Source organism: Bos indicus x Bos taurus, chromosome 29 (genome assembly GCF_003369695.1).
Source record: "Bos indicus x Bos taurus breed Angus x Brahman F1 hybrid chromosome 29, Bos_hybrid_MaternalHap_v2.0, whole genome shotgun sequence".
Taxonomy (NCBI): Eukaryota; Metazoa; Chordata; class Mammalia; order Artiodactyla; family Bovidae; genus Bos; species Bos indicus x Bos taurus.
Window position 1 is genome coordinate 5,796,813 of NC_040104.1, and position 112,405 is coordinate 5,909,217.

At 58.4% G+C, this 112,405-nt stretch overlaps 12 protein-coding genes and 1 long non-coding RNA gene across 33 annotated transcripts; 8 read left to right on the forward strand and 5 right to left on the reverse strand.

Moving 5' to 3' along the window:
- The first annotated feature begins 5,607 nt into the window (after positions 1-5,607).
- On the forward strand, positions 5,608-10,520 carry TMEM134 (transmembrane protein 134). 8 transcript variants are annotated; one of them, XM_027532281.1, is made up of 7 exons: positions 5,608-5,841; positions 6,722-6,786; positions 7,212-7,301; positions 7,465-7,541; positions 9,698-9,742; positions 9,949-10,002; positions 10,104-10,520. In XM_027532281.1, the coding sequence occupies exons 1-7, from the start codon at positions 5,668-5,670 to the stop codon at positions 10,184-10,186; spliced, it is 588 nt and encodes a 195-aa protein (XP_027388082.1). In that variant the 5' UTR covers positions 5,608-5,667; the 3' UTR covers positions 10,187-10,520. The 8 variants fall into 8 exon arrangements, with proteins under 8 accessions (XP_027388082.1, XP_027388080.1, XP_027388081.1 ...); XM_027532279.1 differs by having other exon boundaries at positions 9,491-9,742; positions 10,104-10,276; XM_027532280.1 differs by having other exon boundaries at positions 9,596-9,742; positions 10,104-10,276.
- Positions 10,521-15,071: 4,551 nt separating this feature from the next.
- Positions 15,072-27,611, reverse strand: CABP4 (calcium binding protein 4). 2 transcript variants are annotated; one of them, XM_027532879.1, is made up of 6 exons: positions 19,009-19,411; positions 18,595-18,625; positions 18,367-18,510; positions 16,888-16,997; positions 16,418-16,565; positions 15,072-16,303 (listed from the first exon to the last, which is right to left on the reverse strand). In XM_027532879.1, the coding sequence occupies exons 1-6, from the start codon at positions 19,384-19,386 to the stop codon at positions 16,275-16,277; spliced, it is 840 nt and encodes a 279-aa protein (XP_027388680.1). In that variant the 5' UTR covers positions 19,387-19,411; the 3' UTR covers positions 15,072-16,274. The 2 variants fall into 2 exon arrangements, 1 of the variants encoding a protein (XP_027388680.1); XR_003509466.1 differs by lacking the exons at positions 15,072-16,303; positions 16,418-16,565; positions 16,888-16,997; positions 18,595-18,625; positions 19,009-19,411 and adding exons at positions 23,262-24,039; positions 27,346-27,611 and having other exon boundaries at positions 17,889-18,510.
- On the forward strand, positions 21,377-23,265 carry GPR152 (G protein-coupled receptor 152). Its single transcript, XM_027532876.1, has one exon. The coding sequence runs from the start codon at positions 21,394-21,396 to the stop codon at positions 22,813-22,815; it is 1,422 nt and encodes a 473-aa protein (XP_027388677.1). The 5' UTR covers positions 21,377-21,393; the 3' UTR covers positions 22,816-23,265.
- An 86-nt stretch (positions 27,612-27,697) lies between the features above and the next one.
- Positions 27,698-33,193, forward strand: CORO1B (coronin 1B). The gene is made up of 11 exons (XM_027532873.1): positions 27,698-27,798; positions 28,587-28,786; positions 29,201-29,323; positions 29,448-29,577; positions 29,741-29,922; positions 30,015-30,134; positions 30,808-30,912; positions 30,997-31,142; positions 31,399-31,456; positions 32,279-32,557; positions 32,713-33,193. The coding sequence occupies exons 2-11, from the start codon at positions 28,589-28,591 to the stop codon at positions 32,836-32,838; spliced, it is 1,467 nt and encodes a 488-aa protein (XP_027388674.1). The 5' UTR covers positions 27,698-27,798; positions 28,587-28,588; the 3' UTR covers positions 32,839-33,193.
- Positions 33,194-33,299: 106 nt separating this feature from the next.
- On the forward strand, positions 33,300-35,749 carry PTPRCAP (protein tyrosine phosphatase, receptor type C associated protein). The gene is made up of 2 exons (XM_027532878.1): positions 33,300-33,655; positions 34,904-35,749. The coding sequence occupies exons 1-2, from the start codon at positions 33,653-33,655 to the stop codon at positions 35,507-35,509; spliced, it is 609 nt and encodes a 202-aa protein (XP_027388679.1). The 5' UTR covers positions 33,300-33,652; the 3' UTR covers positions 35,510-35,749.
- Positions 35,750-35,840: 91 nt separating this feature from the next.
- Positions 35,841-42,117, reverse strand: RPS6KB2 (ribosomal protein S6 kinase B2). 2 transcript variants are annotated; one of them, XM_027532875.1, is made up of 15 exons: positions 41,936-42,117; positions 41,550-41,590; positions 41,330-41,450; positions 40,846-40,914; positions 39,756-39,903; positions 38,657-38,714; positions 38,462-38,562; positions 38,294-38,384; positions 38,119-38,209; positions 37,896-38,003; positions 37,167-37,229; positions 36,953-37,030; positions 36,699-36,806; positions 36,495-36,607; positions 35,841-36,261 (listed from the first exon to the last, which is right to left on the reverse strand). In XM_027532875.1, the coding sequence occupies exons 1-15, from the start codon at positions 42,011-42,013 to the stop codon at positions 36,072-36,074; spliced, it is 1,458 nt and encodes a 485-aa protein (XP_027388676.1). In that variant the 5' UTR covers positions 42,014-42,117; the 3' UTR covers positions 35,841-36,071. The 2 variants fall into 2 exon arrangements, with proteins under 2 accessions (XP_027388676.1, XP_027388675.1); XM_027532874.1 differs by having other exon boundaries at positions 36,699-36,803; positions 41,936-42,109.
- A 184-nt stretch (positions 42,118-42,301) lies between these two features.
- On the forward strand, positions 42,302-51,093 carry LOC113886552. Its single transcript, XR_003509467.1, has 4 exons — positions 42,302-42,433; positions 48,526-48,650; positions 49,863-49,959; positions 50,055-51,093. It is a non-coding gene; the product is annotated as an uncharacterized LOC113886552 (long non-coding RNA).
- On the reverse strand, positions 43,508-52,566 carry CARNS1 (carnosine synthase 1). 4 transcript variants are annotated; one of them, XM_027532870.1, is made up of 10 exons: positions 52,474-52,566; positions 51,996-52,033; positions 50,429-50,702; positions 49,555-49,644; positions 48,806-49,293; positions 48,462-48,636; positions 48,291-48,376; positions 47,334-47,565; positions 46,946-47,226; positions 43,508-45,877 (listed from the first exon to the last, which is right to left on the reverse strand). In XM_027532870.1, the coding sequence occupies exons 2-10, from the start codon at positions 51,996-51,998 to the stop codon at positions 44,651-44,653; spliced, it is 2,856 nt and encodes a 951-aa protein (XP_027388671.1). In that variant the 5' UTR covers positions 51,999-52,033; positions 52,474-52,566; the 3' UTR covers positions 43,508-44,650. The 4 variants fall into 4 exon arrangements, with proteins under 4 accessions (XP_027388671.1, XP_027388672.1, XP_027388673.1 ...); XM_027532871.1 differs by lacking the exon at positions 52,474-52,566 and adding an exon at positions 52,228-52,294; XM_027532872.1 differs by lacking the exon at positions 50,429-50,702 and having other exon boundaries at positions 52,474-52,553.
- Positions 52,567-60,342: 7,776 nt separating this feature from the next.
- TBC1D10C (TBC1 domain family member 10C) lies at positions 60,343-66,918 on the reverse strand. Of its 2 annotated transcripts, none has more exons than XM_027532680.1 (11): positions 66,534-66,918; positions 66,137-66,340; positions 65,702-65,879; positions 64,891-64,990; positions 64,573-64,680; positions 64,380-64,486; positions 64,066-64,180; positions 63,296-63,361; positions 63,008-63,197; positions 61,305-61,459; positions 60,343-61,032 (listed from the first exon to the last, which is right to left on the reverse strand). In XM_027532680.1, the coding sequence occupies exons 3-11, from the start codon at positions 65,851-65,853 to the stop codon at positions 60,685-60,687; spliced, it is 1,341 nt and encodes a 446-aa protein (XP_027388481.1). In that variant the 5' UTR covers positions 65,854-65,879; positions 66,137-66,340; positions 66,534-66,918; the 3' UTR covers positions 60,343-60,684. The 2 variants fall into 2 exon arrangements, with proteins under 2 accessions (XP_027388481.1, XP_027388480.1); XM_027532679.1 differs by having other exon boundaries at positions 66,119-66,340.
- A 188-nt stretch (positions 66,919-67,106) lies between these two features.
- PPP1CA (protein phosphatase 1 catalytic subunit alpha) lies at positions 67,107-70,599 on the forward strand. Its single transcript, XM_027532684.1, has 7 exons — positions 67,107-67,262; positions 67,798-67,929; positions 68,060-68,290; positions 68,923-69,027; positions 69,627-69,850; positions 69,932-70,066; positions 70,146-70,599. Exons 1-7 carry the CDS (start codon positions 67,208-67,210, stop codon positions 70,254-70,256), a joined length of 993 nt encoding a protein of 330 aa, XP_027388485.1. The 5' UTR covers positions 67,107-67,207; the 3' UTR covers positions 70,257-70,599.
- Positions 70,384-76,379, reverse strand: RAD9A (RAD9 checkpoint clamp component A). 3 transcript variants are annotated; one of them, XM_027532682.1, is made up of 11 exons: positions 76,168-76,345; positions 76,012-76,082; positions 75,402-75,530; positions 74,841-74,955; positions 74,654-74,753; positions 73,187-73,296; positions 72,961-73,070; positions 72,815-72,879; positions 72,584-72,724; positions 71,608-71,824; positions 70,593-71,314 (listed from the first exon to the last, which is right to left on the reverse strand). In XM_027532682.1, the coding sequence occupies exons 1-11, from the start codon at positions 76,199-76,201 to the stop codon at positions 71,219-71,221; spliced, it is 1,188 nt and encodes a 395-aa protein (XP_027388483.1). In that variant the 5' UTR covers positions 76,202-76,345; the 3' UTR covers positions 70,593-71,218. The 3 variants fall into 3 exon arrangements, with proteins under 3 accessions (XP_027388482.1, XP_027388483.1, XP_027388484.1); XM_027532681.1 differs by having other exon boundaries at positions 70,384-71,314; positions 72,815-73,070; positions 76,168-76,379; XM_027532683.1 differs by lacking the exon at positions 76,168-76,345 and having other exon boundaries at positions 70,793-71,314; positions 75,999-76,083.
- A 12,610-nt stretch (positions 76,380-88,989) lies between these two features.
- On the forward strand, positions 88,990-98,657 carry CLCF1 (cardiotrophin like cytokine factor 1). Of its 6 annotated transcripts, none has more exons than XM_027532686.1 (4): positions 88,990-89,224; positions 90,402-90,500; positions 95,226-95,392; positions 97,213-98,657. In XM_027532686.1, exons 1-4 carry the CDS (start codon positions 89,041-89,043, stop codon positions 97,705-97,707), a joined length of 945 nt encoding a protein of 314 aa, XP_027388487.1. In that variant the 5' UTR covers positions 88,990-89,040; the 3' UTR covers positions 97,708-98,657. The 6 variants fall into 6 exon arrangements, with proteins under 6 accessions (XP_027388487.1, XP_027388488.1, XP_027388491.1 ...); XM_027532690.1 differs by lacking the exon at positions 88,990-89,224 and adding an exon at positions 89,423-89,592; XM_027532688.1 differs by lacking the exon at positions 88,990-89,224 and adding an exon at positions 89,817-89,903.
- An 8,472-nt stretch (positions 98,658-107,129) lies between these two features.
- POLD4 (DNA polymerase delta 4, accessory subunit) lies at positions 107,130-108,935 on the forward strand. Its single transcript, XM_027532692.1, has 4 exons — positions 107,130-107,434; positions 107,665-107,754; positions 107,968-108,079; positions 108,441-108,935. The coding sequence occupies exons 1-4, from the start codon at positions 107,338-107,340 to the stop codon at positions 108,463-108,465; spliced, it is 324 nt and encodes a 107-aa protein (XP_027388493.1). The 5' UTR covers positions 107,130-107,337; the 3' UTR covers positions 108,466-108,935.
- Positions 108,936-112,405: the final 3,470 nt, after the last annotated feature.

Consider the following 112,405-nt stretch of genomic DNA (forward strand, 5'->3'; position numbering starts at 1 on the left):
AGAATGACACAAGCCATATGCAATTAATATGATGGATAAATACTCACATTCCCTTCAAGATCAGGAACAAAGTAAGGAATGCTCCCTATCAATGCTGTTGTTTAGCAAAGTATTGGAAGTCCTGGCCAAAGCAATAAACCAAGAAAAAGAAATGAATGATTATATCTACATAGAAAATCCAACAGAATCTACAGATAATTTTAATAAATTAGAGTCAGCAATGTTACAAAATTAATAACTCTCTTAACATTATCAATCAGTTCAGTTCAGTCGCTCAGTTGTGTCCAACTCTTTGCAACCCCATGAATCACAGCACGCCAGGCCTCCCTATCCATCACCAACTCCCAGAGTTCACTCAAACTCATGTCCATCGAGTCGGTGTTGCCATCCAGCCATCTCATCTTCTGTCATCCCCTTCTCCTCCTGCCCCCAATCCCTCCCAGCATCAGGGTCTTTTCCAATGAGTCAACTCTTCACATGAGGTGGCCAAAGTATTGGCGTTTCAGCTTCAGCATCAGTCCTTCCAATGAACACCCAGGACTGATCTCCTTTAGGATGGACTGGTTGGATCTCCTTGCAGTCCAAGGACTCTCAAGAGTCTTCTCCAGCACCACAGTTAAAAAGCATCAATTCTTCGGTGCTCAGCTTTCTTCACAGTCCAACTCTCACATCCATACATGACCACTGGAAAAAACCATAGCCTTGACTAGACGGACCTTTGTTGGCAAAGCAATATCTCTGCTTTTCAATATGCTGTCTAGGTTGGTCATAACTTTCCTTCCAAGGAGTAAGCATCTTTTAATTTCATGGCTACAATCACCATCTGAAGTGATTTTTGAGCCCCCAAAAATAAAGTCTGACACTGTTTCCACTGTTTCCCCATCTATTTCCCATGAAATGATGGGACCAGATGCCATGATCTTCGTTTTCTGAATGTTGAGCTTTAAGCCAACTTTTTCACTCTCCTCTTTCACTTTCATCAAGAGGCTTTTTAGTTCCTCTTCACTTTCTGCCATAAGGGTGGTGTCATCTGCATATCTGAGGTTATTGATATTTCTCCCAGTAATCTTGATTCCAGCTTGTGCTTCTTCCAGCCTAGCGTGTCTCATGATGTACTCTGCATACAAGTTAAATTAGCAGGGTGACAATATACAGCCTTGACATACTCCTTTTCCTATTTGGAACCAGTCTGTTGTTCCATGTCCAGTTCTAACTGTTGCTTCCTGACCTGCATATGGGTTTCTCAAGAGGCAGGTCAGGTGGTCTGGTATTCCCATCTCTTTCAGAATTTTCCACAATTTATTGTGATCCACACAGTCAAAGGCTTTGGCATAGTCAATAAAGCAGAAATAGATGTTTTTCTGGAACTCTCTTGCTTTTTCGATGATCCAGCGGATGTTGGCAATTTGATCTCTGGTTCCTCTGCGTTTTCTAAAACCAGCTTGAACATCTGGAAGTTCACGGTTCACATACTGATGAAGCCTGGCTTGGAGAATTTTGAGCATTACTTTACTAGCGTGTGAGATGGGTGCAATTGTGCAGTAGTTTGAGCATTATTTGGCATTGCCCTTCTTTGGGATTATCAATAACCCACCCAAAAATGTAGTAGAAAATAAACAGCAATAAAAATCAGAAAGTATTTAGGAAATAACACAGCCCAGAGCTTTTTGGAGAAAAAACTTTAAGAGCATAAAAAAAAATACAAATAACTGAAATGGCATACCTTGTTAATGACTAGAACAGTTTAACATTTAAAGCTGTGATTTCTTCTGAAATTAATCTAAAAATTAAGTGAAATCCCAGTGATAATTGGGAGGATATTTATAGAAGATTTTTGTAATACTTTTGTAGAAGAATAAAAGTTTGTGAAAAGCTAGATCAAATTTGAAAAAGATGACCAGAGCAGGGGACTTTTCCTGCCATATTAAACCACAGGGCAAACCATAGTAATAAAAAGCTCATGGTACTGGCTGAGAATTAGTCAAGCGAACCAAAGGAACCAAAACCAGACCTTAAAATAGATACACATGTTAGCAACAACATACTTGATGTCTGATAAAAATGGCACCACAGTTCAGAAGGAGAAAGAGCTGACTGGTAGATAGTGCTGAGGAAACAAACTCACTCTACGTTGAAATAAACCTGGATGTCTTGTTCTACCCTGTTCAAAGGTAGAAACTATAAGGTTAAGCATCTCATGAATTGCTTTAATCCTTAACACTGATCAAGTATTGACATGTGCCAGACACTGGCTATGCTGCTGATTGTGTACTAATTTAATCTTAAATTAATATCCTGAGAAGGAAACACACTGTTACCAGCTCCACCTGACGAAGGAGGAAACTGAGGCACAGAGAGGTCATGTAACTTGCCCAAAGCAAGGTCATGACCAGGGTACAGTGGGTCATGTAAGATCTAATCCCATTTTTATTCAAAATTTTGATATTTTGATATTTTGTTCATCGTGATTTTTACCTCCAATTTGATTTTTTTAAAAAATAATGCATTAAGGACTTCCCTCATGGTCCAGTGGTTAAGAATGTGCCTTCCAAAGCAGGGGACAGGTTTGATCCCTGGTCAGGGAGCTAAGATCCTACATGCAGTTAAACCTGAGCTTCACAACCCCTTGGCCCTGGATCTCGGAGCCCACACACAGTGAAAAGATTCCACATCCCACAGTGAAGACCCTGTATGCGCAACTGAGACATGACACAGTTGAACAAACAAACAAATATTGAAAAATAATGTATTAAAATATTGTTGATCTTGCTTACTGAGTTTTTTGGTGTCACCCAAGATAAGTGCCTGACTCTGCTCCACCTAGTCCTGACCTTCCGAGATCCCAAAGCTAGTGCAGAGAAGGCTGGAAGTCCAGTGCGACAAACCTGATGGATTTGACTATACAAAAATGAGGATGGTTCTTTAAAGGCAACTTAGACAAAGTAAGGAGACAAAGACAACCAGGAAGGAGATATATGACCAGCAAGGGATTAATAATTAGATATGTACAGACATGCAACGCAGCAGGGAAAAGGCTAGAAACACAACAGAAAAAAATGGACGAAGGGTAGGAACAGACCATTCGCAGAAGAGGAACCACCATGAACTGACATGTGCATGAAGAGCTGTTCAAATTCTCCCGTTGTCAGAGACACCAGATGAAAAAGAGACCCAATTTTAGATTCATCAGCCATGGGACTTTCCTAATGGTCCAGCGGTTAAGAATCCGTGCTTCCATTGCAGGGGGCACAGGTTCAATGCCTGGTCAGGGTGTAAAGATCCCACGTGCCTCTGGGTGCAGCTCCCTCAAAAAATCTAGCTTAATCGCCCATTACAAAGTTGGAATACTAAGGGCCTAGAGAAAACTGGAATCTGTATGGTGGGAGTGCAAATTTGTACAGCTACTCAAGAGACCATCCATGATACTTTGTGAAGTCAGTGGCGCGTGCACCCTATGGCCTGGGAGTCCTATTTCAAGAGGGGTTTTTCCACTCTTCATAAGGGTACAGTGTGAAGATGTTCACAACAGCGACTTATGTGATGAGGGCATTGAGGCCAAGCTATGCGTACATCATTGAGGGCTGTGGTGGGTAATAAAAGCGCTGGATGCTCAACACGGTATGCTGAATGTAGTTAGTAGACGCAAACATGAGGTGAAGGTGGAAAACGTTCGTGTTGAGTGTAAAAACGTAAACAGAATGAGTGCTATACACGATACTACGTTTGTAAATTGCAAACACACGCGCGTACAAGCCAATACCACGTGGAGTAGAGGCCCAGACAGGATTCAAAGCAGTGGACTGAGCACACTGACGTGGGGGTCCCATGGAAGGCAGGAGGAAAAACAGGAGCGAAGGAAGGAAAACAACTCAAGACGAGTTAAATACTTCATAACACAAGACGGGCTTTGTTCACTGTGATGAGGCGTCACAAACCGTGCAGGATTGACTCAGCTCTGCACACGGAGTCACAGAATGAACGGGGGTGGGTAGATGGAGGAGCATGAGCCCCCCCCAGCCTGCATTCGAATCCCAGTCCTACTACTCGCAAGCATGTGGGAACCGGGAGAGAAGCTCTCATTCACGTCGTCCACAAATATTTATTGAGGATCTATGTAGTTCCAAACACTGTTCTGGGCACAGTGGACACAGTGTTGAATAAGACAGTGTAAAACAACATAATTTCAGGTAAGGGCTGTGTGATATGAAACTGACTTTAGATTGCATAGTCGGGCACAGCTTCTCTGAGAGGTGACATTAGAGCAGATACATACATGATGAAAAAAATCCCCCCACCCCCACCCCGGTGAAAGAGCAAGGTTAAGTGCTTTCCTGGCATAGAAAAAAAGCATGTGCAAAGGCCCTGAGATGGAAGGAGCTTGGCCTGTGTGGCTGAATGAGGTGAAAGAGGGGCAGAGGGGGACTTGATGAGATTGGGACAGACAGGCAGCAACCGTTCAGAGCTCTGTGTGGGCTTTAGTCAAGAGTTCAGGTATTATTCTAATCACAATGGAAAACCAAGGGATGGTTTTATGCAGAGGAGTGACTTGGCAGCATATTTAAAAAACAAAAAAAGTTTTATTGAAGACTAATACAAACAGAAAAGGACCAGATATGTTTTAAAAGACCACTTTGCCTGCTGCGTGGAAGCCAGTGCAAGCCACAAAAGCTCTCTTTTTCCACATCTGCACCTAGACAGCATATTAAAAAGCAGAGACATTACTTTGTCGACAAAAGTCCATCTAGTCAAAGCTATGGTGTTTCCAGTAGTCATGTATGGGTGTGAGAGTTGGACTATAAAGCAAGCTGAGCGCTGAAGAATTGATGCTTTTGAACTGTGGTGCTGGAGAAGACTCTTGAGAGTCCCTTGGACTGCAAGGACATCCAACCAGTCCATCCTAAAGGAAATCAGCCCTGAATATTCATTGGAAGGACTGATGCTGAAGTTGAAACTCCAGTACTTTGGCCACCTGATGCGAAGAACTGACTCATTTTTAAAGACCCTTATGTGGGAAAGATTGACGGCAGGAGGAGAAGGGGCCGACAGAGGATGAGATGGTTGGATGGCATCAGCGATGCGATGGACATGAGTTTAAGTAAGCTCTGGGAGTTGGTGATGGACAAGGAGGCCTGGCGTACTGCAGTGCATGGGGTCACAAAGAGTCGGACACGACTGAGCGACTGGACTGAACTGAACTGCACGGTGGTGACAATCCCTCTCCCGAGCAGGGCCGTGGTGAGTAAGGGTGGGAAAACAGTGCTCAGGAATTTCCTCGGCACTCAAGGAGAGGTCTGGGATGCAGACGGCTCTATCTCGGACCTGTAATGCTGGCGCGTGGCAGCCCCTCCAAGACCCTTGGATACACCCAGGGATTGCCTCCGAGAGCGGCACTCGTTGTTGTTGGTCGAGGCGGCCGCTAGGCGGCGCGGCGAGCCCAGCTCGTTCCGGACGAGAGCGGGCCCGGTCCATCGGTCTGCTCGGCGCTCGGCAGCTCTGGCCTGCTGAAGGCGGACGGGGGGCGGGGCCGTCATGTAAGGGCGGGGCCTCGGCCAGGGCGCCGGACCGTCGAGCAACCTAGACGACGGCCCGGGGGCGGGGCCTGCGCGCGGGGGCGGGGCCTGCGGGCGCAGAAGGCGACCGCGCAGCGCGCCTGAGCGGGCCGGGGTCATGAGTGCCTCCCGGCCCCAGTTCAGCATCGATGACGCCTTCGAGCTGTCCCTGGAGGACACGGGCCCTGGGCTCGAGCCCAGCGGGGTCGCCCGCTTCGGGCCGCTGCATTTCGAGCGCCGGGCCCGGTTCGAGGTGGCCGACGAGGACAAGCAGTCCCGGCTGCGCTACCAGGTGAACCGCCCGGCCCACCTCACCCCACCCTCGCCCGAGTCTGGACGGACCCCAGGCGGGACCCCGGAGAACCGCGACTCGGCCGGAGCGGGAGACCGCCCCCGGGAGGTGGCCACTGATCCAAATCCCTGCCCAGACCCTCTCAGCTCTGATTTCAGTCCCCAGCACCTAGGAGCTCGCCCCCACCCCAGCTGGAGACCCCAACCTTGAGTCCCCATCTATCCTGGCTACTGACCCTCCCTCTCCTTACCCCACAGGGATGGGGAGCTCTTCTGTACTTGAACCAAACTTTGTCCATACTCAAAAGCAGCCCCGAGAGCCCCAGGCCAGATAATCCAACGGGAACCAGCACCCCCTTTTCTGTTCTGGAAGTCCCCACCCCATCCTTTTCTCCAGAGCTGAAGGCCCTGACTCACATGATGAGTGAGTCCTTGCCCGTGCCGTGGCTCCCACTAAACTGGAAATCCCCCTTTTTCCAGAGGACCTCCACCATCTCTAGACTCCTTGTCTTGGGAGCCTGAACAAGATTCCTGTGCCCCAAACCTTGAAACGATTGGCCTGCCCTTCTCTGGCCTCCCAAATCCAGGGCCTCCATACTGGGCCCCCGAAATACCATCCTGACACCTCCACCCTGACTCCCAAAGCTTGGGAGATCTCCTGGCCCCTGCTGGCTCGTCCCTGCCAAAGCCCCCAGCACATACTCCTACCTCGGTTTCAGTTTCTATGAATCACCAAACCCGTTCTGCTGGGAGGGCGGAGGGAGCAGCTGTCAAGCGGCCAGGCAAACAGCTGTGTGGGCTGCCTTTCTTCCTCTCCACCAGAGGGGAGTGAGGAAGGGCCTGAGCCCAGTAACCCCTCTGAGCTCTGTGTTCTGGGATAGAACCTGGAGAACGACGAGGATGGAGCCCAGGCCTCTCCGGAGCCGGATGGGGGAGTCAGCAGCAGGTCAGGGCCAGGTGGGGACCCACCCCGTACTCCTAGCCCCATGCTTCTGGCTCCCGTGCCCAGGCGCTGCTCAGTCGTCCACCTCACCTCACTCAGCTGTATCACGTCCTGTCCTAAAGAGACCTCTACGTGGGGTCCCTGTCCTGCAGCCTCCCCTAGTGCCAACCCCACCCGCCCACCTCACCAGGCTCTTTATCCTGCAGAAACCCCCGGCCTGGGCTGCCCCTGCCTTCTCACAGGTGGCTTGTCCTGCAGAAACCCCCAGCCCTTGAATTCCTCTTCACCCCGGTCCTCTGTCAGTGTCCCCTCTCCTGTAGGAACACCCAGCCCCAGTCTCCACACCATCCCCCACGTCATGATTCCTGTCCCAAAGGGTCCCTTTCCTCACCTCCCTTGTCCCCTCACTGGGCCCACTCGTCCTGCAGGGATTCTGGCCAAACATCCATCCGCAGCTCCCAGTGGTCCTTTAGCAGCATCAGCAGCAGCACTCAGCGCTCCTACAATGCGTGCTGCAGGTGAGACTCTGCCCTGATCCCACCACCGGTGGCCCCTGTCCCCACACAGGCAGCCCCAGCTACTCCCCCGCTGTCCCTGTCCTCTGGGCGGGGGAGGGTGCCCATGGGAGGAGGTGGGCCTCCTGTCACGTGTCCACACTCTTCCTGCTCTGCTGCCATCCAGCTGGACTCAACACCCTTTGATCCAGAAGAACCACCGGGTAGTGCTGGCCTCCTTCCTGCTTCTCCTGCTGGGGCTGGGTGAGTGCCCTGCCTACCCCCATCAGGGCTCCACCCTCCTTTTGCTCAGGTTCTGCACCCCTCGTGAACCACCCAGCACCCTGAGGAGGCAGCTGGCTGGCATGACCCCACCCCCATTTTACAGATGAGGAAGCCGAGGCCTTGGGAGGGGCAGGTGCAGCCTCCTGGTCACAGAGCCAAAAAATCACACATAGTTGAAAATGGAACCTGGTTCCATGCTCCAAACTTTTCCTTATTTTTTTTTTTTCAGTCTGTTTAATCCATTAGGGAAGAGAAAGTAACAGCTACTATTTATTCTGTGTCTACTTTGAACCAGGTGCAGAGCAGGCTTCCTTACCGAGGTCACACAGCAAGTGAGAGGTGGGGCCACTACTCAGAACCTAAATGTAGGGGCAGGTGAGCAGGGATACGCCCGGCCCAGTGGCCAGGACTGCAGAGTACCCTGCCAGCCCGAGCCACAGGGTACCTGTCAGTTCCCTTCCTCTGGAGTCTGAGAGCTGACAAGGACCTCTCCCCCGCACCCATTATTCAGATGGGGAAACTGAGGCCCCGAGCAGAGAGAAACCAGAGCCAGATGTTTTCTGACTCCTTTTCTCCTCATTCTGTGGGGCTGAGGAATCAGGGTCCCCCTGAAAGAGTCTAGGGTTGGGATCAAGAGGAGCCCGTAACATGGGCCCCACTGTGGCAGCCGCTCTCCGTCCTCCAGGAAGGTCAGAGCCCCCTAGCAGGAAAGCTGAGCAGCATCCTTGCTTCAGTTCTGGGTGTGTGTGCAGGGGAGGGAGCTGCCACCTTCCCAACACTTGGAGTCACACTGGCAACCTGCCTTACCTCATTTTATCCTCATCACCCGACGGGGCAAACATTATTACTCTCCCAATTCAAAAATAAGGACACAGGTGAAAGGTCACAGCTGGGAGGTAGATGAGCTGGGATTTAAACCCACATCAGTGACATTGCCAGGCCTGTGGGCTGCCACAACCCATAAATTAGGAAGAGGAATTAGAAAAAGATGCCTCTTCTGAGTGGGCAGAGCCCACAGCCATGAGCCAGGATACCGAGAGTGAGTTTCAGCCGCCATCTCATCCTTTTTGAGGTGTTCTGTGCAGGACACAAGCCACACAGCAGTCCATGGTGGTCCTGCAAGCCTCTGTGCTGTACCCCCACAATCTTCAGGGCTGCAGAGCCCAGCTCCCCATTTCCCCGCCCATCCCATCCTAAAACTGGGGACCCAGGACTCTCAGCATCTGAAAAATTGATCCAGCCGTGACCTCAGCTTCCCCAGTGCCCACTGTCATTAACCAAAGTCCACATCCCTCTCCAAGCCTGGACTCTGCCTCTCCAGTCTCCCCAAAAGCTGGAAGTTCCTAGAAAGTTCCTCCAGACTCTGGGCCTTTGCCAGCCTGTTTCCCCGTCTGGAACACTGTTCTCCCTTTCTGCCTGTGGGATGCCCAGAACAAAGCCTCTGAAGTCAGATGACCTCCACCTTCCCAATATAGCCAGGGACAAGTTACTCCTCCCCCTCCCCAAACTCTGTGCCTCAGTTTCCTCTTCTTCACAGTGGGGATGATAATACCTATTCAATCAAGGTGATAATTAAATAAGGCACTGCATGTAACACGCTTAGCCCAGTGCCTGCTAGCACCTGGTCAAAGGTGACTAAGTGGTGACTGCTCCTGCTGCTACTGCCCTTGCTCAGCTTAGATGCCACTGCCTCCAAGGAGCCCTCTCTGATTCCCCAGGCTCCTGAGCTGCCTGATCACAGGAGTTTGGAGGTTCTTGTTGGTTGCTCCACTCTGGAAGGGCCTGGAGGCAGAGACCTCATCTGCCGTTCCCGGTGGGATTGCCAGTACCAGGCACTTAGCAGTTGAACTCCGTTAGGTGTTTGCTGACTGACTAAAGGAGCCACACCAAGGAGCAGACAAAAATGTCCTTTCACGGACATTTCCCAGGGCCTTCCAGGTGTCCTGCCCTGAAAACACAGAGCTTGGTGAGCTTCCCCTGGAGGGTCTCTACCCAGGGGGCCTTCAGCTTAGGTGGGGGACACCATTCCTCAGACCTAAGCCACGTGGGAGATCGCGGGTGGAGGTCCCCACCCTGCCACCAGCTTCTGCCTCCTGCGGCGCCTCCCTCACCCTCGCGGCTCCATTTGTGTGCAGTGCTGATCCTGACCGGCGTGGGACTGGAGGTGGCCCCCTCGCCAGGTGAGCGGCCCCTCCGACCCCCGCAGGCAGCGCTCACTCCCCTCTTGTACCCAGGGGTCCTTGGCAAGCCCTTCCACTTCCTCCAGCGGTCAGCACCCTCCCGGCAGGAAACACCCCCTTTGACCTCGGAGAGGGAGACTTGCCCAGGCACTGAGCCCGCCCGGGAGCTTCCCTGCCCTGACCGGACCCCTCCTCCCCTCCCGCAGGTGTCTCCAGCGCCATCTTCTTCGTGCCGGGCTTCCTATTGCTGGTCCCAGGAGGTGCGAGTGGGCGGTGGGCGAGGGCGGGATGTGGGCGGGGCGGGGCGGGGCCCTGGGCAGGCAGTGGGCGGGGTCCGGCACTGACAGACCCCGCCCTGCAGTCTACCACGTGATCTTCATCTACTGCGCCGTCAAGGGTCACCGGGGGTTCCAGTTCTTCTACCTGCCCTACTTCGAGAAGTGAGCAACCGGAGGTAGACGGCGGGATCCAGCGTCAGCGCCGAGAGGCCCCAGTGTGTGCGGCCTCCTCGCATCCCTAGAGGGGCACTCCCGGGGTCCGCGCCCGGCTTCGGGTCCCTCATCTCAAGGGAAAAGCCCCGCCGGGACCCTCAAGCCCCCTAGTCCTCTCGGGAGTTTGCTCAGGAAGTTTGGGGCGTGTGGGTCTTGGGCCACTACCCAAGTGAGCATGTGAGCCTGGGAAAGTCGCCCCTTCCCTCTCTGTGCCTTAACTTATTCTCAGGCCCTGGGGTTGCTGGGTTGGTGATGTTTTGTGCTAATAAAAGCGGTGCTTAATTTCAGCCCACAGTTGGCTTTTTACTTGCCACCGGCCACCAGGCTGGCCACAGCCCCCTCCTAGAAAGGCCAAGAGAAGGACTGACCATAGGGCTGAAGGGCTCTGGGACTGTTCCTCCCTATGGTACACATACAGCCCTGACGCTCCAAGACTTGCCCAAGGTCACACAGCTCATTAGCAGCAGACCTGGGCCTGAGCTCTTCTGCCCTGCAAGCCCGGAGAAGGCTCTCCCCGCCCTTAGCTGAGTCAGTCCTGCTGGGTCTCCAGTCAGAGGGCAGCACTGGTGCCTTCCCACCCCCCAGCCCTGGCCAGGGGCAATCTGGTGACGCAGGCCTGGGGCCTGGAGGCTGGTATCCTGGTTCCAGCCTGGCTCTGGGGCCCTGGGCTGCCACAGCCAGCTCCGAATGTGGGCCACCGGGAGGCAGCCACCCAGACTCCTCCACCCACTGCCCTACTTCCCAGGCCCAGGGGTTGGGAAAAGCAGGGGCAAAGGACATAGGAAGTGGGGCCTGTGTGACAGAAAGCCTCAATGATCAAAGACTCTTCGAATCACAGAACATTGGAAACAGACCGCGGCAGAATTTTGGAAGGACTGAGCATCTCCGGATCTCAATAACCAGGAAACAATCTTTGAGCACCCCGAAATCTGAGATCATAATAGCTGCCATTTATCAGACTCTTAGAAGGCACCAGGTTGTGTGCTAAGCACTTTACACAGGTTATTTCTGGTCATCCTCCAAGAAAACCGAGGCCCAGAGAGACTGGGTCAGCCAAGGGCAGAGTTAGGAACATAACCCAGAGCTTCTGTGACTTGAGCAGGAGGGGTGTCAGCAAGCCGGTATGGTCCCCAGCTAACCAACTGGCCGAATGAGTGTGGGCCAAGGAGACCCTGTTCGTATTCTTACGTGTTCACAGTCTTCCACCCCTAGTAAAACATGAATGCCACTAAGATGGTACTCGGTCTGACGTGGCCTCTACTGTGTCTGCAGCAGCCAGGACAGTACCTTTCGATTTCTGTGATTTTGTTGAATGAACACCAAGGCCCCTGCTCTCACACCTGATCTGGCCAACCCAGACTTCCCACTCTCAGCCACCAGTCAAGGCACTTTGAGGGGCACCAGTTAGATGCAGGAACTCCTAAACAAGTGATTCTCACGTTAGCTGGAGTTAAAGGACCAGTTTTCATTTCGAATGTATTATGGACCAATGCTTTAGTAAGATAAAAGCCCACAGTTGTATTACCAGACTAATCAGACAGAAAATTACATTTCAATAGATAGAACAAACACGGTAAAAAAAAAAAAAGTTATAAAAACCATTCATTGAAAGTGGGCAAATGAGCAATTAACGTAGAGTTGTTGCCACGCTCATCATTTTTTGTCACTTCACAGTCTTAAGTGATTCTCTTGGAAGTTTTTCTCTAACCGGAAGTGGTGATTCTCCATAAGACCACCTCGGAGGCTTCCCTGGTGGACCACTGGTTAAGAAGCAGCTTCCAGTGCAGGGGATGCGGATCTGATCAGGGAACCAAGACCCCACGTGCTGCGGGGCAACTCTGCTGGTGTGTCACGACTAGACGGAAGGCCAGGCCGTGCAGGAAAGAGCCTCCGTGCTACAACTAAGACCCGGCACAGCCAAAAATAATTAAAAAAAAAAAAGACTATTTCAGGGATCTGCAAGCTATATACCTCACAGACCCAATATAGCTCCCAACTACGAATGGTTTTCACATTTTTGTAATGGCTGGGAAAACAGCCAAAGGATAATAAGCTTTTGTGACACAAAGAAGTTTATGAAATTCAAATTTTGGTGTCAGTAAGTTGCATTCAATTAATTATTATTTGTCAAATTCCCTACACAGCCACACTTGTATATTGACTTTGGCTGCTCAGCCATACAAACTACTATAAAGAGCAACGGAAATCATATGGTCCGCAAAGCCTAAACTCTACTATCTGGCCCTTCATGGAAGAAGGATGCCAACCCTTGGTTCATATGAACATGTCGACAGAACACTGAATCGCAAGGTTTAAAGTTTTAATGTGACCAATGTGCTTGATCTTTGCTAGTTGTTTATGTAATCCAAGTTGGACTGACAGCAACACCATCCTCAGGAAATAATGAATCTCCAAACTCTAAATATGATTTCTTTTTAGTTGGAAAGTGCATTAATAGTTGCACGCAGCTTTAGAACATTAGATTTCCTTAGTGAATTGTAATTCCACTCACCCCTGACGCTTTTACCCGCCATAGTCCACTTTGTAGTCACACTAGCTTTCTTTTGGTTAATTCTCTCCTTGTCAATCTTTTTTCCAAGCTGTCAGCTTCAGCCTTTCAGTTGGCATTATGCTTTGAATGGGTCTCTTATATGTGCACTCAGCTATGGGGAAGAGCCTGGGTATCTGCCTATTGAGATCTGCTCTCTGCCCTTGTAGTAGAACCTCTGGTTTCTAGCTGGGTACAAGGTCCCCCAAAATAAAGACTGCATTTCCCAGCACCCTTTGCAACCAGCTGTCCCAGCTGCAGAGCCCTGGGGGTATAAATGCTTCAGGCTGATCGCTCCCTTTCTTGTTTCTGCTCCCATTCTGTCAGGTGGGAAACCAACAAATGTGGCTACACCCTCAGAATGGCAGAGCAGCCAGCAGAAGCAGCCTAAGTGCCTGAGGGCCATACAGCTGGATTTCAACCAAGACTCTTCCTGGGAGGGAAATAAATGTCCATCCAGTTTAAGGCGTTGTTATTTGGGGTCTCCATCACTTACAGGGACCCTAGTCTAATACTGATGTTTCCTTCTGGGACTGAAACTCCAACTTTTAACCAAAAAAAAACATAACTTGCTTATACTTATTGTAATTTTTTTAAGATTTCTACCTTCTGTTTTAATGTTTTCTGTAGATTTTTCTTTGCTTTTTCCCCCTCTTTCCCAGACTTCTACTAGCTTAGTCAAGAATTTTTCACTTTCTCCATTTTCCTCCTCTATTGATTAAACTGTTGAGAACGGAACATTCAACCTCTATTTCTGTTATATTGGTGGTTACCCTTACATGATTAACAAAATCTCAATGAATCTTCCTACTCTAGGAAAAACAAGAAAAAGATTTCAGCATATCTAAAATATTCTTTCCTATCTTCCATTTTATTTTTGTCTAATTTTTAGTCCCTCCTTGTTTTAAAATCCGCCAAATTATTTTTTTTTATATAGTTAGTGCTTCTTTAGAGCTACCGGTACGTTTACTGGTTTCTTTCCTGACTATTATTTAGTACACACTCTGCCTTGAATTTTCTTCTCACTGAAGCCATCCCTTCAACAAGAGTTTGTGGGTGGGAAACCCTTTCTGCCTTGTGTTGTTGAAAAAAGTTTATAGTTCATCTTCATTCTTGAATAAGATGAGCTAAGTGTAGGCTTCTTAGCAGGCACTTCTTTTTCTTCTGCACGCTGAACAATTTATTCCATTTTCCTCTTGCGTCTACTGTTGTCAATGAAAAAAAAAGTCTTTGGAGCGTCTAGCTGCTAATCTTGGTAAGTAATCTGACTTCCCTCTTGAGTTGTTTACAAGATTTTCCTTTTGTATTCTGCAGTTTCACTGGGATGCATCTAGATATACATTTCCTTTTATTTATCCTCCGGCTCCAATGTGCTCCTTCAGTCTGGGCCCTTGTCTTTGTGGAAGTCTTTATGGAAAAATTTGAACCATCATCTCTTTGAATATTGCCTCATGCCCATTTTCTACATTTTCTTCTTCTGGGACTCCTAATGACTGTGGTTGTTGTTGTTTGGTAGCTAAGCTGTGTCTGACTCTTTGCAACCCCATGGACTGCACTTCCTGTCCTTCACCCCATAGACTGCACTTCCTCTCCTCCACACCAGGCTTCCCTGTCCTTCACTGTCTCCTGGGGTTTGCTCAAACTCACGTCGACTGAGTCAGCAACACCATCCAAACATCTCATCTTCTGTTGCCCCCTTTTCCTCTTGCCCTCAATTTTTCCCAGCATCAGGGTCTTTTCCAGTGAGTCAGCTCTTCACATCAGGTGGCCAAAGTATTGGAGCTTCAGCTACAGCATCAGTCCTTCCAGTGAATATTCAGGGTTGATTTCCTTTAGGATCGACTGGTTTGATCTCCTTGTAGTCCAAGGGACTTTCAAGAGTCTTCTCCAACACCACAGTTTGAAAGCATCAATTCTTTGGCTCTCAGTCTTCTTTACGGTCCAGCTCTCACATTCATACATGACGACTGGAAAGACCATAGCTTTGACCATACAGACTTTTGTCGGCAAAGTAATGTCTTTGCTTTTTAATACAATGTCTGGGTTTGTCATAGCTTTTCTTCCAAGGAGCAAGTGTCTTTTAATTTCATGACTGCAGTCACCATCCACATTGATTTTGGAGCCCAAGAAAATAAAATCCGCCACTGTTTCCATTTTTGCCACATCTATTTGCCATGAAATGATGGGACTGGATGCCACGATCTTTGTTTTTTGAATGTTGAGTTTTAAGCCAGCTTGTTCACTCTACTCTTTCACCTAACTTTTAACTGCTCTTTAATATTTCCTGTCATTCATTCCAGTTCATTAATGTTTTCTTAAATTGTGTCCAATCTGTTTAATTTATCCCTTGATTTTTTTTTTTCATTCCAATGGCCATATCCTCTATTTTTAGATGTTCTATTGGGTTATTTTTTTTTAACCTTTCTATTCAGTTTTCATACCGTGCTGTTTCGGACGAGGGTCTCTCTTGTTTATTTTGCCTCAATTTTGTTTGTTTTTGTGCTTACTTCATGGTCTCTTTTAGAGTGTTTTATGACTTCCGCTTTGGAGCGCTGACTCTCCTGTTTACTGCGTCTGCTGTGTCTCCCTCATGGTGATTTGTTTCCTTATGTGAATTGTCACCCTTTGTCATGAGTTCATCTTCAGAAGTGACAGGGGTGTTTGGGTTTTTTTTTAAAGGGTATGTGCCCTGGGTTGAAAGAGTGTCTTTCTCAGCAGTTTTTTGTTTTTTTCCTATTTCTTCTGCTTTTCACACCACAGAGATAGACCACACTCCTGCTTGACATGCAGACCTGAGTTTCAGGTTCACTGGGGTAACTTTTTCCACTCAAGGTTGAACATCTGCACCTTGTCACTTTCTCAGGCTTGTGGGTAGCAGTATATTTTGGCCCCCTTTTCAAGAACAAGGTAGCCTGTTGAGACCCTGGAATGTACGGAGGTCATGTCCTGCTCCCCAGTCTCTTACAGGTCTCTCCTGGGTGTCTGAGCCCAGACTCCTGAACCTCTCCACCCCTGAAGCCCCCATAGCCTCTGATTCCTCCCACCACCCAGCTTTGGATTTTCTCTTTGTCTCTGGTACCTGGGATCATCCCTGTCTTTCAAGTTCAACTTAAAAATTTTTTTTTCCACGTATAAGGAATGAGAGGAGTCCAGCCACCTTTCTCAGTTCCCCATTTTACCAGAACCACCCCCTACACTGCCCCATCTCTGAATGCTGCTGATGGCAGGGAGCTCCCTACCTCCCAAGGGGCTGGAGAGAGTCAAACCTTGTCACACTAGGGAATGACGGGCAGTTGAGGGCAGGTTTCATCCAGGCCACTCGGATGGAAGGGAGGCCAGGATGAGGGTGGGCAGGTGACATCACAAGCCAGCTCTCCAGCCAGAGGTTGTCAGAGCAGAAACCCGGGGGGCTGCTGGGTCTCTTTCATCCTGGGGCCTCCCGGGGAGGACGTGCATCATGAACCTTGCTGGTGTGTCTGGGGCCAGAGGAGCCTTAGTGGCGGGACAGCATCATCACGAACTCTGCAGGAGAGAAGGGGTGGGGCTTGAGCCGGTCCAGGTCAGCGATCCCAGGAGGCACTGGGCTCGGCCCAGGAGCCAGAGGGATCGGGCTTGGTCTGGGAGGAGGAGGCTCACCGTTAAAGTCCACGGTGCCGTCCCCATTGAGATCCACTTCTTGGAGCATCTCGTCCAGCTCAGGACCCACCAGTGGCTCCCCCAGCAGAGCCGGTGCTGCCTCCCGCAACTCTGCCACCGTGATCCGCCCATCCCTGTCCCTGTCAAACTGCGATTCCGGCAGAAGTCAGCCCTCCTACCCTCTTCCTTCGCCCGCCGCCACCTTGCCTGGACACCCCCACTTCCTCCATCCAAACCCTCCTCCCCCTCCCAGACTGAGGCCATGAACCCCCTGCCCCCAGGGAAGTCCTCCTGGGTAGACCCCCCAGTGGGGAGTGAACCAAACCCTCTCTGACTCCCTTCCCAGTCCTAGTCCCACCAGCTGCAGGGCTTGGGGCCTCCAGAGGCTGAGGCTCCCAGTCTCCCCTGAGGCCAGTAAGGATGCCACCCAGAACCCACCCACCCACCAGCCCCCCGGGGGGTCCCCACACCTCGCGGAAGGCAATTCGCAGCTCCCGCAGCCCCAGCATGTGCGCCGTCTCCTCCCTCAGCTTTGGGCCCATCATCTCCACGAACTCCTCAAAGTCCACGCGGCCACCCACTGCAGACCCAGGCAGAGGGTCACAGTGGTGAGGACTGGGGCCCAAGGAGGGACCCCAGCCCCTCACCTGCTCTGTGTCCAGGAAAGATACCAGCTTCCATGTCCCCAGGGGTAGGAGGCTGAAGCCTGGGGCTCTGCTGGGGGCAAGATGCTCCAGGGCTCTCAGTGAAGCACCAGATTTGGGGGACTGAGACCAGGCTGGGGAACCAGACAGCCCCGGGTTCAAAGCCTGGCTCTCCCACTGATGCTGTGACCTCAGATGACTCGCTGGACCTGCCTCCCCATTGGAGGACAGAGTGCTATTGCGGTTGGAGTTCATGACTGTAAAGTGCTGGAACCCCACAGGTAGCAGTAAAAACACATTAGAAGCATACACCAGTAGTCCCTGGATTCTAAGGGGCCATCAATTATAAAGAGCAACAACGGGTCCATGAATAGCTTCGGGAGAAAGAAAGAGGCATGACACTAAATAGTCACATCAACTGTAAATCACATCCCATTTTGGGAACTGTAAGGGGAAAAAAATTGCTGATGTCTTGGGATGAAAGGAACCTGATATTTGATAAATCAGCTGTGGTGTTCGAGAAGACTCTTGATAGTCCCTTGGACTGCAAGGAGATCCAACCAGTCAGGATATCAGTCCTGAATATTCGTTGGAAGGACTGATGCTGAAATTGCAATGCTTTGGCCACCTGATGCAAAGAGCTAACTCACTGGAAAAGACCCTGATGCTGGGAAAGATTAAAGGCGGGAGGAGAAGGGGACAACAGAGGATGAAATGGTTGGATGGCATCGCCGACACGATGGACATGAGTTTGAATAAGCTCCAGGAGTTGGTGATGGACAAGGAAGCCTGGCGTGCTGCAGTTCATGGGGTCGCAAAGAGTCGGACACGACTGAGCAACTGAACTGAACTGATACTCACACAAGGGCTGCCCGTCAGACATTTAATCGCCAAGAGTGGCCAGGGTTCTGTCCCGCTCGGCCTCACCAACAAACCTTAAAAGACTTTTCAGGATGATCAAAGAGAGGCAGAGACAGCCCAGGTGGCTGGTACCAGCACGGACCGTTTTATCTCAGTCAGAGACGGGGGTCCCCAACCTGAGTCCCGCGAGCCTCTCGTGGATCACCCGGTGCCTTCTTAGTCCCCCTACCCTCCGTGTCCTGGGGCCAATGTCATCAAACTGTCCTGGAAACTGCCACCCCACCACCCTCACTCCACCATCACCCCTGTCTGAGTGCCAGAGCCACCGCCCAACACCCCTCGGTTCCGGGAACTTTGAGGCTGGGAAAGGACCCCGGCGGCAAAGCCAGGTGGCTCCGCCCACCCGCCCCGCCCCACCCGGGGGAGGCGGGGTCAAGCACTGACTCCGCATCTTGACGTGCTGGGAGACCTCGATGAGCTCCATCTCGGTGGGCATGTAGCCCAGCGTCCGCATGCACTCGCCCAGGTCCCGGTAGCCAATATAACCGTCGTGGTCCGTGTCAAACTCCTCGAAGGCGGCCTGAAGCTCTGCAGGGGAGGGGGGTCAGGCTCAGGCAGCCAGCCAGGCTCTGAGACACCTCCCACCCGCCGCTCCCAGGGAGGGCCACTCACCATCCAGCTCCTCGGGGCCCAACTCTCGGTCCTGCAGGGGCATAGACCAGCATGTCCCCGGGGCCAGTCGGGGCTCTGGCCAGCCTTCCTCCTCCAGCCCCGGGCCACAGTGGCCTGGGCAGGGCCCGTCCCACAAGGGCAGGAGAAGGCAGCTGAAGTCCCAGGAGAAGAGTTGACCCCCTTCCTGCTCCTGGGGGCCCTGAGCTGCCACAGACCCTTGGGTTAATGGTCTAGCTCCACCCATTGCCCAGGCTGCCCCCCAACTGCAGAAACTCTGCCCCCACAGTCCAGCTCTTGAGTCTGGAGCAGAAATTGGAGGAGGCCTGAGTATTAGGGGAAGGGTGGGCTTAACCTGAGCCCATGAGTCCCAACCCCACCCCCAGGCACCCCAACCCTGGGTCGGGCCCACCTGACCTTCCCAAAGATGCGGTTGAGCAGGGGCCCGTACATCCTCTGAGCAGCATCGTGCTGGGGGCCAGGACGGTGCCGGTGGGACTGGCGACGAGGGGCCAGCCCAGAGGCCGAGGGGATGGGCCCCTCCTGCCCTTCTCTGGTCCTGGAGGGGTTCTTGCTGCTCCCCGGGGCCTCGGGGCCCTGCATGGGGGTCTGCTCCCCAGAGCTGCTGGGGCCCTTCCGGGACCCTCGGAGCCCCTTCTCCCTCTTGCTGCTTCTCTTCCTCATCAAGGGGGGCCCCTCAGCGCCACTACTGGAAGCCAGGACCTCCACAGGGGGCTTCTGTGGTCTGGGGGCCGGGTCTGGGCCATGCCGCCCCCTCCCCTGCTCTTCGGCCATGTGGAGAGGGGTGACAGGGTTCAGAGAAGCGGCACCAGGGAGCACCCCTACTTCTCAGGACCCATAAAGCTGCTTATGCTCTGCCGCCCCGAGGGCTGATGACCAGGGATCGGGCCTTGAGGGGGATTAGGGTAAGTGAGTCAGGCAGCCCAGGCCCTAATCCCGTTCTCTGCCTGCGGGTGGCCAGATCAGCAGAGCAGATCAGTCAAGGGAACCATCCTCAGCAACACAGGTGCCAGGACAGAGTGGCCACAGTGAGCCTCGGACTCCGGCTCTGCCACTCATGAGCTGGGAGACCCAGCAGACTCACCTCTCTAAGTCTCAGTTGCCTCATCTATAAAATGGGAGCAGTATTGCTGAAGCGTCAGAGAGCCCAGTTGTCTGACATGAGCAGGACTCAGCTACCAAAGGACACGGGGAAGCATCTCAGGCAGGAGGAAGAGTGTGCACAAAGGTGGGAGGTGGGGGAGAGGACAAATGACCCCTCTGTGGGCGACCTCCTGACCAGAGCAGGGTGTGTGAAAGGAAGGAAGAGAGGCCAGATCATAGGGGCTTGGAATCCCGGGTGATTGAGGGTCACGGGGGTGACATCAGAGGAGGCGCACCCTGGGGGACCCAGAGCCTGCTCTGAGCTGGGGGGGCCCAGGCCGAGGGCTTTTGGCCATCTGGCCCTGTCAAGGATAGGGGGGCCTGGCTGGTCACTTGGCCCCACTGGGCTGGGGTTAGGGTTTCCCCAGCGAGCAGCCCCATGAAAGATTGATGTCCTCTTAGCTTGGGTTTCATGCCAGCAGCCTGAGTGCCGCCGGGCACCATGCAGCAGGCCCCGGCGTGGGGCTGTGTGGACGACTGGACCTCTGAGCAGGCAGACACCCCTGCTCCTTCCAGCCAGCGGCCTGCACCTCACAGGTAAGCCAGGCCTCGCCAGTTGGAGCCTCAGTGGGTGCCCTGGGCTCTGATCCAGTAAGGACTGGAGCTTGCAGAGTGGGGTCTGCCTGAGTAAGGGCCCTGGGGGTGGGGAGACCACAGGCTAAAGGTCAAATGGCTTGAGCTATGAGCCACAGGCGGGACCCAGGCTTTCCGGGACATCTGGTTTTTCCACCTCAGAGGGAGCCTCTCTCCCCCCACTAAGGAGGTAGGGTGAGGGCAGCAGGCTTCTTGGGACTCAGCCCCCCTCATCCTCATCACGCTGCTGAGCCCCTTACCCCCTTTTCTAATGAGTAACCCCGGGGGGACAAGGGAGCCCCCCCCCAGACTCCCTGTCCACTCTTGAGCCCAGGGGACCCTAAGCCTTTCCCTTTGGAATCTTTCTGTTTGTTTGTTTTGGCTGCACCACGTGGCTTGCAGAATCCTAGTCTCCCTACCAGGTACTGAACCCCTGTCCCCTGCGATGAAAGCGTAGATCTTTAACCATTGGACCACCAAGGAAGTCTGAATCTCAAAATCTTGAAACCAGGATACGGACAAAAAGGGAGCCTGCAATGCTTTGACCATTTGGGGTTGTTTTGTTTTGGCCGCACCATGCAGCTTGAGGGATCAGTCCCCCCACCAGGGACTGAACCCAAGCCCACAGCAGGGAAAGGCCAGGTCCTAATCAGTGGACCACTAGGGATTTCCCAAGTGGTTTTTAAACTGTGTTCCCTGGAGTTCTGAGGGTGCTCTCCCTCCTTTAACACACCCTTTTAGCTCACATAGGAGTTCTGCTATAGTATCTTATTGAAATGAATTTGAAAGCCTCTGGTTTGGTCTGTGTGGATGCAGCGGGATTCTGGGCAGCAAAATAATTAGAGTCCTGGTGCCCACATTCCTGTCTCAGACCGTGCATAAGTCACCTTCCTCTGCACCTTTCTCTGCTTACCTGTAGGATGGATTGCAGGAAGACTAGGTAAGGTAATCTCTTTAAAGTCCCTGGCAAAGGTTAACCACCCCAAAGGTGATGATGATGGCCCAGAGAGGGACAGCGACTTTCACAGAGATGCTCAGCTTCCTCTCTCTCCTTTTCAGTCATTCATGCCTTCATTGATTCACCAGGTGCCCACTCCATGTCCAGTAAGACACTGGGGACCCCAGATAGACACTGCTATGGAAGCCAGCCTGGGCGCCCCCGGCCGCTGGCCCCGCACAGAGCTCGACGATGAGGACTACCCACAGGGTGGCTGGGACACGGTCTTCCTGGTGGCCCTGCTGCTCCTGGGGCTGCCAGCCAACGGGCTCATGGCGTGGCTGGCTGGCTCGCAGGCCCGGCAGGGCGCAGGCACGCGGCTCGCTCTGCTCCTGCTCAGCCTGGCTCTCTCTGACTTCCTGTTCCTGGCAGCAGCGGCCTTCCAGATCATGGAGATCCAGCATGGCGGGCACTGGCCACTGGGGACGGCCGCCTGCCGCTTCTACTATTTCCTCTGGGGGGTGTCCTATTCCTCCGGCCTCTTCCTGCTGGCCACCCTCAGCCTGGACCGCTGCCTGCTGGCGCTGTGCCCTCGCTGGTACCCTGAGCGCCGCCCAGCCCGCCTGCCCCTCTGGGTCTGTGCCGGGGTCTGGGTGCTGGCCACCCTCTTCAGTGTGCCCTGGCTGGTCTTCCCCGAGGCCGCCGTCTGGTGGTATGACCTGGTCATCTGCCTGGACTTCTGGGACAGCGAGGAGCTGCCGCTGCGGATGCTGGAGATCCTGGGGGGCTTCCTTCCTTTCCTCGTGCTGGTCGTCTGCCACGTGCTCACCCAGGCTGCCGCCTGCCGGCCCTGCCGCCGCCAGCCTGGGGCCCCGGCCTGCCGCGGCTTCGCCCGTGTGGCCAAGACCATTCTGTCAGCCTACGTGGTCCTGCGGCTGCCCTACCAGCTGGCGCAGCTGCTGTACCTGGCCTTCCTGTGGGACTTCTACCCCGGCTACCTGCTCTGGGAGGCCCTGGTCTACTCTGACTACCTGATCCTGCTCAACAGCTGTCTCAGTCCCTTCCTCTGCCTCCTGGCCAGCACCGACCTCCGGGCCCTGCTGCGTGCCATGCTCGCCTCCTTTGCAGCCGCTCTCTGTGAGGAGAGGCCGGGCAGCTTCATGCCAGCTGACCCACAGACCCAGGTGGACTCTGGGGATCAGACGGTACCAGGGCCAGTGGCTGAGGCCGAGCCACAGGTGAACCCCACGGCCCAGCCACAAGTGAACCCTGAGGCCAAGCAACAGGTGAACCCCGCGGCCCAGCCACAGGAGGACGACGAGGGCCCACCCCAGCCGGATTCTGGGGCCCAGTCACAGGCAAGCCCCAAGGCCCAGCCCCCCGGGCCCACTACCAGCTCAGCCCCCAGTGCCTGTGAGGAAGCTTCCTCTACCCCAGCCATGGATTCCACCCTAGAGGCCCCCATGAACCCAGCCACGCCTGCTGCCTCTGAGGGAGAAGGCCCCAGCGGCGCTCCCCGAGAAGAGGCCCCAGGCGCAGGCCCCACATGAGGGCTCGGGAAAGTCCAGGCCTGCCAGGACAGCAGAAAAGCCGGGGGAGACGGAGGAACCAGCCCGTCAGAGAGGAGGACGGGTACCTCGGGGGAAGTTCGCGTGGAAAACCCCTACCGAGTCCCTTGGGCCTGGCAGATGGGGCTTGGGAGACATGAACATGAAGCAGCCAAAATCCCGTACAGTTTGTTGAATGTCACGTCCCTGGTCCCAGCAAGCTCTTGCAGACTTGGCCCCCACACAGTGGCCCAGCACCGCCCCCCAAGCTACCACAGGTGATGGTGTCCTGTGGGTTCGGCTCTCCGACGCCCCCCAGACCCCACGGACAGCCTTCTCCTTAGCCTCGGTCCTGCAGGAGAAGGATGGGCAGGGCTACTTCCCCAGGCTTGATCCGACCTTCACTCGATCCTTCCCTCCCTTCCCTCCTCCCTATCCCGACCTCTCACCTGGATACAAGGAGCCCAGGAGGAAGTCCCTAAAGAGAAGGGAGGAATGCAGGAGCCATCGGGAGCCTGGGGCCTTAGCGGCCCACAAGCGGACTTGGCAGCCTTCTCCTCCAGTCCCCTACCCCAACAGGCAGTGAGGCTGGGGCCCGACTTCCTTCAGCAAAGTGATGAGCACAGAGGCAAGAGCGAACAAGACTGGATTCCAATCCAGCTCCGGGTGACTCTGGACAAGCCGCTTCACCCCCTGAGCTCCTGTTGCATCTGGCATCGTGAGGATTAAATGAGAAGGTGTGTGAGGTGCTGGCAGGAACTGGCACACAGAAGGGGCTCAGTGAACAGATGCTTCGTAGACATCCAGGGATGCAGGGGCTGGGGATGATGGAAGGAGGGGGCACCTGGCCAGAGCACCTGGGATCCTGTGAGCTTCTGGGCAGATCAGCTGTGCCCATGACCAGCTCTGGGCTGCAGACGGCCAGGTGGCCTGAGAGAGCTTGGGGCCACCTCTGTGCCTTGGGCAGCTCCAGGGGACTTCAAGGTCTGCTACGTTTGAGGGTTCAGTGAGTGTTCACCTGCCCACTCCCCACCATGGAGGAGGCACAGAGTGCCCTGGTCCTGCCTCTGCCTCAGCCCCTTCCACGCTCTCAGCCCAGATGCAGAGATGGGAAGATGTCCCAGCAGAGAACTCTGGGACCAGTGGTTCCAGGGACAGCACAGGCCCCTTGGAGGTCACACGGTGTCTCCAAGCAGAGCCGGCCTCTTCCGTCTCCAGCTGCAGACCCTGCAAGAAAAACTAGGAAGTGCTAAAGGTCTATTTTCAGACTCCCCCACCCCACTTCCTTTTCATACCCATTACTCTCTCCTGGCACTCACCCCACCCAGCTTTCTCTCAGTCCCTGGGGTTCTAAAACCATGAACTCTGTCTCCTTTCACCCCACCCCCTAACACCCTTTCCCTGAAGCTCAGCACTGTGACCTTTAGAAGCTGAGGGGTGCTCTTACCAGTAGGTGTAAAGGTTAATGACCTTTTAAGTGCTACCCTTCCCAGCAGTGCTTGCTACAAAGGCAGGCTGAAGTGGTTCAGTAAGATCTGGGTTCTGGTTCCCAGGCCTGTCTTTGCCTCAGTTTCCTCCTCTGTAAAATGGGGTGATAATGTTCCCTTTGCAAATTTGGCTGTTGTGATCATTAGCCAGACCCAGGGATGGAAGCAGGCTGGGTGCTGGTGATGGTGATACCAGCAGCATAATCATAGTATTTCCTGGAATTCTGGCCACCGAAGCTGGTGGGAGAGAGATTTCTGGACAGGCACAAATTTGTTGAATTCATTCATTCAGCAAATATTTATCAAGCACTTGTCAAGTACTTTTCCAGCCAGCCTTCCATTTTGAATGGGATTAGGGCATGGTCTCCAATGTCCCTCAGAGGTCGTTTGAATCCTGGTTTGCCACGATTCACCAGGGGTGTGATCCTCAGCAAGGCTCTTGGCCTCTTTGAGACTCAGTTTCCTCATCTGTACAATGGGGATCATAATAATGGTTCCATTTTCTCAGTGTTAATCCCTGTGAAGTTCAAAGATCCTTGCCTGGCACAGAGTAAGTGCTTAATAATTGTTAGCCATTAGTTTGATTATGCCAGTGGGCATCCCCGGGCCTCACTGAGACCCAGGACAGTGCAGACCCACCAGAGCCCATGTGGCAGCATCCTGCCCACCAGGCATTGCCCCCACCACCACACAGCCTCCTCCTCCACTTTCCAAATGTTTTCACACTCCCCACCCACTTGGACTTGTACACTTCCTGAGGGCAGGGTCTGTACTATGGACCCTTCGCAGAGTACCCCTCCTCCTTCTCCCAGGTAGGGATCCTAAAGCCTTTCCATATGACAGGCAGATCAGGGATTAAATCCTCAGTGCCAGCCACCTGGCTTCAACTCTGGTCCATTCTCCTAACCCCACCTCTTGGAGAATCCCTCCTTCAAGGTCCCAAGAGGGACCCCCCACTCATAATGGGTACTTGCTATCCAGGAGAAAGAGCAGCATCATGAAGGGTTTTGTGAGATAAAGAGGAGTTCTCCTGCTAGCCCACAAAGGAGGGTTTTGTACTGGAGGAAACATGCACCCCCAAGGCCAGAGGGGGTGAAAGGAGGGCCTACCCCCCACATTCCACAGCCCCTCCACCTCACGCCTAACACACTCATGGGCTGGGCTCCTGTGGCCCATTGGAAGACTCCTGCCTCTGCAGGTGAGAGACACACTTCCCTCTCCTTCATAGGGACCAGACGTGGACTCTGAGAGCTGTAAATATGAACATTTTTCAATTACGCATTCAGAGCTGCTGTTCATTCGTTCATTCAATGTACATTAATTGAACACAGACTGTGTGCCAGGGCTTGTTCTAGGTACTGGGGATCCAGAGAGAAACAAGGCCAAGTGTGGCCCTCAATTTGCTGACATCTTAGTGGGACGAGGCAGACAAACAGCAAATACACTGATAATTAGGGAATTCCCTGGCAGTCCAGTGGCTAGGACTCTCAGTTTAACTGCTGACAGTGTGGATTTGATTCCTTATCAGGGAACTAAGATCCCACAAGCTTCTCAGTGCAGCCAAAAATAAAAAATAAATGAAAGCAAATATATAATAGTTACATAATATAACACAATGTAGTCATTAAGAACATACCGGGGGAACAAGTAAGGACCAGAGAGTGATGGGTGAGGGGGATGGTCAGGGAGGGCCCTCAGAGAAGACGTTTGAGCTGAGACCTGGAGGAAGCGAGGGATGGAGCCTTTTCAAGAGGATGGTGAGGGAGGGCCCTCAGAGAAGACATTTGAGCTGAGACCTGGAGGAAGCGAGGGATGGAGCCTTTTCAAGATGGGGGGTGAGGAGAATTTCCAGATGGAAGGAACAGGATGTGCCAAGGCCCTGGGGTGGGAAGGAAGGTGGTAATATTGCAGGGATAGGAGAGTCAGTGTCACTGAACCACGTGCACAGGGAGGATGGAGGATAGTAACAGGTGGAGGAGGGGCAATGACCGTGGGGGTTGCATCAAGTGGTGAGGAAGGGCAGGGTGAGGGGTCGGGGATCTGGTGTGGGCTTTAGTCAGGCCCCTGACTATTGCCTGGGGGGACATGATGGAGAAGGAAGTTTCGTGACTGCCTTCTCTCTTCCAAGCCTCCCACACTCTGTCCTGCGCTGGAAGGACTGGCCTGTCCTAGGAGATATGGAGCAGTGGGAAAGGCAAGGGCTTTGGCATCAAACAGAGACTGAATACCCGATTGGAGGATGCAGATCCTGCCTGTGGGACTTACAGGGACACCTAAGCCTCCCACTGGAAAAGCCCCTGATGCTGGGAAAGATTGAAGGCAGGAGGAGAAGGGGATGACAGAGGATGAGATGGTTGGATGGCATCACTGACTTAATGGATATGAGTTTGAGTAAACTCCGGGAGTTGGCAATGGACAGGGAGGCCTGGCGTGCTGCAGTCCACAGGATCACAAAGAGTCGGACACGACTGAGCGACTGAACTGAAGCCTCCCAGGGTGGGAAAGGGATGGGTAGATCGGGGAGGCCAGTCTCAAGAACTGGCCAGGAGGAGGGAGGGGTCTGTGGCCAAACTTCCAGGCTTCGCAGGGAGGTGGCTGAGGAAAGGAGGGAAGGTGTGAGGGGTCTGCAGGTCATAGCACTATTTCTCTTTTCAGTAAGGAGGCTGGGCAGGACCCAAAGGTGTGCACCAGGAAGAATGGGAGGGCTGGGTCTTCCACCCGCCTCATAAAACACCGCTGTTTTATTTACATTGTACCAAGAGGAGGTACCTTTGTAACTTAAGAGGCACATGAATATATTGTCCTTCAGTCTCGAAGTCTTGTCCGACTCTGGCTTTGCCACCCAATGGACTGCAGCACGCCAGGCTTCCCTGTCCTTCACCATCTCCCGAGTTATCTCATGAGTTTGCTCAAACTCATGTCCATTGAGTCGGTGATGCCATCCAATCGTCTCATCCTCTGTCGCCCCTCCTCCCCCTGCCCTCAATCTTTCCCAGCATCAGGGTATATTTTGGAGTCAAGGTGGACTCCATCGGGAAGTACTCACTGAAGTGGGGGACTGGGAGGGCGGGGCTGCACCCGACCCTGGCGACTCCCGAGGAGGCCGACAAGAGGAGCAAGAAGAGAAACCGGCAGTCTGCGGCCAGGCTGCACCACTCCGGCCCCATCTTCATCCCGGCTCCTGCCCCTAGGCCCTAGAGGGACCCGGGGGTCCGAGGGGCGGGGCTCGCCCAGGCCCCGCCCAGGCCCCGCCCCGGTGCCCCTGGAGTCTTCGGCCCCCGCGCTCCTCGTGCTCCTGGCCACCAGGCTCCTGCCTGCAGCCTCCAGCTCCGCCCTTCCACGCGTGACCTCGGCCCCGCCCCCGTGAGCCCCGCCCCTCCCCCTGTTCCCCGCCTCTTGCTCCTCTGTCACTTCCTGATTCCCGCTTCCTGCTTCCCAGAGACTGGGATCCAGAGCCACCCGAGGACGAGGACGGTGCTGCAGCCTCTCGGCGTCCCTGGTGAGCACGATGGATTGGGGCTGGGGGCGCGGGCGTAGGGGTTGGGCGGGACTTCGGGGGCAGATCGCGGGGAGCTGGGATGGGGGTCGCAAGTCCGAGGAGCACTCCCCTTCCGCGGTGCCCCACCGTCAGTCCCAACTCCCCTTGGCTGCTCAGTCTCCCCTCTGAGGAGCCAGAATCCTTGAAGTTAGACTCCTGCTTCACCTTGGACCCCGTTCCGAGCTGAGCTCGGAGGCTCGGTGGCTGGGAGCGGCGCCCTGACCCCGCCCAGTCCTGCCAGACCCCCTGGACCGGCCTGGGGCTCCCTGCACATTCCTGCAGGCACTGCACATTCCGTGGGACCCAGCACTGTGGCCTAACGCAGCGTCCTAGCGGAGATCATTCCTGCCTCCTCTGTCTGTCCTCCCCATCACCCTGCTACCAAATCCTGGGGGGAAAGGGCCCTGCTGGCGACTGAGACCCACCAAGAAGCTAGGCTTGCACTGGCTGGGCACCTCCCACCTCCCCCACACATATCAGAGCCTGGGAGAGTCCCCCCAAACCCCTCAGGTCTCAGCAGTGGCTTTGCTGGAGGTCAATGCATTTCTACCTTCAGATCCCCATTGAAGAGAGGCAGCCAGACCTGCACTGTGACCCTATTTTGTTTGTAACCAGGGAAACTGAGAGCCGGGCAGGTTATAAGGACCAAATCGCCGGCTGCATCCTCCCCACCACCCCTTGTGCAGCCCTGGGAGGGTTAGGGATTGTCGGGTTGGGCAAAGGCTGACTTATGCTTCTCTACCGTGCAGTCATGTTTCGCAAAGTGGTCCGGCAGAGCAAATTCCGACATGTGTTTGGGCAGCCTGTCAAGAATGACCAGTGCTATGAGGACATCCGAGTGTCCCGTGTCACCTGGGACAGCACCTTCTGCGCCGTCAACCCCAAGTTCCTGGCAGTGATTGTGGAGGCCAGCGGGGGCGGTGCCTTCCTGGTGCTCCCCCTAAGCAAGGTGGGCCCTGTCACAGCTGGGGAGAGACTGGAGGCAGCGTGGTCACATCTGCCAAATCTCCGCTCACTTCACAGCCCATAAAGTGCCCATCCCCACACTGCTGGGCAGGTGTTAGAATCCAGATTTACTGCCCAGGAGGTGCTAACACACATGGAGAAGGTGCTTTTTTTTTTTTTTTTTTTATTGCCAAGGAATCAGGGTCAGAGGCAACTTTTCCTGCTCACCCGGTGACACCTGTGAGGAGTAGGTGGGTCAGGAGCAGGCAGAGCGAGAGTCACACCTGGGCACCTGTGTGCCAGGCGGGACCACATCACCCCGTCATTCCCCATCCACGGAAGGGAGGACTCAGCTCTGGGAGGGACGGACCCTGAGCCTCCTGGGGCCCCCTTGACTGCCCCCCCCTCATGCCTGCAGACCGGTCGCATTGACAAGGCCTACCCGACAGTGTGTGGACACACAGGACCTGTCCTGGACATCGACTGGTGCCCCCACAATGACGAAGTCATCGCCAGCGGCTCAGAGGATTGCACGGTCATGGTGAGGCGTGGGACGGTGGCGGGCCGGGGGTCACAAGTATGATTCAAGGGTCCTGGCAGCGGGGCCGAGCTTGGCCTTGCGCTGACCTCCCCACTTCCCCCACCCCACCCCCGCGCCCGGACAGGTGTGGCAGATCCCGGAGAACGGGCTGGTTTCCCCGCTGACAGAGCCGGTGGTGGTGCTGGAGGGGCACACCAAGAGAGTGGGCATCGTCACCTGGCACCCAACTGCCCGCAACGTGCTGCTTAGCGCAGGTCTGCACTGTGGCCCCTGGCCCCGCCCCGTGACCCCTGGCCCCGCCCGTCACCACACCCTCTCCCGGCCCCGTCACACGTGAAAGCTGAGGCCCACGGAGGTCGAAACGCTGGCTCTGGTCCCCAGAGGGTGGTCAGAGCTGACGGCCCCCCCGCCCTGCAGGCTGTGACAACATGGTGCTCATCTGGAACGTGGGCACGGCGGAGGAGCTGTACCGCCTGGACAGCCTGCACCCCGACCTCATCTACAACGTCAGCTGGAACCGCAACGGCAGCCTCTTCTGCACCGCGTGCAAGGACAAGAGCGTGCGCGTCATCGACCCCCGCCGGGGGACCCTGGTGGCGGTATGCGGCCCCAGAGGGTGAGGACGACCGCGGACTGGCCAAGGGGCTCTTCCGGTGCACCGCACAGACCAATCCCTCCGTCTCCTCCGCAGGAGCGGGAGAAGGCTCACGAGGGAGCCCGGCCCATGCGGGCCATCTTCCTGGCCGATGGCAAGGTGTTCACCACAGGCTTCAGCCGCATGAGCGAGCGGCAACTGGCGCTCTGGGATCCAGTGAGTGGCTGTGGCTGCCCTGAGGGGCGGACGCAGGACAGGCTCCACCCTGGGCAAGCAGGGTGAAGTCACCTGGAGAGGCTTGTCCCTCCCAGGTTGTCAGCCTGGCCCCTGAGGCACCCAGGACCCCAGCCCTGCCGGCCTCTTCTCTCCCTGTCCCTGCTCTCTGGCCTCCCCCACCTGCCTCCACATCTGCTGGCAGCAGCATTCTTGGCCCCTGAAAGGCCCCTGCCTCCTTTGCTTATCTATTTCCACTCTGGCTATCCTTGGAGCCCCAGTGCAGAGGCCCCCTCCTCCAGGAAGCCTCCCAGCCCTTCCTCTGAAGTGCTCTGTCCCCCAACCTTATCCTGTAAGTGACCTCCAGGGGCCCCTCAGGGAACGGGTTAGTGCTACCCTGCAGCCTGGCTCCCAAAGTGTGGGGACTTTCTCAGCACCTGGTTGGTGGCCTGGGAGTCATCTGAAGGCCTGGAATCGGCAGGGGAAAATGGGACCGTGGAGTGGAGGGGCGCCAGCGAGGCCCAGTGGGGCACGTGTGGCTAGAGGGTGAGAGTGTTAGAGGCAGTGCCGGCTGGCGTGTGAGGCTGGTCGGGGCCAGTCTCGAAGCAGGGCTGGGATGGTGAGGGGAGGAAGCAGGTTCTGACCTGGCCCAACTGTCCCTCACCCCACGTGCCAGGAAAACTTCGGGGAGCCCATGGCCCTGCAGGAGTTGGACTCTAGCAACGGAGCTCTGTTGCCCTTCTATGACCCTGATACCAACGTGGTCTACGTCTGTGGCAAGGTGGGGCTGGGTAGGGCGGGGGTAGGGTGGTAGAGAAGACAGAGGCGGGCCCTGGTGCTGACCTCTGCCCCCCCCACCCTCCAGGGCGACTCCAGCATCCGGTACTTTGAGATCACAGACGAGCCCCCCTACATCCACTTCCTGAATACATTCACCAGCAAAGAGCCCCAGAGGGGCATGGGGAGCATGCCCAAGAGGGGTTTGGAGGTCAGCAAGTGTGAGATTGCCCGGTAAGAAGGGCTGCTGAGGAGGCCAGCTGAAGGGGGATGGGGTGGGGGCGGGAGCTGGACCCTAGGCACCCAGGGTGAAAGGTCAGATCACAGGAGGCTGCTCAGAAACAGGAACTGGCCCACAGAGGCTCCAGGGTCGAGGTCAGCCCATGGGAGGGCTCAGGGGAAGGACTGGATGCAGAGAGCAGAGGGAGCTGGGAGAGCTGGTAGAGGGGCAGGTTCCACCCATGGGTCCTCCCTCCGCCCCCTTCCCCAGGTTCTACAAACTGCATGAGCGCAAGTGTGAGCCCATTGTCATGACTGTGCCAAGAAAGGTGAGGCCGCCTTGTTCCCTGCTCACCTGCTCCCTTCTCTAGCAGACAGACCACACGGGGGTGACCGAGGTGAGGCCTGTGAGTGAGACATGGCTAAGTGCGAGTGTAATCAGTGGGCCGCATGGACGCCAGCGTGCCCTGCTGGGGCAAGAGACACAGGGTGAGCTGAGGCCTTGCTCTGGATGGACGCAGGGCAGCCTTGGAGGTCTGCCCTGTAGGAGGCATGGCAAGATCCACCTCCCGGCTGGGGTAGGGTCTCCATGAGGGGTGGGTAGTAAGCCAGGCGAAGGCACGGAGGTGGGAGCAGTGAGAGCCAGGGAGTCTGCTGCAGTGGAGGCTCCCAGGAGGCGAGGATTCAGCCATGCGTGGGTTGGCCTCGGGGCCCCAGCCGAGAGTCTTGAACGAGCTCTGTTTCTCTGCAGCCAGAGTTAACCGAGTTCCGTGTAGCGTGCCAAGCCTGTCCAGGGAGCGGGGCCTGCCCCAGAAGTTCACAATCCACAGGGCGCAGACGTGGCTCCCGGAGTCCCACGAAGCCCATAGCTGGCCCCTGCTTGGGGAGGTGGGAGGAGTCTTCAGAGGGAGCTGTTGGTGGCGTCCAGAAGAGAAGTGAAAGAACAGATTGGAGCTTTAGAAAGGTCACTAGGGGTCAGGCCATCGGAAGAAAGGTCACTAGGGGTCAGGCCATCGGAAGACAGGTTGACAGGCTGCCAGCCTGGAGGTCAGAAGAGTGGCGAGGAGGTGGCTGCTCAGGGTCCAGACAAGAGGACCCCGCAGGTGGGCCCCCAGCTGACCCGGGCCTCCCTCCACCGCCCCCCGGGGCAGTCGGACCTCTTCCAGGATGATCTGTATCCCGACACGGCCGGGCCCGAGGCGGCCCTGGAGGCAGAGGAGTGGGTGAGCGGCCGGGACGCCAGCCCCATCCTCATCTCCCTGCGGGAGGCCTACGTGCCCAGCAAACAGCGGGACCTGAAGGTCAACCGGCGCAACGTGTTGTCGGACAGCCGGCCCGCCGCGGCCCCTGGTACCTCCCGCCCGGGGCCCTCCATGCCTGCGGCCTCCACCAACATCGCCATGCCCAGTGGCAGCCTCGCTGGAGCTGGGGTATGTGCCCCTCAGCTCAGAGTGGTGTTGCCCAGGTCTGCTGTGCCCGCCTGAACCGTTCACCGCCCTCTCTGGGCCCCAGGCCCCTGCCCGATGGTAGATTTGGGGAGGGCTGCGGCTCCGCAACGCTGGGCCCCTTGCTGGTGTCCCTGCAGGAGGCCGGGAAGCTGGACGAGGTGATGCAGGAGCTGCAGACGCTGAGAGCGCTGGTCCGGGAGCAGGGCGAGCGCATTGGCCGCCTGGAGGAGCAGCTCAGCCGCATAGAGAATGGAGATGCCTAGGTCCCCGGTCCGCGGACGCTGCTCCCCGTCACCTCCTCCCACCACCCCTTTCTCACTCAGCCTCTGTCACACCGACTGCAGGCTGGCTGGCTGCCCCCCTGCCCGCTGCTGAGGGTTTCTGGGGCAGGTTCGGCGGAGTAGGGGGGGAGCGGGGGGAGCCCTCCCGTGGGCCCAGGCTGGAACCACCGCTAGGCTTTGGTCTTTGTTACTGTTGGAGGATTTTTGTACCAAGGAGCACTTATATTGTGAGGGACCACCTCTCCCACCCCCCGCCAGCCCTCCTGCTCCCTCCTCTGAGGAAGCAGGAGGATTGGGCTCTATATTTTCATTCCAAATAAAATGCTCTTTCTAAAAAGCCAGGCTGGCCCTTCTGCTGCAAGGGTAGGGCTGGGAAAGGAAGTCTGGGCACCTGGGGACACGGGACACCCCCAAGGCTCACAGATGCGAGAGAGGGGGCCCTAAGCATGCCCCCTAGTCTTCCCTGACTTCTGTCAGGTAGGAGATCAGAGGCAGAAGCCCTGTGGATGCCTCCAGGGCCTGCCCTGCTTTGAGCCGGGTGCCCAGTTCCTCCTCCTCTCGGAGGCCAGGCCACAGGCCCCATGGCCCCAGCCTGGCCGGGTGAGAGGCCGCTGAGGATCTGCTGTGGGTCAGGGTGGTCCTGAGGTCCTCTGGTGGGAGGGCTGGGCAGGGTGTTCTGGGCAGGAAGCGGAAGTGCCGATGAACAGCAGCTGCTGTCGAGAGCGGGAGCTCTCATTTTGCACTCGACACAGCCAGAGCTGGAGGTGGGAACCCAGCGCTGAGAGGCGAGGCACTGATGGTGAGCATGGAGCCGACTGGGTCCTGGGGGTAGGGGCTGCAGGAGGTCAGGGCTGGAATGTCTGGGCCCCCTGGGAGCTAGGGAAGGACCCCTCACAGGCCTGGGGACACTGAGCAGTCAGGCAGGGTTGGTCGTCGGCAGAGGTGGGAGACCCGGGTGGGACAAACAGGGGGCAGAGACTGGGCCTTTCTCTCACCTCACCTTAGACCTGGGCCTCCCTGGGATTCAGGGGGTGGTCCTCAGCGCACCACTCTGTGTCCTCGGCCCCTCCCCAAGACCCCCTAGAGGGACTCTCACCTGCTCTGCTCTGGAGCCTGGAACACGCGTGCCTTCTCGACTTGCTTGCGTCCCTGGAGCCAGGCAGGCAGACTTGTGTCCCCGGAGCCAGGCAGGCAGCCCGGGTAGGGAAAGGCCTGCAGCACCTCGGCACCCCTCCCCCCTCACACCCCCCACCTGCCTTGTTCCGACCGCAGGCTTCCTCCGGCAGCTGCACTCGCCTCCCCAGCCCCTGGCCCTGAAAGCCTGAGGCCCCCTGGGACGCAGTCTAACGGAAACGCTGCAGCTGGGGCGGTCCCACAGCTGGGAGGAAGAGGGGTCTCAGTGACCCCCGTCCTGGGACTTGGCCAAATAGAAGGAAAGAGTCGCCTTGGGGTTGGGTGCCTCCCTCCTGAGCCTCAGGAAGAGCCAGCCTTGCCTTCCTTCCCTTCCATCGCCCTGCCTCCTGGGGCGGGGGCAGAGTCTTAACACACTCAGCCAATATTTCTTGAGCCCCTCCTCTGGGCTAGGAGTTGTTTAGGCGCTTAAGCCAAAAAGATCCTTGTTTTTCTGGTGGGAAGATAAAACGATAAGCATGGCACACAAGCAGAGCGATCCCCGTTTTGGGGAGGGGTGGGTGAACAGGGCTGGCCGCAGGGGTGAATGTCAAGGTAGGCATCCACCTAGGTGAGGCCTCACTGAAGGCGCCCAGAGCCAGGGCGAGAAGGGAGCCGGGGGGCAGGGGGTGGGGGGGTGGGGGTGGCACTTGGGGATGGAGCATTCCAGACAGAAGGCGCAGCCAGGGCACAGGCCCCAGGCAGGAGCAGGCTTCTGTGGTGCAGTGGGAGGGAGGGGGGCATGGCTGGCTGGCTATCACAGACCCAGGACAGGCCTTCGTGACTGAGTAAGCACTTGGGCTTTTCTGCTGATTGTCCCAAACTTGCCCAAGAGACGACCGACCCACGCAGTGACCCTCTGCCCTTCTCCCCGCAGGATCTGCCCTGTGCCCTAGGGCTCTGGACACTGCTGGCCCTGCCCGGGGCCCTGGGCTCCAACAGCAGTGACAGTGGCTCCAGCTCCTCGGTCACTGTTGTCCTGCTGCTGCTTCTGCTCCTGCTGCTGGTTGCTGGCCTGGCGCTGGCCTGGCGCCGCCTTAGCCGGGACTCGGGGGGCTACTACCACCCGGCCCGCCTGGGAGCTGCGCTCTGGGGCCGCACTCGCCGCCTGCTCTGGGCCAGCCCACCAGGCCGCTGGCTCCGGGCCGAGCTGGGTTCACCAGATGAGGACCCAGAGCAGCAAGAGGACGAGCAGGACGTGGAAGACGACTATGATCTGCTCAGTGGCCAAGAGGAGCGCAGATCCCAGGAAGAGGAGCGGCGGGGAGAGGGGCCCAGCCCGCCGCAGGCCACCGAGCCGGCCGGGGCAGTGCACAACGATGACACGGAGGGCAGCCTGGGCCTCAGCTGCCAGGGGCCTGCGGGCTCAGGGGGCAGCGCCGAGGCCCTGCTGAGTGACCTGCACGCCTTCGCTGGGAGCGCGGCCTGGGATGACAGCTCCCGGGCAGCCAGCGGCCAGGGCCTCCACGTCACCGCGCTGTAGGCACGGGCCCTGCGGCCGCACCCCAGCCACTGTCCCTCTGCTTCTGAGCTGCCGCAGCTGCACATAGCTGCCCTGGACTCAGGTCACCCCCGCTTGGAGAGCCTTGGACTGTCACACCCGCCCCAGCCCCCCCAGTAGTTCTGTCCCCAAGTCTGCGTATCCCCAGCCCCTCCAGCAAGGCCATCCATCCCCAGGTGCTCTGAGCAGTCAACGGAAATAAAATCCGTCCAGCTCCGTGGATTTGTGGTCCTGTCATGACCCTTCCCATCCCTGAGCTGGGATTCGTCCGGGCACCACCTCTGCCCTGGAAGCCAAGGAAGAGCCAGGTCAGTGCCATGATTCGATCCTTTTAATTCTCCAAGGGCATGGCTCAACTGCAGGAGGCCAGGTGGGTGCCCCCTCAACTGGCAGCCATAGCCTACAGCCCTTGGTGGTCATGATTCCGGGGTATGGCCACCCCAATAGAGACTGACTCACACCAGTCACTCCTGCACCCCTAGGCACGGCTCCAGGTCTCTGGAACTGGCCTAGGGTCCTGCCGCCCGTATCCCCACCCATACTCTTAGCGCCCAGGGCGCCCGCGGCCCCTCTTGGACTTCTTGGTCCCCGAGGGGGGTCGGATGGGGAGAGGGGCAGTGCTCGAGGGCGGTGGTGGTGGCGGCGGTGGCAGCAGAGGAGGTAGTGGGGGCTCCACGAGCTCCTGTGGGCCAGGGCTGGGCCGGAACCCCTCGAAGGGCGAGAACTTCAGGGGGCTGCAGGGGAAATCGAAGCCAAATCAGCATCTTCTTGGCCCGGGCCAGGAGGGGTGACTCTCCCCCTTCCCCGTCCCCATGCCTGGGGCTCAGGCCCTGTGGTCACGTGCCCACCCACAGGAGTCCCCACAGTAGATGGAGAAGCGGAGGCTGAGGCTGGTCACGAGACGGCCAGGGCAGCCCCAGGGTTGGCGGCAGAGCCACAGCTGGAGCCGGCCGCGCCCCCACGGTACCTGACAGGGGTCCGGGGGCTGCTGTTGAGGCGCCTGGGCGAGCGCAGCTTGGGCTGGAAGGAGAAGGCCTCCTTGATGCTATCCAGGACGGAGGGCGCCACGTACGTGAAGCCCTGGGGGCAGAGACCGAGCGACACTCGGGGTCAGCGGCTCCTTGGCCCCGGCCCCGGCCCCAGCCCCCACCCCTCAGGCCCCCGACCTCACCAGGAAGGCCTGGTTGGCACTCTCACTGAGCGTCGTGTCGTCTGGACTGTCCACCGGCGTCTGCTTCGTGAAGTGGGAGTCAAACTGGCTCACGTCCTCCTCCGACTGCTGTGGGCGCCCGGGAGGGAGGATCAGAGGCGTCCAGGAAGGGGCCCCCGGGGCCCCCACCCGCCCCCCACCCACTCCACAACCAGTCCCACCAGCCCCGCACCCACCCCCCCACCCGCCCCTTGGCCAGCGAGGCCTCCACTCACCAGGGAAGGCCGGAAAGGGGGGTCCACACGGCGGGCCAGGAGGTCATCCCAATTAACGTGCCGGAAGAAGGGGTGCCTCTGTGAATAGAGTGCCCAGCAACATGCCAACATGTCAAACCCTGGCTCCCTTAAAAACACCCTCTGCCCTGAGGCCCCGCCCACTGAGCATCCAGGCACCCTGGGAGCTCAGCCTGCCCCCTCACGATGGTTTCACCTGCACGTCAGCAGCATCCCCGGGGCCCCCTCCAATCCGCTGGTTAGGATTCCGCTTCAGGAACTGCAGGACAAGGGCAGAGGGTCAGGGTCTCAGGCAGAGTTACAGACCGAGCGTTCAGAAAGGGGGTGGGGAACAGTGACACGGGGGTTGTAGGTTGTGGTGGGAGCTCTGGAGTGTGGTCTCCCCCTGCTGACACCCTCAGGATTTCCAAGGTTTGGTCCAAAGGTACCCCCTTCTCCACAAAGCCTTTGCAAAGGTCTCTGGTTGCTGGCATTGCCCCAAGGGGAAATTCATGGGGGTGCAACTTGCAATCTGGATGGGGCGCCTGCCCTCCCAACCTCGATCCCCAAGGATCGCCTTTTTGAGGAGAGCAGCAAGTCTCACTGATTAGGACTTGGGCATGGCAACCCACTCCAGTGTTCTTGCCTGGAGAATCCCACGGACAGAGGAGCCTGGCAGGCTACAGTCCATGGGGTCGCAAAGAGTTGGACACGACCAAAGTGACTTAGCACGCAGGCGCAGAGACTTGTCCAGGGTCGGCAGCTGGTCTGCATCACAGCTGACGTCTCGGACCCCATAGCAAGTGCTCTCTCCCCAAACATACAGTGTTTGGTGTGTGTGTCAGCGGGGTGGGGGGTCTAGCAACCCCGACCCAGGGGGGTTCAGGCACACATGCATGGCCTGGGAGAGAAGACGGGGCAGGACCGAGTGCAAGAGGGAACCCACCTTTTTGACAAGATCCCGGGCATCCGGGGTGAGGTAGGGGGGCAGCTCCAGCTTCCCTCTGATGATCTTGTCCATGGTTTTCTTCCGGTTCTCTGCAGTGAAGGGCGGCTGGAGAAGGCAGAGGGTGAGAGGCGCCTTGCAGGCCGCCCACGGGCCACCCCTGCCCCGGGAGGGGCCCCTCCTCCCGCCCCGACACCCGCCCTCCCGAGGAGGCTGGACTTGCCGATCCAGTGAGCATGTCGTACATCAGGGCCCCCAAGCTCCACCAGTCCACCGCCCGGTTGTGGCCACTGCGCACCAGAATCTCAGGGGCCCTGGGGGCCAGGTGGAACCGCCAGTCAGACCAAGCCCTGCCTGACTGTGCTGCCCGTCCCTGGGCCCAGCCGGCTGCCGCTTACATGTACTCGATGGTGCCGCAGAAGGTGTGGGTCACGGCGCCCTCGTGGATGGACTCCTTGCAGAGGCCAAAGTCCGTCAGTTTGATGTGGCCTGAGGGAGAATGCTAGAGGGTCAGGGCCCAGCCCCCCTGCCCTCCACTGGGCTCAGCCCTCCCCACATGGGCGCACCCTGGCTGCTGAGCATGATGTTTTCAGGTTTGAGGTCCCGGTAGATGATGCCTTGGGAGTGGAGATGGCCCAGGGCCAGTGTGATCTCCGACAGGTAGAAACTGCAGGGACAGGACAGAGTGAAGGCCAGGGTGGGGCTGGAGCCAGGCCCAGGCCCTGGACCCACTCAGGAGGGAGGCAAGAGGTAACACCCACCAGGCCGTGTCTTCTAGGAAGATGCCTTCTCGCTCCAGGTGCGTGAAAAGCTCACCACCTGTGACACAAACACGTTAGCAGCTGCGTGCCGGGACCAAGCTCCTCTGCTCGCCGAGTCTCGGTTTGTTCTCGGGGAGAGTGGGGCTCAGAATTCCCGCCCTACCTGCCTCCCAGAGCTGCCGTGGGGATTCAATTCAATTCAGCAAACATCTACCGACGCCTACTCGGTGCCCGGCCCTGTGTGGGGTGAAGCTGGGGACAGAGATGAAGAGACCCAGCCACGGCCCTCAGGATGCTCAGTCTAATGGGGAGACGGATGCACATGGACGCTCGGATACGCCAGCCCGAGGCTACAGCTCCGAGAGCCTAACCCCAAAACCTGCACAGAGGGGACAGGCGGACACAATCCACCCCCACATGAGCGGACAGAGAAAGTCCATGGCAGCGGTGAGACTTAAGGGCATGCAGAGATGGCATGCGGGGAATGAAGCCCCCGGGGTTCGTGGGTACAGCTGGGGTCAGCAGGAAGAACAGGCCCAGATCACGTCCTGGTGAGCAGGAGACACCGGGCCCAAGGAGACCATCCAGGCAGGTACGGGGAGGCATGGAGCTCTGAGCAGGAGGGCGGGGACAATCCCGTGCTGACCCTGGGAGTTCATGGAGGAGACACTAGGAAGGGAGTGAGCTGGAGCCTTCGAGGCTAGTGAAGAAAGCGCTGGGACTCCTCCCCTCCCCCCGAGGGCAGAGAGGACGGAGAGAATAAGCCACCTGGACTGGGGTCTAACTGGATGCAGGGAACGCAGGACAGAGGACCAGGATGTGACGGAGTCGCAGTGGAAACGGACAGAACAACCCTCTGGACGTCTCTACCAACTCCCACCATTCCCATCCACCCCCACACAGGGGAGGAACACAAGAGGCGCTGGACAGACGTTTGCTGAATGAATGAATGTATGCACGCATGAACGGATGGATGGACGGATGGATGAGGTGGGGCCCCCGCCGTTCTGCTCCCTACACCTCTCCCAGCTCCCCCGCCAGAGCTCCCTGCGCTGGTTCCCTGGCCTTGCTTGCCCCCCGGCTGCATCCCCGTTCGTACCGCTGAGGCACTCGAGGATGAGGTACAGTTTGCCGCCAGTCTGGAAGGCATAGGCCAGTTCCACAATGAAGGGGTGCTTCACCGACTCCAGAATGTTCCGCTCGGCCCGCGTGTGTGCCGTGTCCTTGGCGTTGCGCACAATTTTGGCCTGCAGAGGCAGCGATGGGTTAGAAGGTATGTGCCCAGGACTCCCTCAGCCCCCCTGCAGTCATGACCCTTCCTGGCCAGCCTCTATCACTCCGCTATATTTCTCCGCAGTCTACTGCTATCAGTGACCATCCTTTCCAGGGACGGGCTTATTATCCCAGTAGCATGGCTATCTGATGTGAAGAGCCAACTCACTGGAAAAGACCCTGATGCTCAAAAGAGTTTGAGCAGACTCCGGGAGATAGTGGAAGACAGAGGAGCTTGGTGTGCTGCAGTCCATGGGGTCACAAAGAGTCAGTCATGACATCAGTTCAGTTCAGTTGCTCAGTCGTGTCCGACTCTTTGTGACCCCATGGACTGCAGCATGCCAGGCTTCCCTGTCCATCACCTACTCCTGGAGCTTGCTCAAACTCATGTCCATCGAGTCGGTGATGCCACCCAACCATCTTATCCTCTGTTGTCCCCTTCTCCTCCTGCTTTCAATCTTTCCCAGCATCAGGGTCTTTTCCAATGAGTCAGTTCTTCACAGAAGCAGAACCCATACAGACACGACTTACCGACTGAACAACAACATGGTGTTCCTCAACCTCCGCTCTCATGGTGTTTGGGGCAGACGATTCTTTGTGGTGGGGGGCTATCTTTGCACTGCAGGGTCTTTAGCAGAATCCCTGGCCTCAACCCACTGGGTACCAGTAGCAGCCCCCCTCTAGTCATGACTCAAAAATGTACACAGACACTGCTAAATGATCCCTGGGAGGCAACAGGGTCCACAGTTGAGAAGTACAGCAAAACAACATAATCGAAATTGATGATAAACAAGCAAATGTTCAAGACAGTGAGCATCTTCTCTCGCACATTCACTCCTGTCCCCAAAAAGCCCGGCATAGTGCACTGGGAATGGCAGTCACTCAGTGATGAGCTGTTGGAAAAATGAATGACTCACCTTCCTCAGGACTTTCATGGCATATATTTTGCCCAGATTGCTGCCCTGTACCTTTCGCACCTGGAACACCTGTAGGGCAGGGGAGACAGGATCAACCTCCCATTCCATCCCTATGTTCAAAAAGCTCCACCCTGAAGCTCTGGTACTGGGACCAAGAAGCCTAGGCCCACCCAGGGGTGGGGTAGTAAAGAGTTCAAGTCTAATTCTGAGAGGATTTGCTCTTTCTTCCTTCCCTCTGAGTTCAATCAGAGGCTCCGCTGATTTACAAGTCTAATTTCATTTTATTTTTTAAATTTTTTGGCAGCTCCACAGGTGGGATCTTAGTTCCCTGGCCAGGGATCGAACCTGCACCCCTGTACTGGAAGTGCAGAGTCTTAATCATTGGACTGCCAGGGTAGTCCCTACAAGTCTAATTAGTTCTGAGATGCTTTGATGCAGCAAAACTGAGGCTATGAGGCCAGTCAGGAAGGAGGAGAGCCAGTACCTTGCCATAGTTCCCCTTGCCCAGCACACGCAGCAGCTCAAAGCAGTGGGGACCGATGCGCTCGGGGCCCGGGTTCACACTGCTCTCAGTCAGCTCCACCTCCTCATAGTGTCCCACAGGCCTGCGGACACAGGAGGTTAATGGGGGCAATGCGCTCCTGCGCTCCTCAGGTCCCCTTCCCCAGCCCATTCCCTCCTCCCCCAACACGACCCTCACTCACTCCAGGCCAGCCGCCCTCAACTCCGCGAGGGGACACGCGTCCTGTGAGAAACCGAGGGGTAAGAGCCAAGGGAGGTGCCAGGCTCCCTCTCCCCAAAGCTGGACTGCTTAGCCCAGAAGAGAGGGTCAGGAATGGGAGCTGGTAGGCGATGGACCAGGACTGGGGAGGAGAGGCGAGGGCAGAATAGGGAGACGCAGGGGAAGGGCTGGGAGCGTGCAGGATAGATCGGGGTGTGGAGAGGGTCAGATCTTAACAGTGGCTGGGATCTGAGACAAACCAGCGTCTGCGGGACCCGAGCCCTCTCTGCCAGGGGGTGCCCGGGCGATCCCATCGCCTGGACGACGGGATCGAGCCGGGATCAAGCGGCGCCCGGGCGGACCACTCACCGCGGGGCTGAGCTCTGGCTCGCCCTCGCCTTCGCTGCCTTCCTCTGTCTCCAGGTCCAGGTCAAACACTGCCGCCATGGCTGCGCCGGCCCAGCGGGCCCACCGGCGAGTACCCAGCTGCGCTCTGACTGACAGGCCGGGAGCCCGGGGCCTTACGTCATCACTCCGCGACAGCCTCGCGCACCTATGACACAAGAGATTCCCCCGCCCTCGAGTCGGCGGCGGGAGTAAGGCATCTTGGGATTGGTAGTTCCAGAGTGCTTAGGTGCCGAATCCAGTCGGACCCAGGCTTCGGCCGGCCGCTCAGTCTTCCCAACGCAGCTCCCCGGGGGCGGCACCGGACAAGAGCCTCCTGGAAGGCGACTGTTTTGGTTCTGGGGCGAGTTTGAGCATGGATGGGACATAGTCGAAAGTGACTGCAGGTTTGAGAGTAAACACAATTCCCAGCCCCGTTGGAGCCCTGCGCTGCCGGGTTGTCTGGGTGGCGGCGAGAGGCAGGTACAGTATCTCTTTTCGACGCTGAAAGGGAGCCGGCGGCTGCAACACGGCTTCCCTAATGTGCCTCTCAGCTGGAAGACTTGAAAGTCAGAGCATTTACTGCTCCGTATTCAACTCACTGCTGGGTTTTGTTGCCAGTGAAAGTGTTAGTCGCTCAGTTCTGTCCAGCTCTTTGCAAGCCAACGGGACTGTAGCCCACCAGGTCCCTCTGTGCATGGAATTCTCCAGGCAAGGATACTGAAGTGGGTTGCATGCCCTCCTCCAGGTGATCTTCCCGATCCAGGGATTGAACCTGAGTCTCCCACACTGCAGGCAGATTCTTTACTCTCTGAGCCAGAGGTTCCTCCCCAAAAGGATTCATTCCTTCAAGTCTCATCAACCCACCCATAAATACAGGCTTGGGCTGTGCGTCAGGCACAAGAACTTGTATTTGGCAACACTACAATAACGAACATGCCAAACCCGGCCTGTCAGTTTAGAAGTGGGCACAGATGCTGGATGGGGCTTTGAGGGTGTGAGTTGGGCCAGACCAGACCTTAGATGATTTCCAACAGTTTGGAAGCTGTCTGGATGTGCATTCCAGTTGGACCGTGGGGGCTATATATGAACTCAAATGGACAGAATTCAGAGTCTCCAGCCTGGAGAAGGGTTATCTGGTTGGGGTTGGCCCTTGCTGTAATTCCATCTTCAGGAAACCCTCAGGTTTGGGTCCTGGTGTGGGTGCCCTTGGCACGCCCCTTGCCAATGGTGAACCCAGAGGTCTGACAGTGTAGCAGTTTATCCTTCCCTGGTGGCTCAGACAGTAAAGAATCTGTCTGCAAAGCAGGAGACCCAGGTTCAATCCTCTGGGTTGGGAAGATCCCCTGGAGAAGGAAATGGCAACCCACTCCAGTAGTCTTGCCTGGAGAATTCCATGGACAGAGGAGCCTGGCAGGCTACTGAGCGACTAGCACTTTCACTTTTTAGATGCAACAGGTAGCCCTTAACTACCTCTCCTTCCCCCTCCCACATCCCGTCTACCTACGCTTGAGAAGTGTTGTCCAAGTGGCAAGAACCTGGCCCAGACTCTGCACATGTCACTAGTCCATAAGCCTTTATTTGGAGAGGGATGCCTGTGGAGCTGTCCACAGCTCCTGTGCTGCACGGAGAAAGAGTCCTTAGAGCAGCCTCCCCTGAATGAGGACAGGAGTGTCGTCTTCTCTGCCAATGCAAGTTAAGTGTGCCTGAGGCCAAAGCACCAGAGCTAGGTGGATAAGGTGCAGAGTGCATGGAGGGGTGTTCACCTGTCTCAGGACCACATGTGAATGAACGTAAGGAGGTGTCAGGACCACATGTGAATGAGGGTAAGGAGGTGGGTGGGGCCCAGAAGCTGAGTGGGCGGGTGAAGTGAAGTGAAGTGAAGTCGCTCAGTCCTGTCCGACTCTTTGCGACCCCATGGACTGTAGCCTACCAGGCTCCCTGGTCCATGGGTCCATGGGAGTGGGTGGGTGGGGCTCAGTAAAAGTGGAAATCTGGATGTGCATCTTGTCCTCAACCTTTCAATCACAGTGGCAAGACACTGAAGCAGTGGCTGCTCCTCTCTGAGCCTGTTTCCTTATCTGTGAATGGAGCAATAGTGTCTGCCTGGAGGGGAGATGGTTACTGCTGACCCCAGGCCACCTGCTTCTACTGCTCAGGCCAAATGAGGCAGACGGGGCACTGCCGAAAGTTGTCAGCAGGCTCTAGAACTATCTGGAATTTGTTAAATGAGGGAGTGAGAGTAGGAGGATGAGGGGTTTAGTCTCAGGTTTTCTTGGGATTTGTTCAAGGCTCTCTTCTATAGGCAGCAGGAAGAGAAACAGACCTGGGGGGTGGTGGGAAGGATGGGCTGGGTTCGGGCCTACTCCCACTAACCTGGGGGCAGGGGGGGTGTGTGTCTGTGTGTACAGGTGCTGCTTCTCCATGGCTAGAGTCCTGGGCAGCTGTGGGGCTGGACGGAGGCCTTCGAGAGGGCAAGAAGGCCCTGCAGCGGCTCACCAGATACTTTCTTTTGTTGCCCTCAAGTCCAGGAGGCCTTGGTGTCAAAAGAGCCCTGGGCTCTGGAAAGACCTGGGGCCTTGGAGTGGACCAGCCCAGGGTGGGGCGGGGCCGTGGGAAGAGAAGCAGGGAGAGCTCCAGGGAGCAGAGGGTACCACAGCGCCCCCTCCAGCACTTTCCCCCTGCCCTCTGGCCCCAGCGCTATTTGAAGTGGGACAAGAAGTAGGCAACGGGGTAGTGGGGCCCGTCAATGCCCAGGCCCTGGCAGAGGCCCAGCAGGCGGTGACGGGCCTCGGCTGGGCTGGACCCAGCACAGGCCACACTGCAGTAGGGCTCCTCGTATTCGCCAGGGACCAGGGCCTCCTCCAGCAGATTGAGGCGCAGCAGGCCCTGGTCGTGAAGAGCCTGCAGGGTCTCGGGGCTGGCGGTGGAACTCAGTGCCTGCAGGTGCTGGGACACCAGGCACATGACACCCACCAGGTGGCCCCGGGCACGGGGGTGGGCTGGCAGGGCAGGTCGCAGGCCACAGGCCACCATAGCCGCAGCCAGCAGCAGGTCCACACCATAAAGCTCCAGGATCCAGTCTCGCAGGTAGAAGCCGCCCATGCGGGGGTTGATCTCAATGAGCCGCGGCCCAGCCCCGGTCAGCTTGAGCTCCACGTTGAAGACCCCATCCAGCAGCCCGCAGCCCAGGCAACAGCGGAAGGCGGCCTGCACCAGCTGCGCCTCCTGCTCCGGGGCCAGCCCAGTGGGCATGCAGGCTGCGGTCTCAGTGAAGCCAGGCAGCCGCGTGGGGCCATTGTCAGAGACGAAGGCAGCCAGCAGCCGCCCGCCGAACAACACCAGATCCACATCATGTTCCGTGCCCTCGATGAACTCCATCAGCAGCATAGCATTGCCCCAGCCCAGCCCAATGCCCGGGTGGTCAGCCTCGGCCTGCAAGTCTCGGGCGATCCGGGAAAAGTGCTCACGGCACTGCGAGGCATTCTTCACCAGCCGCACACCCACCGCGCCGGCCCCGAACTCCAGCTTCATGACGCCTGGTAGGGGCACCTGGCAGACAGCCCTGTCCACATCGGCCTCACTCTCCAGTGGACAGCAGGGCACAGCATAGAGGGAGGGCGCAGGCCAGGGTGGGCCACGGCGGCACAACAGGTGCAGCTGGGTGCGGCTCTTCTGCTTGGCCAGGCGCATGGCGGCCGGCGGGTTGCAAGGCAGGCCCAACTCCTGGCAGAGCAAGGCTGTGAGCACCAGGCAGTCATCCCAGTAGGAAAAGCAGCCATCGAGCTGCAGGCCGCGTGCCCGCACCAGCTCCGCCAGCACCCGGGCGTTCTCCTCATCCCGCCGGTGTTCTGTGACGTCGAAGTGGATGAAGGTCTGCACCAGCTGGGACGCAAAGTGGTTGGGGTCTGACTCCACCAGGTGTAGCTGCAGAAAGCACAGGACGGCGACAGGCCGAGATCAGCTTGTGTGGGGCACTGGGCAGTGGGATGGCGCCTGGTATACGGTCCTAGCCCTTGGGGGAGAAGGGTTCACTAGCGCTAGGCGCTCAACGCGTGTTTGGTGAAGATTGAGTGAAAAGTGCAGAGGTGAGACACCTAATGCAGCCCAGAGGGGAGGGAAGGCAACCTAGAGGAGCCAGTGCTTAAACTGGGAGCTGAGTAAGATTTGCTGAGTGCTTAGTCGCTCAGTCGTGTCTGACTCTGCGACCCCATGGACTGTAGCCTGCCAGGCTCTTCTGCCCCTGGGATTCTCCAGGCAAGAACACTGGAGTGGGTTGCCATGCCCTCCTCCAGGGGATCTTCCCAGCCAAAGGATCGAATCCAGGCCTCCCACATTGCAGATGGATTCTTTACTGTCTGAGCCTCCAGGGAAGCCTGATAAGATTTAGCCAGAGGAAAGATAGTTGCAGGAGGGAGGTGGGTGGAGGGAGTGATCTAGGTGGGTGAGGGTGTCAGAAAGGGTTGGTTGACTCCTACTGGCAGGCACAGTCTGGCCTGGGTTTGTAGGGAAACCAACAGGTTTAGGGCTTGGGACTGGTGGCCCGAGGGAGGGCCTTTTACTCTCGGCGGGAACAAAATTCAGCTAGGGGCCAAAAAAAAGAGTTGAGACTTCTAACCTGGGCGGGGCGATAGGCCCTGCCCCTACGCTGAGGCTCTGTGCTAAATCGGTTCAGTCGTGTCCGACTCTCCGCGACCCTAAGGACCGTAGCCTGCCGGGCTCCTCTGTCTATGGGGGTTGTCCAGGCAAGAATAGTGGAGTGGGTACAGTGCCCTCCTCCAGCGGACCTTCCCGACCCAGGGATGGGGACCTTCCCGACCCAGGGATCGGAACCCTGGTTTCTTAACATCTCTTGCTTTGGCAGGCGGGTTCTTTAAGCACTAGCTCCACCTGGGAAGCCCAAGCTGGACCGCCCCCTCACAGGCCCCGCCCCCAGGCCAACACCTCCCGGGCCCCGCCTTCACCACGCCCACCGGGACTCAAAGCTCCGCCCACCTTGAGCCCGTAGTCGCGCGCCGCCTCCCACACGAACTTCTTGCTGACGCCGCCGGCCCCGAGCAGCAGCAGCTGCTTTCCCTCCATGAGGCAGCGCGCCGAGCGCCGCAGCATCGTCTCCACCAGCGGCGCGGCCGCCGCCTCCTCGGCCGCCAGGCCTGGGCGCTGCGCGGCCCACAGCCCCTCGAGCGCGCCGCACGCTTCCAGACACAGGCCTCCGTTCAACTCCAGGGCCACGGGGGTCAGCTCACGACCGGCCACCGTCAGGGCGAAGTCCACCCCTGGGCCGGGCAGAGGGGCGCGCGGGCTCAGTGCAGGCCGCCTTCGGGCCTCCGGGGGATCCCCCCCGACCTCCGCCCGTCCTCATCCCCAGAGGTCCCGCACTCACCGAGGAAGTCAGTGCGGACCTGGCGTCCGCCTCGCTGCTCAGCGCTCAGGCCGGCCTCCAGGGTCAGCACGGCGGCTAGCGCGGCCTCGGCCGCCGCCTTGACGCGCTGCCGCACGATTGCCACCTGCGAGGCCTCCGCCAGGCCGCACTGGGCCAGCGCCGCCTCCAGGGTCCGGGGCAAGGAGCTCTGGTGTCGCAGAGGCCGGTCCCCACGGCCCACGCTGCATACCACCTGCGCAGGGAGGCGACTCAGGGGGCTGGTCCCTCCCAGGACCATCCCCGGCCCCCAGCACACCTCCCGCATGCCACGATCCCGGCCACACTCCTCCCTGGACATTGAACAAGTCCTGTCCTCTGGTGTGACTTAGACTGCACAAACCACCCTCCCCTGTCACTGCTCATCTGGTCCCCCTGCGGGGATTCTCTCCAGGCGTCCAGGCCCAGCTAGGGGTCTCTGTTATCTAAGGGTGCCAAGTATGCTTGCTTCTAGGTCCTCAGCTCCTGTGCTAGCGGGGTGGCGGGGGGTGGTGCTGTGCCAGCCTGGTGGGCCCAACCCTAGAGCTCCCTGAGGGCAAGGCTGAATCTCTCCTCATTTTGGCCCAGAGCTGTGTACCTAGGTGGATCCCTAAGCCTCCCTGAACTCCCCAGCTTGGAAACCCCTCCTAAAGTGTATTGGGCACCCTGGGTCAGTCTCTTCTGTGGGCAAGAGCTCCGGTGGAAGAGGATTCAGCCCTGGGCCCTGGTAGCCAGCATGGCATACGAGGTAGGGCTCCTGTTGTGGGAGGGGTACCTAATGGGTGGGAGAGGAGAGAAGGGTGTCAGACCAGGAGGCCTTCCAGAGGCAACCAAAATCCCCACCCCCGAGATTTTGTCCTCCCTGTCCAGGGGTCCTCAGCTCAGTGGAAATAAGCTGGGGTGCGGCAGCAGGACCATGACCTGAATCTGAGCCAGGCTCACCTTGCTCAGCAGGGGCCTGTCACCCTGTGTCCGACACACCACCGCACAGATCCGCAGGGCCAGCTCAGGGCCGGGGGGAGGGCTGCCTGGGGAGAGGCGGTGAGGCCTGAGCACAGAGCAGCCGGGAAGCCGAGCCAAGCTCCACCCTGGGCTGGCCCAGGCGGCCCTCACCTGCGAAGGGGAGCCGGGCAGGTGGGCAGACAGCCTCCACCAAGACACTCTCCTCCTCTTCCAGTTTCTCCAGCAACGCCAGCACTGTGTCCACCACTGGGCCCTGCTCAGCTCGTGGATACAGACGCAAGGCCTGCCGCCCCCGCCAGCGCCAGCCACTGAGCTTCACGGCCACCTGCAACAAGGAGGGTAAGGTGGCCGCCTCACTACCCAGGCCTCTACAGGGTGGGACACTCATACCATAGGGGCTCAAAGCTGGGGCGGCTTCCCAGCATGACCTGTAACCATCCAGGGGGTCCCCTCCCTCTGGCATCTGCACAGGCTCAGGGGCAGGAGCCGGTTACCTGCAGGGCATCACCCAGGGCCTCGGAATGCAGAAAGGCCCCCACTTCCTCCTTCACCAGTGTCTCCTGGCCCTCTTTGCCATTCAGCTCCACCAGCCGTAGTCCCGGGCTGGCATCCCCTCCCCGCAGCGGTGCTGGTGGCTTGTAGGTGAAAGCCAGGGTAGCTGGCACGGCCACGTTGCCCTGCTGAGCCAGCAGCCGCCTCGTCAGCAGCCGGTCCTCCAGCAGCCGGGCCAGCTCGGCTGAGGCTCCGGTGGGGCAGGTCAGGTCGCGGGCGAGCTCAGCCGCCTCTCGACCCCAGCCAGGCCCCAGCCCCAGGCCAGCCAGGAAGTAGGTGGCCCGACGAGGGGGAACAAAGTCATCCAGGAATGTCAGGCCCCCTGGGTGGAAGCTCACGGCCTTGGAGACCAGCAGGGCTGCCTCACCCGGCTGCCCTGGGGCTGGCACCTTTGTCAGCCAAGCGGGGGACAGGCAAAGGAGCATGTTTCCTGTGGGCAGAGAGAGGAGGGTTGCTGGCCAGGGAAGGCTTGATGCCCCCATGCCCTCCACCTCCCGCCTGGGCCCCTGGGTCATAGGGGGCAGCTGCTCCCAGAACCCACCCCCCCCCGACCCCGCCTCCGGAGCAGGGCAGCTGGTCCAGTGGAATGCAGGCTGTTGCCAGGGTCGCCGGGTATTTTGGGATGTGGCCGGGCCAGGGCAGGGCTGCCCTTTCCGTAGGAGGGGGTGGGGGAACTTGGGCACGCACTCACCCGGGCTCTGGACCCCAGCCTCCAGCAGCACGGACAGAAAGGTGCTGGGGGACCCCAGAATGCACAAGGTCACCTCCGCCCCAGGGCAGCCTTGAGAGAAGAAAATGACACCAAGCTCACCAGGGGCTCCCCTTGCTGTCTTTCTGCCCGCCTTTCCCTGCCCCCATGGCCCTGGCCTCACCCTTGGGCCCCCCAGGTCCTTCCCAGTTATCGGATGAGAACAGTAAAGGGGACAGAGGAGGCTGGAGAGGGAAGGGGAGGCTGCCTGCCCACCCCCACTCTGAGAGGTTGCCCCCTTCTCTCCGCAGCTGGTCCACAAGACACAGGAGCTTGGGTGTCTGGAGACCTGGGTTCTCGCCTGAGCTCTGCCACTTTCTGTGCGACCCTTGGTCCCTGTGCAGCGGGGTGAGGAGTCGCTGAACCCAGTTTCCCAGTCTGTTACACTGAGACCAAGTCTGTGATGTTCACCTATTCTAACTGTAAAGTCTCTGTCCACACAGACTCTTCTGTGGCTGCCTGATACAGAAAACAGACAAAGCAAGGGAGAAGTCCTGGGTCCCAACTGCTAGCTGCCTCCACGGCAACTCCCGAGACACTTCGACAGAAGCGCTGGCTCCACTGAACATGGATTGCAAATCCCAGGGCTGGATCTTCTGGGGGTGGGAGGGAAGCCTTGATCTCTGACTTGACTGGTGCCAACTGCCCTTTGAAACGCCTGCCTGCTGGAGTTTGACTGACCTCACCTCCCTGGCTTCAGACCGAGCCCAAGCCTGGGGGGAAGGGGCTGACTTTAACAGAGATGGAAAGCAGGCTGGGCTGAGGGTGCCCCCCTCCCCTCAGCGGTGCCCCCCACCTCCCTGGAGCCCTCGGGCACCTGTGCGGGGCGCCTGGCTGCGGTCCTGGGTCTCCGGGAGGCCCGCTTGCTGCAGACAGCTCTGCAGAAGGCTGTAGTAGTGCACAGTCCAGGCCTGGGCGTCCGCCCCCTCGGAGGCGCCCTTGCAGTCCAGGCCCACGTCGTGGCGCCAGGAGCCAGGGAAGCAGCCCGGGGGCGGCAGGCCAGAGCCCCCGCCCCACGGGCCCTCCTCTTCCTCCAAGTCCTTGGAGCCCAGGGGGCAGTCCCACTCGGGACCCAGCGGATCCAGGGAGAGCTGAGGGGGGCAGAAGTGGGGGGTCTTGGGCAGGCTGGGCAAGGGCCACATTAAGTCACCCAAGGGTCTAAGCCCCCCAGTCTCCTAACCTTGGGCAGACCCGGGCCTGGGAACCAAAGAGGATGGAGTTGGATTGGAGGGTGAAGGCCTGTCAGCAGGAACATGCAGGTGGGAACGCTTTGCAAACTGTATGTGCTGTGCTCCAAGGGGTGGGGGCAGAAGGCAACGCGCTGCTAGCAGGACCACTGCCCTGTCATCCCACGCCCAGGTCTGCCGAGCTTAGTTCACAGGGGCAGAGGTTTTTGGCTGTTTTGTTTATCAAGGCAGCCCTGGCACACTGTCGTGCTGCTCAGTGTTTGATGACTGAAGAATAAATGAACGAATAGACCAAGCGATCACTCCTGGGCTGTTTTCTTCTCTCTGGCCTCAGTGACCCACAGACCATCATGGAGTTCTGCTGAGACCTAAATATGTAGATGAACCCGGCCCAGCGTCTTCCCCAAGTAGGCCTGAGGATCTGCTATACGGCTAGTCTTGGGTCAGGCACCAGTAAGGAAAAAGCTGGTGTCCTTCTTTTCAGATGTTCTGAGTCATGGAAATGCGCTCTTTGCATGAAATCTTATACCCTGCCCCTCTGAGGCTGGCTGACTCCTGACTCCTGCTCAGAGGCTCAGGGTGAACAGATGGGGACACAGGTGGGCCTGTCCTCCGGGGGAAAGGCTGGGCCTCCCCGGACAAGTCATGAGGTTTCCTTGGGCCTTGGGGTTGCCTGGTGCCCTCCCTGTCCACCCCCAGGGTCCTAATATGACCCAGAGAATCCCCTCGGTCATCGGGAGACAACCTGTTGCAGGCAGCCGGGAGGGCAGAGGTCTGGGCCTCCAACCTGGACTTGAATCCTGGTTTCCTGGTGCCAAATTCTGAGCCTCGGTGCCTCCTCTTAGAACTTGCATTCCCTGAGAGCCCACACTGGGTTTACTGCTGTGTCCCCAAACTTAGAATGGGGCAGGGCACATGGCAATAATGAACATGGCTGAATAAATGAATGCCAAAGGGCACTGAGAGTGCCCGCCTCCCGGGCCTGATGGGGGAGAGACGGAGTGCCTGGCACCTCAGCAGTTGCTTGTCCCATGGCGCATGGTGGGGAGTTGAGGGGTGTGCGTGCAGCTGGTCTCGGGTCTGAGCTGCCTGCACAGGCCGTGCCAGGGCTAGGTTTTTAGTGCCCGCTGCTGCCCTCTGGGCCCTCCCTCTGGTTAGGGTCTCAGGCTTTGTGGGGAGGGAGGAGAGGAGACTCACCATTGTACAGGAGGAGAGGCTGAGACTGATGGGAGAGGCTAAGGGAGAGAGACAGAGGGGGAGTCAGGGCAGCCAGGGTCTCCACCCAGCCTGCAGCCCCTAAGACTCTGCGGGTGGAGAGGTGGCAGCCACCGTGCCTCTCCTGCCTGAGCTCCGAGGTGTCCAAGGCTGCCCCACCCCCACTTCAAGGAAACAGAGGGATTTCTGACGCCTGGACCCCAAGGGGGCGCACCCAGAGCTCACACATCCCAAGTCGCGCGCGGCAGCGCTGGGGGTCCTGGCACTCAGCCCTTCCAGCGGCGGGGCGCACCGGGTCCCCCGTGTGTGCACGCACTGTCTGGGAAAGGCGGGGTGGCGGGGTGCAGGTAGTATCGCGGGTCCCCCCGGGGGTCCGGGCGCTCAAGGTCCTGTCCCTGCAGCCCCTGCCCCGCAGCCCCCTCCCTGGCTCTCCCCGGGGCGCGGGCAGCAGCCGGGGTACCTGGAGCGCAGTCGCGGCTATGCGGGGCCGTGCGGACCGGCGGGACTCAGCGGCGGAGGCACAGCGCCCGGCCCAGGCGGCGCCGCTTTATATAGAAGCGACCGGGGCATGCCCAGTGCCGGGCGGGGGCGGTGCGGGGCGCAGGGGCCGGGCCCGCCGGCCTCGGGCCAAGGAACCCGCCCCACCCCTCCCGCCAAAACCTCCCACCCATCCCAACCTGGGCTCCTGGGGGGCGGGGGCGGGCGCGGCCGACCTGGTCAGAGTTGGGCGCCTGGCAGGCCAGGGAAAGACAGAGTGTGTTGGGGGTCAGAGTGAGGTACTCCGCCCATGGCAAAGAGGAAGGAGGCGCGACATACGCAAAGGTGGGATCAAGCCTCAGGAGTCCCCCTGGAAATCCTTGAGCATCTACCCCCATAACCAGAGCCTGCCTGCTTTACTACTTTGTGCTCTCACCTACACCTCTGACTTTACGGGGGGCTGTCCCCCACCACCTCTTTTGGAGAAGGAATTAACTTAGAGCTCCAGTTAATAATAATTCCTGGGCGTGATAGGAGTGTTTCAACCTACAAACTCCTCTGAAGGTTCTCTAGCCTGCCTGACAGGCTTGTCCGGCCACATGTGATTGCTCACAGCCTCCCAACTTTAAACCTTCTAAAAACAGGTTCCTTAGAAAAGTTAGAAAACTATTAGTATAAGTATAATGGGCTGATTAGAAATTGTATTGGTGAAGGGTTTTTCATTTGTTGAGCCAGTGTTTGTTGCTAAGTCTCCACATCCCCTGCCCTTACACACATTAATGAATATATAGAAGAAATAAGTATTAACCTTTGATATTAATCACATTAGACCTTAGGCTAAGTACATTCTTTCCTTAACTAAAACCCACTACACCGTCACCCTATAGGAATGTAACTTTATTTGGGTGGTGTCTGTTTTAAGAATAATCACCCCTGGAGAAATAAGTGTCCTGGTTGACTGACTGTTGTCACAAGGAGAGGGTCATAAATTGTCAGCAGGCCCCCCTGGCCAGAAGATGATGTAACACCCCTAAGACCTCTGTATACATTTGTATGAAGCACCTGACTTTGATAAAAGTCAGGACTGCTGACCCCGCGTGACTTTTGCATAACATCTCAGTGTATAAAAGTAGACCATGGAAAATAAAGAATTGGGATCAGTTCCTCGAAATACTGGTCTCCCCATGTCGCTCTCTCACTCTGGTTGAGTCTCCATCTGGAGCGCGGAACCCGCCATGCTTACTAATTATGCCTGGGCTTCTAAGATCCGACTGGGGAGGCCTCAGTGTCTCCTCTCCTTCGGGAGAATGGAAGGACGCCTGCGGCCTATGTAAGTGGTGCAAACTTCTTGTCTTGAAGTTTTATTGGTCTCCTGCGTAGACCAAGCTACTCAGCCTCTTTTCTCCACTGAATTTTCCTACTGAGCTATCCTCATCCTATTACTCTTTATATCTTTGATAAAATATTTAAATAAATAGGTCGCTGACGCCGTCCCCGCTTCGAATACCCTGGATCAGCCGGGGCAGGACCCCGGCACGACCTGGTCAGAGGTAGGGTGCCTGGCAGGCCAGGGAAAGACAGAGTGACAGACAGGGGGACAGACAGGAGATATTTAGAGCCACAGTAAGTCGAAGAGAGAGCCAGGTTCTAACGGACAGCAAGCATCCGAGAGGGTCACAGGTTTAGGGGCTACAGTATAGACAGAGGACAGAGTGGGATAAATAGAGAGACCCACAGTGGAAGAGAGATGCAGAGAGGATAGAGGGGGAGGGAGGGGAGCGGAGGGAAAGTTGGCAGAGACTGGTACCAGGGCTTGCTCCCAGGGGTGGAGTGCCCAGGAGAGCTGGTGGGGCTCACAGTCTGGTGCCTCGCCCTTGGATGGAGTCCTGAACTCCCCAAGCACCACCAACCACAGCTGTCTGCCAAGGAGCACCCTGCCCCATAGCAGATGGCATGCCCAGAAAGGCTCTCTTGAACAAGGGTCCCTGTACATCCCCGGGGTCCCTCCTCACCTCTCCTGGACCCTCCAGAGTAGTGATCACTGGGTAAGATGGCCCCACGAGGGCAGTCACAGTTCTCTGGGACGCCCTCTGCCCCGGTGCGGGGGCAGAAGGGAAGGGGGGGCCAGGCTGGGAGTTCCCGTGGGTCTGAGCACAGGATAGGAAAGGGGGCATCTACACAATCTTCCCTGCCTATCAGCACTCAGGTCCGCTGGATACCCACAGTTACACCCACTATCTCCCCAAGACACACATCCTTACCCCCAGACACACCTGTCCAAACAGCCACAGAAGCACACCGCAAGAGTGTGGCTCACACTCACATGTTCACCCCCAGGAAACACACCCAGAGATTCACACCCTCTCCTCAGGTGTGTCCCCCTAGGTGAATTCCCCGCTCGATCCAGCTCCAGGACCTCGGCACCTCCCCTTTCATCTCCTCCTCCTGTGATATGTGTTTCCACCTCCCAGGACTGGGTTGAAATGATCACAGCTCCCTGTGCTGGGTGCCCAGGACAGGGAGGCGATTGTTACAGGCCTTCCCCTGCAGACCCTCTCTCCAGAGACCCCCTGGTGGATCCCTAGAGCCTCCCGGGCTGGAGGGGAAGGACTGATGACCCCATGGCATTTGTGGGGGCAAAGACGGCTGCCTCAAGCCCTTTCTACAGCTATAGACAGAGCAGCCTGTGAGGACCACCCCCGACTACCAAAGCAGTAGGGGGAGAAGTGACTTATCTGGAGCCCCCCATCCAGGTTTCCAGGGCTGCTCTGGGCCCCCTGCTCCAGATCTACACTCTGCTCCTCCCTGTGGCTGGCCCAGGCTCCTGGAATGAGGCACGGCCACCCTAGAAGATCCATCCTCTCGCTGCGTGAGTACCCTGAGCTCCACGGAGATCCACAGAAGGGATGAGGGATGAGGGTATGGACATCACCAAAGAGCATGAGTGTTGACACTTAACACGTATTAAAAACCAAAATTCAGCAGCACACATTTTAAAGATCTTGTCAGCTTTATCCAATGGGCTAACAGAAAGGAGCTCCAAGGAGCTGTACAAAATGAAAAACTTTTATAGGCAGAAGAGGGCAGACACAAAAGTTATACTTAGGCAAAAAAGTGGGTTGGTTATTGCAAGGTCACTTTCTCCTCCTTATTCTTTTGCCCTTGCCCTCAGCAGTGAAAGTGCAGAGTCCTAACCACTGGACTGCCAAGGAATTCCCTGCAAAGTCACTTTGTTTTGGGGGGACAGCAGGAGTGTATCGGGTAGATGACCTCACTAGTGCTGGTCAGGTGATTCCTGATTGACTGCTTTAAAAGAGAGAATTTCCAGGAGAGCTGGAACTGTATTGGTGGTGGTGGTTTAGTTGCTAAGTTGCGTTTGACTCTTTCGACCCCACGGACTGTGTAACCTGCCAGGCTCCTCTGTCCACAGGACTTCCCAGGCAAGAATACTGGAGTGGGTTGCCATTTCCTTCTCCAGGGGATCTTCCTGACTCAGGGATTGAGCCTTGGTCTCCTGCATTGCAGGTGGGTTCTTTACCAACTGAGCCAGTGATTGAGTTGCCTCAGTTGGGTGATGGCGGGCTTAGTGTCAGTGACTCCATCTTGGGCCTGCTGTCTTGTTCTTGTTTTTTAACATGTTTTTATTTGCCTCCACCAGTTCTTAGTTGCGGCATGTGGGATCTAGTTCCCTGACCAGGGATCACACCTGGGCCCCTGCATTGGGATCATAGAGTCTTAGCCACTGGACCACCAGGGAAGTTCCTGATGTCTTGTTTTTAACACAAGCAGTGCAGCATCTGTTTTCTCATCCTTAAATGGGGATTATGATGCCTCCTTTAGCCCAGGCTTGGCTGGGCATGGGGCGCCTGGCAGAAGGCAATAGTGTTAGCAAGTGTTTTTTGACTTGTCCTAGGCACTATGGAGTGCTTTATGTTCCGCATCTCACTTAACCCTACCCCGTAGCCGTTGTGATTCTCTGCCTTTTATAGATGAGGCAGTCAAGGCTCAGAGAGGTGATGTGATTTGCTGAGGGTCACACAGTTGGTGAGGGGCAGGGCTGGGGTCTTCCCTCTGCCAGAGCATATGCACACAGAGCAGCGTGGTTCTGTGCCCACCCCCAGACTGCCCTGGCTGGGCACCAGCTGTGATGGCATCTACCCTGTGGACACAGAGAGGAAAATCAGGATCAAGCTATGGCAGCCCTGGGACTCGGCAGGGCTGGGGGCAAGCAGGCTGGCAGGGCAGTCTTGCTCTGTCTACGCCAGGAGAGCCTGGAGGTCACCCGAGGCTGAGCTGAGCCAGGTAGGGGCGGGGTGAGGAGAGGCCATGCCTGAGCTACTGCCCAGCTCCACCAGACAGTAATCCCCGTAAAGATGACCCCGGCGGAGCGCTCTGGGGGCTGGGGTCGGAGCTGCTGTTATCCCACTATTTGTAGGAGGAAACGGAGGCTCAGAGAGAGTGAGCCTTTCCTATGTGTTGAGGCAGTCCGAACGCGGGTTGGAAAAGAATTTCCAGACACAGAGCATTTCAGAAGGGAGTGAGTCTATTAAGAACAAAGAGCAGAGAGAAAGTGGGCACTGTGAGCGCAGGGGGCCAACCTCCTGACAGAGCAGAGAACGCTGACAGTTTTTGTGGGTTAATAGCCAATTTTTATAGCCTCAAGACAAAGAAAATTCCTGCTGGAAGGTGGGCATTGGTTGGGGTGTCATAGGGTGTTTACTGGAGTGGGCATCTTTGCCAAATTAGGAGTCAGGAAGCTTCTTAGTAATTATCAGGGGTGCTTTTGGCAAGGGCTACAAAGGGGCTCAGTCAGCTTCAGAGGTGACCTTTGTTCTGGGCTCCGCTTCTGTGGCCTGGGGACAGGACTCCACACCGAGCAGGACTTTACAGGAAGTCCAAGCTTGACCTCTGGACAGTGTGGGGATGGGGGGACGTTTGGGGTGGGTGGCAGTCGAGATGAGGCCATGCCCCCCAACCGCGAGAGATTCGTCTGCCCTTCCACTTCTTTGCTTGCCCCCACATTCCTGTCCCTGTCCCCTGGGCTGACCAGGCAGATGCCAGCCCAGCTTTGGTTCCCACAGGGTGACTGCTCTCGGGTGGGTGCCCTGCCTTCTCAGAGCCCCTTTCCGGGCAGGGGTGTAGGGAGCTGGGGCTGCGTGCAGTTGTGGGGGTTGCTCACTGCACAAAGTTGCTCTGCTGAGCGGTCACTTCCTTGCGGTCCTGAAGGGCTGCATGTACCTGGAGAGGGGACATCTTTTCCTAACTGGCCCGCAGGTGCCATAGGGGTAGCGCAGCCCTGTGGGAACAGCATGTGTAAAAGTGTTCACAAAAGGAGGGAGTGGTCCTCTTCTGGCCTGATCCCTTGGCCCAGGCTTCCCAGGTTGATAACAGGACCTGCAGAAGGACTGCCCAGAAAATGCTTCTCTGAGTAGATAAGGCCATGACTCAGCCCCAGCTCGAGGGGCCCTGCTGGAGACTGCCTGCCCCAAGGTCTGGATCCGTGGGAATGCCTCGTGGCCTCCCCTCCAGCCTCGGGATGGGTTCTGAGCCCTGGACCAAGGCTGCTATTCCTGCTCCCCTAACCTCTCGGCAGAAGAGCTGAGTGGCGGGAGGCAGGGAGTTCAGGGCGGACCCTATAAACTCCCTGCAGGCCCCCACCTGCCTGCTTCCCTGCCTGAGAGTCCATCAGACTCGGGCTCTAAGCCTAAGGCACGGTCTAGCCGGCCCTGCCTCTCTCTGTGATCCTGGGCTGGACACTCAACCTGGCCGGGTCCCCCTTTCTTTACAGAGGCTCTCAGTGCCACCTGCAGAGACAGGTGTGTGGGTGGATGGGGGGGGTCTGAGAAAGTGGTCTGTGAACTGCAGGGGAGGACGTTATTATTAAGCTCCAAGTACCCTGGTGGAGGTGCTTCCCAGGAGACACTAGTGGTAAAGAACCCACCTGCCAATGCAGGAGACATAAAAGATGCGGGTTCGATCCCTGGGTCAGGAAGACCCCCTGGAGGAGGGCATGGCAACCCACTCCAGTATTGCTACCTGGAGAATCCCATGGACGGAGGAGCCTGGTGGGCCACAGTCCATGAAGTCAGAAAGGGTCCAAAGAGTCAGACACGACTGAAGCAACTGAGCACCCTGGTGGGGGCTTGGGAGGGAAGGGGGGCTCAGAAAATTTTATTTAACTCACAGGGGCCCAGCTGCTGCCCCACACTCAGAACCAGGGCTGGAGCGAAACTGGGGGAGTGGGTGGGAACAGGAGGGAGAGAGCACCCACAGAGGGTGGCTAGAGGGGGGTGTCAGCCAGGTTCATGGTGGCTGACTGTGGGGGGGTGAGCCTTGAGTCTGCCATAGGCGGCAAAAGAAAGGAAGTTAGTTGTTCAGTCATGTCTGACTCTTTGTGACCCCATGGACTGTAACCCACCAGGCTCCTCTGTCCATAGAATTTTCCAGGCAAGAATACTGGAGTGGGTTGCCATAGGCAGCAAAGCTCAGGCCCAACTGCCTCTCCTCCTGGCAAACTCAGTTTCCGCCCAGGCAAACTTTAGCTCTGTGTCTGGACCTCCATGTGAGTCCCTCCTCCAGACCAAAAGCTCCTTGAAAGTGGGATGGTCTGCCCCTGAACCCGGGACCTGGCCAGTCACATAATACGCGCCGTAAGAGTATATACACAGAGACTTCCCTGTGGGCCCAGCGGCTAAGACCCTGCGCTCCCAATGCTGAGGGCCCAGGTTTGATCCCCGGTCAGGAAACTAGATCCCACATGCTGCAACTAGAGATCCCTTGCACTGCAAGTAAGACCTGATGCAGCCAAATAACTAAATACTAAAAGGAGGAAAGTATATACAGATCCTGACGCTGGGAAAAAACTGAAGGCAGGAGGAGAAGGGGATGACAGAGGATGAGACAGTTGGATGGTATCAATGACTCAATGGACATGAGTTTGAGCAGACTCAGGGAGATGGTGAAGGACAGGGAAGCCTGGCGTGCTGCAGTCCACAGGGTTGGGCTGCAGAGTCCGACACGACTTAGCAACTAAACAATAACAACACAGAGGGAGTGTCTTCCTGTGGCCGGGGACTTGTCACCAGCCCGTTTGCAATCAGGGGTCTGAGAGTGCCAACATGTTCCAGCACAGCCATTGAGAAGGGCTGATGGAACACTCCACCATTTAAGACTACAGTCACTTTCTCCGGGTACTCCCGAGCCCGACCGTGCCCCCACCCTCCACCCTCCACCCTCGGGGGAAGGCACCCGAGGAGGCGGGTCACCGAGACCGCCCTGCAGGGACATGAGCCTGCCTCGGAACCAGCCCCGTTGTCCTGGCAATGGCTCCTGTCCCAGGCACCTCGGGCACCCACGGGGGCAATTAGCGAGTGTGGGAGGGGTTTCCATGGTGGCAGTCCCCAGGGGGTGCGGCTGGGGTTTTGGGAGGGGGCAAGGGCCGGCAGGGCCTTTCTCCTTTGTCCGGGCACACTAGGCCTTTGTTCTCAGCCGGCTCTCTCTGAGGATGGGACCAGGACACGGGGTGGGCAGACTTGGTCTAGAGTGCTCCCACTGCTGGGGGGCTCCTGAAATCAGCAAGGGGAGGGAGCAGAAGAGGAGACAGAGTTCCACATGTGGGCCCAGCATCCACTGGGGGAGCCCTCCTCCCCCAGGCACAGGAGCCTCACCTGGCCCCAAGAGGCTGGGTGCTGCGGCTTGCCCCTGGTCCCTGTAGCTGGTAAACACCTTCCAGCAGCCAACGGCAGCCTCCATGTGCCTGGGGAGCCGGGGCGGGACTAGGAGGGGCGGGGCCGTGAGGGGAGGGGGCAGCTGGTGGAAGGTTGCGGGTAGAGGGCATTGATCTGACCGCATGCAGGCTTCTGTTCAGACTTTATTCCAGGCCCCTCAGGAGCCTTTTGGGGTCCCCATGGCCCAGCCTGTGCCCTTTCTTGCACACTCCTCCAGTGCGAGCTTGATGCGTGCAAGGGCCCAGGCACTGGGGCAGCCCTGTGGGTGGGGGAGGGCCTGGGTCCCCCAAACCCCACTCTGTACCCTTCCGTCCTCCTCAGGCCTGAGGCAGTCCACAGGAAAGGAGCGAGGCATCCAACCCCAGCTGTAAAGTGCGATGCCCACGTCGAGGCTGGCATCCACTGTTCAGGCAGTTGGGATCAGGGGGACCCTGAATCCGTGGTACCCTCAGAAGTGGGACCTACCCTCAGAATCGGGTGTCCAAGAAGGAGGTGGAGCTTCGATGGGACCTGGTGGGGCTCTCGATAGGGGGCCCCCTGGATCGGGTCAGCAGCCCATGGAAAGTCTTGCCTCGGGTCTGGGGCTTGCGCCGGGGCGGCCGGGGCTCCTCTGGGGGCTGTACCACGATGCGGGGCACCTCAGGCCGAGGGCTCCCCCGGGTTCCTGCCAGCTGTTGGGCCTCAAAGATGGCTGGGGCCCCGGGCAGGCGGGCCTGCGGCCTCGGGGGTGGCTCGGATGCCGATGCGGGCAGCTGGGCCAGCTGGGCCTTGATCTCCCGCTGCAGGTCCTGTTCGGACAGGGCCACGCCATGCACCTGCGGGGAGCAGTTGATACTGAGCCCGAGGGAGGGCAGGAAACGATGAGATCCCCGCAGGGCAGGCAGCACACAGCCCCAGGAAGTGGCTGAGGGCTGAGGGGCTGACAGACAAAGAGACAGACTAAGGGAGCCACAAAAAGCCACTTGAGGCCTGGGGTTTCCACATTCTCTGCTGCTCAGAGGACAAGAACGGAGCCCCGTGCTCACTGTCACTACTCCTTCTGGGCCTGTTTCCCCAACTGTGCAGGGGGTGCGCAAGGGGCACCCACCTGGGGCATGAAGACCTCTTCTTGCAGCTGGGCAGGTGGGATGGATCGAAGGGCGCCGAGCGTCTCCAGGAGCCCTGGGCAGGCCAGGCGCTGTTCAGTGGTGCCCAGCGCCAGGCGCACCAGGGTCAGCCCCACGCGGAACAGCACCTTCACACCTGCAGGCCGGTGGGGCTCACTCAGTGTGGGCCAGCTCTCAGCCCGGGCCCGAACCTGTCCTTGGCCAGACTCCTTCCACCCTCCTGCAGCTCTGCTGCCTGGACTGAGAGCAGGTCGGCCATTTGGGGGCACCGGCCAGCAGGTCCCAGCAGCCACGGACACTCGTGGGCAGCGCAGCCTGCCAGGAGCCAAGGGCTGCTGACAGCCTCACACGGGCCTTCTCATTCTGGGCCTCGGCTCCTCGCCCCGTCCAGTGAAGGGCTGGGTGGTGACAAGACAGCCTTTCCAGATCAGACCTGTGAGCTTCTGATTCTACGAAGATTCAAGCCAGAGCTCCTCACCCCTAAGCTAAGAGCACAGGGCACACACGTGTGCATACACACGCAGGTACACACACGCACATGACTTTGGCCTGCTCCTGGAGCCTCAGAGCCCCTCCCTGGCAGCCTCCGGTCTGCTGAGAAAGGCAGTCGGGGGACCAGTAAGGCCTGGTGACCACTGTGCTGTGTAAAGGGACAACAAGACTACTAACATCGTCACCGTTATCAAAGCGCAAGGGTGCCCCCACGGGGCCCGGCCCGCCCCGCCCCACTCTCGAGGTCCGAGTCTGCAGGGGAGGACAAGCAGACGGTGACTTGGACGTCCGTGGTTAGAACACTAACCCAGTCTGAAGGCACCTGGGCATACAGCGGGTGCTCAGTAGGTGCACTGATGGATTTCTACCATGCAACTGCTGGACAACCCGTATAGAACCGAATCCAACTGTGCCACTGATGGGGGTACGAGGCAGAGCCCCAAAGACCCAGAGTCCAGCTCAGCCTTGCCCCGACTGCCCCCTGCTCTTAGCCTGGCACCTCTCCCCATGCCTGCACCCCTCAAGTCATCCGTGGCTGGGACCCTGAGGACAGGGCCCTGCCTGCCTCTCCTTCTCCACCCAGCTCTGTGTATCTGCCTCTTCTGAGGAGCAGCCGCCAGCATATTTAAACAGCCCTCTTCTGCCGTTCCCCTACGCTCTGGCATGTCCTTTGTTTTATTTTCTTCACGGAACTTATGACAATCTATAAATATCTTGTTAATTTGGTACCGCCGCCTCCCATCCCCACCCCCACCACCTCCAGAATGTAGGTCTCACTTACTCAAGTGGCCTTGGCTCCCAGAGCCATGCCTGGCCTGCGAGGGCTCGCATTGAGGGCCCGGGGGCTCCATCTGCTGTGCCCTCACTGTGCCCAGTCCCCAAGCTGTGCCACTGCTATGGTCTCGCCAGCTCCTGCCCCATCGACCTTGGGGAAGCCTCCCTGACTCCAGCCCTCCCCCCATGTGGATGCTGTGCCCTCCCTATGGTGATCTCACTGCTTAGGGCGGGGGCTGCTGTTCCTCCCATTGGTGATACGTGGCCAACAGCGGGTTACCCTCGGCACACCCCAGCACCCAGGCCCCAGATCAGGGTCAGCGGTGGCAGCGGGGCAGAGCGAAGCTGGCACCTCCACTTTCCATGTTCACCAGGCACCCCCTCCTGCCCCCGCCCACCTAGTCGGCCCCCCACTCACCCTCGCTAAGAAAAGCGTCCCAGACACGCAGCACTGTGGGGAAGGGCAGGGAGCGGGCGAAGAGGCACAGGAACCACTCTGGCAGGTAGAGCAGGGGCCCGACGCCCACCTTCTGCAGATGCTTGTGCACGCGCGGGAGCAGCCGTCGCAGCAGGGCCATGAACACCTCGGCGTCCAGCCGCACAGCCTCCTGTGGCCACGCCCATCAGCACTACTGCTGGCTTCCCTAGGCTCCCAACCCCACCCAACCCTCCCGCTGTGCCCTGGGGTCCCATCCCTGCCTCTCACCATGTGGGGCCCGTAGTAGCCGGGGAGGTAAACCTCGCAGATCTGGACCAGGCACCAGAAGGCCTCCTGGGGGTGGGTACAGGCCTTGAGTGCCCACCGCAGAGGGGACTGCAAGGCTGGGGGAGGGGGGCACAGGGGAGGGCCTGGACACCATCTGGGTGATTCTGGAGCCAGGAGCCTGGTCTCAGTGCTGGTGGTGGGGTTGGGGCAGGGGGTGGGTCTTACCTAAAAGCTTCCCGTTGTCTAGAAAGAGGCCTACCAAGGGGTGCAGGAGGTAGAAGTCACAGGGCTCAGAGGGCTGAATTTGAGGGTCGCAGGGTGGGGACTCACTGGTCAAGGGCAGCAGAGGTCCCAAAGTTCAAGTCTTGGGTTCTTGGGGTCATTGGGGTCAGGGATCATGGTCACAGGGTTCAGAATCAAGGTTCATAAGGTCAAGGTGATAACATCCAGACTTTTAGATCATTGGGCCAAAGGTCAGGGGTCAGGGTTCGATGTTCCTGGAATCAAGGTCATTGGGCTTGATGGTCACTGAGGTTGGCAATCATGAGGCCCTGGCTCATTAGGACAGGTCTGCGTGGGACTTGAGGATCCTAGGTCCCAGAGGCCAGGGTTCCAGAGGATGGGGGGGGCGGTCACGGTTCAGGGCACAGGATGCCTTGGTCCCTAGGTCACTAGATTTGGCGGTCCAGGGTCTCAGGTAACTGAAGTCAGAGTTCCTGGGGGTGGGCGTCCGGGTCTGGGGTCCCTGCCGCAGGGCTGAGGGCACTCACCTCTGGGGGCAGGTGCATGAGCAGCACGGCGGCCACAGGGCCCTGGGCCTGGCAGTAGCCCTGCTCCGGCCGGTACAGGGTGTAGGCCTTCAGCACCTGCAGGAGCCCCTGCTGCCTGTGCCAGAAGACCCCATCAGGGGCCAGTCCTCCGGCAGCCCTCCCGCACCCTCTGGTGGCCCCTGCCCAGGCCTCGGCCCCTCAGGGGCCTTGCTGGGTCCTCTGAGATGCAAAGACGTAAAGCCAGGGGCGGGGACTCTGCCAAAGCGCCTGGAGGTGTGGGGGCTGGGGGTCCCTGGGCATCCCCGCCCTCGTACCCGTGACCCTGGGGCGACACAAACATCTCATGCAGTGGGAACTGGCGGTGCAGGTCCCTGCCGATGGTTTCCATCCACTGTGGGTCTCCCGGGGCCTCAGCCAGGTTCTGCACGTGGGCAAGAAGGTGGAGGTGAAGGCCCAGAGGGGTGAAGGGCTAGGGGCGGGGGCTAGGACCCCCGCTGGTCCCCTCACCTGGTAAGTGCCGGGGCTGTTCTTCTGACACACGTGAGCCCCGCACAGAAGGGGCCAACACCGGGCCCGCAGGGCCGAGGGGATGCCTTTCCGGCACTGCATCTTTACCTGCGGGTGAGGCCAGGGCACCCCGTCAGGCCAGCCATGCCAGATACCCCTGCTGCTCTCAGCAGGCCTCAGGCACAATCTGCTATCGGGCAAGAGTCTCCGCAAGGAGCAGGGAGCGAAGGCAAGAGGTGCTGGGACACAGGAGGCTGAATTTTGCCAGGCAGAGGGGGACGAGCCAAGGAGGGCCGCGTGGGACCCTTCTCCCCTCACCTTCTTGTACCGCCGAGACATGGTTTTCTCCCAGTGTGAAGTCATCTCCACCCACTTCATCTCCCGCTGGCGGATGAGGTCTGCAGGAGGGTGACCCGGCCTGGGACACACGACACAGATGTCCAGACACAGGACACCCACGTCCACCACCCTTCCTGCTACCTGGGTGAGCCCAACCCTTGGCCCTGATCTCTGGGAATCTCTGGGGTGGGGAGTGACCTGTCACCCAGGAGTTGCCAGTGGTTGTCATGGGGACAGGAAAGGATGTGGCTCCGATGTGGGCGGAAGCAGGAGATACTGAAGAGGGTGTGTAGGTGTGTGATGGGGGAGGGGCTGGTTGACTGTCCCCCAGGATGGGGACAGACAACTCTTTGGGGAAGTTGAGTAGACAGAGCCCAAGACCTAGAAACCAGGAGTCTTCTCTGAGCCTGATTCTGCCTCTGATCGCGGTGTGACCTCCCTATCTATCTCCCAACTTGTCTCCCTTTCAGCACCTGGGGAAGTGGGGGAACTAGTAGGGGAAGAAGTGTGGGTTCTGTGATTTTGGGATTCCTGGGCCGGACTGAAAGCAGAAGCAGGTTCAGCCCCGCTGGGAACCCTCAGAGACTGGGAGGAAGAGACACACAGGGACCCACCCCCCACAGCCCTGCTAAGCTTAAGATTCCATCTAGAACCCGAGGACAGGTGACACTAGCTGGGTCCCCAGACCCTTCCAGGACCCTTGAGGTTGGGCCTCACTCTAGAATTCAGCTCTCAGCCTCCATCATTAGGCCCAGCACCCCGTATCCCCCCTCATCCCTTCCCCACTTACCCTGGCTCTGCTGCGCTGCCCCCAATGAAGCCATAGCGGTCAGCCTGGCGATACGGGCCGGGCCCGCTTAGCTCTGAGTCGGACCCCAAAGAGCTAGAGTCATCCTGCAGCTCGCCAGGCTGCGCCAGGTCCTCGCCCAGGGCCTGGGCCATGGTGCCACCGACCCCGGTGCGGCAGGCTGCAAGATGTGGGCACAGCCAGTGTGAGCGGGGGTTCCTGGCCAGCCTGGGCCCAGGCCTCAGCCCCAGGACCTGCCCGCCTGGTCAAAGAGGACAGGTTGCAGGGTATCGCACCACACCCCTCCAGTCCCCTCTCCTCTTGTGGGGTGGGGGTGGGGCACAGGCCAAGAGGGGCAGAAAGGCCAGGCCCCCTACCGGAGACCCAGGCCCAGCCCCTGTCCCCAGCAGCCCAGCTTACCTCCCTGCTGCACCTCACCTCCTCCTCTCACTTCCTCCTCAGCCACAGCTTCAGCAACCCGCTGGGGGCCCCTCCCAAGTGCGTAGGGGGGGGTTACCCCTTCCTCTCCAGGGCTCTTCCGGTCTGCCCCAGTGGCCCTGGGCCGTGGGCTCCTCCCACCATCCCGGTGGGCTAGGTGGGTGCAGGCCTAGGTTCTTGTGCTGGGTGTGATGTGGCCAGGACCTGCCAGGGGTAGAGAAGCCACGCTGCCTCCAGATGTGAGGTCACCGGCAAATAAAATACTCAATTCAGGGTTCCAGTGAGTATTACGCTTTATTTAAAGTTACCTCTTTTGTTAATGCTTTCGATAAGTCAAACAGTAAGGCATTACTGCGCTACTCAAAACGCAAGGACGAGGCATTAAAAAATTACGCACCACAGGCATGGGGACAAAAATGAGCTCGGAGTTCAGCGACAGGTGTCTGGGTCTGGTCAGCCGCCCGCAGGCCACAGGGACCCTAGAGGTAAGAGTTCCTCTGTCAATCTGAAGCCAACCCTTGCTTTGAGCCTGTTGCCTTTCCTGCACTTCGTGGACTTAATCTGCACTCTCTGGGGAGACCCAATGAGACATCAATGAGGTCACACCACCTTCCAGCCCGGGACAGAAGTGGGAAGGACTATTGGGCCCTTGAAAGAGAAAAACAACTTCACACTACTTCCGGCCGCACATCCTCGGTGCAAGGGTGGGTAACCCCTCTAGGGCGGAACTAGAGTCGACCTCGCCCCGTGAAGCCCCGCCCCCAGTGCAGGCTCCGCCCCCGCAATCAGATCAGCCCAAGCCCCGCCCCCTGGCCGAGGCCCCGCCTCCCGGGCCGCCGCGGGCCCCGGGCCTGGCGTCCAGTGGAGGCGCTAGAGCGCAGGGGCAGCGGGCGACCGGGCGGGCCGGGGCGGGGCCGGGTGCGGCGGGGCGGGGCGGGCGGCCGAGGAGGCGGGGCGGCGGGCCGGGGCGGGCCCGGGCGGGCGGAAGGAGCACCAGGCCGGAAGGAGGCCGCGGGAGGGCGGGAGCCAGGACAGGGCCCGGAGGTGCTGGGCCAGAGCGGCGGCGCCGCCATGTCCGACAGCGAGAAGCTCAACCTGGACTCTATAATCGGACGCCTGCTGGAAGGTTGGCCGGGGCGGCGAGGGAGGTGGGCGCCCGCCGCGCCCTGGTCCCCTGCACGGCCCGGAAGTGGCGCGCGGGTGGACCTGCCCCTCCCAGGGCCGGCTTCGACTGGGCGGGGACGGGCCGCGAGGTCCCGTGGCCACATCGTCCCCCAACCCCACCCCACCCCACCCCACCCCAATCGTGGCGCGCTGGGAGGTCTGGGGTTGTTCCCCTTGCCAGAGCAGGACCGGAGCGGGGCGGCGCGCAAGGATTGGCCTGGGCTCTTGGCTGAGGGAGAAACCCGAGAAGCCTACTCCCCCAGGAAGGGGTCCTGTGCTATGAGGTTTTGGATGGCCTCTGCACACAGCAGTCCCCTCGCGAGCGCCTTGAGGGCAGTTGGGGGTCCCAGGAGGCTCAGCAGCAACAGCTGCCCCTGGACAAGGCGGGGCCGGGAGGCCCAGGAGCCCCCACCCAGAAGTGCCTGTGGGGTCACCGATGACATTCACCCTGTTCTCGCCTGAGGAACCAGGGTCCTGACGCCTCTTTCCGCCCCCAGTGCAGGGCTCCAGGCCTGGAAAGAATGTACAGCTGACGGAGAACGAGATCCGTGGTCTGTGCCTCAAATCCCGGGAGATTTTCCTGAGCCAGCCCATTCTTCTGGAGCTGGAGGCACCCCTCAAGATCTGCGGTGAGCCCCCAGCCCAGGTCCCCGTGGCCTCCTGAAAGCAGCCTTGCCCCCCACTCCTCCCAAGTTCCTCCTTGGGAGGAGGTTCACGTTTAGGCTGGCCCTAGTGCTGACTTGGTTCCCTGGGTCACAGGTGACATTCACGGCCAGTACTATGATCTTCTGCGGCTGTTCGAGTACGGTGGCTTCCCTCCAGAGAGTAACTACTTGTTCCTGGGGGACTACGTGGACAGGGGCAAGCAGTCTTTGGAGACCATCTGCCTGCTGCTGGCCTATAAGATCAAGTACCCAGAGAACTTCTTCCTGCTCCGTGGGAACCACGAGTGTGCCAGCATCAACCGCATCTACGGCTTCTATGATGAGTGTGAGTGGGCAGAGCATCTGGGGCTGCCCTGGTCCTGAAGGGCTCTCCTTGCCATTCAGTGCAACCCTCGTGTCGACCTGGTGGCTGGGGTGTCAGCGTCTGACAAACACCTGCTAAGCTGAGCGCCGTGAAGGTAGCACCAGCCCATGCCACCCTCCCCTGCCCTCCTAGAGCAGATCCTGGCACTCAGGGACCTGGCCAGTGGCTGCTGACTGAAGGGCTGCCAGGATTCTAAGGCAGGGCCTCACCTGCCGACACTCCCCTCCAGCGCATCCGGAACTTAAGCACTTGGGATGCCTGTTGGGACTGGACTCTGTTAGACAGAAGCCGAGATGAACCAGACCCTGTCTCGACCTGGCCCTGCTCTTGTGCTGGGGGTGGGTACCAACCTTGAGGTCATGCCAGAAGTGGAACTCTGGGGTTCCTGTGGACTCGGCTGCTTTAGAATTCTGTCTGGGAGGCAATGGGGTAGTAGGGGTAGGTGGCGGGGGTTTGGTTTTCTTTTTTGCCTTCCATTCTCTCCTCCTAGCTGTGTCTGAACAACACACAATGTGTCCTGGAAGGCCTGGAGACCCAGGCTGAGGGTGGAGCAGAGAGGCCCTCTGGTGAGCTGTCTCTTTCCCCCTGGACAGGCAAGAGACGCTACAACATCAAACTGTGGAAGACCTTCACTGATTGCTTCAACTGCCTGCCCATCGCTGCCATCGTGGACGAGAAGATCTTCTGTTGCCATGGAGGTGAGCACGGCTCTGGGCGTGTGAATGCTTGGGAAGGATGAGCCTCCCAGGGTGAGCACCCCTGGGACCTTGGGACAGAAGCGTCAGCTGGAAGATGTGCTCCCAGTCAGCAGGAACAGCTCTTCCTGGAATCCTGGTATGGGCAGTACTTCTCCCACGAAGTCCCCCCGTGCCGCAGCATCGGGCTGCACCCGCTGTTGTGTCGTGGCCTCGCCTTCCTGCATGGAGTTTGCTTGTCCCCTTTCTCCAGGGCTTCCCTGGTGGCTCAGGTGGTAAAGAATCTGCCTGCAATGCGGGAGACCCAGGTTTGATTCCTGGGTTGGGACGATCCCCTGAAGAAAGGAATGGCTACCCGCTCCAGCTTTCTTGCCTGGACAGTCCATGGGGTTTCAAAGAGTTGGACACAACTGAGCGACTAACACTTTCTCCAGGGAGCTCTGTGCTCCTTGAAGGGACAGGGACTTGGAAGAGGCAGAAGGTGATGAGTTCTGCCTGTGTAGGCTCCCAGGAATCCTGGAGAGGGTGGAGAGGTGGGGGGCGGAGGCTGATTGGCAAAGGCTGCCTGGAGGAGGAGGTGACCTGCCCCCTGTGCTCTCCAGGGCTGTCCCCAGACCTACAGTCCATGGAGCAGATCCGGCGTATCATGCGGCCCACAGATGTGCCTGACCAGGGCCTGCTCTGTGACCTGCTGTGGTCTGACCCTGACAAGGACGTGCAGGGCTGGGGCGAGAATGACCGCGGCGTCTCCTTTACATTTGGAGCTGAGGTGGTGGCCAAGTTCCTGCACAAGCATGACCTGGACCTCATCTGCCGGGCACACCAGGTGGGCTGGCAGCCCCCATCCGGGTGAGAGCAGGGCTGGCAGCCAGCTCCTGCTGAACTAACCGCCTCCACCCTCGTCCAGGTAGTAGAAGACGGCTATGAGTTCTTTGCCAAGCGGCAGCTGGTGACACTCTTTTCAGCCCCCAACTACTGCGGCGAGTTTGACAATGCAGGTGCCATGATGAGTGTGGACGAGACGCTCATGTGCTCCTTCCAGGTGGGGGTCGGGCTGGGGGCGGACAGGCCGAGGGGCCTATGGCACGGCCCCCTGAGCCTGACCAGTTTTTCTCTTCTAGATCCTCAAGCCCGCTGACAAGAACAAGGGGAAATACGGGCAGTTCAGTGGCCTGAACCCTGGAGGCCGGCCCATCACCCCACCCCGCAACTCCGCCAAAGCCAAGAAATAGCCTCCATGTGCCCGCCCTCTGGCCCAGATGGTGGATTGTACAGAAATCACAGTGGCTACAGGGGGCTCATGCTGGCCCCCAGGCCCACCCATCACGGGGAACACGGAGGCTTGGTGTATTTTTCTCTTTTTTTTTATGAACCAATAGCAGCATCCAGTCTCCCAGGGCTCTTCCCGCTTGTACCTACAGCGGCTGCAGGCAGGATCCTGGGGCTAAGGCTGCAGCTCAGGGCAAAGCAGGGCCAGATTGGGGATCTCCAGCCTTGCTTGGCCTCAGGGCTGGCAGCCGGATCCTGGGGCAACCCATCTGGTCTCTTGAATAAAGGTCAAAGCTGGATTCTTGCCATAGCCTCTGTCTCCCTTGTCCCAAACACTGGGCCTGGCAACCCTTCCGCCCAGAGCCACTTGGGAGGCTTGCTGAGCTTGGGGCCCCAGCCAGGAAAACCCCAGCCACATGCCCAGGTCCACAGGAGCCCTTGGAATTTCCAAGCCAGAGCCAGAGAGTTTGGGGAAAGCAAGCAAAACAGTGTGTGCCAGTCACAGGGGATCCCAGTGGTGCGCTCAGGATTTGAGGGAGGGACAGGTCATGATTGGCAGAAGGTGGACCAGCAGGGGCAGAAGCCCCACAATGATTTCTTTCTTTCTTAGGGTGGTGGGCTTAGAGAAGGCAGTCCTCTAGTTCTGCCCACAGAATTGGATTAAGAGATGAGGAAACTCCCTGCAGAGGGCAGCTCAGCACGGAGACTGGGAACAGACATGATAGATTGAGGGTTGAATAAATGATTGGGGGTTGAAGGGAAACAACAAGACCCAGGCCAGGCAAGGCCCTGGGGGAGGTGGCAGGACCAGTCAGCTCGGCTCCAGCAGGGCGCACCTCTACCACCCACCAAGGAGGAGAGCAGACCTGCCCTGGCTGGCTTTGGGAGAGGGGTGGGGCGGGGCTTCATCGGGCCCAGTCTCGGCTCAGCCTTCGCCCTCACTGTCTTCAGCCAGCACAGGGCTGGGGCCCTGGGGAGAGTGTGCAGGGGCCAGGATGGAGCCAAAGAACAGCGAGCGGAACTGGCGAGAGAACAGAGGAAGCCGGGTGAGCTCGGAGGCTGCTCCCTCCCTCTGCCTCCCACCCCAGCCTCTGCCTCCATGCTTGGTGGTATCTGACTTTGCAACCCCATGGACTAGCCCACCAGGCTTCTCTTTGTCCATGGGGATTCTCCAGGCCAGAATCCTGAAGTGGGTTGCCATGCCCTCCTCCAGGGAATCTTCCCCACCCAGGGACTGAACCCAGGTCTCCTGCATGGCTGGCGGATTCTTTCCATTGGAGCCACCAGTGAAGCCCCTCTGTCTCTCACCCCTACCTTCTTAGGTGGGGGAGTCCCAGGCACTGTGCTGGGCTCCATGTCATCATCTTCCTCCTCTGAGTGGGGGCTGGAGCTACAGGGGCGCTGGAGGCCAGGTGAAAGGGAGATGGAGGGCAGTGCCCGGGAGCCCTCACTGCCCGTGGTGGTTTCCATGGCAATCATGTAAGAGTCCATGTCGTCGACAGCAAAGTCATCCAGGTCTAGGTGGGGCGTGCTACAGGCAGAGACGGTATCAGTGGGGAAGGGGGCGGGGGACAGAGTTAGGGCCCCGCCTGGAGGGCTCAGCCAGTGCCTGCAGGAGCCTAGTAACCATTGGTGACCTCTTGGTTTTATTATTTCCTGATTTGGTGGGAGGGGAAAGGATGGGGGCGGTGTTTTAAGTGGCCGCTTCCGGAAGGGGGTCAACCGTAGAATCCTTTCATCAGAGTTCAGGTAGAGGCCTGAGGGAGGCATCCTGGGGGCCCACTTCAGCTCACTGCGGGAGGGGAGCGGCAAGTCCAGTGAGCTGGGCCACCTGGGGCCCAAGCCCCCACCTTCCCAGGGGACAGGAACTGGAGAGCACTGGGGCCCAGGGACATACTGGGCAGAGGGCCAGGCCAACTTCCTCCACTTAAACTACGCTGGGCCCATCCTCCCCAACCCACCTGCCCTTGCAGCCACCTGCTTCCCCCATCCCAGGCAGCCCCCTGCCTCCCGGCAGCCCTTTTCCCTCCTTGGCTTGGGAGGACGCCTCAGCCAGAGAAGGAAGCCAGCCCGACCTTGGGGACACTTCCCTGGGTCGGGGGATCTCTGAGTACAGCTGACTGGTGAGGCTGAGCCTGCAGGGCTGGAAGCAGTGAGGACTGTAGGGGCTGGGACTCGACAGGAAGTGGGGATGGGAGGCGCACAGGGTGGGGGCTGCAGACTCTGGAAGCGGCAGGCTGCAGCCTGGGTACACAGAGTGAGAAGGGGGGTGGGCGGGCGCAGCTCTCACCTGTGAGCCTGAGGCCCAGGCTCTGGCCGCTGGAGCTCCTCTTGGGCATGCAGGGTCTGGGGGTGCGAGTCCGACTCTGAGAGTGTGGCTAGGACAAAGTGGCCGTCCAGCAGAGAGTCCTCGATGGCAAAGATGGCTGGCCTGGGCAGGTGACAGATCCAGACGCAGTCAAGGCCCTTTGGCTTCCGGCACCCCAGAGCCTTCCCCTCCCTATCCCAAGGCTGGCCTTACCTGCCCGGGGCATCGAAGTGAATGCTGAGGGACAAGTTGGCTGACTCTGCGAAGCTCAGGAGCCCCTGGCAAGGGAGAAGCAGAGCATGGAGGCTGGGCAGGGAGGAGAGGTGGACGGGGCAGTGAGTGCACGGCAGGAACCTCACCCGGAATTCCTTGAGGCAGAAAGTGATGGCCACCCCTTCCTGGGCCTGCAACTGCTGGAAATCCTCCTCTCCGATGCTCATCTCCGTCACCATGGCTTTGATGGCGCTGTCTGGGGGGGACAGCAACAGGAGGAAGCCGGGCTCTGCCCCCACCAGCCCGTCTCTGCTCTCTGCACCCCCCTAGCCCGTCTCTGCTCTCTGCCCCAGGCCCCATTGGTCCCCTCACCTGCCTCCTCCTCTTGGTAGCTACGCAGGATGACCCTGCGGCCACGGCCAATGCCCAGAGTCACTTCAGCCAGCGCCGGGGGGAAAGGCAGAACAGCCTCCACCAGGACCCTGTGAGGAGGGCACAGCATCACACCCGAGGCTCGATCCCGCCCAGTGGCTTTGCTCTCAGAGGACCGGAGGCGGGACAGCGAGGCACCCCAGCATCCAAAGAGAACCAGGCCAGGCCTCGCATGGCCCCAGGGTGGAGCACGGGGGCAGCAGGACACGGTTGCTGCCTCATCCAAGGTTCCCAGGATGTTGTGGGAGAGTAGTCCTCTTGCACGAGATGGAGGCAGACAAGAACAGGCTCACAGAACGCAGCAGGGAGTTCAGGCGGTTTGTGCTGAACTGAACCAGGCAGGTGGCTCCTGCCCATCCAGGGTTGGGAGACCAGACCCACGCTGTCCACATAAACACCGCCTTACAAAGAGTCCTCAGGTCCCTGTCTAGTAGAGACAGGCTAGTGAATAGTTTCAGGTGAAATAACATCTGGAATTTGCCTCAAAACAACTAGGACAGAAGCTGGTTATCTGCTTTTATATGAATTTGAAATTGTCCATAAGACAAACAGAAACAATCACTCATTTTAAAAGAAAGAAAAATTCTCAAAACCCAGACCACGAATTGATGCTCTTTCTCTACCCAAAGGGATCCTGAGCAGTGCTATTTCAACAGAACTCAGAAAAACAAAGTCAGGGCTCAAAGGGACCTTCAAGTTACCAGGTCCTGCGGCTACCAAAAGCAAAGAAACGTGAGACCTTGGGTTACTCGAGTGCAAGGCACACCCTGCACGTGGGCAGGTGGGAGGGGACCCACTCCTCTCTGGTCTTCTCCAGGGACCTTGGCGTCTGCTAGGCTCCCCATCTCCCAGGCCCCGCACGGCCCCTGTGACTACCCAGAACGGCTCCTCTCCTATAGCTGATTATTCAGGCAGCCCTCCAGGACCATGACCTCCCTGTCCAGCCGTGGCCTGAGGACCCCTCAGGGCTAGAACCCAGCCGGGTAGGAAGAGAGGCTGCCCTTGAACGGAACTTATCCCAGAAGGATGACCAGATCAGAGAAAGGTTACAAGTCCCGGAGCCACAAAAATTAACGGAACTTCAAAGGCCAGAGGAGACGTGAGGGCAAGCCGGAGACCTGTTCTTTGAAAGAGGAGTCAGAGTGGGGCTGAGTGGTCAGAAAGCCAAGTCAGACTTTGAGGTGGAGAATACAGACTCGGGAGACAGAGAGGAACATGGGACAAGGGAACATCTGGCCCCTCCTCACTCCAGCCTCTGCCCTTAAGCAAACCGGGTTGGATGAACGCTTTGAGGTTCACAGATACCCTGCAGGAAAAACGGAGGAGGTGCCTCCTTAAACTGACTCCTGAGGCCGAAAGAAGGAAGAGAAAAACCTAGGGCTCAGCGTGCAACCAGGGGCTGCTCACCTGGCTGGGGCACGGAGCACATGGGGACACAAGGCTGGGTCGAAGACGGCCTGCAGGGACTCGCAGTCCTGGAAGGACAGGTTGTGAGTCTTCCTCACCCCTGGATGGGCAGACACGGTCTCAGTGGGCTCGCCAACCTCTAATCCCACACCGCAAGGACCCCTGGGTCAGCCAGCTGCTCACTCACCATATTTGCAGTGCAGCTGAACTACCAGGCGGCTGCTCCTGTCATTCAGGGAAATGCAGCACTTCTCCACAGTCTTCTCCAGCATTGCCAGCGAGCGGAAGACAGACAGGAAGGACTAGGCGAGGGAAACACATCCCTCAGCACTGCGCCTCTGCCAACCGGCTCTCACGTCCAGTCCCCTTGGGCTCTGGCCCATCATGGGCTCAGCACTGTCACACCAGGAAAGGACCCCTCACACATGCAGATATCTGCACGCTTCCAGGCCTTCATTCGTGCCCTTACCCTGGTCTGGAATGCCTTCAAAAGACCTGCTTATCTTTCAGGGACCAACCTGAGAGTCATTTACTCCCTGCAGGTCCCTGGCAGATTCAGCTACCCTCTCCATATAACCCGTTACCCCCATGGATGTCTCTACTCGGCCAGGCTCTGCGTTCTGCACCGGATTGCTCCAGTATACATCTCTCCTCCTACAGGCACCTGCTGTGTGCCCCAGAGCAAACTGCACTGCCAGGAGGGTTTCCTGGGGGGAGTGCCCTGCCACTGCTGAGGGACCCACCTCACCTTCATCAGGATCTTACAGCGCAGCTGGTCCTGCCCAGGGGTGGCCGCCTGGTACTGCTGGAAGAAGAGGGGGGCAAAGAGGAAGCAGGCGTAGGCCGAGCGGGAGGAGTTCACGGTCCGGAGGGAGAGCTGGGGCCAGGAAAAGTGGGGAGAAAGATGTGGTCACCAGCAGTGCTGGGCCCAGCCCTCAAGCCAGCTTTTACCCAGGCACTTGCCCCAATGGCTTCTGTTCTACCATCACCTGCAGAAGCCCACCCTTTCCTTTCAGTCATCAAGGATGTCCTCCATGAAGCCTTCCACGAGTCCCCAGTGGACCTCAACGCCGCCGTTTCCACAGCAAGAGCGCGACCCAGCCTTCAGCACCCACGCCTTTTACCTAATCACCCCCATCCACCACCGGGCACTTTAGGGAGGGCAAGGGCTCTCGACTCAGACACTGGCCTGGGAAGATGACAGGGCCCAAAGGGACACCCTAGCAACAGGGGAGGCCCCTGTTAAACTCAGCAAACGTGCCTACCGGGCACCCTGCCTGATGGGGGAGAGACTCGAGCCCCGATCAGGGCTCCCTGTTGGGACTTTCATGCCACTCCCCCATACCCGGTCTCCTCACCCCGTCTTCCAGGGGCTCCAGGTAGAGTTCGTCCCCGATGCGGGACAGGGAGTGGACGGCCTTGCCGAGCACTGCGGGGAGGAGGAGAGAGACAGCGGTTTGCGGGCGCCTCGGGCCATCCCACGTGGTTCCAGCCCCCGGCCGACCCCGACTCACCCTTCACGTTGCTGCCCGTGACAAGACACTTCATGCTGCCCCCAGTGACCGGGATGGGGCGGGCGGCGGGTCACGGGCCGGACCCCAGCTCAACAATGCCCTCCGGATCTCTCCCGCGGCTCCCGGAGGTTGGGGTTCCCTTCCCGCGCACCGCCCCCGGCAGCCCCGCCCCCGCCTCCTGATTGGGCCACAGGCCGGCAGCTCCGTCTCTGGAAAAAGACGCTAGCCGGCTGCGCCGTCACGTGACAGAGGCTGCGCCCGGGGCGGGCCCTGTCACGTGACCCGGGAGCGCCGGGTTTCTCCGTACGGTCCAGGCCCACCCTCGGCCCTCGAGCGCCCCCGGGAAGCCCGGCTGGCAGCCGGCCCCATCGCGGCCGCGCGCCCGAACGCGAGGCGCCCAGAGGGTGTCGAGGAGCCAACAGTGGGCTCGGAATCCGGAGATGTGCGGGCGGGCCTGGCCCAGGTCACTCATTTAGTACGGATTTCCTGGACGTCTGTCGGGCGCCGGGGGGTGCGTACGGGGTCGATGCAAGACCGTCTCACTCCGTCCGGGCGGGCCGGGGACGCGGATAGAAGCAGCAACTGCCAGCTCTGAAAAGATAGTAACGCACCTTGCTACAGGATCCCGGGGTGGGAAGTGACTGCTTGCCGTAGCTTCGACGATCCTTCTTTGATCCCAAAGAACAGAAGCTTCTCCGGACGAAAAGGGGTAGAAGGATTTGGCCGACAGGAGAAGGCGAGAGTCAAGACTCAGCAGCGCGTGGGGCTTTTCCCTCCGTTGGGAGGGAAGTGGGTTTGTGAGAGGAGGGATGGGGGCTGCTGAATGATGAGGGTCACTGATGGAAAGCACTGGAAACATTTTATGAGGATAGACTCCTGCGTCTCTGGCCGTTTGAAAAAGAACAAGGGAGGGTGCCAAAAGAGGGGCTTAGTCAATCCCTAGGTCGGGAAGATCCCCTGGAAGAGGAAATGGCAACCCACTGCAGTGTTCTTGCCCAGAAAATCCCATGGACTGAGGAGTCTGGCGGGCTACCGTCCATGGGGTTGCAAAGGGTGGACACAGCAGTCAGCCGGGCAGGTCTTCCCCTCGTCCTCAGCCTTGGTCCTCAGGTGTGTGAAGAGGAAGGCAAGTCATGGAGGGGCTCCTGGCCTCTGGTTTCCTGCAGCACCCGGTGTGCTTTGAGGGACCCTTGGGCACCCCTGCGTTCCTTTAGGGCCTTGCTCCTCTGGCACTGTTGCCAGTGAGGAAGCCACGTTTGTGGGACCCTTGCCTTCCTGCTCCTGGCCTGCAATTCTGGACCCTACTTCCTTTCTTTTTTTTTTTTTTTTATTTTATTTTATTTTTTTTCCCCCCACTTCCTTTCCTTACCCTCAGTTTTCCTCCCTTATCAGGTTTCCCTGGATTACTGGGGTATTCTTGCCTTTTAAGGGGTTCAGTGTAAATGGTACTACTTCTACCCAGGCATTTAGGTCAGTAAACTGGGACTCATCCTTGACTCCATCCTGACCCACCTCTTACATACTACAATCCTTCAGCAAGTCCTGAGCGCTCTGCCTCCCAAACAGATGGCAACTTGGTCCTCCTCTCCTATGCCCACAGCCATCATTCTGGCTCAGGCCACCATCATCTCTCACTTGAATGATGATGGGAGCACTCTGAGTGGTTCCCTGCCCCTCCACTCCACTCTCCATACAGCACCTAAGTGAGCTTCCTAAGATGTCAATCATGTCACGCCTTTCCCAGGTTTAGATCCTGCAGTGGTTTCCAACTACTGCGCTTGCCATCAAATCTAAACCCCTTGGGAATTCCCTTAGGCTCCACTGGTAAGGACTCCGCTTTCACTGCCAAGGGTGCAAGTTCAACCCCTGGTTATGGAATGAACCATGGCCAAAATAAATAAGCCACCAAAAACTAAACCCTTTACCCCAAACCTGCAGGAAGGAGCTGGCTCTGCCCATCTCTTCACCTGTCTCTGGCCTCCCTCTGCAGCTGCGCTGGCCCCATCCACTTCCTGAAGCAACCACATCCTTCTCCACCTTGGGCTCTCCACATAAGTTATTCCCACCACTTGGAATGAGGATGAGATAGCTGGTCTTCCCCCCTTCTCACATGCAGGTACCTTCTTTTCCTAGGGCTCAGCTTCAGGTGCCCATCCTCAAATAGGCCTTCTCTGCCTCCCCACTCCAGGCCCCCTCCCCCAAGCTAATCCCTTGCTCCAAGTCATCTACAGCACTTAGCACAACTCAACGTCATTTCACACGTGTCTACTTCTGTACTGCCTCTAGTATGTCAACCCTGTGAGGCCAGGACTGAGTTTGTTGTGTTTGTTACTGCGTCACCATACCTCCCACAGGGCCCGGCCCTCAGCAGGTGATCAGTAAGTCCTTCAGTGAATAGGTGTGTGATCCAAGTGAAACTGAATTGACTCTGGTTGCCTCTTAGCACAGTGCTGTGATTAAAGAAAATTTCCAAGCCTTGCCCACAGTCCTACCCTTCCGTGGATGATAGCTGTCACCCACATTCTGTCCAGTCCACACCCTGCCCACAAAGAACCTAGCATTCGTTATTCTCCTCCTTACTTTGCTCCTCCTCCCTGGATCTCACCCTGTCTCTTATTATTCCAGTGAGAATCAGCCGAGCCTTCATGGCTTCTCCACTGCTCCCCCAGCCATTGCCTGAGCAACCCAGTTGGAACAGGAGATAGATCCAACACTCCCTGGAAGGCAGGGAGGAGAGCTGTGACTCATCGAAAAGCCGGGTCTCTGCTCCTGCCTCTTACGGGGCTATAGGGTCCTGTAGCCTCCAGGCTTTGGAGCAAGGCTCTGGGGGGAGGAAGTTGTCTAGTTGCTCATTTGGACTGCAGCACGCCAGTCTTCCCTGTCCTTCACCATCTCCTGGAGTTTGCTCAAACTCATGTACATTGAGTCAGTGATGCCATCCAGCTATCTCATCCTCTGTTACCCCTTTCTCCTTTTGCCTTCAATCTTTCCCAGCATCAGGATCTTTTCAAATGAGTTGACTTCACATCAGGTGGCCAAAGTTTTGGAGCTTCAGCTTTAGCATCAGTCCTTCTGATGAATATTCAGGGTTGATTTCCTTTAGGATTAACTGGTTGGATCTCTTTGCTGTCCAATGGACTCTCAAGAGTCTTCTCCACCTCCACAGTTCGAAAGCATCAGTTCTTCAGTTCTCAGTCTTCCTTATGGTCCAACTCTCACATCCATACATGACTAATGGAAAAACCATAGCTTTGACTGTTCGGAGGGAGGAGACAGAAATGCTTTTGGACTTCTGATGAGTCTTTCCTAAGCTGTGTGTGTGTGTGCGTGCAGGCACACACCCCTGCCAAAGCCAGGAAGGTCTTGGCCCTTCTGAAGGGCTCAGACACCAGAAAGGAGCTCAGAGCTGGGAATTGGGAGTCCTGGGTCTCTGGTCTGTCCTCAGCACTGACTCCACTGTGACTTCGGGTGAGTCCCTCCCGTGTCTGCGACTGTACAATGTGGTTGGTGGCATGAGATGCCTCTTCCCAACTTGATGTGCTGAGATCACAGAGGGCCCTCTGACTGCCCAGAGCCCCTGTTCTAGCCACCCCCGATCTGGGGAAGAGCTGGAACTGGCCGGCCTGCTCCCCCAGGCTGTGGGGCTGGAAGGGAGCTCTCCCATCGGAGGTCAGGCAGCCTCTCCAGGATGGCAGTTGGTGTAGCCAAGAAGGCCTTCCAGGTCCAAAAGGGAGGAGGCACAGGGGACTCCAGCCCTGCTCACAGATGGCCTCAGGCAAGTCAAGGCCCTTCTCTGGGTCTGTTTCCTCCTTGACAAAGTGAGTGGGTTGAATGAAATGCTGTCTCAAGAGCTTTTAAAATCCTACATTCTTACAGTCTTAACCATACCCCACATTAGAGATGGCCTCCTGCAAGTACACAGTATGTGATTATGTGGGAGTTTGTGTGGTTGTGTGTGTGTGTGACTGTCTCAGGCAGATATGAAATGGAGGAAGGTGGTTACCATTTCAAACTTTTAAAATAATAATCTGTCTGGAAATTTCAACTGCCACTTCTCACCCAACGTGTTAGGTTTGAAATCACAGACTCCTCAGAGCTCAGTAATTCATTCATCTAACACACGTTAGGACTTCCCATGGTGGTATGGTGGATGAGAATCCGCCTGCTGATGCAAGGGACATGGGTTCGATCCCTGGTCTAGGAAGATCCCACATTGTCGAGGGGCAGCTAAACCCTTGCCTCACAACTCCTGGAGCCTGCTGGCCCTGGAGCCCACGCTCCACAAGGGAAGCCACCAGAATGAGAAGCCCGAACACAACCAAGAGTAGCTGCCACACATCGAAACTAGAGAAAGCCCTGGAACAGCAAGGAAGACCCAGTGCAGCCGTCAATAAATAATTTTTAAAACGGACATTTCTAAGAGGGTCAATCTGAATACACACTAAAAAACAAACAAACAAACAAACATGTTAGACACACTTTTCTAGCTGTGGGAAAGACAGCCCCGGACAAAAATCCCTTCCAGAGGGCCTGACGTTGCTGAGACTGGGCTGTGCACACACAGGAAATGGGGTGTGCACACACGGGGAATGGGCTGTGCGTGGTGACGCTGGGGTTTCCCAGTGTGTGAGGGAGTTCTGAGCTGAGCTGGTGGGGCTCTACTTGGCCACATGCGATGGGTTTGTGGCACACTGGGTGCCTCCAGCCCTTGGAGGCAAGCCCAGCCTGGGCCTTTTTTGTTCCCTGGCATTTCTCCCAGCAACCAGAACAAGCTTGGCACATAGCAGTGGTTTAATAAACGTGGGTCGGATGACCGAAGAGTGTCGGATTCTGAAAGTTCACAAGACTTGAAGCCACGTTGTCTGTTGAGGTGGACCATGGGGTTCTAGGCCCTTGTGTGCCTGAGTCTGAATCCTGGCCTCATCACTTTCAGGTTCTGTGCAAATGAACGCTTTGCTTTTATATTCTCTGAACCTCAGTTTTCTCATCTGTAAATTGGGGAGGAACAGCTAACAGTCCCTATCTTAGAGGGCTGCGAAGATTAACCTTCTCAATGTCCATAAAGCCCTTCATTCGCGCGGTCAGTGCTGCTGTTACTCTGGTTACTGTGTCCTGGCTTCTCTGCCTTTGGAGTGGCCCCTCACGGTGTTCTGGGGTCGGGACCAGGGACAGAATAAATCATCAACACAGATGGGGCCAGGGTGAATCCACACTAGGAACGGGGAGGGACCGCTCCCCACAGTAACTTTACAGAGGAAAAGTCTGGAGGCCAGGAACTGGAGAAGGCTCAGAGGAAGAGCTCGGGTAGGGGCAGGAGTCAGCCAGCCCCGGGAAAAGGCACAGGGTGGTGGCTGTGTGCCCGCTCGATCCTGGGCCCTCAGAGCGCCCTCTGCCCCACTGTGGGAAGAAGATGACCCCTCGCCATCTTGGCCAGCTGCTGGGGGCTGGCACTGCCAGGCTCCGAGCACAGCTGACACACCAGGTCCCTTCTGTCTGCAGGGCTGGAGGTGAATGGGAGATGAGATGGAATTTTTTAAGGCCGCAGATGGGAAGGGGAAAGCTCAGGCTTGTTCAGCAGAACCTGGCATGCTGGAGTTACAGGGCCCCCTCGGAGCGCAAGTGAGGTAAGTTCAGGACAAATCAAAGGCAGCGTGTTTCCCCCAGCAGGGGAGGACTCGATGGAACTCATTACCCCAAGATGTGCTCTCGGCTGGAAATAGAAATAGCTTCACAAAAGGTTTAGATAAATCTGTGGATGACAGCTCCATTCATGGGTTAGAAGGGAAGGAAGCTGTTTGGGGCCTGCTGGCCCGTGGAGAAGACATCAGGGAGACGACCTGGCCTCCCTAAGACCACCCCAGGGCCCTTGTAGGAGGCAGGCTTCAGGCCACAGGGACCCGGGAGGCAGCGTCCATATTCCTACAGCCTGGAGCCCAGTCTGACTCCCAGGCCCTTGCCTCAGTGTCCCCAATGCTTGCCGTCGGCTGTCTGGGGAGCCGTGGGCACTGCCAACTCTGGGAAAGTGGCCCGGCCCGGCTGTGCCCTCAGGGACCAGCAGAGGGAGACAGACACCGTGTCCAGTTCCTGCTTCCAGCTTAGAGACCAGGCTGCCCTGGGGAGGGCAAGTGGGCACCCAAGGGTCCCAGGTCGGTGTCCAACACTGCGCTAAGCACCCAAGGGAGAGGGCTCCAAGAGCCATCTTCCCTGGCCGAGGTGGGCTTACTACAGAGCAGGGGAGAGGAGAGACTTCAGAGAGCTTAGGGCAGGGCAGGGAGGAGACCACTCATTAAGAGCAGGGTGGCTCTGCAGCCATCATCCCTCTGTCCCCGCAGACCCCAGCCCCTGGCAGGCAGGGTGCAGGTCTCCATAGGACCACGCTGTCCTGCAGGCACATATAGGAGGTGCTTCAGACAGCTTTGGGGGTGACTGGGCCCCAAAGACCCGAGCGCAAGCTCCTCCTGGCCCGGGAGCCCCTTCCAGGCCAAGTGCGGTTCCCCAACTACTTGGCTTTCCCCAGCCACCCTCACAGTTTCCCTTGACATCTTCCTGACCTCTGCCCCCTGCCTTCTGGGCACCACAGCCCTTCTCGCACCTGTCCGAGCTCTTGAGCCCCGGTTTCACTGAACAAGTTTTGCAGTGGTCAGCAGCTGAAGCGGACGTGTTCGGGGGCTCTGACGGGGACCATGAGGTGGGCCCCGGAAAGGTGTCTGTTGGGGCCAGGGAACGGGGAGCCCCTCACAGACAGAAGGGGGCTTGCACCCAGGATGGTTGGGGGAGGGGCGGGTGGCTCCCCTCCTCACCTCCGAGCTCACTGTGCCTGTGTCCATCTTCCAACACGCTGACTGCCTACGAGGAGGCCATGTGGGAGGCCGAGGCTGATGCTCAGGACCTGCTGGAGGAAAGTTGAGCAGCAGCCCAGCTCTATAACTTTCCAGGGTTCCGTGTCTGTGCCTGGTGTGGGGTGTCAGAGCAGGGGTGCTGGGGACAGGGCTCAGGAAGAAGGCCAAAGGGAAAGAACAGAAGGTGCAGGCAGATTAACATGGGGCTTGCAGGGGTCAGGGGTCAGTGGTCAGGGCAGTGCCATGACCAGAGACGGGAGGACAGAGCAAGAAAATAATAATATGTAACATTGTCGCACGTTAAGTGCCAGAGGTTTGACTTGTATTAAGTACTGCATGGGTGCTAAGTTGCTTCTGATGTGCGACCCCATGGACTGTAGCCTGCCAGGTTCCATGGGATTCTCCAGGAAAGAATACTGGAGTGGGTTGCCGTGCCCAGTCAATTATCCCTTATTCTGAGGAGGATACCATTACCATCACCCTGTTTTATGCAAGAGAAGACAGAGTGTGGAGGGGTCGAGTGACTCGCCCAAGGTCATGCAGCTGGTGAAGGCAGCTCCCAGCAGTGCTGGGATGGCCCCAAGGAGGTAGCAGCTGCCGGCTGTCCTCTGACCCCTCCAGGGGCCCCTGTGCAACCCAGACAGTCTGGAAAAAGACTGAAGGAAGAAGGCAGGTGGGAGGGAGGGGACCGGCAGTGACTCAGCAGGGCAGGATAAGGATCTTCCAGCCCAGCGAGAGGTAACCCCACTCCTCTGCCAGGGGAGACAGAGTCACAGAGCCCGCGGCATGGGCTGGCCAGGGCAGCGGAACATCCGGGAGAATGGCAGGGAAAGCTCCTGGCAGACGGACGGAGGGGAGCAGCTGGGGGTGTCCCTTCTGCCCTGCCCTCCTCACACATCCATCACCCTGACATCCTTGCAGATGGGGTGGGGGCGGGGAGCGAGCTCCACTCCCCCCACCCCCCCACCCCCCCTGCCCTATAGGGCAGGGCAGAGGCAGGAAGCAGCAGGGTTCCTCTCTGCTGGTAGGAGGCAGGGGGCTGGGAGCAAAGCTGGTCCAGGCACGGGTGGGGGATACGGGGCAGGGCAGGGCCATTCCTAAGCTAGGAGCAGGCTTTTGGTCCTGGGGTTTCTGCTGGCATCACAGCCAGCTTAGGCCGTCTGGGCTCCTGCCCTTGGAGGAAAAGGGGAAGTACACGCTGCCTTTCCTCCCCCTCCTGCCCTCTATGGCCCCTGCGCCCTGAGGGGGCGCCCCTCCTTGGATGTTACAGACCACAGAGTCAGGCCCTCAGGAGGCACAGGGAAGCCCTTGTCCTGGTTCTGTGGGCAGACCATTATCTGACTCCCAGCTCAGTGCTCATTCCGTGGTTCTAACTCCATGCTCTGCTCATGGAATCTACTGAAGGGACGCAAGTGCTCCCGGCTGGCGCCTCTCACCGACCCAGGAGGCCCACATGGGGTGCCTGGCCCATCAGTCGTGGGTGGGGGCTGTGGGCAGAAGAGCCCAGGCCTCCTGCTCCAGGCACATGGGGACTCTCTGTCCCAGAGGGTGTGCTAGTGTCCTGAAGAGACCAGGGCGCCCCAGGTTGGATGCCTCCGAGCCACTGACTCGACGGACATGAGTTTGCACAAGCTCCAGAAGTTGATGATGGACAGGGAGGCCTGGCGTGCTGCAGTCCATGGGGTCACAAAGAGTTGGACACGACGGAGCGACTGGACTGAACTGAACTGACTGAGCCAGGCGGTGCTCAGCACATGCTGTTGTCTCTGCATCCAACCTCTTCTCTTCTCAAGGGTCCCTGCATAGTGGGTATGGTGAAGAGGGAGCCGTGCTCAAGGCCAGTGGCCCTCAGATCCAGCCCTGGTTCTACCTCCTGGCATGACCTCAGCCAAGTGACTTCATCTTACCAAGCCTCAGTCCCCTCGTGTATCACATGGGGAAACACCAGTTCTTATTATCTAGGGTTATTGTAAGAATGGAGTGAAATCATTCACGTAAGCCTTAGCACAGGACCTGACTCGTGGCGAGAGCTCAGTGTGTCTTAACACTTGTCATGAGTTAAGCCCAAGAGATGCAAAAGAGTAGCACGTCACTGAGAAACACCAGGCATGGCAGCAGGCTGGCAGTCTCTGGGGCAGGGCCTCCACCCCCTGACCCCAGGGCCTCTTAGGGTTCCTGTCCTCTTCGGGCTCTGTGTCCCTGGCGCCTGGCATGGAGCAGGAACTCATGAAGGTTTGGTGAACAAATAGATGAATGAATGGATGGATGGATGTCCTCACTCACTTCCATGGCTTCTCCAGTATTGCACCCCTGTTCAGCCACCAAGAGGGCACTGACCAGAGCCTTCCCCGGACACCCTGGCGGCCACGGGGCCTTCAGTGTCAACTCTGCAGCTGTGTGGGACACGGTGTCTTTCGGGCATATAGACAGCCTTCCCTGGGGGTGCCAGTTATGGGGGGAGGTGGGGAGGCAGGAGGGAGGGGAGGAACCCTAGCCCATCCCTGAGTCAAGACTGACTCACCCCCACCCCCTTGGAGGGCAGCTCAGTCATCTCTGGGTGCCAGCCCTGCCCCCTACCCAGACACACCCTTTGAGGACTGACTGGCTAACCCCTGCGGATGGTAAGGAGTGAAGTCTGGAAGAAGGCCAGACAGGGTATCAGAACAACATCCTCCTCATCAGCTCACGGATACTCCCACCATGCCCTGGGGAGGTGGTCATATCCCATTCCACGGAGAGATGACGGGCTTGTCCCAAGGCCACGCCAGCCAGCTGGAAGCCCAGCATCCTGACTCCCCGTCCTGCCCTCCACCCGCTCCACCCGCTCGCGCTGCGTCAGGCGGCCCATGGGACCTCAGGGCTTCAGCCAGTGGTTGTAGCCACCCCTGCTGCCATCCAGCCACACATCCACCCAAAAGCTCCGCCTCCTCCCAGAGGGGCCTTCTCTCAGATCTCAGTTTAATGAGTGTCCTTTGTCACCAGACTCTGAAATTCTTGAAGGCAGAGGTGGGTTTTCCTGTCCTTTACAAGACCTGGCACCCCGCTGGGGCTCAGGAAATGCCTGTAGGAGCCCTTGTGGGACAGATGGATCTGCCCCCACCCTCTGCATCCCATCTCACCTCTGCCCTGCCCCCACCAGGAATCTCAGACAGTGAGAGCTGGAAGGGCCCCTGGCAAACCTCCCTGTCTGAGAGCCACGGGGGAGCAGGAACTTCCCCCAAGGTCTCCACCTGGAAATCAGAGGGCAGCCACCTGTGCCTAGGCCACCCCACAGAAACCCTGCAGGGGCTCTCCATTCTCCACCCCTCCCTTCTTCCTTCCCCACCCCCACCCCCACCAGCCCACCCCCTTGGGGATTTGGCAGAATAAAGCCACTGTCTTTATTCCAGCCCCCACCCCGGCCCAACTGGCAGCTCGTCGCCGGCATGCTGCCTTTGCCCAGACATGGCAGAGGGGCACTGGCAGCTTGGAGATGGAGATGATTTTCCCTTGGGCAGTGGGGAAGATGGGGAGGGGAGCGGCTTGCCCCCCCACCCCCGCCCCCCAGGTGAGGGGAGAGGGCACGGCTGCAAGTCCAGACAAGAGGCAGAGGGAAAACAGGGCTTCCCCAGCTCATGGGGTCGGGGTGTCCAGCTCCGGGCGGGGGGTTGGGGGGGCTATGTGGAAAGCCACTTGTCCCTGCACCAGCTGGCCTGGGTCCCCATTCCAGAATTGCAACCCTCAGTTCCTGCAAACCAATGATTTCTAGACTCCCAAGGTGAACATTTGCCGGGGTGGGGGTGGGGGGCATGGACGCGTCCCTCCCCTTCCACTAAACCGGGTTCCTCTTCCTCCTTCAGTCGGCCTCCCCCTCCTTCCTGCTCCCACCTACCGATTTGTCTCTTTGTGTCTCCTCTTTCCTGCCCTGTCCCTTCTCTCTTCTCCCTCCTCTTCCCTCAGCGCCCCCCTCCTTAGCTCCCCTCTCCCTCCTTCCCCTTTCTCTCCTGGCCCCCTCCTTCTCTCCCGTGTTGGGGCTGCTTTCTCCCTGACTCAGCAAGGTGCTTTATAAGGTGCTGAGGGGCTCAGCCAAATCCAAACCACATTGTCTGTGCACACACTTTCTGCAAGGAGCAGGCTGCAAACCCCGGGAGAAGGGCTTGAGCGGCTCCCCTCTCCCCCTCCCCTGTCCCCTCCCTCCAAAAGAGTAGCTGCTAGGAGACCTCCTGGCCAGTCTCAGTGCCTGTCACCCACTGGGCATCTGCCTCCTTGACCTTGGCATGGGCATCAAAAGATCCTCGGGCTCGCCCGCCAAGAATGTCATTGAAACTCCAGCATTCTGGCTGGGGGAGGGGCGGGGGGAGGCCCCCCTAAGCACTTCTCCAAGGGCCCCCCCAAGGCAGGTTTCATCAGAGCTGTTCCTGACTCCCAAGAAAAGCCCCTGCCCCCCACCGCAGGCCAGGTCCCCTTTCCCAGCTCTTTTTCTCCTCGTTTAGGGAAAAAAAAGAAAGGGGGAAAAAAAAACCCAACAACAAAGTCTGTCCCACTCCAGTGAGGTAATTGAAAACAAACTTCTTCCCCACCCCCCCACCCCCCCACCTCAGTTCTGGAAGTGCAGGAAAGTGAAGAGCTGCCCTGGGAACCCGGCTCTGGGCAGGACCAGGACCGTGCCTCCTTCTCTGACCCGCAGCCTCGAGGGGCGAGAGCAGGGCCGGCAGGGTACCCTTCTTTCTCTGGGGGCACCAGGGCGGGCGTGGTGGGCACAGGCTCTGATGCCCTTCTTGAGAGGAGTCACTGTGCAGGTCTGGCCCACCACCACCTTTCCCTCCTTGGGGCGGCAAATAGACTACAACAAAAGCAACTTATTACCAAGTGATTTAATTGGTGGTCTGGCCCTCTAGAGCATTCAAGCCTTGGAGACCAAATGACCAAAGAAAAGTGGAGTGGGGATGTCTGCACGCCCCCAGATGAGAGCGTTTCCTCTGCACTCTCCTTGGCAGTCATCTGTGCAGGGAGAGAGGGAGACCCTCCAGGGAGGGTCTGGGCTTATGGGTCTCCTAGGGATCTCGCCTGGCGAGTCCCTGTCCAGTCTCGAGGGAAGGACGGACAGAGGGCACTTCACAGCCCAGCCACCCCTACCCCACCACCCAGAAAGCCCACAGCCCCAACTCCAAAGGCAGGAGAAAGCAGAGTCTTCATGGGAAAGCATTTCACAAGTGGGGACTCTGGGTCTCTCCATCGCCTTGCACCCAAGCGGTCTCGCTGAGTCACCCCTGAAACCTCTGGTGTTGAAACTGGTCCGGTGCCTCGTGCTGATTAATGAATTACGAGTCCCCCACCCATAAGCACTCTCCTGGCCAGGGGCAGGAAGAATGCAGAACCCTGTGAACTGGAGGGAAGAACCCTCTGCCAAGTGCCCTCTTCTTCCCTCCGCACTGGGCAGTGGGCCTGTGGTGCCCTCTACCCGCCCCCCCACCGGGGGAGGGGCATTGTGAGCCGGTTAGTCACCTGCCCCAGCCCGGGCGCCTCGCTTAGCCTCGGTGTTTGGAAATGGGACAGGCGGCGGGACAATAGGCAAGGGGGGCGGTCAGCCCAGACAAAGGGCAGCAGGAAAAACACCATCACTTGCTTCGAAGCCAGCTCGCTGGCATTTGGGAGAATGTGTCATTGCGTTTACTCGGGGTGGGGGGTGGGGAGTGGGGAGTGAGGGTGGGGAGGTTAGAGATGCTGAGGCAGAGGTAGGGTGAGAGCGGGACCCCGCCGGGGGTGGGGGGCCGGCGCCCCAGGCCGACACCCAGGGAGAAGAAAAGGGGCGGCCAGCTCACTCCCCTGCCTGGGGAGTTTGCCGACGGACGGATGCCCTCCCGCCCCCTCCCCCAGGAGGCCCGGGGTGGTACCGCCGCAGCCTCGCCTCACCTCACCCCCCCCTCAGTGTTGTGGGAGGGAGAGGAGCCCCAGAAGCCCTCCCTTCCCTCCTCCCCCCTCCTCCCCCCACCCCGGGGAGGGCCGCTACAATTTGTGGTTACAGCTTTACACGTCAGAAAAAAAAGTTTGCAGAATGTCCCACACCGAAAAAAAAAAAAAAATCCGAAACCGAGCGAAAAAAAACCTGCGAGTGGGCCTGGCGGATGGGATTATTAAAGCTTCGCCGGAGCCGCGGCTCGCCCTCCCACTCCGCCAGCCTCCGGGAGAGGAGCCGCGCCCGGCCCGCCCGGCCCCCAGCCCCATGGACCTCCGAGCAGGTAGGAGCCAGGCGTCCGAGGCCCCGGCCCCCGCCCCCGCCCGGGAGCCGCCAGATCCGGTTCCCGTCCTTCCCCCGGGGAGTCCCGAGCCGGGGCCGGGCCGGGGAGCCGGGCGCTGCCCCCGCCTGCGGGGCTCGGGCCGGGGCGGGGGGGCACGGGCCGGGCGCCCTCGAGAGGGGCCGGGCGGGGACGCGGCATTCCTGGAGTCCGCTCGGCGGGGCCGGGAGGTGGCCGAAGCGCGGCGGGCAGCCCGGGCGACCCACAGACCTGGGAGGCGGCCACCTGGAGCCCGGCGAGGCGGGGTCCCGGGACCGCGGAGGACCGAGCCCCGCGCCAAAGTCGGGAGAGCGAGTCCGAGGAAGGAGCGGGTCTGCGGGAGGAGACGGCGCGCGCGGAGGAGGAGGGGGCCGGGAGAGGAAGCGGGCGGGAGGGAGGGGGGCTCGGGGGAGTCCGAGGCCGGGCCGACGGGAGGCGAGGGGAGGCCGACACCTCGGGCCGCGCCGCTCTCCCTCCCCGGCCCGCCGGCAGGGGAGGGCGGGAAGGAGGGCGGGCGAGAGGAGGGCGGAGGGCAGAGCCGCGCCGGGCTGGTCCGGGCCGGGCCGCGGGAGTCGCGGCTTCCTCGCTGCGCGCCGCGCGGCCGGAGCCACCATGCTGCCCGTGGCGGGCGAGCCGGCGGCAGGTAGGGGCCGGGCGGCGGCCGCGAGCCCCCCGGGCCGGCCCGCAGTGGCCTGGGAGTGATTAGTGAGGGTGGGCTTGGTGAGGGGGGCGGTGGCGGGCGCAGCCCGGCCGGACCGGGCAGCAAAGTCTGTCACCGGCGGGGGAGCGGCGGCGGCGGCCGCTTGGCCCCGGCGGCCCGCGGGAGGGCGGGCAGGGAGTGGACGGCGCGGGAAAGGGCAGCGGCCCGGCCGAGCCCGGAGCCCCGGCGCCCCCGGACCCCGCCCCCGCCCCCGCCGCCGGGAAGGGAGCGACCGGGCGGGAGCGGGCCGGGGGCGGGGCCGGGGGCGCCGGGGCCACACAGGGGGAAGGCGCCGCCGCCGCCGCAGGGAGGGGGCCAGGATCGAGAGGTCACCGCCGAGGGGAGAGGGCGGGCGAGCGGGCCGAGCCCCTCGAGGGAACCCCCAGGCCCCGGGCCTCGCCCGAGTCCCCTCATCCCGGTTCTCCCCACCTTCCTTCCCAGCGACTCCGCTCTGCGCTCCAGATGCCCTCCCCAGACTCCCACCTCCCAGAGGACGCGTCCCCGCTTCCTCCTGCGCCCGGCCCGGCCCGCCCCTCTGGGGTAGGAAGGGGCTGCCGGGAGGGGAGGGGCGGCTGGAGGTCCTGCTTGGCCGGCGAGGTCCGAGCCTCGGAGAGCGGCTGTGGTGGGACGGGGTGGGGGGACAGGACGCGCTCCTCGGTCGGGCGCTCTCTGACCCTGACCCCTCCAGGCTGACACCTCTGTGCTTTCCCTGTCCCCATGGAGCCCCCTCCCCGGCTGCGGGAGCACATGTCTGCCCTTCCCCGCGGGACTCGGGGATACACCCCCCGCGCCTACAGAGCAGACCCGGTGCCCTCACTGGCTCAGACACCTTCGCTGACCTGGAGCCAACCGGGGGGAGGAAACAGGCGCCAGGCAGAGGTGGCAGCGACTGTCCCGCTGCAGCCCTGAGAGGCCTTGCCTCCCAGCTGGTGTGATGGCTCCCTCTCCCCCTGGCAGAGCCCTGCGCTGTCCGCTCACACTTTTGCACACCCCCCTCGGCACTAGCTACTCTGTTAGTGACACTTCACATTCCTCCCCACAATCCCACCTGTCTATTCACACTCTAGCTCCTGTAAGCTCCCTGAGCCCCTCCCACACTCTCTGGATAACAACACCCTTTCAAGCACACCCACACAATTGCTGGACTATTTCCTTCATTTTGCGCTCCCGCACCCCCACCATGCCTGATTTTCTGCCCGGCTCCACCCAGGGTCCTCTTGTGGCACAACCCTGACCCTGGACTCCAACAAAAGCCCGACTCCTGGTTGGGAATGGACTCCTCAAGGCTGGGAGGTGGGCTGCCCACCTGTTTATTTCCCTGGGCCTCAGTTTCCTCTTCTATCATTTAGGCTGGAAGAGAAGGGCAGGGAGGGGGCTGCTGAAGAGGACGCAGAGCAGGAGTGCCACGTGGTTTGAAATTTAGCTGCACAGTGCGATCCCATCACGCAAGGCCAGCCGCTGGATGGGCTGGTGACAGAGAGGTCTCCTGACTTCTGGGCCCACCCATTACCCACTCCCTAAGCCTCTTCTCAGTTGCCTGGGGGATAGGGAACCAAGGAGAGAATGATGGAAGGGAGAGAAGAAAGACAGGGGAGGTGCAGCCAGCTCAGAAGACCAGGAAAGTTGGGCTGTTCCTTTGGGCTTTTCTGAGAAGGGGGTCTGGGCGGTGGCCCCCAGGGCCGTTCCCTGACTCTCCCGCCACCGTGGACCCAGCACCCCTTCAGTGGCTGCGTTCCCGAGGTGCTCCCCTGCTGACCCCTCTGAGGTCACCAGGGTGCTGGGCCTGCCTGGCCTCAAGGCAGGGCCTTCACTCTTCCTTGCACCTCTGGGCAGCACCTCCCAGCTCCTACCTGTCGGGCTGACGGCTCTGAGCCACCAGTCCAAGGTGCAGAGTCTCCTGGCTGACCGGTCCTCCCCACTGTGACTGCCCTGGCCCGTGTGCACTGCTGAGCCCCCTATCTTTCCTGACTGAGGTCAGACTGGGGAGACGGGCTGAAGGGGGCAGCTGCCTAGAGATAGGCATCCATGGGGTCTGCCTGCCTGTGCAGCCGTGTCAGGGTGGCCATGCGCGTGCGTGGGCTGAGTGTGTGTGTGTGTGTGTGTGTGTGTGTGTGTTCATGAGGGGGGCCTTGGTTCCCAGGGCCCAGGGATCTGGATGGAATTAGGGGCTGGCCGGGGCGGGGGCCAGGATGGGGGGGTGGCGGGGGGCCCCCGCAGCAGGAAATGTGAGCTGCTCTCATTAGCTCCTCACGTGCTCAGCCGGATTTATAAACACAGGGGAAGACGGGATGTAAACAATCAGTGGGCAGCAGCCAGAGGCAGAGTTGGGGCGGGGGCCCGGGCTGGGGGCCAGGGCTGGGGGAGGGGGCCCAGGACACAGCCCCCCAGGGGCCGGCCCACCTGCATACCCTGCGCCTGGAGGGGGAGTGTGAGGACTCCAGGGTGCCCCAGCACTTGCCCTCCGAGGGAGTCAGGCAGGCTGCAGGGAGCCCAGGGCCCTCGGCTGACCCACAGGTGTTCTCTGCCCAGACAGCTCTCAGTTTTGCTGCCTGAGAGGTGGGACATCTTGCCCAGAGCAGCAGCCATCCCAACAGAGGAGAGCCCTTTGGCTTTCTACTCCCCTCCTGCCTCTTCTCCCTCTGGATTTCTGAGGCTCCTTCCCTCTCGATCCCTCAGATCCTTCAGCTCTCTCCCCCCACCCCCCCAGCCTTCAGTGACACAGTTACCTCAGAACTGAAATATTCCTGGAAACACCGGCCTTGTCTGGTTAATTTCATGAGCCGTTTTTCTGCCCAGATGACTTTGCTCTTGTTTTTCCAGAGGCTTCTCCCTGTGCCGTCCCTGTGTAGGGAGCCAGTCCTCCCCAGGGATGTCCCACACGGCCCAGAGGGGAAGGGAAGAACAAGGCCCAGAACTGGGTTCCTGACCCCCTGCCCCCACCCTGTGTGTGCCAGGCAGCGCCCAGTCCTAGATCTCTGGCTGGCAGGGCTGCCCAGAGCAGGGTGGGGTAAAGAGCCGAGCCTAGCTCCTAACTGCTGATTCTGCTGGGACCCTCGGCGTCATCACTAACTGCGAGAAGAGACCAGACTCAGTCCCAGAAGGGCTGCTCCCTGCTCAGCAGGTCTGCAACCCCTGAAACTAACCCCTCGCTGTGCCCATAGGATCCTGGGCACTCAGCCAGCCAGCCAGGCTGAGGGCAGCAGAGAAGGGCCTGGAGTTGTCTGGGATGTGAAGAACAGGGAATAGAAAGGAACTCAGGGGGACTTCCCTGGTGGTCCAGTGGTTAAGACTCAAAGTGTGTACTGCAGGGGGCATGGGTTTGATCCCTGCTTGGGGAACTAAGATCCCCCCAACATGCTGCTCAGTGCAGCCAAAAAAAGAGAGGGGTGGGGAGGAAAAAGAAGGGAACTCAGAGTCAGCAAGAGCTAGGGGTGGAAAGGAAGGATGAGGAGAGGACCATTTGGGAGGGAAGCCACAGGCTACAGATGGAGAAGAGGAAAAGGGGAGCCTGTCTCCCTAGGCAGCAGTTATGGGTCTGGCCCTGCCTTCTGTCCTGAAACACACATGGGTGGGGCACGTGTGTGCATGTGTGCATGCATGCACACACACACATATCCTCAAGCAAGAGCCCTTCACTCAACACAGCAGAATTCCTGAGACTAGAGGCGCCCTGTTACCGTGCTCCATCAGTGCAGCCAGCCGGTAAAGCATCTGAAACAGTCAGACTGACCAGCGGGCCACTGCAGGTCGCACCTGAGCCCTGCCCTCCACAGAGACCTTCCAGACCGCGTGAATCCTAAACCCTCCGAGACCAAGCATATGACTAAGTCTAAACATACCTGGTGTTAATTCTAACTCCACACTTACCATAAATCTTAACTACAATCAATTTGTTAAACCCATATCCAACTTATTTCTATCAAAGCAAGTCATTGTAGAAAATTTGACAGGATATAATCTATAAAAGAAGGAAACCACTCTCGACCTCACACCTCCCCAAGCTCAAAACCCAAACTAGCCCTACTCTGAGTGACATACCATGTATCACCCCATCAGACAGCTACACCAACAGATGCACAAACGTCAGCCCCAGCCAACCCTCTCCCTGACCAAACCTAACCACATCCCCCAGCTGGACTGAAACCTCAGCCACACTCAGTCAGCCAGATCCCAATAAACTAACCTGAAACTTTAAAAGGAACCCAGTCCTTAAACCTAATCTAGCCCAGTGCCAATTACAGCCTTACTCTCTCCTAACCCTCATTGCCACTGCCAATCCCAAGGCCCACTGAATCCTGGTCTAGTGCTCTTGACCTTGAACCTCACCTAAAAGCTGGGAACATCATGTTTCCCAATGGTCGAGCCTTTCCTCACAGCTCTGACCCCTGGTCCTGGTACCCTGCGCGGCCCAAACTCTCCAGTACCGCCAGTGGACAAGCGGGAGTCATCAAATACGTCTCATGCTGTCTCCGCCCCACCCCCGGCCTGTCTTCACGGCAGACCGATCCCCAGGTTTCATTCAGGTCTAACTTTTTCCCATCTGATACCCTAGAGGAGCATGGGGGCAAATCTCATTGCAGCCAGCCTCTCAGAGCGAACACCACATTTCCTTCAGTCTAACTCGATCCTATACTTTTCACGCACTGGAATCAAATCCCAGAATATAGCCCCCCACCACCCACCCAAGCCAGCCCCATGTCCTTCAGCCCGCCCGGCCCTGGTGTCCACAGCTACACCTTGCCTCTGACCCTGGTGGTCTGACCCTGCGTCCTACCTCTGGCTCAACTCCCACTCGTGGCTGCCTCTTGCATGTCCCTCTCAGGGCTGACTTCTCTCAACTTGAATCTCTGACACGTGCTGTTTCCCAACCCCTGGGCTCCCCCTAAGCTGCAGAGGGTGGGAGAGAAAGCCAAGGTACAGCTGGAACCTGGGAATACTGATTCTGATTCGCAGTCCCTCGGCCTGTCCCCCCACGTACACACACACACACACACTCACGGTGACTCTTAGCTGACACACAAATGCTCTCCAGTATCTCCTGGTAGACACACAGGCCAAGCCCTCGTCCTCAAACACAAATATGCCTCCATGAACACTCTCTCAGACCAGGAAGCGCCCCCCCCCGCCCCCGCCGCTCCATTCCGCCTGCTCCCATCTGGTGTCCCACCCTCACCCTGCTCCCACCCAAGGTGGGGACAGACACCTGCCAGCTGCCTCCTGGGCCAGGCCAGGCCACCCTCAGGTTCCTCACTGCCCTGTCCACAGGGGACTCGTGGGGGATGCTCGCGTGTCTGTGCACCGTGCTCTGGCAGCTCCCTGCAGTGCCAGCCCTCAACCGCACAGGAGACCCGGGGCCCGGCCCCTCCATCCAGAAAACCTATGACCTCACCCGCTACCTGGAGCACCAGCTCCGCAGCTTGGCTGGGACCTATGTGAGTATCGGGGCTGCTCAGGGGCTGGGAGCTGGGTGAAGAACGGGGCTGAGAGAAGAGAGAACACCTAGAGAGTGGGGGTCCTGGTGAATGACGGGGTGACGGGGAGGGGCTTGGGCTCTCAGGAGTCCCCCTGGCTGGCCCATCTCCTGCCCTCCCTCTTGGGGAAGGTGCCCCCTCCTCCCCATCCCTGGCCCCAGGACCAGGCATGTGGGCAGGCCTTGCACCCGCCTTGGCCCACTGCCGCACTGGCTGCCGGCCCAGCCGCCCGCCTCCCCCTGAGGGCCAGGGAAGTCTCCTCTGTTTACACCGTGTTGTGGTGTCTCTTGCCCGGGTGGGGCTGGGTGGGGCTGGAGGGCCCCACCCCCCATGCCTGTGTTCCAGCTCGTCTCTGCCCCAGACCTGGGGCCCTGCTGCTCTGGACCCATGGGCCTCCCTTCTGTCTGCCTCTCCCATCCTGGCTGGGCCTCCTAAGGGGGACTTGGGGAGAAAAGGGGGCTGTAGGGAACCCCGGCCAGGAGGGGCAGGGGGTTCGGGATGTGGATGCAAGCTATGCCATAAGGATCTGGGTGCGGTCCGGAGGTGCTCGGAGAGCCCAAGAGAGAAGGGAGGAGGGTCGGGGTTGCCGAGGACCGTGGGGAACTGGCCCCTCTTCCCGTGTTCCTCCTCCACATCCCAGACCCTACTCTGGAGCCAGGGAAAGCAGGGGGAGGAGGGTGGCGGGGGAGCTGGCTCCAGCCCCAGGATACACCGAGGAAATTAGTTTGTCTCTGAGCTTGTCAGCGTGTGAACCTCCCCCTGGGGTTGCCTATCCCAGGCCTCGCCTCTTGCTTCTCCCTCTCTCTCCCAGCTGAGCCGGCTCCTTTGCCCTCTCCCTGGGCCCCAGGCCTCTCCCCTGAGGGTTGGCAAGATTCTGTCCTCGTCCCTAGACTGTATTCACACCCTTCCTCCTGCCCAGCTCTTGAGATGGCCCATTTCTGCCTCCGGCAGCCCTGCGCCTCTGAGCCCTTCTCTGGGGGCCTCAGCGAGGACCATGTCCCCTGCCCTCCAGCGAGTGGCCCAGGCTTGTCAGGGGCAGGCGTAGCTTGGATGCCCCCCGGCCCTCTGCCTTCCCACCCGCTCTCCTTTCTGCCTTCCCGTCCAGGAAACCTCTGCTTGACTCTGCTACCCGCTCCAGCTCCTGACCCTTTTTCTTCCCCGGGCTTTCCCTGCCAAATTCCCTGAAGGAGTGGTCTACACCCTCTGCCTCCACTTCCTCTCCACCCACTCACTCCTTAACCCCTGCAATCTGGCTTCCAGGCCACTGGAACGGTTCTCTCCAAGGTCGTCAGGCACCTGGTTCTTGCCAAGCCCAGCGGTGTTCCTGAGCCTCACTGTCCTCACTCTCTGTTTTGCAGCCCTGCTGCTGAGCCCTGCTGCCTTCTCGAGCTCCTCTTCTTGGCCCTGCACTCTCCTGGTCCACCTTCACCTCTGTGGCCTGGCCTCCTGGGTCCTCAGGGCTCCTCTTCCGCTCTGCCCTGCCCCCCACGGGGCGCTGTCCCAAGGCTTGTGCTCTCAGCCAGTCAGCACGTCCTTCCTGAGTTTCTCCTGCGTGTTTTTCTCTTTCTGCACTTCTCCATAGGGGAGCTCATCGCCCTCGTTGCTTCAACTGTCACCTCCATGCCAATGACATCCCTGGAGAAACTTAGGGGAGGCCTAGCATGGAGATGGGGCCAGTGTCAGGGGACGCAGGAAATAGAAGCTTTGGGGGCGAGCATCTCCCAGCAGGCCAGCCGGCTCCTCCGCCCCCCTCCTTCCCCATCGTCCTCTCCTTTTCACAGCTGAACTACCTGGGCCCCCCTTTCAACGAGCCTGACTTCAACCCCCCTCGGCTGGGGGTGGAGACTCTGCCCAAGGCCACTGTCAACCTGGAGGTGTGGCGAAGCCTCAACGACAAACTGCGGCTGACCCAGAACTACGAGGCCTACAGCCACCTCCTGTGCTACCTGCGGGGCCTCAACCGCCAGGCCGCCACAGCCGAGCTGCGCCGCAGCCTGGCCCACTTCTGCACCAGCCTCCAGGGCCTGCTGGGCAGCATCGCGGGCGTCATGGCAGCTCTGGGCTACCCGCTGCCCCAGCCTCTGCCCGGGACTGAGCCCACCTGGGCCCCTGGCCCTGCCCACAGTGACTTCCTCCAGAAGATGGACGACTTCTGGCTGTTGAAGGAGCTGCAGACCTGGCTGTGGCGCTCAGCCAAGGACTTCAACCGACTCAAGAAGAAGATGCAGCCTCCGGCCACCGCAGTCACCCTACACCTGGAGGCCCGTGGCTTCTGATCTCCGACCACTCTCTCCTTCCCTTCCTCCTTCCAGTCCTGCTCCCACTCTAGGAGGGAGAAACGCGTACACCAACACTCGTTGAGCCAGGAGACTGAAGCCGTGAGCCTCCAGCCTCCCTGGACTTGGAGGATGGTGTGATGCAATGAGGCCCATCCCCTCCTGGCCTCCCTAAGTCCTACGGGTCTGAGGAAGAGGTGCAATAGGCCCCATCCCATTTCCACAGGACGTCATGCTCAAGGGCACCCAGAGTGGCTGCAGTTGGCGTGAGGCTCTTGCAGCTTCCTGCTTCCTGCCCACCACTTGCCAGTGCCCACTCAGCCCCTCAAGTGGCACTTCCAGGAAGCGTGCCTGTAGGGCAGGGAGAGGGGGGGCACCATCACATGTGCCTTTCTGGGGTGAAACCCTTTGGCTGCCCTGCTCTCCTTAGATGGGTGTTGCTCCCCCACCCCTCAAACAACTCAATACATCCAGTTCAGGAAACACACGGTGGCCAAGTCCAGACGGAAGAGATGGGATGAAAAATGGAAGAGGTGGGGTCTGCAATGGAGGTGATACTGAAAGCAGAGGGGCAGGGACAGACTGGACCCAGGGGCCACCAAGGTGATCCGTGGCACAGGGTGTCATCCAGAAGGACATGGCCTTGGATTTCCTTGCCAGCTCCAGGGTGCCTCCCCTCCGCCCCCTTTCCCAGGGTATCTGTGGGTTGCCCAGGCTGGGGAGGGCAACCATAGCCACAGCCACAGAATTTCCTGAAAGTTTACATTGTGGTAGCATTTCGGGGTATGGGGGCAGCTCCCCTAGGCCCTGCCCCCCAGCCCCACCCAACTCATGACTCTTTTAAGTTTGTTGTATTAATATTTATTTATTTGGAGATGTTATTTATTAGATGATATTTATTGCAGAATTTCTATTCTTGTATTAACAAATAAAATGCTTGCCCCAGAATGTCATCTCTTTGCTTGACCTCGCCCCACCCCTGGCTCTCATCCGTGTTCTCCTGGCCTTTCCTCTGCCCACCCCCAGCCCTAGGCTCCCACACCTGCTAGTGAAGGGCCAGAAGCCCAAGAGTTAGCCCAGGAGAGGCCGAGCCGGGGAAGAGGCTCTCTCCCACGTGTCCACTGGGGAGACGCTCCTGCCCCTCACCCATCCTCTTATTGTTCAGTCCCTCAGTCATGTCTGACTCTGTGACCCCGTGGACTGCAGCACGCCAGGCTTCTCTGTCCTTCACTATCTCCCTGAGTTTGCTCAAGATTCATGCCCATTGAGTCAGTGGACTCAACCATCTCATCTTCTTTCACCCCCTTCTCCTTTTGCTTGCAGTCTTTCCCAGCATCAGGGTCTTTTCCAGTGAGTTGGTCCTTCGAATCAGGTGGCCAAAGTACTGGAGCTTCAGCATCTGTCCTTCCAATGAGTCTTCAGGGTTGATTTCCTTTAGGATTGACTGGTTTGATCTCCTTGCTGTCCAAGAAGTCCTCCCAAATATCTTCCCCTCTGTCGCTTCCTTTCCTCCTCCCAGCCTTTGCTAATCCACCTTACTCCTCTGGCTCACTTTAGTGGTCCTGTAGGTCTGTCCCTGTGCAAAGCTGCCTGTCTGCCCTCTGACTCTCTCTCCAAGCCCCTCAGCTTCCCCAGGACCCCCACCTGGGGCTACCTGTCTGAGCCCCCAGCAGTAACCCTCACCATCTAGACACTTTCCATCTCCCATGGAGCGTGACAGACTGAGGCCAAGTCACAAGCTTCAGCTGTGATTCTACACTTTGCTCTTCCACATAAAATTAATAGAGGAGAGAGAAGAACTCACACTGCAATGCAAGCAAATAAGACAGACGCTGTTCAAGGATGATGTTGTTTAGTCGCTCAGTCACGTCTGGTTCTTTGCAACCCCATGGAGTGTAACCCGCCATGCTCCTCTCTCCATGGATTTTTCAGGCAAGAATACTGGAGAGGGTTGCCACTACCTTCTCCAGGGATCTTCCTGACTCAAGGATCGAAGCCTCGTCACCTGCTTGGCAGCCAGATTCTTTACCCCTGAGCCACCTGGGAAGCCCAATCAAGGATGACCTAAGCTCAAATTCCAGGTCCATAACCTACCAGCTGGGTGACCTTGGACAAATGATTTAAAGCTCTCTACTGTCCAGTTTCCCCATCTGTAAAATGGGTAAAATTAACACCCTTATAAGAATGTTGGAAGGGATAAGAGACACAATGACAGTAAGATGCTTGGCTGAGGTGCCAAGGATCCATAATCACAGATGACTGATATCAGCATATCAGGATGCTCTGGTGAAGAGCTGCTGGGTGGATCCATGTGCTAATTGTTCCCAGGTAACATGGGGATATTTTACCAGGGCCTCTTGCAGACAGTGCCCTAAGTGAAGGGAGTAACAAATGAGGGTGATGTCAACCAGTTGACAGATATTTTAAAGACCTAATTACCTGCCCATCACTGTGCTAACTGGTGTAGGAGAGCCAAAAGAAGGCCAGGACCTGACTTGGCTGCTGCCCTTACAGAGCCCAAAGTCTCTCTGGGAAGAAACCGGGCTCGCCTGAGCCGATAAGAAACAAAAGCACAAAATCCTGCTCCTGCAGACAGACCCTGGGAGGTGGTGACAAGTGCAGAGTCACTGGAAGCGGGAGATCTGGGAGTATAGGTGCGGGAGCCACGAACCTGCTTGTGGGTGGCGTGAGCCGGGCTCTGTCAAAGGTCCCTGAGTCACCTGACCCAAGGGGGAGAACACACCCACCCTGAGGGGTCCAGGCGTGCCCAGGGACACCTGCAGGTCCCACCACCCGCCAGCCTAAGGAAATAGAAAGAAAAGGGCATCTGGGCTGTCTCCATGCAGTGGTTGTTCTGTGAGGCACCAGGCAAGGGGCTAAACAGGATGCAGGCTGAAGGAAGGTGCTTCCCGCCTACTGTGTGCTTCCTGGGGGCAGATTCTGAGTCTTCCCCATTTCCCTCTCCAGCATGCAGCTCAGGCTCAAGCTCAAGCCCAAAGAAGGTGTTCAATTAGCGTGTGGAACTAAACAATCCAGGAAAAGGGACCAGCCCCCGCCCCATCCCCACCCCCTGCCAAATGCTAGAATCCAAGGCAGAATTTGATTAAGTGCAGAAAGACGCAGGGGAAATACTATTTGAAGGAAGGAGTGATGGCATCCAGGCAGGCAAGGGCCCTGCTGGTCTGAGAGCTCCACTGGGGAGGAAGTGGCGTCTGCAGTCCCCGCTGTATTCCCAGCACCCAGGACACAGTGGGTGCTCCTGAGGGGGATCTGACACCGTTCCTGGAGGGTGGGCAGGACCAGGGCTGGTTGTGTCCACCTCCTTTTTAACCAGGTAGCATCCTGAGGGCAGGCTCCACCATGTATTCATTGTTGCATCCTTGAAGCATTTCCCCACAATGATAAAGTACTCGATGATCTGATTTGAAGAGCGATGATCTGATTTGAAGAGCATAGAGACAACAGTATGTGAAAAGCCAAGGGAAGAGCATTTCAAAGAGGCAGCCCCAGGAGACTGGAGAGGAGATGGGGGGAGAAACTGCATTGGCTTTGGTCACCAGGGAGTCCTAGGCCACCTTTGCAAGAGCAGTTGAGAGACACTGAATTGTGAGATTAAAGAAGGAGGTGGTAAGAAGGAAGGTGGAAGAATAAACCTATTCCTTCCAGAGTTTAGTGGCAAAGGGAATCTCTAGAGTGAGCAGCAGAATCACGGGAGGTGTTTTGCTTGGGTGGTTTGCTGTGGGCGTTTTTACCTGCAGGAGGTCAGGACATGTTGTTGCTGTGTGAGGGGTGGTGGGGGAGAAGGACTGAGAAGTTTGGGGGATGGAATCAGGGACAGGCAGAGGAGAATCAAAAGGGCTGCTGGGGCACCAGTGAGGTCAGCAAACACTTCTCTGCTGTGGACTCATCAGCAGGATTGTGACATTCTCTGACATTTCCTAGAGAGCCAGAGGTGGCCAGAGGGGGTGGACAGAGTGAAGAGAGGCTATTTCCCAAGGTTGAGAACTGGCAAGGCAGGGATGGCAGAGAATCAAGGGGTGAGAGGCTCCAGAGGGCTAGAGAGTGCATGTTGAGTGGCTGTGAGCTATTGAGTTGTGTGCAGGGGTGCTGGGTGGGAGCAGAGGGAAATGGTTGGCGGGGGGTGGGGAGGGGGGAGCAGGCAGTGGACACAGAGGAGAACCTAGCCGGAAAGGGCATTTTCCCCTAAATAGTTCCTTACTATGACATCAGTGCTGAGTCTTTCTTTGGGGTTTGGCCCTGTGGACCATGGGGCAGGCAGCTCCTGACAAACCACAGCTCATCAGGATTTTCTGTGAATGGGTTTATCATGGGTTCTCCATCCACAGATGCTTCAGGAGAGGTGATGAGTTTTCAATGGTTATCTTCATTAGTTAGTGTCACTGGTTATCTCATGTTCCACCTCTTAAGTATGATATTATAGCCAGAGGGGGGAACAGTGGAAACAGTGACAGACTTTATTTTTGGGGGGCTCCAAAATCACTGCAGATGGTGACTGCAGCCATGAAATTAAAAGACACTTGCTCCTTGGAAGAAAAGTTATGACCAACCTAGACAGCGTATTAAAAAGCGGAGATATTACTTTGCCAACAAAGGTCCATCTAGTCAAAGCTATGGTTTTTCCAGTAATCATGTATGGATGTGAGAGTCGGACTATAAAGAAAGCTGAGCGCAGAAGAATCGATGGCTTTTGAACTGTGGTGTTGGAGAAGACTCTTGAGGGTCCCTTGGACTGCAAGGAGATCCAATCAGTCCATCCTAAAGGAAATCAGTCCTGAATATTCATTGGAAAGACTGATGCTGAAGCTGAAACTCCAATATTTTGGCCACTTGATGTGAAGAACTGACTCACTGGAAAAGACCCTGATGCTGGGAAAGATTGAAGGCAGGAGGAGAAGGGGAAGACAGAGGATGAGATGACTGGATGGCATCACCGACTCAATGGACATGAATTTGAGTAGACTCCAGGAGCTGGTGATGGACAGGGAGGCCTGGTGTGCTGTAGTCCATGAGGTTGCAAAAAGTCGGACGTGACTAAGCGACTGAACTGATCTGACAGCCAGAGGCCCAGGGAGGCCAAGGTCAATTTAAGAACCTGAAACACAGAGCCCTGCAGTCCCCACGGTTGGGGCAGCTGCGGGGGCGGGGGAGGGCACTACCGCTAGACCTCCTTTTGTCCCCAGAAAGGCTAGGGAGGGTGGGAGGGAAGGAGAGAAGGCCCTCTTCCCTGTTGCTCCCCACCACCCCCACCCCACCAACAGCGCATGAAGAAGAACTCTCACCCCCATGTTGAGATGCCTACCAGATGGAGAACTGTGAGTTGGGTGAGGCAACGTTCGGGGTGGTGGGGGGTGGCGGGTATAGTCGACTCTGCTGGGAGGCGGTAGGGGGGCAGTCATGCTTTGCCAGCTTCCTGCTTTTGCAAAGACTGACCCATATCTAGGACTTCTGTCCCCCCTTGGTGTGTGGGGAGATTCATTCAAGCACTCGCTCTCACACAAACACATATTCTTCACCCACTTGCCACAGCGGAGAGGGCCAAGGGAGGCCCTTGTTCCTCTTAACCTAGAGGGCAAGGGCGATGATCCAGGCCTGGTTGAGCACTCTGACGGGTGGCTCCCTCTCAGCTCCCCCTTATTCTCTGGAGCCACAACTGTCCCTGCCTTTGTCCCTTCAAGTCTTGAGCTCCCTGACTCAGCCTGTTTCCCCAGTTTCCCAGCAGTGGACAAAGCCCTCATCAGTGGGGTGGGGGTGGGGTTGGGGGCAGTGAGGGAGTCACTGTGAGCTTTAGAACCAGAGCTGCAGCCCTCTCCCCAGCCTTCAGTGTCTCTCAGCCTTCCTAGTTCAGAGGCCACCTCTAGGCTCCTCCCCACCTGGCCCTCATCTCCACAAGGCCAGGCCGATGGGGTGGACGTGAAGGAGGACCCTCCTCCCAGCTGGACAAAGTCTGACACCTGGTGGCCAAGGTGAGGAATGGCCAGAAGGGCCCCTTTTCAAAGTTCCCTAGGACTTCTTTAGAGCCGGGAAGGCCAAGGTGAAATAGGTGATGGGAGGGAGGTTTGCATGGGGTGGTGGGGACAGGGCAGAAGAGACATCCAGCGGCAGAAACCCAGACCCAGGGGAACTTCTGCCTTCCCCCAGGCTCCTGAAGCCCATGAGGCCAGAGAAGCTGGAGCAGGAGGAAGGAGGATGTCTGAGGGGATCAGTAGGGACCAGGAGGAGCTGCCTGAAAGAATTCTGGCCCCACAGGGTGGGAAACGGGGCTCAGGGGTGTGAGTCTATTGCCCAGAATCTCCAGCTTAGGGTGGGTGGCAAGGCCTGAGAACCTGAGGAATGGGGGTGTTGGGGAGGGAAGGAGAGCGGCTGCACCCCACCGTCTGCTGGGCCCCAGGCAGCTGCTCCCCTTTCTCTACCTGCCCCCTCTTCTGAGCTCTGACAGGCCCTTCCCGCAGGCCCCACTGTGGGGGGGGGGGTAGGGAAGGGGCTCTTAGGGTGCATGCGCAGTGCTGAGGCCCCCCCATCCTGCCGCATTGTCTGAGCTAAGCCAGGCCTAATCCCCCTTCCCCTCGGAGCAGTCAATGGCAGGCCTCAGCCCTGAGGAAGGTGCTGGGATCCTATTCCAGGTCTTTTCTCTCATTTTCTCTTGGGTTCCCCCAAGATTTTGGACTTGGCCTTGAGGCAAGGGCCTTGAGCGTTCCGAGGTCATTCCTGCTAGTCTCATCACCAGCCAGCCTCTGGGGATCAGGGCTGACAAGGAACCTACACCTGGGTCTCAGGAAATTCCCTGAAAGAGAGAGAGTTCAGCCCCCAAGCTAGACCTCTGGCTTGGCCTTCCAGCCTGAAGCCTGAACCACGACAGGCCCCAGGACAGCGGTTTTGGGGCTAGGCCAGGAGGTTGCCTGAGTAGGGATAGAGGTTCCAGGAAGGAAGAGCAAAAGAGGCAGACAGGGTTGGGGAGCAAAGAAGGAAAACACCTGAGGATGGGCAGGCGGACGTCTGGCCTAGTTGCCAGCACAGCTTAGGAATCCAGATGCCAAGTTGGGCAAGGATGCCAACTGGACAGGGATGGCCCCAAAACCCCTGACTGCCAACTCCTTCAGGCCCTGGGGCTTGAGCCCACTGCTATGTGACTAGGAGAGGGGGCCATGCTGCCTGTGGAGAGTTTGCTCAACTCCAGGCCAGAAAGCCCATCTTAGGGTGCCTGCACTTGAACTGATAACCTGGACTAGGAGAAGCCAAAGGCCAAGGGAGACATCTTCCAGGCTGAGTAGGGCAGGCTAGCAGGGCCTGGACCAGGCAGGGCTGGGGGCAGCTGGCACGGATTGCCCAGAGACGGCCCATGGAGCCAGCCAGGGTGCCAGAGGGGAGAGGGACTAGCTCAGGCAGCAGTAGGAGCCACTGTGGCCGCCCAGCCGCATACCCCATTTCACGCTCCCTGGGCGGTGGCAGGGCCCCACGGCTATCAGCTTTCAGGGGTGGGAGGGACCAGGAATGAGGAGGGGTCTGCCCCACCCATGGCTCCCTACTCCCTCAGGGCTTTGTGGGCTCAGAAGCTGGGTGCCACACACCTCCGGACACGCCCTCTGGGGAGGGGTGGTCAGACCCACAGAGCCTGAGCACCATTCCTCCCTGGAGTACTCCCTGCCTGACTGGACACCACACCAAAGCCCTTCCCACGCCTGGTGGAGAGGGCCTCCCTGTCTTCCTCCCCATCACAGCAAGGCCCCTGTCTCCCTCCGTGTGGGCCCCACTTAGTCCAGGAGGCAGATGGGGGGATTAGACCTGGCCCAGCCCAAACAATAAAGCAGGGAAGGGCCCTCCAGCTCCGTGCAGTGCACCCAGGAGCTCCCACTCCTCCACTCCGCTCTCCTCCAGGAAGGGATGGGGAGAGCCAGGCGGGAGGAGGCCCCTGCAGACACAGCCTGTTCCTGCTCCTCCGCCTCCTCTTTGGTGGTCTGTTCTGCAGAGCATTCTCCTCCCTTGTGCCACACTCCTCCTGAGACAGGGCACCCAGACCCGACCCCACCCCACAGGGCACCCACCCTCCCTTGTGCCCCGGGAGGAAGAACCGGACGGGATCTGTAGAGGGCGATTAGCACTGGGCCAGGCCCTGCACTGATTCCCAGACTCCCACTGGCCAGCACTTTTGCCTGCTGCCAGGAAGTTGGTAAGGAGGAGGCGGGTACAGGGGTGAGTCAGCGATGACAGGAGCCCAAGGGACAAAGGTCATGGGTGGAGAATTGAGAGACACTGTTTACAGCAGCCCACCTCCTCCAGGAGGACTCCAGTGCTAAGCCAGCCTCACAGTACAACGCATTTCTGGCCCTGTCGTCCTCTTCTCGTTTGTTAGGAATTTGATCCTTGCACTGCCATTTGTGTGTCTGCTTGCCTATTGGCCTGTGAGCTCCTGGGGGACACTGAGGGACAATGGTTTCACCAGGGCCCCACCGTGCCTGTGACTTCCTACTTCCTACTTCCTGTTATTTTATTTTGGCTGCACTGGGATGCTTGTGGGATCTTAATTCCCAGAACAGGGATCGAATCTGTTCACCCTGCAGTGTAAGTGCCGAGTCCTAATCACTGGACTGCCAAGGAAGTCCTCAGTACTTCCTACTTTCAAGAACCATTTCTGTCTATTTTAGTTGAGAGAATATGTGGGAAAGTGCTCAGGACAGAACTTGGCACACTGTGTAAGTGTTAGGTTTATTGTCGGTATTTTCTGCTCATACTCTCACATTGGGACAAATTTTACTGACGAAGGACTAGGGGTCCAACACACTCTGGCCTCCTGCACCGTGTGGAATCTTCCTGAACAGAGGGCAGGCAGGGCCAGGCTGTGGGACCCTGGGACAGTTGAAGAGGCAAGCACTCGCCTGGACTAAGAGTGGGCAGTATTTCTGGGCTCAGACTGTGAGAAAGGAGCTTTCAGAACCCCTGGGCTTCTCCAGCCAGCCAGGTCTCCTGGGGCAGTTGGGGGCGGGGTGGGAGCAGGGAAGGGGTCTGGATTAGCCCAAACTCTCTCCGGACCTCCAGACCTGCCCCCACAACGCTCTTGGGGCCAAGGGGCGGGAGTGGAAGTCTCCGGCTGGGCTCTGGGGAGTTATAGACCGGCCACGGGGATTAGTGAGGCTGAAAAGAACATTTGCCTAGGAAGGGAAAACGGGAAGTGAGAGAAAACGCTCTGTAAGTCCCCCGAGACCCACTGCAGACCAGTGTGGGGTGGCCGGAGGAGGTGGTGCCGTCTGGGGCATCTTGACAGGTCCCCCACTTAGCCTCCCCCCCTCCCCCAGAGCACAGCTGCATCAACTGCCCCGCCCCTGCCTGCACCGCCTGCCATTGGCTGGGACCAGGCCCCGCCCCGCAGAGGCGGCCTCTCATTGGCTTAGGTCTGCTGTTTGCATGCTTGCGGGGGTGGGGGAGACGCGTCATTCCCTGGAACCCTCCGACTTCCTTGCTGTTTGTCTGGGTCGTCCGTCTGCCCATCGCTGGCCCCAGGCTCGCTCTCTGGCCCCAGCCCTCTCTCGCTCTCTCTCAGCAGCTGTCTCTCGTGCCCGCTGGCCTGCCTCTCCTTCCCGGCAGTGGCCTCCTCCTCTGCCTGCCTGGGTGGCCGCCATGGGCCGGAAACGGCTCATCACTGACTCCTACCCTGTAGTGAAGAGGAGGGAGGGCTCCGCTGGGCACAGCAAGGGGGAGCTGGCACCAGATCTAGGTCTCTGAGATGTGGGAGGGCGGGAGGAGTGGACGTGAGGGACATGAAAGGACGTAGGCAGTGGAAGGGGAAGTGGAGTATGTCCTCTACTTCCGACACCCAGCCTACTTCCGACACCAGTGGACAGCAGAGGCAGAAGGGTGGTGAGAGCTGGGGAACAGTGGGTCAGCTGTGAGCCAAGGGGCAGGGCACAGGCCTGGGCAGGCCTGAGGAACAGCATATCATTGCAGGGGAAGAGCCCCTACCCCTGAGCGTGGATGAAGAGGAGCTGGAGCTGCTGAGGCAGTTTGACCTGGCCTGGCAGTACGGGCCCTGCACAGGTGAGAGCCCCTCAGGCCCGAGAGCACATCCAGGGGCCAGTCCTGCCACCCACATGTCTCCCAAGCAACCCCAGCCCCTGCCTGACCCTCTGGGCACCGTCTCCTGAGACGGTGGGGTGTGCAGGTCCTAACACACCCCTCCAAACATACTCTCTAGCCTGGACTTTCCCCTGCCCACCTCGAGGCCTCACTGTCTTCTTTCCACTCCTACAGGGATCACACGGTTGCAGCGCTGGCATCGGGCAGAGCAGATGGGCTTGAAGCCTCCCCCAGAAGTGCATCAGGTGCTGCAGAGCCACCCCGGGGATCCCCGCTTCCAGTGCAGGTCAGAGACAAGCCGGGGAGAGCTCTGGGGGGTGGGGCAGGGACTTCAGGTACCACCGGCCTGCTGGCCCCGGATGGGGGCTGTCCTGACCTGCGGGAGAAGTAGGGTAGACTTGGGGATCAGCCCTGGGCAGGCAAGAAGGTTCTACAAGGTGCTGGGCTCAGGAGGCAGAAGCTTGCCTTGCGTAATTCTTATCTCTGAGCTAACGGTGGAGGAAGAGTACACCTGGGGCCCAAGGGACTATTTCGTGCTCAAAGGTTGGCCAAGGGCTTTAGGCCGTGGCCAAGAGCTGGGGCTGGTGAGAGCAAGTGGAGAGACTTCACTGACTCGGGTTTCCCTCCATCCCGACCCTCCTGCACAGCCTCTGGCATTTCTACCCGCTCTGACGCGCCGCCAAAGACCTCCTGCCTGCTACTTGAGAACCGGACACAAGTGAGAGCCAGTTGCTGCCCCACGGTTCAGCTCTGCTGTGGAGAACATTTGGCAGGAAAGAGGCTCACAGGGAAGGAAAGAGGCTGAATCTGGAGGTCTAACCAGCCGGGTTCCAGGGCCCCCTCTGAGAATCGACACAGCGGAAGCCAGGTGCCCCCTACAGGCAGAGTGGTCTCTGAGGAAGAGGGCTTGGCCATGACACTTCTGAAGCCTGCCACACCCCTGACCTGGAGCCTGTGGTCCCTGGCATGATGTGGCAAATCAGGCGCAGCTTTGGGCAGAACCAGACTCCGGCAGAAGGCAGATGACCTCAGAGGCCAAGGTGCACCCGCTCCTCAGGCTGGGAACTCAAGGGCAGAATGGCTGAGCTCACAGGGCAAGGGGTTCACTAGTGCTTATCAATAAAGAACTCTGAGCCTGGAAACCTGACCAGTCTCTTTTTGTGGCCCTGCCTGGGCTGTTGATAGGCGGCTGAGAACCAGAACCGTGCCCTCCTACAAGCTGTTTGTGTCTCTTCCACTCCTAACCCTAGACCGGAGAGGAAGGAGAGACACCTTCAAAAAAAAACAACGGTCAGTCCCCACAAGCGCTGGGCAACCTCTGGCGCCCCCTGGTGGTGCACAGGAAAACGACTCTAGCCACCTTCACCGACCAGCCAGGAAAAAACCACTGAACCCATCACTTAGCCTGCCCAGTGCCCAACTCACAAAAATGGGTCCTTTGTCAGAGCAGGACCCATGAGCCCACTTATAAGGTCCAGACAGACATCACATTCCCAGAAAGCACCTCCACTTGCCACTGGGGGCCACCTGGCTCCAAAGCAGGGTTGTGGGAGAGTTTCAACTCACAGGACCTGCTCAGAGATGGCCATAATCTGAGAAGCTTCAGTAGGGAACTGACAGGTCCTGGAGATGGAGGAGAACTGGCTGTATCGACAAACAACGCTTAGGGGACCCTGGGACACGGAGAATGGAATCAGTACTTATGATACCTCAGCTCTCTGTCCTGCGGCAGCTGGAGACAGAACTATTAATTCCCTGGAAGCAGGCCCAGAGGGCAGCAAAGTAGTCTTTTTATTGAGCGCTGACCATGCCTCAAGTACTTTGAATGTATTATCTCTAAGTTTCCAAAAACATCTTCACAGTAGGTTTTACGTAGAAGGACACTGAAGCCTAGACTGTTGTACAGAGTTGCCCAGAAGCACCAGCGGGTACGTGGTGGTGCAGTCGAGGGGCCATGTGCACTAGGCTCTTCCCGTCTCCCCCTGCCCCGCCTGGCTGGGGAGCACCTGCTGCGTGCCGGACTCAGAGGCCCTCTGGGGATATCAGTGGGAGGAGGACAAAAACAAGCACATAAGTATTATGTCAGGCAGTGGTCAGTGCTGGGCAAATGAAGGCGAGAGGACAAAGAGTGCCACGCACCTAGAGAGGCTGTGAGGGGAGACTCTGGCAGAAGAGACAGGAAGCACCCTCCCCAGGCAGGCGTGCTCCCAGAGGACGCGAGGGGAGGGTGAGGGGAAATGGGGACAGAGGGGTAACCAGGTTGGTCCCAGGGCTCCTTGCAGACCAGGGTGAGGAATCTGGATTTTATTCTGAGTAAGAGAAGAAGTTGTCAATGGGTTTTAAGCCAACAAATGACAAACTGATGGCTGTTGGTAGAAAACACAGTGGGGGGCTGGGGGCAGAAGAGGCAACACAAGCACTCAGGAGGCTGGGAGTTGGGCCTCGTGAGAGGTGATGGTGATGCGTCACCATGAGGTGATGGGTAGGACATGGAGGTAGGAAGTGGCCAGATTCCTTCTGTATTTTGAAGGAAGAACTGACAGGACTTGCTGATGGGTTGGCTGTGGGGTTTAAGCAAGAGAGGAGCCAAGGATAACTCCAAAGGGTTTGGCTTGAACAACTGGAAGAACAGAGTTCCCATTACTAAGATGGGAAAGACTGCGGGAAGGGGAGGGTGGGGCAGGGAATTAAGAGTTCAGATTTGAGGTCTGTGACACATCCAAGCTGGGGAGTCGGCAGTGGTGGATACGTAAGTCTGGAATTCCAGGAAGACCTCTCGATTTGAGATAGAAATTTGGGCATCCTTTAGGTGGCAATGAAAGCCATGTGTGGGCATGAGATTACCTGAGTGAGTACAGACAGAGGCAAGGGCCTGAGCAAGGAGACTAAGGAGGGGCAAGACTGGAGGAAGTCGGGAGAGGGGAGGGCCTGGGAGGCCTGGGCAGAGGGTGTTTCAAGGTCTCAGATGCCTCTGACAGGCTGGTAAAATAACCTGAGACGTGCACGCTGGACTTGGCCACATGGAGGTCACTGGAGACAAGCAGCTCCCCTGGACTGGTGGGTATAGGACTGGGCCTAGAGTGGGAGCAGAGGGAGGGGCGGTGGAAGTGGAGACAAGGAGCAGGCCAGGCCTTTCAGGGACCTTTTATCGTGACGGGAGCAGAGAAGTGAGTGGCACCTAGCGAGGATGTGGGGTCAAGGAACGGTGCTTATTATTGGTTGTCCTGTTCCATCTTTTGTGTTAGGGTGACGGCACAGCATAAAGGCCCGGTGCAGGGACAGACCCAGTGGGGTGGGGCACTGCAGGCCGGGGGACAGAGGAGGCAGTGTGATGAGTGGGGTCTCTGTGGAGTGAGGAGGGCCAGGACCAGTGCACAGGGAAGAGTGTGGCCTTAGATCAGAGCATCCAGTGACGGGAAGGGAGGCAGAGGGGGTGGGCCAGCTGCAGGGAAGAGGACATGGCTGGGGCAGGGGACATTCAAGAATCAGATGTTTGCTGACAGCCTGGTACGCTGGGAGGGAGCAGATGTTTACCGAGCACTGACCCGTGCCATCTGCTGCGCTTCACGTCACCTAGCTGACTGCTCAGAACAATCTCGTTAGGTATCAGCCACTTCCACAGATGAGGAAACCGAGGCTGAGAGGAAAAGTGCCCTGCTTCATCAGTGAGCACCAGGGCCCAACTCCCACCCAGGCCTGCCTTCCCTCTCTGGGACCCCGCACCTGCATTCGCACCCACACCTGCGCTCCAGGTGTTCAGGATGGCATCGAAAAGACCTACCCATGTGGAAAGTGAAAAACAACGTACTATGAGTGCCACCCGGGGGCAGGTAGGAAGGTATAGACAGGGTTCTCAGGAAGGACTGAGCACGGCGTGTCACGGGGACCCTCATTGCAGGGCCCTGTGCCCAGGCCTGCCACATCTCGCTGCATGACCCCTGCTCAACCTTATCACACGTGGCCCCTCAACTCATCAGGCCACTGCTTCTCAGACCTTTCCACTGCAGAATGAGCGCACACTCACCCCTGGGACCACTCTGAATATTCTTAGCAGTTGTGTGTTTTATCTTTGGCAAATTTTGTATTCTATTCCACGGTATGTCTGAAGTAGTTGCTGTAACATAAAAACGGCTGAACCTGGGGCATCTCTGGTGGTCCAGCGGTTAAGACTCCCAGCTTCCACTGCAGGGGACGGTTCAATCCTGGTTGGGGAATGAAAATCCCCCATCATGCATCGCACAGCCAAAAACAAAACAAAAACGGCTGAACTTACTTATCAAGTAAAATGAACCCCAGGAAGACACATTCATGTGTGGCCTGTGGCTGGTTTCAAATACCACGACACACCCACTACCACAAGCCGAGGCTGAGCAGCACAGCAAACGCACCGAGCGAGTGTGTATTGGGAGGAAATGGGAGGTCAGTGGCCCTTGACGGGTGAGTAAGAGTCAGCAGACAGAGGAAAGCATTCTAGACTGAGGGAGTGGGCTAAGCAAAGGCCGTGAGGAGGGGTGGGTGTGTGCACCCAGGGGAAACGCGTGGGGACTGCAGCACGTGCTCTGTGAAAATCAGCATGGCCCAAAACTAGCGTTTCGGTGCTTGCTACAGACCC

Coding starts and splice junctions, on each gene's coding strand:
- TBC1D10C (XM_027532680.1), bottom strand. CDS start 65,853: ATGGCCCAGGCCCTGGGCGAGGACCTGGCGCAGCCTGGCGAGCTGCAG. Junction 64,681..64,890: donor TGTCTCGGCGGTACAAGAAG/GTGAGGGGAGAA, acceptor CCTCACCCGCAG/GTAAAGATGCAGTGCCGGAA. Junction 61,460..63,007: donor GGACGCTTTTCTTAGCGAGG/GTGAGTGGGGGG, acceptor ACCGGCCTGCAG/GTGTGAAGGTGCTGTTCCGC.
- POLD4 (XM_027532692.1), top strand. CDS start 107,338: ATGGGCCGGAAACGGCTCATCACTGACTCCTACCCTGTAGTGAAGAGG. Junction 107,435..107,664: donor GGAGCTGGCACCAGATCTAG/GTCTCTGAGATG, acceptor ATATCATTGCAG/GGGAAGAGCCCCTACCCCTG. Junction 107,755..107,967: donor GCAGTACGGGCCCTGCACAG/GTGAGAGCCCCT, acceptor CCACTCCTACAG/GGATCACACGGTTGCAGCGC.
- CORO1B (XM_027532873.1), top strand. CDS start 28,589: ATGTTTCGCAAAGTGGTCCGGCAGAGCAAATTCCGACATGTGTTTGGG. Junction 28,787..29,200: donor TGGTGCTCCCCCTAAGCAAG/GTGGGCCCTGTC, acceptor TCATGCCTGCAG/ACCGGTCGCATTGACAAGGC. Junction 30,135..30,807: donor AACTGGCGCTCTGGGATCCA/GTGAGTGGCTGT, acceptor CCCACGTGCCAG/GAAAACTTCGGGGAGCCCAT.
- CLCF1 (XM_027532686.1), top strand. CDS start 89,041: ATGTCCCACACCGAAAAAAAAAAAAAAATCCGAAACCGAGCGAAAAAA. Junction 89,225..90,401: donor CCCCATGGACCTCCGAGCAG/GTAGGAGCCAGG, acceptor CTTCCTTCCCAG/CGACTCCGCTCTGCGCTCCA. Junction 95,393..97,212: donor GCAGCTTGGCTGGGACCTAT/GTGAGTATCGGG, acceptor TCCTTTTCACAG/CTGAACTACCTGGGCCCCCC.
- RPS6KB2 (XM_027532875.1), bottom strand. CDS start 42,013: ATGGCGGCAGTGTTTGACCTGGACCTGGAGACAGAGGAAGGCAGCGAA. Junction 41,451..41,549: donor TTGAGGGCGGCTGGCCTGGA/GTGAGTGAGGGT, acceptor CTGTGTCCGCAG/GCCTGTGGGACACTATGAGG. Junction 37,230..37,895: donor CCCGGGATCTTGTCAAAAAG/GTGGGTTCCCTC, acceptor CTTGTCCTGCAG/TTCCTGAAGCGGAATCCTAA.
- CARNS1 (XM_027532869.1), bottom strand. CDS start 50,753: ATGTGGCCCTTGCCCAGCCTGCCCAAGACCCCCCACTTCTGCCCCCCT. Junction 49,294..49,554: donor GGCTGGGGTCCAGAGCCCGG/GTGAGTGCGTGC, acceptor CTCTGCCCACAG/GAAACATGCTCCTTTGCCTG. Junction 47,227..47,333: donor GGTCCGCACTGACTTCCTCG/GTGAGTGCGGGA, acceptor TGCCCGGCCCAG/GGGTGGACTTCGCCCTGACG.
- GPR152 (XM_027532876.1), top strand. CDS start 21,394: ATGCCTTCATTGATTCACCAGGTGCCCACTCCATGTCCAGTAAGACAC.
- RAD9A (XM_027532681.1), bottom strand. CDS start 76,201: ATGAAGTGTCTTGTCACGGGCAGCAACGTGAAGG. Junction 75,531..76,011: donor TGGAGCCCCTGGAAGACGGG/GTGAGGAGACCG, acceptor TCCTGGCCCCAG/CTCTCCCTCCGGACCGTGAA. Junction 72,725..72,814: donor CACTTCGATGCCCCGGGCAG/GTAAGGCCAGCC, acceptor TCACCTGCCCAG/GCCAGCCATCTTTGCCATCG.
- CABP4 (XM_027532879.1), bottom strand. CDS start 19,386: ATGGCCGAAGAGCAGGGGAGGGGGCGGCATGGCCCAGACCCGGCCCCC. Junction 18,626..19,008: donor TCAACCGCATCTTTGGGAAG/GTCAGGTGGGCC, acceptor ATGCCCCTGCAG/GACCGAGAGTTGGGCCCCGA. Junction 16,998..18,366: donor CCAGCACGTCAAGATGCGGA/GTCAGTGCTTGA, acceptor CTGGGTCTGCAG/TGGGTGGCCGCGTGGACTTT.
- PPP1CA (XM_027532684.1), top strand. CDS start 67,208: ATGTCCGACAGCGAGAAGCTCAACCTGGACTCTATAATCGGACGCCTG. Junction 69,851..69,931: donor TCATCTGCCGGGCACACCAG/GTGGGCTGGCAG, acceptor ACCCTCGTCCAG/GTAGTAGAAGACGGCTATGA. Junction 70,067..70,145: donor CGCTCATGTGCTCCTTCCAG/GTGGGGGTCGGG, acceptor TTTCTCTTCTAG/ATCCTCAAGCCCGCTGACAA.
- TMEM134 (XM_027532279.1), top strand. CDS start 5,668: ATGAGTGCCTCCCGGCCCCAGTTCAGCATCGATGACGCCTTCGAGCTG. Junction 7,542..9,490: donor GCTTCTCCTGCTGGGGCTGG/GTGAGTGCCCTG, acceptor GACATTTCCCAG/GGCCTTCCAGGTGTCCTGCC. Junction 9,743..9,948: donor GGAGGTGGCCCCCTCGCCAG/GTGAGCGGCCCC, acceptor CCCCTCCCGCAG/GTGTCTCCAGCGCCATCTTC.